This window comes from Blennius ocellaris, assembly GCF_963422515.1.
Source record: "Blennius ocellaris genome assembly, chromosome: 12".
Classification (NCBI taxonomy): domain Eukaryota; kingdom Metazoa; phylum Chordata; class Actinopteri; order Blenniiformes; family Blenniidae; genus Blennius; species Blennius ocellaris.
In genome coordinates this window covers 18488551-18628550 of record NC_137661.1, presented here as the reverse complement: position 1 = coordinate 18628550, position 140000 = coordinate 18488551, and the positions used below count along the sequence as shown (strand labels likewise).

The 140000-nt window shown below is 40.2% G+C and overlaps 6 protein-coding genes across 7 annotated transcripts in view; 5 read left to right on the top strand and 1 right to left on the bottom strand.

Moving 5' to 3' along the window:
* Window positions 1-532: 532 nt before the first annotated feature.
* Window positions 533-13605, top strand: cbarpb (CACN subunit beta associated regulatory protein b; the record flags this gene model as incomplete). Its single annotated transcript, XM_080506393.1, has 10 exons — window positions 533-627; window positions 1557-1629; window positions 5049-5176; window positions 6928-6989; window positions 7780-7942; window positions 8416-8587; window positions 9415-9567; window positions 9961-10198; window positions 10769-10958; window positions 12084-13605. Exons 2-10 carry the CDS (start codon window positions 1582-1584, stop codon window positions 13603-13605), a joined length of 2676 nt encoding a protein of 891 aa, XP_080362519.1. The 5' UTR covers window positions 533-627; window positions 1557-1581.
* A 30249-nt stretch (window positions 13606-43854) lies between these two features.
* fstl3 (follistatin-like 3 (secreted glycoprotein)) lies at window positions 43855-48429 on the top strand. Its single transcript, XM_080506073.1, has 5 exons — window positions 43855-44052; window positions 44509-44694; window positions 46400-46615; window positions 46710-46937; window positions 47031-48429. Exons 1-5 carry the CDS (start codon window positions 43983-43985, stop codon window positions 47081-47083), a joined length of 753 nt encoding a protein of 250 aa, XP_080362199.1. The 5' UTR covers window positions 43855-43982; the 3' UTR covers window positions 47084-48429.
* Window positions 48430-58192: 9763 nt separating this feature from the next.
* Window positions 58193-64944, top strand: rnf126 (ring finger protein 126). 2 transcript variants are annotated; one of them, XM_080505790.1, is made up of 9 exons: window positions 58193-58286; window positions 60602-60660; window positions 61786-61846; window positions 62396-62631; window positions 62747-62815; window positions 62914-62983; window positions 63118-63211; window positions 63786-63901; window positions 64014-64944. In XM_080505790.1, the coding sequence occupies exons 1-9, from the start codon at window positions 58212-58214 to the stop codon at window positions 64194-64196; spliced, it is 963 nt and encodes a 320-aa protein (XP_080361916.1). In that variant the 5' UTR covers window positions 58193-58211; the 3' UTR covers window positions 64197-64944. The 2 variants fall into 2 exon arrangements, with proteins under 2 accessions (XP_080361916.1, XP_080361917.1); XM_080505791.1 differs by lacking the exon at window positions 58193-58286 and adding an exon at window positions 59018-59200.
* Window positions 64945-67776: 2832 nt separating this feature from the next.
* bsg (basigin) lies at window positions 67777-79330 on the top strand. Its single transcript, XM_080506900.1, has 9 exons — window positions 67777-67998; window positions 71698-72048; window positions 73474-73642; window positions 74435-74523; window positions 75461-75600; window positions 76336-76612; window positions 78315-78339; window positions 78429-78500; window positions 78596-79330. Exons 1-8 carry the CDS (start codon window positions 67935-67937, stop codon window positions 78487-78489), a joined length of 1176 nt encoding a protein of 391 aa, XP_080363026.1. The 5' UTR covers window positions 67777-67934; the 3' UTR covers window positions 78490-78500; window positions 78596-79330.
* Window positions 79331-80367: 1037 nt separating this feature from the next.
* On the top strand, window positions 80368-113553 carry hcn2b (hyperpolarization activated cyclic nucleotide-gated potassium channel 2b; the record flags this gene model as incomplete). Its single annotated transcript, XM_080506700.1, has 8 exons — window positions 80368-81134; window positions 82723-83146; window positions 87275-87436; window positions 95287-95505; window positions 104915-105061; window positions 105683-105923; window positions 109984-110148; window positions 112583-113553. The coding sequence occupies exons 1-8, from the start codon at window positions 80386-80388 to the stop codon at window positions 113551-113553; spliced, it is 3078 nt and encodes a 1025-aa protein (XP_080362826.1). The 5' UTR covers window positions 80368-80385.
* An 11927-nt stretch (window positions 113554-125480) lies between these two features.
* polrmt (polymerase (RNA) mitochondrial (DNA directed)) overlaps window positions 125481-140000 on the bottom strand; it is a 44558-nt gene continuing 30038 nt past the window's right edge. Inside the window, exons 16-21 of the mRNA XM_080506033.1 lie at window positions 135628-135680; window positions 132206-132304; window positions 131861-131933; window positions 130097-130188; window positions 127855-127928; window positions 125481-126163 (exon numbers count right to left, since the gene is read on the bottom strand). Coding sequence (XP_080362159.1) covers window positions 126114-126163; window positions 127855-127928; window positions 130097-130188; window positions 131861-131933; window positions 132206-132304; window positions 135628-135680 — 441 coding nt within the window. The 3' untranslated portion in view covers window positions 125481-126113. The remainder of the gene's footprint in view (window positions 126164-127854; window positions 127929-130096; window positions 130189-131860; window positions 131934-132205; window positions 132305-135627; window positions 135681-140000) is intronic.

The window sequence follows — 140000 nt, the reverse complement described above, 5'->3', positions numbered from 1 at the left end:
GGAGAGCAATAAACAGGGTCTGCCATACAACAAAAGTAAGCCATGTTCAATAACATATTGGAATGCAATGATTTGAACAGCCCTCTTCATGAATATTACATTTCCCCCCTAAATTACTAGATGGCTTACAGCAGAGTGAAGGCTGCCCACTGTGACTGTAGGTCACCTGTCATTACCAGGTGCCTGCCAAAGAGTCATTCAGTTTAATGAGGGTTTACCTTGAAAACACAATAAGTTTGAATGTTTTTCAGCGAACAAGCACTGAAAAATAGTATCTCTCCATAAGCCTAAATAAATATAGTAAAAAATAGTGATGGGGCAGGTTGTCAGTGAACAATGTGGATTTGCTCAATGCAGGCATTTATGTAATGTAAAACTTCCGTCAACTGAATAATTAACCATCATCATTCTGTTTGTGTGTTTGTGATCAGCCATGCAGCGCTGCTGTCCTGTTGCTCCAGGGCCGGTGGGCCAGCCGTGAGGAGGGAAACACTGCCGCTCGGGCTCCTTCTGCTGAGTGGGCTGAGCTGGTTGAGGATGCAGCGAGGGAGCCGAGGAGGATACTCCAGGACCACAGCCTGACAACACACATTCAGAGCTGCTGCATGCGCACTGCCCTCCATCAGGGTAAGACCACTGGATTGGCAGAAAGCAGGATGTGGTACAGAACTGCAAAGCAAAGGAAAGCAATTCTGGTCACAGCTGTGATGGTTTTTCCCGTAATAGTTTTTCATGCTCCTACGGTGGATGCAGGCAGTTACATAGGCTGGCAGCAGACAGCTTACAGGTTGTGGTGCTGAAGTTGAGTGCTGCAGTGACTAGCTGGCGAGCAAGGAGTGCTGTGAATGCTTGCTGGCATGTTGCTTCTCCTTGCTGGGTGAGTAGAGCCACACAAGGTGTGTGTGTTTGTGTGTGCGCGCATATGTGTGGGTGTTTGGCGCAGCAGTAGCAGTATTAATGGCTATGATCTGTGAGAGCAAACGCATAGCAGCAGCAGCAGCATCCGTAGTGGAGCCCAGTTGCTGAAGCCAGGGTTTAATGAAAACTGGCGTTTCTCTCTGTTCTGTGTGTGCCGAGAGGCTGAAGGGAACTGGGAGTGTTTATGCTCACATGGAATCATGTGTGATAATAAGCAGAAATGTTAACACTTCTTTTTAATGCACCCATGCAAACAATTGCACACCCTGGCTTCTTCCTGCAGTATTCTTTTTTTTTTTTTTGGGGGGGTGGGGGGGGCTTGTATTAGTAAAACTGTGCTTTCTTGCAAGTAGCATCCAAAACTGTGCGGCATTGGAATTAAAATGAGCTCCCCATCTTTTGAAATGTCAGTGTTTATGGCTTTTTAAGACTCAAATGTCAAGTAAATTGGGATCTGTTCCTACAGAGACAATGCAGTACATTTGGTATTTGTGATTTGATGAACGGCTCCAGTAACAGCCATTTCCTTTGTATATTTGTGTGTGTGTGTGTGTGTGTGTGTGTGTGTGTGTGTGTGTGTGTGTGCGCGTGTACGTGCGTGCATGTGCGTGTGTGCATGTGCATGTGTTATCTCTCAGGGGGACTCTTTAGTTGGCCTGGACCATGAGCAATGAGTCTACCGTCTGGAACATCCTACCAGAAAACTCAACAGTAAGTCTGCCTTTCACCACTAGCCTATTCTCAAACTTCCTGTGTGTGTGTGTGTGTGTGTGTGTGTGTGTGTGTGTGTGTGTGTGTGTGTGTGTGTGTGTGTGTGTGTGTGTGTGTGTGTGTGTGTGTGTGTGTGTGTGTGTGCGCGCCCTCGCCAGAACCATACTTTCCCTTATATTCTCTTCTGGACGACTGACTGGCTAATAGAGAACATCCTGACCTGGACCTGAAATAATTAAATCTCTGATCTAATCTCAGCTTTAATTTCCCCTTGCAGAGAAATTACGGCATGACGTCAGAGGTTAGCGCTCATTAACACTTGTTCTTCCTCACAGAGCTTGGCAAAACACGCCGTCTAAAACATTATCATTGTGATCTTGCCGGTTGAGAGTCTGTTATCTTTATATAACCTTGGCTATCATATCACTCTGATACTCTCCACTCTCCCACTCATTTTGCCATCCAACGTTTTACTCAACCACTTTCAATGCCTGTTTTGTAGCAGATAGAAGCAAAAAAAGAATGCCATTAGAAATTCAACCAGAGATTGCACAACCTTAAAGTCATGGAGTTTTGCCATCTGCTATATAGGGGCGAGTTTTCTAAATGGCTTCATCTTGAAAAAGCTATTAAGACTCTGTAGTTCTTCAAATGCCCACTTAAAGTTCTCATCTTTTCCAATTGTTCAGTGTTTCATCTGAACTTTCGATGCCAATATACAGAAAAGTTTGTGGTTTGGAAATTCCCAAACCATCTCAATCCCATCTCTCAAGCCTTTCTCTGCATCTCTTCCAAGAACAACCCGTCCTGTATCTTTAAAGAGAACCAATATCAGTTACCCTTTCTTTTGATTGTCTCGCTCTTCTTCGAGTGACACACTTTGGTCATGTCACGGGCTCGCTCTGCAACAGATTTCTTGCGTTTATTCAAATGTATGAAATATGCTTTAGTCTTGACGTTTACTTACACATATCTTTGGTAGCTCTATGCATCCACCTGTGTGTGTGATTACACAGTTCATGCACGAAGTGACGTGTGAAATTCCCGTGTGTATATCTTTCCATTTATTCACTTTTACCGACTGTGTCTATTATTATTTGAAGTACATTTGATATATACGAAATACATGTGAAGGAAATATGAAAAAAAATAACAGGATGCATTATTTAAAGAAAATCAATGAACCTTCAAAATGAGTGATTGTTTAATAAAAGGTTTTTTTTTTTTTTTTTTCAATCAGTGCATTCTGGTCTTATATACTCTACACACACAATCCCAACCTTTTGGTGTCACGGCTGCAATAGGGTTGTATTGGTGATCTGATTGTATATTGAATCAATTAACTGCAATCATTTGTTGAAGAGAGTGAGTGAGAGAAAGAAAGAGCGAGACATGTTACAGGACAAAGAGAAAACAACAAATATTGCAGTTGTTCATTCACATGACATGTGAGTGATTGAATTATTGTGAATGATAGAGTATAACGTTTTTAAAATGCGTTGCTCTCCATCTCTGTTGTAAACAACAAAAACACAACTTGTCTGAAACACACAAGTTCACGTCTGAACACGAGACATTTCTGAAATGATAATGCAAGAGATAAGACTTTCCAGTTGATTGTTGTCTTCTAAATAAAACATGACTTGTGCTTGGGTATACTTTAAAATAGTAATTGTTAAGTTCGCTCAAAACAATAAAAGTGTGCCACTGTGTTCAGAAAGGATTGCACATATACAACCAAGGCTCATTGAGCACTTTGGTGCTACATTTAAATCCTTGACAAAACTGAAAAAATAAAAGAAAGAATCTTCCGCTATGGATCAGTGGGTAGAGTGGGTTGTAAAATTGGAAGGTTGCAAGTTCAGTGTGTGTGTGTGCGTGTGCGTGTGTGTGTGTGTGTGTGTGTGTGTGTGTGTGTGTGTGTGTGTGTGTGTGTGTGTGTGTGTGTGTGTGTGTGTGTGTGTGTGTGTGTGTGTGTGTGTGTGTGTGTGTGTGTTACTAACCTTGCAAGGTGCTTGGGGCCTGTTAATCAGGGGAAAATCACGATGTAAGTGAACTCTAAATGCCATTCAATAACCCTGGATTTTCCCCCCCTATAGGATTTCTTCGTGAAATAATGTTAGATACGGCAGCGTATGAATGGATTCAACAGGCACGAATGAAATGCATGTGCCACAGAAGAGACATCAAAAATTTCTCCACGAATCCAATCCAACAAATAAAGATTTTTAACGAGTTTAAACTTGTGATCACTAACTTGATGAGCGGACTGTAATCTAACTCGGCAAATTGCACGATGCCAAAAGCATCTATAGCTTCTGTACGCACCCATTATTGGTCATCATTGAGCAACTATAAAATAGCTGGTATTGATTTTGAAAGGTAAAATACAAAAATAAATAAATAAATCGAATCTAATCATTTACACATGCTATTTTATGATGGATCGGTGATCCATCCCAGATATGCTTTTGCCTGGAATTAACTTGAATCAGGCCTTGCACCCATTGATAAACCCAGGATAAAGCAGTATTAGAAATGTATAGATAGATAGATGGATCTCACTTTATATATGTGAACACTTGGTCGGCTGACTGGAATTGTTTGAAGCCATTAACCGCAACATCTGGCCAGTGCAGCATGTCTGTGATTAATTCACTCAGCTACTGTCTTCTCTTTAAGAGCTGTCCTATAGCTATCTATATAATAGACAGGTTAATAGCCTTAACTTTCATTGAGTAATAGCTATCATATTTATGGACACACTGTTTGCAGACCAACAAGCCAATAGTATTAAATGTTTTCATCTGTCTTCTGTACTGTTTATCCAACTTAGCCAACTTATAGTATATAGTATAGTCCACGTGACCATGGGTGAAGGCAGATCACGATCACAGGGAAAACACTGAGACAGACAGTCGCACATACGGGGAATTTTGAGACACCAATCAACTTTGCATTATTCTTCAGGAGAGGATAAGAGGGTCTCTCCAAAAAAACACAAAAAAATCAAGCATACACTGGGAGAACCTGTAAAGTCCAAACAGAAGGGCCGCAATTCTTCACTCAAACTAGGAACTGAGCAGCTGTGATGCAAAATAAATCTGCTTCTTTATCCTGACTGTGTAACAGCACTTGTAAAACAGCTGCAAATCCTGTTCACTGCTGAAGTGTCAGGCATTTCACGTGGAGCCAAATGTCGACCTGTCTTTTAACGGAAATTCCAAGTGCACGCTTTGTATCATGTTCCATTTATGGTGTTATTCTTGTTGTTACATAGGATTGTATTTTTGATGAAAATCATCTGTCTGTTTATGCATACATCCATCCATCCATCCATCCATCCATCCATCCATCCAATGCATTGCATTGCATCCATGCAATTTCAGATTTTTTTTTCTTCTCTTCTTTTACCACAGGAGATCCCCTTTGAGGTTGAGGGCAAACAAAGCAGCCATGTGCTCCTTCTCTTGATCCTGGTAGGAACACTGATCTTCATTTCCGTCTTCCTCATCACTTGCTATCGAAGAGGGAAATGCTGTGACAGGTACGTTGCAAATATCAGGTTCGATATGACACTTTGCATCAACTTGTGTTATTTTACTTACAGCAATATGTAAGGTCCAAAAAAAACCCCATAAGGAACCCAACCAATGTCTGATACGAGGAGTGGACATAATAACAGCAGCAGCTGTGCAATTTAATAACAAGCTCAGTGTAATAAATGATAACGTTATGATGCCTGCGATGCTCACATTTTGCTGTCCCTGTGCCCCAGCAGAGTGGTGATGTTCAAGCTACATTGCATTGATTTTAAGTTTAATATCCGATATTGCTGCTTTGTGTTGCTGTTATTTATTGCCTCCTCAAACCTCCAAGCATAGAGTCTTAACACAATTTAAATCAACAACACTACCTTCAAGGCACTCAAGTGAATGAATCAAAAGAGACGATTCTCGCTGACCTCACATGTAAATGGTAGATTACAGCTTTCCCCACAATGAAAAAAAAGTTGCAGGAAACAAATGCCCTCGTTTGGACCGGTCAGCATGTCAAAGCAGGACACCACAGTGCTTTCACTCATCATACACATCCTCCTTTGAGTGTCATGACTCTCATGTTATGAAAAGACAGTGTAGGAAACACTTTCAATATTCATGCTCATCTATTTGTCATTCATCTGTGTTTATTCATCAGCGAGACAACTCGCCCTCGAGACTCTTTGTCCCTCTCCACAGCCGCATGCATCAACACATGCACTCGACACACAAGAGCACACCAGCAAGATGCAGAGCAGCGCGGGTTGAGGCGTGAAAAGACTAGGGGAGAGTCGGGCAAGCTGGTACAAATGATGAGTGTAATGAGATTTTATAGAAGCCATCGGTGGTGAAAATCCTGCGTCTCAACCCGGTGCCTTGTGCTCATGGAGAGTATACACACATAAATACACTCACACGTACGAGGTAGCAGGGGCCACACAGGAAATGAAAGACGGGGAGATGCGCAGTTCTGTGTGGATGGAGAAATCCCTCGAGTCCCTTCACGCATACAATACACATCGAATGAGGAGGACACACTTCTAAATCATAGCGGTGCGGGCATATAAGATGGAGAGATTTGATTGGAAAGAGCTTTCATCATGTTCATTGTCTGCATGATGTATTCCATCAAAAGACATTGATACAACATAATCTGCTTCAGAATATGAAGTTCATTACACCAAAGTCTTCCTCTAGTGAGACTATATAAGCAGTTCTTGAATATTAGTGGAACCTTAAACTGTGATTCAGCACAATGTATTGTCAGCTTAAGAAGTCCCCTGGCCCTGAAGGTTATCAAGTTACCAGCAATGATTCTGGTATTGATCATAGAGCCAGCTGTTTAGACAAAAATGCAGCCCTGTTACCTCATTTCCCCGGTTCTAAAGATGAATATTCAAAGTTTTGACACCCAAATGAAAATTCAGAGTAACCGTGTTTATACAGCTGCACGGTTTTAAAGGGAGCAACTTGCCCTGTGGACTAATTTTTACACCGGATGCCCTTCCTGTGGTGGTTCACACCCATCTCTCTGACACTAAAAGTTAAGACCTAATGTCATCCTGTACTTTCAAAGTACAGATGTACCATTTCCATTCATTAGGAGGTTCAAGTAGTACTGCTGATCAGAAAGCCTTGCACTGTGGCGTCCTGTGTGTCTGCCTGCATCGGAGGGTGTCTGTCAGATTAAAAAAAAAAAAAAAGCCTCAGGAGCAATCATGTCACCGCATTGATCTGAATGTTTCTCTCTGTGCCCCAGGGCCAACGATGACCCTGAGAAAACCAACACCACATACATGGAGGAGTCTCAGCCCACCCATGGTAAGATGCAAACAGGACAAAGAAGCAGCAGCGTAGTGGGGGAGGGACAGAGGAACAGATGAAAAGAGGAGGAGCTGAGTAATGAGAAGGATGACTAGCGACAGGGAATGTGCAATATGTAGTGACGGAAGCTGATATATTTTTTGAAACATCAACATCAAAGTGTTATATCTAAATTCCATTATGTTATTGTGATTCTTCTTTGATTAATCAAAAGTGGTCATGCCATTCCCGGAACACCTTTTGATAGTTGGGACCAGAGGAAAAGCAGTATGTGTATGTGTATGTGTATGTGTATGTGTATGTGTATGTGTATGTGTATGTGTATGTGTATGTGTATGTGTATGTGTATGTGTATGTGTATGTGTATGTGTATGTGTATGTGTATGTGTATGTGTATGTGTATGTGTATGGGTGCACCCCTATGTCAGTTAATAGAATAGAATAGAATAGAATAGAATAGAATGTAACACAACACAACACAACATAATAATAATAATAATGATAATGATAATGATAATAATAATACTTCTTCTGAGCACATTGACTGCAAACAGTTATCCCACCAGTCTCCATCTGTCACCAATCCTTATCTTCAGAAATCCTGAGACATTTCAATGATGAGAACTCATCACAGCCAGTGTGGTTTTCATTAACACTTTGGTTTGGATAAACGCAGTGAACTAACCGACCTCTGACCTCGCTAACGTTGAATAATTCTTTTGTCACTTTCCCCGTCTCTCTGCCTACCTAATTATCTCTGTCTTTGCTTTCTCGTGTCTGTGGGTAGAAATCACCATCAGGGTGGATGAGTCAGACTGCCTGTCCATGGCCAGCTCTCATGACCAAGAGACGGAGCGGTTCCTCTCCACGGGGCCCACTGGCCGCCGAGTCTCCTTCAACGAGGCTGCGCTCTTCGATCATGGCAAGAAGACCCAGGAGAAAGGCCGCAGGTGCGAAATTCAACACACACACATGCACATACTGCTTTTCCTTTGGCACTCTGATTAATTTCACGCCCGCTGGTTTCTGAAGTCAAGGGATGTAAACATGTCTACATGGTTCAACATTCTTCGATGTGAGTTTAAGGTTGCAGAAGGAATTCAGGGCTTCAGAGCTTTAGGAATGCCGTGAACAGAAACCGCTTTCTCCCTTTCTCATTATTCTACTTCTGTACTTTCCTCCCAAAGCCTTCAGTCTAATATGCAAATTCTTCAAACGGAATGGAAGGCTAAATCCTGATAGCAGTGCAGCCGTTTTTGTGTTTGAAGTCAGATCTCTCCTTGCTGCTTTCTGTCTCCTGTGCAAGGATGAGCCTCATGATGTTACACTTACTGAGAGTGTCCTCAGCTGATGTCTCATTCTGCAGACATTTCAACCTTTTTTTTTTTTTTGTCCTAATATAATTCAACGTTTTCCACTTCAGGTACACCCTGACAGAGGGAGATTTTCACCACCTAAAGAACGCCCGGCTTACGCACCTCCATATACCTCCCCCCGCCCTCAAGATTGTCACCATCCATGAGTGTGATTCGGCCGAGAACACCATCACTATGACAACACGGCCTGTCGCTAAGTCAGCGCTCTCCATCTTCCAGGTAACAGCCTTGACCTGCTCGTAGTTCAGGCATGTCATTAGTCTCGGCCAGTGCCAATTACAACATCAGTCAACGGGATCTAGGTCATGTAAATGTATTTATCTAATGTCTCCAATCACAAGAATCGGGGACTTTGCTTAATTTTCAATTGGACACAAAACAGTGACTGTTCTATAAGGGCAGGATGAGTCATCAGATATTTGTATCCTGTCGTTCAGGAACAGAATAGGGGGGATGCTATGATGAAATTGTACAAAATGTGTATGTGAAAGAAAGAAATAAACAATAAGCCACAAACGCATGAACAGAAAATGAAGAAATGTATTTTCATGGGTTTAAGCCGTTGCATGTCCTGAAACTAAACAAGAAAGCCATGTTGAATTCATTTCGAGAACAAATTAATTGAAGTAAGAAAACAACACGGACTGGACTCACTTGAAGAAGCTACAGGACTACAGAATCTAACAAGTATTCTCTACAGCACTTCTGCTTTGATGGTTTTATGAAATTCAATGGAATCGAAACTAGTTCGTGATGAGCCCACTATTGGAAATCATATATTATATTGACACTGGTATTCATTAAATTATACTGAGGAGTTGTTTGTTAAAACCCTGAACAATATTACCATGTTATGGTAGTATTTCGTTAATTGCAGTATAGTGAGCAAAGTTATGATGTCAAATTTTGTAATTGAATAAACAGCTGTCCAGCATGTAGTTGGCTTACATCCTTTGGTCAAATGTTAGAAATGTCAGCATGAACTCAAAACAAATCAAACAACAAGTGGGATTATATAATTTGTGTGTGCGTGTGTTTCCTTCCAGCCGATGTTGTGTCCTCTACCACAAACAGCGCTGACCAGCCTTAGCGTCAATCCCAGCTGTGCCCTCCCTGGAGATGCACTCAACTCTGTGGTGGACGCCCGCTTCCATGACAACAATGTGGCTTTCTGTGCCAAGGAGTCCAGCACTTGCTCCGTAAGTTATGTCAAAACTCTCACCACAGCCAGGAGCTGAGTATGAATTCAAATTATTTGTGAAAACCCATAATTTTCTCTGAAATGAAGCAGGGATTGAGTTTGGAATCTAGGCCAATGTAAAATGTGCAGAGAGAGTCTGTAGTCATTAGCAAGGCAATACATTTTCTGGAGTCGGCCACGCTTTCCACCCACCATCCAGTCAGCTGCTGATTCATTCAGACAGACATTAGAGGGTCACAGAGCCTGAGGGAGGACCAACAAGATTGATGACTGATAGTTAAACATGGATATCTGTGTAGGACATCACTGTTAGACAGGATTACGCATGGAGAGTACCACCCCGCCATCCTTGGCAAGTTTTCTTTGTGACCGTGTTTCCATTTGTGTTCAGATTGAGATGATGGGAGTGGGGCCCCGGGGCAGGGGCAGCAGCATCAGTGTTGGAGAAGGAGGCGCAGTGGGGAGCAGCGCTTCACCTGCCAGTGGCGGTGCAGGGAGCCAGAGGCCAATGCTGCAGTTCTTCACTAAACTTCGGCGCCATGCCAGTCTGGAGGGGGCCAGTCCCTACTTAAAGATTAAGAAATGGAAGCTGGACAGCAGCCAGAGAGCATCGAGTCTGGACACCAGAGGTAATGGATTGGCAGTGTATTTTTATTGTTTTATTATTAGAAAAGGCTGTGGTAATGTTGCCGAGGTGTGCAACAATAATCTGCGGCCCCTTCTAAAGCTGTCAAGGTAAATCTACAATCACAAGGTTTCTAGCTTCTTTTATTAGACACATTGTGCTGTTTATTTGTGTGGTGATTATTCTGCATAAATTCTCTGTTGGTAAATAGACGTAGACAATAGTTAAGCTGGAAGCTTTGGAGACCAACTGTGAGCTGCTTTTTGGCCGTTTCAGAGACACACACACACACACGCATACATGACAGATGGTTCGATGACGCAGGATTCACTCTTACCAAATCAATTTGAGCCCCTGAGTGAATACACCCTGCCGGTCCCCCTTTCATCCTATAAATACACACTTCTCTCCTCCCCAAACACACCTCATCTGTCGTATCACAAGACTAAAAAAAGATCACAAAGTCCCTCCACAGTTGATCAAAGCTTTCAATGAATAAAGTGTCTCCACACTCCAGCTGCCACGCCACTCTCATAACGTACCTTCCTTTTTTTTGGTCTTTGGTGTGAGTCAGGCTCTCCAAAGAGGAGACAGTTCCAGCGTCAGCGAGCCGCCAGTGAGAGCATGGACCAAGACGACAACGACGCACACCACATCGACCTCATCCAATACATTGCACGCACCCAGGACATCACCTACTGCACCAGCCAGCCCACTACACGCCTCCTCTCATCTCCTTCCACGCCATCCCCCTCCCTCGGCAGGTATCTTTAATTCCCTTGCCATTCATCCTGTCCACTGCTTTGCTGCCTTGCACTCATTATTTTATACAGCAGCTAGAAAGTTGCTGCTCAAGATTTAGAGTAGACTGCGACTCTAAGTCCCAATTCTCCACCATTCCGTAAAAATATACAAATGCATTTTGTTTAAAGTTGTGGGCATTATTGCAAAACTGTTTTACTGCTCCCTATGATGAGAATAGAACTATAAATGTCATTGATAAATAAGGAGAAAGTCTAACTATTTTGTGTCTAACACAACAATTGGGGTTGAAACTCTCTATTTTTGTGTGAGTAACTGTATTAACATTTACAAAGAGAGTAAACGTAAATACAGTAAAGTCATTGTCTGATCTATAATTACTGAGGTCCCTGTAGTATACAAGACCTCTTTTTGAACCAGTGACATGAATGTGAGCCGGATGCAGGGGATTCCCAGTGTGGATTTTTCCCAGACTGGAGTGGAGGATTAGGATGCAGGGTTTCTCTTTATATCCAGCCGAAGATATCATTTCATCGCTGACATGGTTTGATAATGTCATGATTTCCTCAGGAGTTCAGGGATCACTGAAATTAGCTATTTTCATAGAGCTAATTTATGGAGCAGTATTTTTTCCGGCAATAATAACTTCAAAACTATCATCTATATTTTCCTTTGTCATGTTAGAGTTAACTAGATCCAGTGTTTCCTGTATACGTTTTATGGCATTCTATTTTTTTTAAATGTCCAGGATGCATATACGACAAAACGCTTTAATGACATTCAAGCTTATTAATGCAAGACTTGCTGTGTTCCAAGTAATATGTATTCATGAATTTGGATTTGATTTGGAAGACTAAAAGTTGTTTTTTCTTTAATGATATTTCTTCTGCTCACAAGTTTTCAGCTCTACAGCTGGGTTCAGTTTAAGGACATGCCACAGCAGCCATTTCAAGTCATGACAATCATTTTGTGCTCGGTGAATACAGCCATGTCTCAGATGAATGTGTCGTTCAAGTGGTTAATCTTGCACTGACACTTGTGTGTCATATCTTTCTTGTATCACTTGTTTCTTTTCTCACTTTTGCTTCATTTTGCCTCGTCTTGCCACACTTGTGTGCAAACTACAGGGTAGAGGTAGAGGTGATGGTGGAGCCCAGCTGCAGCCGTGGAGGAGCAGGGGTGATTGGCCTGTCCCCTGATCCCCAGGATGAAATACTGTCTGTGGCAAGAAACGAAGGCGCAAACACGTTGGATACCCTTGAAAACCAGGACCCTCAGTCACTTTATAGAGACATCTGGTCACTGCGGGCAACACTCGAACAGTACGCCGCCTCTGACCAGAGCAGCAACAATGACAGGATCTCAGTCTGCAGTGATGCTGACAGCGTGTGTTCGCTGGGCGGACGCACGGAGGCAGAACGAGGAGGACTTCCGAGTAACCCTTCCCAGGATTTAGGGGATGAGGCAGAGTGTGGGGAGGATGACAGGGACTTTTTTATACATGCGGATGAGAAGTTGGGAATGAAAGAGAGACAAAAGAGAAAACAAGGAAGCACAGAGTCAGAGCGAGGGGCCAGTGATGGTGAAACAGGGACTCGTAAATTACTTCAGATGGACAGTGGCTATGCGTCAATTGAGGCTCCATCTCGCGGTCCAGAAGACCTGAGACTGTTTGGGAGTGCCAGCATTACCAGCAGTCCTAAAGACAGAACAGCTCATGAGAAGAGGCACCATTTTACCAGCGCAGGCCGGACTGGCACTATCGGTGAGAGTTTTGAGTCTCACCTTTTTGATGAAGAACCTGAGGATGAGTTGACATTGGGTGCCTGTGGAGGAGTTTCCATTGAACCGAGTGCTGGCTCGTTGAGCTGGTTTCCATATGGTCAGATGCTGACACCTCAAGAGGCTGCCCAGCCTCCGCTCCCACTGCTGACCCTGCACCGGCGAGACTACAGCATAGATGAGAAAACCGATGCACTCTTCCACGAGTTTCTCCGGCATGACCCTCAGTTTGACCAGCAGGAGTCACCGCTGAGGAAGCATCGATCGCGAGTCCACCTTCGTAAGCAGTGGCAGCGCCACAAGCAGTGGAGCGACCCCGGTGTCAGACATTTCCATTCATCATTTGAGAGGCAGCGCACGCCACTGCGGAGGGGCGACAGCGTCAACTACCCCCTGGACACAAGCTACCACAGCACGTTGCCACGCATCGTCAGTGCCCCCGATGAAGACACCAGCGATGGCACTGGCAGTACACCCGACACTCCAAAGATCGAGCCAGCAATCACTGGGGAACAACGGAAAGGCAAAGAGCGGGGTGCCTCTATCAGAGACACCGAGGACCACAAGTCTTCTTCTCCTCAAACGTCTGTCTTAGAGAAAGATGGAGGACCGGCAGAACATCTTGATCCTCAGGGGGACAGCAAACAGTCCGCACAACTTCCCGAACCACCGGATGAGCAATCTCCCCCTCGGCTGCCCGACTCCTCAGGCTATGGCCCGCAGACCATCACAGCGGAGCTCACGGACAAACTAACTGCTAACCTTGACGAGAGGCTGTACGCGGGACTTCGCAGAACCAAGGACACAGCCACCGAGTGTGTGACGGTGACGGCCACACACGCCTCTCCTGACCACAGCCCAGTGTAGCAGGGCTCCTTTCGTCCTCCTCACCAACTTGTCGCCTGCTTATACGCACATGTCGTTTCAGTTTGGTTTGCCTTGCCTCAGTTTAAATGTTTCTCTGTGATCAGCTTGAATAACGTGACCCACATTCATTAAGAGATCATGTTTTTGTTTTCACCTTTTTGGTCAGATACACTTCGATACAGCTGACCCACTGGAAATGTATACAGCCTCCTTGTAATAGTCTCACCATCGCAGAGGCATTCAGTGGTGCTGTTTTAAATTTTACAGATAAAAAAAACAATGGTTGAATAGAGGTAACATATCAGTAATCTAAATTACAGTAATAACTGTTTCCTCATTCATGGTTTGGGTTTCTCTTGTCTTCGCTTGCCCGTCAGAATAAGTGAAGCTGAAGACCAGTGTGGTCTTTTTATTTGTTAATCCACTGTGAAACCAGGTGCTATTAGACAAGTGGAAAGCTACTAAACTGGAAGTGACAATTATCTAACGTCAGACATTATGGGACACGATAATATGAAGATATATTCATAATAAGGAACTGTAAGATTTATTAGAATATCCCAGTTATTCTTGCAAAACTACATGAGCCATAATTAATCCAGATAATTTCTGGAACTCTAGATTTTTCTGGAATAATCCAGACCTCCTACAAATTAGAAGATCAAAATAACCATCCGTTTTTTTCAAAGTTCATTACAAATGTGGTTTCAACCTCAATTCAGTTATTCAGACTGTTAATTTGGATCATTGAGTTGAGGCCGCTCAAAGTAATGTCCAAACAAACTAAGAAATGAAATAGGTCAGTAAGGTTTCTCTTCTCTCTTTTTTTAAAATTAGAAATAATCTTTGAATTTCTTCACTGGATGTATGACTTGTGATGATATGCTTTGCTACATTGTGACAAGCTTCTTCTTTACTTTTTATCAGTTTGTTTAACGGGTAGTAATATATTTTTCTACGTCTGCATTGCTTAAGTGACAGTTACAATCAAGCGTGTGGGTGGATCAAAGAGGACAGGTCCTATGCTAACAGAACAATCAAACCTGACAGACACTCGAGAGCTCTGGCAGTATATTTGTATATGTGTCGCTCACAGTTTTCCCAGTGAAGTACGACTCCATAAGCGATCACCTTAGGTACTTTGGGGCAGCACTGATGAGATGTACCTGCCCTGACTGGGAGGACTGACACAAGTCGTTTGCACGGGTTTACACCTACCATGATGTGGGCAAATAGATCAAAGTGATCAAAATGTCCTCCAAGACCTTTTTGAATTCACAAGACGCGTTTATTCATCCACCATCCACAGGACTCACAAGACGGGCTTAATTTGTCTGCATACACTATGTACTTCATTTCCTCTGCATCCGCTTTTCTTTTTGTGAAACAAAGTTGACAGTGCAGCAGATTATTTCCTCAAGGGGCTGCTGACTCTCTCTGTCCTTTCCTGACAGCTCATTAAAAAGGACAAAACAAACAAAACCAAAAAAAGGGAAAGACAAATAGAACAAAGAACAAAAAGTTTTATTAGTTTTTAAGTTCACTGTACATTTTCTGTGACTTTGCTTCTTTTTTTTGCAATTAAACCAAACCACAGCTGCCGTTTTCTTAAAACCACCATCTTCCAGAATATATTGTGTTTGCAAAGAAAGCATGTAATGGCCATGGTTATGCTAATAATATGCTCTTACATCCTCGGCAACAACAGCAGGTTGAATGTAACCCAGTTTAGCTCATGAAATCTCATTTTCAAAGGGGCTGGAGTGCTCTTGGTCTCTCCCTTGTGCGTCGAGGGCATCACTGCACAAGATGGTGATGAATATTAATCATAAAAGGGAAGCCCTTTTTACACCCCTCCCCCTCTGTCTCCCTTTCCTGATTCTTTGAAGCCGTTGCCATGCACTGAATTGGAAAAGCTGAATTGAAAATATCAGAGGAATAAACATTATCCTCCTCTCATTTTGTTTGGGTTGACGATGATGATCTCCCTCCTGTGCGTTGAAGAAGTCTCCTCTAGTCGCTAAATGGACTCAGAGCCAGAGACTGCAGCCCTCATTAAGAGAAGAATGAGTGAGATGAAAGCAAATGAACTCGCACAAAGAGTTCATTTTGACTTAAAAAAAAAAAAAATCATTCTCCTTTCTTTCGCATATTGAAGCATCATATCATAATTTAAAGAACACATTGCTCAGGCACAATTTTGTGTCAACAAACGATGCTCTTTTTCAGGCAGTGCTAATAAAGAGAATGATCACAACCTCCGCCTTCTCAACTATGAGCGAATTCTAACAAATTTGGTAAAATGGTGACTTATCTTTTTGCCACTTGTATCTAAATGCATCAGCTCGGAGTCAGTGTGTCAGTACAAGATGACAGCTGTACTGTTACTCCATAGAAAAAGGATTTAAAACTAAATCAGTACATGTGTACAAATATTGAAGTTTGCTGTGTATACAAGCACAATGTCACAAGAGCTAGACTAACCTACTGTCTTGTTTAGGTTTAGACAGATACTGTACAACTGGTGACATAACTGGTGGTAAATGGTGTTTGTATACTAACCAGTAGCCTGTCAAATGCATCGATGCATAGCCATGTGTAGGTCTGCATGAGAGTTATAATTTTAGTACAAAAAAAAATTAATCATGTTTTCTCAGAATTATGGTACGAACGGATCAAGTCCATAGTTATAGCTTGTTGTTCAAGGCAGCAGTCAAAACATTGAAATGGGATTTTTGCATTATATGGACTCCTCTGTTATGAGCCATGCTCAGATGGTGTAACTGATTTTGTGAGATTTATCTCTTTGAAAGTAGAAGTATTTATGTATTCCTTGCTTGTTAGTAAACTGCTTAATTTCTCAAAGAAAAAAAAAAGTGCTTTCTTAACAACTTTGCTTTTTGTTGATCCAAATCTATTGAGCCTTGAGGGACCAAATCATTAAAAAAAAAGTGTTATTTTAGGGTTGTTTTCCAGTCTGTGAATAAATGAATGAAGCATAAATGGCTATGTGCTGCTTTATTTCTAGAAATGATTGTTAATAAAAGCGTGGGAATGGATCACAAATAAGTTTCCCTCTCATTTAATTGTCTTCTGTATTGCTAAAGCTGATATTGATTTCTTTTGTCTTTCTTATAACCTCTTAAAAATTAATTAAAGTGAAAAAAAACTAATCCACATTGCGAAGTTCTTAGTGATGGACTTTGTTTTTCTCACTTTGTAATCAATCCCTCTGGTCACAAAATGAATCACAATTGAAGAGGCAAAAGTTTATTTCATTTGATCAAAATATCCCTGATTGTTATCCCTTTAGCATATTAGCGCGGTACTATTTCCTTGTATCGGCTATTAACTACTTTATGGAAGTTCTTGAAAACGATTAATTGGTTAAAGTTCATTCATTAAATTCCTCAAATGAAAAGCAACTAGTTACTTTGGAAAGTAAGTTGAATTTGATCCATGGGATACCAACTCCCTCTTTATATGTGTGTTGAATGCATTTATTTCAGCAACGTCCACATTAGGAGGCTACAATTGTTCCACTTATCACATGCATGTATTTATCTTTTTACAACTTGTATTTACATTTCTGTACATGCTTTTTTAAACATATAATGTGTCCTATACAGACGACAGCATGTTGTGGAAATACTTGTCTTTTTATTTAATAATTACCTTATTTCTAATGTTCATTAGTTATTTTTCTGTCAGTACAACATACTCTCTTACAGAAAGACTTTTTTGGCAACTCAATACTTTTTCAAATGATAGACCTGCATTTTTTTTTTTAAACACTTGATCATCTTCAGGCTGGTACTAAAAATACAACGTCTGCAAATACTCTTTTGTAAAGGTCAGCGCCATCTAAAAGCAATTTAATACAGGTCAAATTGATTTTCATATGTCATGGAAGATGTTTCACGACTCATCCTGATGGCTCCTTCAGTTCATGCCGTTCGGCTTATTATCGGGGCTGCTGTGTTGCTGTGAAACATCAGCTGAAGCTTTAACGCAAGGAAATGTCCTCGGTCAGTGAAGACGCTGTAATATCTTGAAGTTGGTGTTTGCTGAAAGAAAGAAATTTATGACATAACGGTAATTAAAAAGAAGCAGCAAGAATCAACAACTGAGATGAAAAACAAACATGCAGCAATGTAAGCATGCAGAACCTAAGGTACGCAGGTACCAATTTAAAATAGCTAATGCATAACAGGCTCTCTGGATATGACTTGATTGTAATGTCTGTTACAAGGGGCCCACTTGATGATGTTGAGGGGGACTGAGTTTAATCAGCAAATTGGCAAATTGAGCTTTGCTGCTCTTAAGCATTAGCCAGCTTGGTGAATAGAACGTTTATAGGATCAGCTGTTTTTACATGCAAAACATTATTTAATTCTAAATTCTGAATTACTATGACTGTCCATCTCTCTGTTTGATCTTTCCATGGCCCTCCATGTCCCTGAACAGATAAAGCTGTGTCGATGGATGGATAACTTGAAGGGAAACTAAATCTCCCGTAATTCGAATTGGTAGAATGGGATTGTTTGCGGAACTGAGTTTGCATCGCTTGCTTGTTAGCCGTTCATATCGATACTAAGTAGCCAGTCAAATATCACCGTCACTGTGCGTAACACTGAGCGGAGCCACACAGATAAACACAGATAAACGAGTCAATGCTTGTGCTTCTTGATACTTGTTAAACCGAGATATTAGCTGCAAGCTCTGTGGAGTTAACGTGGCAGCCTCTATGCTGCATCCCGGACAAACGGCTCACTGTGGAGCTCCAGTGTGTTCACAACTGAGTACATATCTTACCTCTTCAGGAGCTGTCTGTCCTTAGATGATGACAAATCTTCTCTGAAGATTTCATTTTATTCAGGTCTGTATTTTTTGCAAAAAATTTGGTAAAATATATGCATAGCATACATACAATGGTGTTGACCCACTGATAGTGTGACATGCATAATTATTAGATAATCAATATTTAAATAAATCCCCACCGTTTGCCAGGCACATCTGTGTTAAAATTTCTTAGTTTTTAGCTGTAATTGAAACAGAAGAAAACTATATCCAGACAACCAAATTGGAAGTTGGAGGACTGATCAACCATATTGCAAAGCCTTACTTTTGAAATACTGGGTTAGTATTGTCACAGCAGAGGTGACAAACTGCCTCATCCAAGTCTGGGCTACAGCCAAACCTACCACTCAAAACCATATATCACTGTCAAGGTAAACTGCAGAGTGTTGCTGGCATTCCTATTGATGCATGTTAGAGAGATTCTGAAAAGAAATCATGTACATGAGGGCTTTTAATAATTCATTCATATCATATTTGCAGTTATGTTGTTGACGTGACCACTGAAGACCTCTACAATCAATGGGAAAACCCTCGTATACTCAACTGACAGACTAGTCCTGTTTATCTGTCGAAGCTGTCTATTTCATTGTTCAAATGGTAAAGCCAGTTGTCACGAAAGAAAATGTATTGTTGTCGATTGAATAAATGTCAGTGTGCTAATTTAGTACACATCACTTTGTAATTAGCACTGATGGACAGCAGGGTGAAAAGAGAAGACTGAAACAAGCTCCATTCATTCATTAAAAAGTGGGGGAAGGGTTAGACGCATATAAATCCTTTCTGAATAACAGGGAGATGGCCGTGGTTTCATACTGCCTCTCCTCTTCCATTTGTTTCACTCCTTTGCATCATCCTGAAGCAGACCCCCATCACTCTCTCCAGTATGTGCCAGCCAATCGCTGAGCCAGACGCTGCTGAAGTCAGCCAGTTGTGAGGCGTTTACAGGGGTTTCCTTCAGTATGTGTAGCTACGTCACCGTCTGTGCCGTGTGACAAATCCACTGACGCATCCCCTTGAGGTTTTCGCTATACAGTATCCATTTCCAAGTCTCGTCCTCTGTGATATCAAAACCATCCCTTTGTTATTGAATATGAAGGTCGTGTTTACACTGCAGATGCTGCAGGTGCTGCTGCTCATGGCATTTAGCTGCCCAAACTGAAGAACTGCTACGTACTGCTATACACAAAAATAAACACCCCATTCAATAAACATCTACTCTATAATGTTTGCTTACTTGTCTTTCATGAGGATTAGAAAGTTACCACCATCATTCCATAATCTGTTGACTTTGTTTGAATAATAGCAGGAAATCTTTGGATAGATTTTATACAGCTTGTGTTTACATAGATGTGTTGCAAATAAATAAACAACAACAACAACAACAACAACAACAACAATAATAATAATAATAATAATAAAACATTAATGCACATACTTTTGGTTTTAATATGATTATATTAACTGGTCACTTTTTCAATTTTTTCTCAACAGATGAATATTATTCAAAATAGACTGCAAAGTATTCTGTACGGGGATTTTGCTAGATAAAACAGCTGCTTCAGGGGGTTGAACTTTGACCTCGTGCATAGACGAAGGTCCATCCAAGCATTACATGCCCCATCCTCCTATTATTTTGCATTCCTGCTTTGGGAATGCATTGGTGGATGTCATGATAGCAAGGAAAATTATGTCTTTAAACCATCCGGGGGGGGATTTTGGAGACAAATTGCCAAGCTGCTGAAATCAAAATAACATGAGTGGAGATGCTACGAAGTGCTTCCTCTTCCACGGTTTGTAATATCTGTGCTGATGCTCGGTCCATTGAGTAAACACGGTAACTTTTTCCAGATTGCCTCATTCACAACTTAACTATCGCATTGTCTAAAAACTACACACAGGGACAGCAACGGTGTTCCCCGCCTTGTATCCCATCTTCTCACACCCACCCACACACTGCGCATTTAGAGTCTGCTTTACACGCATGAATGAGCACATATTTGCCTCCGCAGTCCACATCTCCCACACCTCCCCACCTGCCCTGCCTTCTCCGGCAGAAGTCTCTGCTCAGTATTCAGGAACGCAGCTGAGAGGAAAACCCCATCCACCCCCCCCCCCCTCCATCCCTCTCTCTCCACCCACCTCCCCCTTCCCTCTGTCTCCCTCAGCACCACCATCACCTGCTCTGCTCTCCCTCCTCCACCCACGCGTTTTCCTCTCCCCCTCCCTCTCTCTGCCTCTTATACCACGCTGCGTTTTAAACAGAGCAGCTCCAGGCATTTTACGAACGACGCCGATGACTCATCGGGCAACTCTTTCCTCACGATTAGATGACTCTTATTTTTCTCAGTTATTATATGAAGCGAAAACGGAAGAGAAAAAAAAAGGGGGGGGGGGGGGGGTGCCAAAAGCTGATAGGTGTGAAAAATGTTGCCTGAGCAGACCTTAGCTGTGTGTTAGACAGCCTTTAAAGCAAAAAAAATAAATACAAAATCCACTATGATCATGTTGTTTTGTGAAGTGCCCTTTGAGAAAGAAAATAGGCTTCCAAAATATTGCTTTTATTTTTTTTATTTTGATTACTCAAGATACATGAAAATTCTATAACAGAAGTGAAGGACAATGGCAATACCATCTCTTTTCTAAGTTATGTGGGTATCTGTCTGGAGACACTAGCACTGGGGGTGATGAAAAATGCAATCGATTTTAAGTCTTTCCTTTGTTGTTTGATTTTCAAAGGAATTTCAGTGCAAGGATGCTCGGTTAAAGTGCCTCATCTTGTACTGCAAAATGATATATTCTAAGAAATGAGTGGAAATAAAGAACAGAGTGGAAATTAGGGGAGTGATGAAAAGAAAACCAAGTGGGTAAGACAGCCAGGCAGACGGAGATGAATAGGCTGGTTCCTTTGCCAGGGGAAAAAAAAAATAAGGTGATGAAAGTAAGGAGAAAAGGAAAGTGGGAGAAAACCCTAGAAAGTTGATTATGCAGCAAGTCCTTCCCACGCAGTCTGCCCACACTCCCTTTCTCTCTCTCTCTCTCCACCTCCTCTTCATCCTCCTCCACCTCCTCATCTCCTCATCTCCTCGTTCAGGATTCTGCTCCATGCATCCCTCCCTTTCCTCTCTCAGCTGCGTCATCCTGCTTTCCTCACTGTGTGCGGGTGTGCGCGCATGTGAGCGTGCACCCTCCTCCCGTCTCTCTGGGGATGGAGCAGAACTCTCCACAGCTCAGCTTTGTTATTACAGGCTGCAGCTCACAGTGGCTCCACTACGAAAAAGGCGGAAAATGCAAGAGAAACATTTATTGATCAATCAGCTTGTAAAATTCCTTTAACTAAACTCTCGATGTGCATTTTGAAGTTTGCTGAAATATTGCACTGGGATTTTCACACACTTAAAGATTAAAATGTACTTGATTGCCTGATGATGCTTGCAACATTTTTGAGTAATATGAGAACATTTGCATTAACTCGAATGAATGATGAGGGCTCCTCAAGTGGTGCAGTGAGTGGTTATTAGTTCCACACAACGCGGATTCACAAAAAGCTGGGGCAATGTGAAAAGTGTAATGAAATTTTCTTTAATTATTTGGTCTGTGTTTAGAAGGTCCATGTTATTGGATTTGTCCTCAGCAACAGTTCACAAGAGAGATCTGCCACCAAAAAACATTAAAAAGCTGAACAGTTGATGACATCTTACTAAAACTAATAGGAAAAGCATCACTGGCCCAATCAAGAACACAAGAGATCTACACTATAGCTCCTGATGAGATGGATTTCATAGAGTGTCTGACATCTGTTCCTGAAATTTTCAAATATATTTTATATAAGACAAAGGGCAGTTAATTATCTATTTTCTCCTCCATTTGATTAAAAAGGCATTTTTTTTGTTATTCAGAAATACATACACATTTCTTGTGTCAGTCTTTTGTCAACTCAGGCAGATGTATTTTTTGCCATTTTTCAAAAGAAAATGTTCATTCTTTGCTCAGTTTATGCTGTTCATGCAATTAAGAGCCATCTAATATAACATCTTTTTTTCTTTTAATTAGCTATGGAATAGTTTTTTTTATCCTATTAAATTTCAAAAAGGATTTTGAAAGTGAAGATATTTAGAAACCTCACTTTTCAGAATAGTGTACAGTAACAACTAAAGTTCACACAAGAGGCATTTTAGTACATATCAGAGTAACTAAACCATATTACTACATAGTTCAGAACTTTAGATTCAATTAAAATTGTATTCTTCTTAGTGTGTCTCACAGAGTTTTACACAAATCATGTTTGAAATGGACGCATGTTTATTTTGTTTGTCCCCTGTCTCCCTCTCGCTGCCTTCATGTACCCAACCTGAGTGACCTCAATACCCTCCTCAGTCCTCCTTAGGCCACTCTGGAGGAGACATGGGACCGCACAGAGGTAAATTAAAGATAAGGGTGACTCACTGCATCCTGGGAAATGAAATCCAAACCATGAACACCGATGTTAACACCACCATCGGGATATGAGCAGAGGCTTATGACTCAAATGAGCTCCATCACAGAGATATCACTGTATGAACAGGTCACACTGGACCTGAGGAAGTGGGATGACAAACTCACCAATAAGAAATTAAGAACTCATCTCAGTCGATATTGCATGCTTACTTGTAATGAGGGTGTCTAATATAGAACCAGTTACTTCTAACAGATCTGTGGAGCTCCTTGACAATGAATTCAAAAGTTGTTTCTCTCTCTTTCACAGTGGCATTGTCATCTTCTGAGCTCTGTGATAATGAAGTGACAATGAGGCGTTTGATGATTCATTTCTTCAGAAGGGGTGTCGTGTTAATGTTGGGAGACGCAGCTGTAAACTTGTCAAGTCCTGCTACAGGAAAACAGGAAATCACTTCCCAAAAAGGAGATTTGGAATTGAAAAAAAACTGTTTCATGCAAATCATGCTCTTTTAATTCGAGCAAACAAGAGTTTTTGGATGACGAGGTTGTTTGCCCCCCATGTCTGTAGTCTCTCCAGGAGCCTCCTTCATGCTGTGCTTCTAAGCTGTGGGTTTACTGATTAGCCTGATCTATAAATAAGTCATCAAAACAAATGCAACAACGTTTATTTCACCTTTGTCGTCAAACCGCTGCGGAGTTCACATCCATCGGGGATACACACATGCTCAAGCTTTTTACTGCCACAATTTACAATTGTGTGTGTGTGTGTGTGTGTGTGTGTGTGTGTGTGTGTGTGTGTGTGTGTGTGTGTGTGTGTGTGTGTGTGTGTGTGTGTGTGTGTGTGTGTGTGTGTGTGTGTGTGTGTGTGTGTGTGAAGGCAGAGGGATGGTGAAATGGAAAAAAAAAGCTACAAAGGAAAACATACAGGCAGTGTGAGTGTGATTAAACCCACTGCAGCAGAATGACTCACCCTGTTGCTATGACAACCAAAAGACACGCTCTCCTCTAATGTGCAATTTCCACAACTGGCGGAGGAGTGACGGCTAACGGGGACAAATGCAGGTTTTTAGGGAATCACCAAAGGGAATAAAGAGGTCGAGGAGGGCAGTGGATGAGCATAGGCATTGAGCTTACTGGCTCCGTTTATTAAAATTTTTTTGATAAAAAGATAGATGCATTCACAAAGCAAATACAAAAGGCTTGGATCGAGTCACTGGTGTCTCCTTCTTTCTTTCTTTCTTTCTTTCTTTCTTTCTTTCTTTCTTTCTATCTTTCTCTGTGTCTGTCAGCACTGTGGTATAGCCAGTGGTTCCATCTTTATACCACTGTAGTGGACTGATGTGTGTGGGTGTGGAGCTGAAATGTCCTTGGTAAGGGAAAGTCGTGTTGGATAAAGTCTGGCCTCGCACCACAAGCAAAAGAAAGAAAGAAAGAAAGAAAGAAAGAAAGAAAGAAAGAAAGAAAGAAAGAAAGAAAGACCTTTAGACTTCATGGTCAACTAAAGTTTTTCCATTTTCTCGTGGGGAAAAAGTCCCCTATGAATGACATATTTCTAATCGTTTCTTATCTGATAAATAATTAAAACATGACGATAAAACTAGTGCAGAATTAATATGAAAATCCAGCTTTCAATATCTTGCTGGGCTGTCAGTGGGCAGGATTTGAGGATGACCCATTTAGTAAATTCTGTTAACAGAGCTTCTCATCCGAGCAAGTGATTATGGAAATGAATGAAAAATAGTGTCTTCATGGACAGTAGAATTATTCTGGAGAATTCCTCAGTAATGTTCATGTTTCTTGACATGAACACCTTGTTATTTATTTGGTGGATGAAACTTAAATGACTTGCTTAGATGTTGGAAACTGTTGCAGGACATTTGGGTCTCCATTAAAAGAAATCAGCAGAAAAATTCACAAAAGAAAAGTACTGTGTGAATGTCAGCTGAGTTTCTTGCAACATACACGTGAACATACATGTGTAACATCCACTCAATACCAATCTAATAGGATAAAAGAGATAGTGTAAATGCCTTCACACAGACTGTGGGTTTTGGTTTAATTTCATTTAGTATATTTGCTTACACCATGTGTCTTTGGCATAATCTACAAGGTTTTGCACAATGAACTTTGTTTTTTTTTCTGATCTTGGCTTTCGGGAGGAAGGATCTGCTTAAGAACCATAACGCATTAGCCTCATGCATTTTGATATCTGTCACATTTAAAACTTTGCCACTTTGCACTCTTTATCACCCACCCATAGATCTTTGTTTGTCCCTAAATACGTTGAATTTATGTGTGTCCTCAGATGAATGGACAAAGAAGTCGTCTATTTGACCGACACATATAAACAAAGCTTGGGTCTGACATACTTAACCTACAATTAATTGGAAATATAAAATGAATCAGACCATGCCCGCCTCTCCATGTCCTACTATTCTGGAGGGGGCAGAAACACAAAACACGGAAAGGGGGGGGGGGGGGGGGGGGGGGGGGGAGAATGATGGTCCTCGTGTTTAATTTAATTGGCTCCTGTGTGGACACATTCACAGTTCCAGGCAGCTCATTAAGCTCAACTGTAGAGAAATAAATGTGCCAATTCAAACAGTAACACAACAAAGCAACATAAGCTAATAAATAAATAGACATAATTTCCCACATGACCCTTGAGCTGGATCTGACTTGAGTGCAGTTGGACAAAGAAACGTGCAAATAAAAAGATCATTTTCTTGAACCACGTGTATTTGCAATAGGATTTTGCGATTGAGGAGGTTCTGATTATAACAGACTCCAAAGAAATGGCTGCATCATAACCTATTTCCACCCGGCTTGACTCAACAAAAACACCCTCTAATATGAGTGGGAACAGGGAGAAACTGTTTAAGGAGGTTAACACAAAATTTACAAAATAAAAGCAACAGGCATACTAAAGATGCTCACGTATTTAGATTTTAGAAACTAATTTTTATGCAAACAAATCTTGAAATTGTTTGACTTGCTTTCTTGATGTGAAACCTACAAATCTCTACAAAAAAATAACAACCACTTTTTTTCCCTTAACTTGCACTCATCCAACAGCCAGAGAAGGTTGCCAGTTTGAGTCTTTCTGTGCAGTTTGCATATTCACATCATCGTGTGGTTTCTATTTACTCCAGTTTTTTTTTTCCCACGGTCCAAAAATGCATCCAAAGTTTTATTCTCACTAAGAAATGGCTCTTGGACGTGAATGTTAGTGACTGCATGCGGGATTTTCTTTGTCTTTGTAATTGCCAGGTGATGGATTGATGACCTGTCCAGGGCTTAATCTGCCCGCACCCGGAGTCAGCTAGAATCTGCAGCAACCCTGAACTGGATAACGTGGGATAGAAAGTGGATCAGTGGATAGACTAAACAATTCTCCATGGGCAAGCATAAGTGACAGTGGGATTGGTGAAAATGACGATTAAGAGGTGGTGGCTCTCTGCTTGCACAGGTTGGTGTGTTATGGTGTGTGCGTTGCATGCTTCTGGGTCTGTGTGTGTGTGTGTGTGTTGGCTTGCTGACACCGGCACCAGGCTGTAATTAGCCAAACACGAGACAATGACATATTGAGCGCTGCTAACACCTTCTGTTAGTCAGCCTGCAAATCCCTCTTCAGGCCATCACGGCTGACACAACTACAGTGTGCTCATGAACAGCGCTGCATACTGTTTTATGCTGCTGCGTAGCACACGAGTCAACAAAAGGAAGTTGGATATTTAACAAAGTGCTCGGATTTGCATTCAATTCATGCTTAAAGAAAATGCTATGTTAGGAAGTTAATCTAAAAAAAAACAAAAAAACTTGAGTGTGTAATGTAGGATTTGATATCATGCATGTTGCACAGCTAAGATGAGATGTAACTTCTTTCATGAGTCTGTAATTTTCCAACTGCTGTTACTGGCTTTTTCCTGAGAGGTTTGTCAGAAAGAATAATGTGATTCGGGTTTAATTAGCAGGAAAGTGGAAGAAGTGTTCAGTTGGTAGTCTTCTGATGAGCTCATTCAAATTAAATGCTAATATCAGCAGAAGCTGTTAGTCGGTGCACAGTAAGTCGGTGAAAGATTATGAAACACAGGAGACCTTTTATACTCAGCCAAAAGCTAAAATAACTTATCATGTCATAAGATCATTTCAATATACCAACAGTGTTTTTTTTATTTTAAATGTATTTGAGTATGCAGTGAGTCAAACATCATTTTTTTGTTTTTTATAATACACATCTTGTTCTTCGAATTATGCTTTTGTACTTTTTCAGTCGATAACAGCAACATTAAAGATTGTTAAAACAAAAATTTCTCTCTGACAACCACTTGTTTGGGTTTGAATTGAATCCGAGATGACATGAGGTGAAACGGAGAGAAACCCTGGACAGATATTATCTTCAGTTCATTCCTAAAATTGGATCAGTATTCAAATGAATACACATGTAAATGGCAAAAAAAAGGAGGGAAGGGGGGGTCCATGGTATTAAGTGGGTCCTTTGATGTCATGTCATGTCATGAGCTGCACAATGAACAAGCTCACTGGAATAATATGAATTAATCTCACAGCTTGGTTCACCTCAGGTCCCATCCCCAAATAAAACCCCACTCAGGAAAGTTGTGCCCATAAAACAAAGGTTGTCGACACATTGAGGGGCCATATTAAGCAGCCCTTGTTGCAAACAACATATTAAAGGACCCTAGAGCAGAATAAGATTATATAGTCACTTATAAAAATGTATAAAAACATACATAAAATATATAGACACTATATGAGCTGTAAATGATGAAATATGTGCAATTTTAGCCAGTCTTCCACTATCCTCTTAGATTTCATTCAAATATATAATGGCTCAAAATGTTTTTGATTTGTTTGTTTAAAAAGTCTCCGGTGTAAATTGACCCTTTAAAATCCCTTCAAAAAGTCCATAGGACAGACATTTTTGTTTATTAGTATTTTACTGAGTTCCCTGCAAAGGGTCATTGGTTATGTTTTTGATTTCCCATTTGGGGATTGTTCCACTGTTAAAAAAAAAAAAAAAAAAAAAAAAGCTTAAAGAAATGGTAAACTGTTTACCAGTTTTGTTTATGTTTTGCACGACTGAAGCTGCTCGGGATTCTCTTAAATGGTTTACTAATTGCAATGATAAAGCAGATGTTTAAGAGAACAGTGTGAAAAACCCCAGGTGTGGACAATTAAGTAGCTGTGTGCGCCATTTTGTACAAAGAGAAAGAACTATCTCAGCAAACCAAAGCAAGACGGAACAATAAATGCACAAATTGAACAATCAAAAATGAAGGCCCCCAGTGGATGTTTCACTGGGGGCCTTCATTTCTGTCACTTTCAGTTGACCCCTATTGATCGGCCCCTGCTGTCGCATCACAGTGTGAAGGGGAAAACTGTGAAGGAGAAATACCCGAAGGAACAAAATGATCCTCAGCAGCCCTTCATCAAGCCTGCACCTGTACATCCTGCCCATGAGGAGGTGCTTCATCACAGCTGGAGTGGAGGTGTGGGGCGTTTTCGTGAAAGAGCTCCTCTCTGAGTCAGTGAAGGGCAAGCGGTGATTCAATCTTTATAAACGCAAGCAAGGAACACGAGAGAAGGGCAAACAGGTTAAGATAATGTATTAAGGAGCAATCAAAGTGATCAGGGGTGTTACGACAGTCTACAGAAGAAAACACATTTGTCGCATATTTTTCAGTTGAGTGAAGAATTAGATGCAAAATCGCATTAAAAAATGATCCTATAAATGTTGTGTCATGTGACAGTTTCCTTGGCATTGACTTGGCAAATCCTTGTACCTTGTACAACATGTAACACTCAATATTTTATCTGTACATGTTTAGAATGTTATGCGTTACGCATATAAGTAATAGCTTTATTGTTATTGAGGGATGAAAGGGAGGGAAAATGCAATTTTCCAATACTTTAAACAGAAAATAATTAAAACACTCAAAAAAGTGAATGGCTTGGCAGTGTTGACTTTTAGTCATGTCTGTGTCAACTCCTTCAGCCCCTCTCCTACAATTATCTTCTCATTTACTCTACAGGGGGGTGCCTTATATAGCACACACTTACCGACAGGGAAATTACCCAATTTTCTTCAGATGAAGACTCGTGTTTCTCTTTCTCCCCCCTTTTAGCAACACAGCCAACAATCAAAATGTTTGATTTCTTTTTCTTATCATGTTGTGGTTTGGCCCTTTCTCTTGAACATGTTTTTTTTGTTAGTTATAAATACACCATTATACTGACATTATGAATCGAAATAGATGCTAAAGCAATAGATAAAACTCCTGAGAGCACTGAACGCGAACAATCTCACAAATCTGTGAAGGACAAACAGAGAAACACGAGGGAAGAGTGTGCAGTCGCTTAGGCGAAGGAAATAACGGCAAGGGAGAAAAAAAATGAATGGTGAGGAGGAGGTGGATGGTTGTGTTGAGGAGGGGTGGTCGTGACTCGTGTCATCTCTTCATGGAGTGCCCTTTCTCTTTCACACATTTTAGAGACAGTTCACTCGTGACACACAAAAGTAATGAAGCTCTCACTGTCTTAATTAATGCCGGATACAACTGGGAACTGAGATTCACGCCCCTTGCATATTCATTTGGACATTCATGACTTGTGTATACGTGTGTGTGTGTGTATATATATATATATATATATATGAGAAGTCACTAAAAAAATGAAAGAGGGAGAATAATTTACGATAGATGGTTTTATAATGGTTTTATAATGGTTGTATTCACTATAATAGTCTTCTCCATGTCTCCTCAGTAGGTGGCTTTCTTCTGTTTGCATTACGTGTCATCCAGGAGGCAAAAATGGCCCACATGTCCTCTCCCTATCCTGAAATACTGAACAGAGAAGCACACAACATGTAACAGGGAGCATCCTCACCGCATGAGCAGTGAGTAATGTTTGTAGATGGAGAGATGAAGACCTTTTGTTTTGTAACCGCTCAGAGAGCATGAGTGATGCCAGCTGAGAGCTGAGCCACAGGCGCATGAGGGAGATAGTTGTGAGTGACAACTGCTGTGTGTGTGTGTGTGTGTGTGTGTGTGTGTGTGTGTGTGTGTGTGTGTGTGTGTGTGTGTGTGTGTGTGTGTGTGTGTGTGTGTGTGTGTGTGTGTGTGTGTGTGTGTGTGTGTGTGTGTGTGTGTGTGTGTGTGTGTGCGTGCAGCTTTTTTTTAACTGCTGCATGAAGTCGAGTATGTGTGTATGCGTGGGCACAAGCGTGGTAGGTGTCAGAGTAGTGAAGAGTGTGTGATGCGTGGGAGGTGCATGTGTATGCCTTCATGTACTGTAGGTAGACAGTATGAAATACTGGCTCTTTTGGGCTTCTGTCACATGTACAGTCCATGTTTGCGCGCCTTGTTATCGTTCCACTTTATTTCGCTCTATTTCTATCTCTCAGTCGACCGTGTCCATTATGTCCAGAAAATTACTTTTTCCTCCTTTTGCCGAGAATAAGAGCTCTCCTACCCACTCCTATTTCCCAATGTTTAAACACCTTTTCTTTACTCCTCCACCACAGCAGTTATGAAAGAAAAGGAAGGGAAAATAAACATAAAAAGGGAGCGATTATCTGTGAATTGAACAAAACCAAAAATGTATTTTAGTATTTAATTTGCCACAGGGACATAATTTCCTCCACTATCTACAGCTAATTTAATGTTTATATTTGGACAATGCTGTCAATTAAAATTTCTCAAGTTGTCATGGTGATGTGTTCGCTGGGTGTATTATTGGACTATATTTTGACAGGCACTGTTGGTATTGAGCATATATTTCTGGACTTGGGAAGAAATTCACATCAGCAGCAACATTATTAAAAGCAAAAGCCCATCGTATATCTCCAATCATTTTAATTAAGCTTTACTGAACTTGGGAAAAATCACTTGAGATTGGAAATGTCCTTGTCAAGATATGCAGCAACAAATACCAAATGACACAAAATGAAAACAGATACAACACAATTAAGCAAATGTAAACTACAAGCATTTTAATGCAACAACATGGAGTTTGGATTTAAAATTGACAATGAAATAAACATGCTCAGTTGAATTAGCAGAAAAAAGGTGCAGTGTGGACAAAATCCCTTTTCCATAATATAGTACAGGCATGTGGAGCAGGAAGCTACTACTGCTGATTAGAAGTGGGGTGCATTCAAATTCGAATTAGTTTTTGTGCATTCGCTGCACAAAAACTTTACTTCACCCTGTTAGTTTTACAACATCCACATAACATTCATAGTATTAACTCACCTCCTTTAGTAAAGGATGCATCAGCGTTTCCGAGGCTAAAGGAGGCTATAAAGGAAGCTTTAAGCCTCCTTTCCTTAGCTTATATAGAATTCAAATATTCCTTGTCATCGCTGCCACATAAACACTTCTGGAGTTAAAGAAAAGTCAATAGGAAAGGAGATAGGAGGGATTAATCGGACGCACTCAGAGTCAGGTTCAAAACCTCCACAGGCAGTGAATGAACAACTGCAGGTATCAGTCTGATCCTTCAGGTTCCCAGAAGAGGCCTTCCCTCCTCAGAGTGTAGCTCACCATGTTGTGTTACCCTACTAAAAATAGTAATGAACCATAGTTGCATGATAAGCAGCGTCGGCCATTAAGACATTGATCAGAAACATCTGACACACGTAAAAAAACAACAACAAAAAAAACAAGCGGCTCTTTTTGCATTAACTGAAAAACACAACTATTGTTACCGTTAGAAATGAAAACCCAGTTTTAGCCTCAGCTTCTTCACAAGTTCTTCCACATGTGACTTAATGTCACAGTGTAATTAGCAGAGCTCTCCTTTTAATGAGCAAGTGCTAAAGCGGATGTTTCCTCTCCCAATAGTCCATTTAGAGAATTTTCAAATCTTTCTTGACACTTCAACACTAATTATCGCCTGCATGTTGAACACTGGATGGTTGAGACTAAAATTCCAGAGCTATGAACAATCTGATGATATTCTATTTTACCTTTTTAAACATTTAACACAGTCTTTTTAAACACATTTAGCTTTTTAAACATTTAACACAGTCAATATATATATATATATATATATATATATATATATATATATATACATACTTTATTACCCCCTTGGAGAAATTCGTTGCCCCACATTTACCGATTGTATTTGTAGGATGTGGTAGGGAGCCACTCTCGGGCACTCCAGAGAGCTGATGGGGGTCGAGGGTCTTGATCAAATCCACAGTGATGACCTGCATACTGCGAGAATCAAAACTGCAAACTTCCAATCGCAAGTCCAATTCTCTCGCCACCGCTGCCCCAAAAAAACCAACCTTATCTTGACATTGTCACACTGTCACTACTTAGAAACTCAACAATATATTAAGCATCATATTTTTTACATGGTTGTTTGTTTGTTTGTTGCTGACCTACACACCAGTACCTGCATAAAACCTGCATAACTTCACTATGTGTCACATAAAACAGCATCCATTTTAGAATTTTTGTTTCCGGCAGCCTTGTGTGAATATTAAATATACGCTCATTGTACAACTCAGCACAGTTTTTGCATGTGAACATGGACTCTGGTGAAATTGTTTTTGAATATCAATGGGAGCGGTGGTTCTTCTAAGAGTTAACCCTGAAGGCGTGCCTCAGTTCCCAAGAGAGCGTATTCCACTTTAAGAGGTAAGGGGCCTTTGCAGCCTGTCATTAATACTGCATGGACTCCAGCATGGTGCCTCCGCTCATGAGGTCGCTCCTAACATTCATATTTACACTGAGTAGGGTAATTAATTCTAAAGACCCATCTGCCCTTTTGCTTGTTTAAATATTTAAACAGCTGTCAGGTATTTCTTTTCTTTTCTTTTTTTTTTTACATCTGCTCTCATCGACAATCAGCTGGTCTGCCCGCCTCTGTAAGAGACCGACGCCAATATCATCCAAACAAATTGATTAAATTCTCTGAAATAATTCATTGTTGTTGACAACCACAGACGCCGGCAAATGAAGCACATTGATTAACTTGCCAAACATCATAATGCAACCCAAACAAAAAAAAACAAAAAACCCTGCTGCTAATATCCAGATCCAATTAAATTTGCGTCAACAGTGACAGTAACTAAAAGTAGTGTGTGCGCACGTTTGAGTCATGATTTGTTGAACCAAAGTTTCAGAGCTGTCTGAAAAGTGAGCATCAAAACTTTCCCCTCCTCTATTTCCTTTTAAATATTTGTTTCTACCAGCTTTCAGCGTAGCGATGGCAACAGATACACGTTATTCATCTGTTGCCATGGTAACTGCTACTGCCCTGAGCTCTGGGCTCTTGTGCAGTCAAGAGTCTTTAAAGGGCTCGCCACAGACCTGGGCTGTGAGGCTGGAAACAGAGGACTTTTCTGGAGATCCGGTATGACTAAAAAAATAATAGAATTTATCTTTTTCCAATCCTCTCAAGGACAATCCTGAGAATGTTGGAAATGAAACAAAGCCTTAACAATAAATATTATATGCCATTCATAGATAATAGAAAATGTTAGTCAGTATAAAACTAACCAGAAGTGGAGATCTTTCTGAATGTATGAAGCTTAAAAGTGTTGTTGCACAAGATGAATTAATCAAGGTTCTTGTTGCTACATCCTATATATGTACTAGTATCGGACGATACTGTCAAAAAACATTAGAATATGTTGTTGCCAATTATTATTATTACTTTTTTTTTTTGCTTAGGTCTGGAACAGGTGATAAACACATTTCTCTGCATGTTACATTGTGCATGATTGTGCTTGTGATAAATAAAGGCCTTAATTTGACATATTTTTGACATTTTTAAAGGACATAGTGACTCTGTCACAAGTTGTATGTTGAACAGATCAAACAACGTGAAGAGAGATTAATCGATGAGGCACTCTGAATGGCAGTTATAGAGTCACAGCAGCAGTTCTGATATTATGAGACGTGTAAAGCAAAAGTGCATGTTTATCAGTTTTCCACTAAATTCCAGAAATCCTACAGAAATGACACCTGTCACAATGTATGCATCACTATGTTCTTGTTTTGACCAGTTTGCTTTGGTATAAGAGGTTAGAAGGGAATATGCCTGATAATGATTGAACCACGAATAAACAGAAGCTCCAAATTAAAATATTTTTTTTACTGGATAAGAAATATAAATCTGAAACCCAAAACTCGAGTGTAAATATGACATTTCTTAAAATTAAATTTGTTTTTATACAGAAACTATTTAACAGGAAGCATTACTCATTGTAAAATTCACATAAAGAAGTTAAACATCATTGTTTTCCTATTTCATGGTCACATCGTATACAGTGTGTCACGCAGAAGAAAAAAAACACAAAGAATATTGTGTTTAATTTATGTTTTTGCTACTAAATGACATACAATTGTTGAGTATTGTCTGTGTTGAACTGCATCCCGTCTGTCTCATATCATATTGTGTGACTGAGGAGTGGTGTCCTCTGCCGTGTTGGAAAATCCATTCACCAACAGGATGATGAAAGGCTCACAACAAATATGCTTTTAGCCAAAAAAGACAAACAACAAAACACTTTACACTGACGCACACGCACGCACGCACCCAAAATGAAATTTACTGAGGGGACGGTTGCTTTCCATCTGAAATGTCATTTGTATGCCTTCTTTTTTGAAATTGTAAAAAGGTGAGTGGAATTGCTGCTTCTGAGGCAGGAGAATGATTGCTTACTTATGCTGTGTGGCGTGATGCATCAGGAGCCTCTCTGCAAGGTCATATTAAAGCACACTGGAACAATGGAGAGAGGCCGTGGTTTCAGTGTAATTCAAGGAAAAACACATTATCCGCTCTTTAAAAAAAAAAAAAAAATTTTCACCGGACACTATTGTTTTTAACAGTGCTTAAACTGAAGGACGTCATTTTGATGTTCATGTAAACTAACCAATCACTACGTTTTCGGCTATGAATGCGGCAAATGCGGGCAGGAATATCTCAGTTGTGCTGTGAGAATAACGCTTTATATAAGACTTAGTGGAGACACTGGTGACTCATGCTGATTGCACCTCGAGGTGACATAGAGGTGACTATACTCACAACTCAAACTAAAGAAGTGCATTAAAATGGCCTGATAAAAAAAAAAAGGTATGGTTGAGACCCAGACGGTTAAAGAGAGGATTCGAAACAGGCCCTTTCTGGGATTTCTAAGCAGCATCTGTAAATGTATTAATCTCTTATACCCATTTTTTTTAATCCATTTTAGGTCCATGGAGGGACTGAAACATTTTTCCAAACTTACATTGGGCGAAAGGCAGAGGGGATATAATTTTGAATCAACAGCATCACATGAGAGAGACAGAGAGAAAGAGTGTGTGAGAGAGAGAATATAATAATAATAATAATAATAATAATAATAATAATAATAATAATAATAATAATAATAATAATAATAATAATAATAATAGCAACTGATGATACAGGACAAACCACGTTTTAAACACAACAGGATTGACAAATTTAATGGGACACACATGGTCACAATAGAAGAGAACAATTAACCTTTAAAACGAGTCAAGACGAGACGGGATAAAAAAAAACTAAATAGAATTGAGTTAACGAGAAGGTTAAAATACAAGATTAAATAACGACGTGACCATGAATGAAGACAAACATCCATGTAGGCCATTCATCTTCTCTACCACTTCATCGTGGGTGCTGCTAAGTATGAGTGAGGGAAAGGATCCACCCTGGACACGTCACCAGATAAAAACCCCAAATAGACCAAAAGGATGGATGGATGGATGGATGGATGGATGGACATCAATGCATTAATTCAAAGCTAGGGTTCGTTCTTTCACAACTTTCTTTACATGTAGTTTCATAATTGCTGGGAAAACCCATTTCTATCTAAGGCACTTTAGGTTACGCACACATCATTCTTACCACATTATATAATTTTGCTACAGCAGTCCAGGAAGTGACTACTGTAAGTAGTGGCTGCCTGCCTACAGTAAGTGAGTCATATCAAATTGAATACCAATTAGCAGTACCGGATATGGCAGTTTCAAGTAAAGTCTGTCAAACAGTGTTTGCATAAGTGAGTTCTCAAAGCATCACCAGGCAGCTTGAAGTGTCGAGCCAGCAGATGGTTGCAGCGATGGCAGGACGAGCAGGGCAGGGAAACCAATATGGCTGCAGTATAGCCATGATCAGGACACAGCTGGAATTTGCCATCTGTATTTATCAAATTTATTTTTGAAAGGATATAGAGAAAAAAAAAAAGATCAGTATTTTTAAAACAGTGATTAGGCTTAGAGGAGGTGATAGAAAAAAATGGTAGAGTTGTGATATATGTGTCTTAAGATGTCGTACTTACTCTAAGAATAACTCTTACAAATTCAAACCCCACTCTTGATCCCACGACCATCACGACAACCTTTAAAACTTACCGACTTCAATGGTCATTAGTTTGCACTTACCTTACTATGACCAATGTGGTGCTTTACACCCCACATGTTGTAGCAACTGTTGTAATATGTAACAAGTTATTACAAAATGCAGCAAAGAATTTTATCCCTAAATGTGGCAGATTATTACAAAATGCGGCATTATTACATAATCATTTGAAAATGTACTCTACTATTACATATTGCACCATTATTACATAATAACCCGAACCTGCTCCAGGATGTCTTTTAAAATAAATACACAATATTTGGGTTTCTGTTTTCAAACGTGTAGTTTGGTTGTATTGGGACATGAAATGAGAATATAAAGCAACTCAGTAAAGACCAATTACTTACGGTGATTATCTTTACAAAACAGGGATCACTAAGTGATCCTAACCTGCCCCGTGGGCTTGGTTGTTTTTAATTCCAGTTGCTATTTCTGCTTGAACTGTATTTTGCGTCGTGGTTACACTCACAGTCAAAAACATTACCCACATGCGCTAAGCGGGAAACAGGGAATTTACTTCCAGTGAATGAGAAAACTGTGTTTCTTACCAGGTCCAAAAATATATAAAACAACAAGATCCACAGTGTTTCATAAAATCAGAAATGAGAAAAATATTTGAGTTGGTTGTTGCATCTTTAACAACAAACAGTAGAATAATCTGATCGTGTACTGTAATTCAAAAGTAACCTGGAAAAGTATCATTGGCCTTTTCATTTTGACTTTTTATTCTGTCAATTAAAAGCTGTATTATATTACTTAAGCTGTAGCACATTAGCTGAGATGTGCTGCTCTATAATCTGCAAGCTAGCTGTTCCAACCGTTAATTGATTGATTATAGGAAGAAAAGGCAGTTACAAAATGGCCGAGACAAACTACCAACATGCAAACAACTGCAGACATCACTTAAATGAATCCAAGCTAATGTTTATTTATGTCTGTTGCATTACATGTAATCAACTGTAGAAATAGGCGGGTGGAGACGTTATATACATCCTCCATGTTGCTATAAAGAAGACTGAGTATATTTGTTGAAAAAGGCAGTCCTTCAGTAAGCGACAGGAAACGTCTATTCTTCACGGGTAAAAAAAATAAAGTAAAAGAGATTTTACAGATCTCCAACCCCTTTTCACGTATGACCTATGTTTTGACTAACAAGTCTGCCGAAACCTCAGTAATTCTAACTGTGTTACCAAATATGAGCTTGATCAGCTTACCTGCTGAAAGCGGTGGCGTTATACTAATGCACTGCTTCCTAATATGTTATTCACGGCACTAGAATTAATATATTTTGACCTTTCTGCCTGCAGCATGCAGCAGACTTCTCCACCACGTGAGGTTATGATCAATCTGCTCTGATAAGTTTCAACTGGCCGAAAAACTCCTGTAATGAAAACATGGCGGCAGTTATTGATGTAAGTAATTACACAGCAAACGACTCAATATACAGGAAACATTTTCTCTGAGGAAAAAAAATAAATATATATATATCTGGCCTTTTCAGCAGCGGTCTCCACACGTGGTAGTCCATCAACTCATAACACTGTTAAGGAAATTAACACATTGCAATGGGGACAGCTATCGACTGAGGCATTCTAGGGCCCTGGCATCAGTTATGAAAAAGTAATATCGATCCTTTCTTTACAGAACATGGAGAGTATACAGTATGACAATGATTTTATTGGTTGCCTAAAATGTTGGCTATATGGATGTTAATTCACTCGATACCAGCATCAGTTGTTGGTGTTCCTGATCTGGAATGAACCAGATAGTTTTAATTCAAAGAAAGTTGGTTTCGTACATTCTGCAGTGGAAACTTACAAGACATAAGGTATGCATTTATAATATCATATCCATCGTCGTGACACAAATGACACAGATGTTTATCATTTGTATACCAAGATAGTTAAGAGATTTACAGAAATGTTTGAACTGGTGAGAATAAGTTATTTTCAAGAAGTCCCTTTTGTATTTTTTTTTTTTTTTAAACCTTTAACATTTTAGACATTTTAAATCAAATCATATGTCACAAACCAAAGTTTGGAGACCGTGAGCCAAAAACAAGATGTGGAAATTAACTATGAGTAAAGAAATTAAGTTTGCGGAAAACCGACACGTCAGGCTTAAGTAAAATAAAGTATTAGTGAAACAAAATTTGAAGTGTGGACTTAATAAAATAAAAAAATAAACAGTTTGAAATGAACCATAATAGAAAAAGTTAACCCTATAACAAACAGCAATGCAAAAATATATGGCCAATAATGTAATACGTGTCAATAATGTAATACGTGTCAATAATGTAATCATTCCGGTCATTTTCAATATAACATTGGAACAAAAAAGTAATGGCTTGCAAAAATTATGTTGTTTTTTTTGTTTTTTTTACAACCATGATTGAGTGTTGCAAAATATGTATCTTCAATGAATGAATGAATGAATGAATGAATGAATGAATGAATGAATGAATATCATAACAATCTCATCCCCCACACCTATTTGCAGCCCTTTTTGGCTACAATTGTTACATTTTGTAAGAATTTTTTTAATGCCCACGTACCTCACTCATGTAATAACAAAAATCATGATAATGGCTCAAACATCTTATTATAACATTGGTTATTGCGTTATGGCCTTCATTACAATGAAAAAGGACAAACTTATTGCATCATTGGCAGGTATTACATTGTAATTGCAATTATTGCATTGTTGGTTGTTCATTCTAAGTAGTTTTAGGTGAACATAGGAAATTACAGTAGAATTCTCCATCAGCTTCAGAATTTAAGGAAAGACAGATGCATTTTCAACATTGTCACATCTATTTGTAGTGTTTCCAGAGATTAAGGGTTTCTTAAAGACCAACAAAAAACATTGGACAGCTTGAAAAGAACGCTTGTGACTGTAGGAGCATATGCTGTTGATGGAGAGGTTAATACCAGGGGTTATTTCTGCCTGCAGCAGGGATCAGCTGCACAACAGCCACTCCGACGCAGAGGGAGACCCTCAGGCACGACTGAGCCCGGGTCCTCCTCTGGCAGCAGAGTGAGAGTGCTACAGAGAGTGGAAAAGATGACACAGAGGAGGGGGGGCAGAGAGGGGGGGGCTGGGTTGACGAGAGCGTGTGGTTTATATGAGCAGCGCGTGCACCAACATCAGCCTTCCCCATTAATGAACTGCTGGAGGGTCTCACATGGGGCAAAACTAAACACAGGAAGGAAGCTGGGAAGGAGATGTCAAGGGTGTGTGTGTGTGTGTGTGTGTGTGTGTGTGTGTGTGTGTGTGTGTGTGTGTGTGTGTGTGTGTGTGTGTGTGTGTGTGTGTGTGTGTGTGTGTGTGTGTGTGTGTGTGTGGTAGGGGGGCAGCGGTACAGAGGAGGTGATTCTATCCGGCCTCCTCATTTTTCCTGCCCTGGCTGTTGCCGGTTCAATCAGTAACACGCATTAAGGGGGCAAATTGAGTGGATGGATGATGCAGCTGCTTTGAGCCAGTCCAGGGCAGACAGGGCAATTACCACTGCTGAGCCCTGTGACGTGCAACACTGTGACCACAGCCAGGACACTGAGCCACCAGGAGTTAGGTGGGTGTATTTCTTTCCTCCCTCTCAATTGCTCTTACCTCTGAAGTGGTGGGAAATTAAACAAGTGTGATGCTCATAGGGAAGCAATCTTCAAATATTGAATGAGTAGCGTCTCTAAATGTTCACCCCGGAGTATGCACCAAAAAAAAAATGACAGCCCCATTACTTTAGTATTGTGTGAGTATGTGTGGTGCCTGTAAGAATTCCTGCACGAGCTGCTTACAAAGGGCGCCCTCACCTGGTTGCTTAAGTTATTGCCACTATACAACATTTATTACATTTATTTACAATGTGTTTGCGCCATTTCGTGACATTGGAGGTGAAAAGAGAACTGATTTTTTTTTTATTATTATTAGAATGAAAATGTGGCTGTTAAAAGCACTCAAGCAATAGCATGAATGTTTTTGGACCGTAATAGTAAATATTACAGATAGGGAGAACATTTAATTATTTGCATATGCATATGGATTTGAATCTGTGCAATATCAATGCATTTAAACACAATTTTCAAAAATCTTTTTTCCCTCAATCCACAATTAATTTATTTTTTTTGTTTCAATAATGCAGATCAAATATTTTAAATACAGATTGTGAGCATAATCTATACACTAGTGACATATGATTTTAAAAGCAGTAGTCTATTATATGGAGTAAATTGTACTTAGATATGAATAAATACATACTATGGGTATGAGTACACACATACTACTTGGGAAAGAAATTATGAAAGTACAAATATCATAAAATACTACTTAGTTTCAGTAAAATGAGTATTGGTAATGTGTTATTTCCACCCTGCCATGCTTAAGGTGTAGTGTAGAACTGCATACCATTATAGAACATCTCATATCCTTTTAAAAGACCATTTGCCACAGATTTCACATCTAGCTTTGAGAAAATAAAGATGGCTTCCAGTGAATAAAAAAAAAAATATCATGAAAATAGTTGTATTTTATCATTGTGGGTTATCTTAAATTAAAATGGGGATTTATTTATTTATTTATTTTTCCAGAAAATACTTAACTTAAAATTCCGTAAATCTTTAACTGGGTGGATTTAAAATAATAACTGAGCTTGTAACTTGAACACAGGTCTGCAGGTTAAAAAGTAAGGTGATGTAAGATGATTTGTATTAAACATTGTGACAAAAGTAACAGCAACCACTTAAAGTAATACATAACAAACTAAGAACAGAGAGAAATAAGCTTTCTGAACTTGACTTCAAATTAATCGAGAGCAATCGAGTCTTTTTGCTTTTCAACTCAAGGTTGTCTTTCCTGAATTATTTGTTAATTCTTATTTTTATAAGTGTGTGACTCTATTGCAGTAAAAAAAAAAAAACAGACGCCACTGGCTTCCTCAGGCTTTCTTGCATCTGGATAACAAATAAACAACTGCAAACTTTAGGATTCATTCACATATGTGGAAAAAAAAAAAAGAAGAAGGAAATACACCCACCCCAACCCTCCATCCAGGGTATGTTCTGGTCACGTCAGTCCAACACGTACGCACACTCATGGGAGGGCAGGTGGAGCCAATCCCAGCTGGCTATGGGCAGACAGGTACACCCTCGACATAGGCACGAACAGTCACAGTAATTTAGAATCACTAATTAAGATCAAGTGCATGTTTCGAGGAACCAGGAGAAACTGACTGCTGCAAACTCCTGACAGAAAGTCCAATCAACAATCTTACTGTGAGGTGAAAGAGCTGACCAGTGTACAATTCTACAGCCATCACATACCCTTTATATCTGTAAATGTAGAGCATATTAAATTCAGAATTTGTCAAACATGGCTGTAATATCTCACTCTGGATTACTTTTACATGTCTGGAGAATTCTGGTCATAGCTTTTGGTAATAAAAACAAAGGTCAAATACAAATTCATTATATCTTTCTTTCAATTGTTATTAGGGCTGGAAATAGATAGACGCACCATTAGATGAAAAGCGGGACTTCATGTTTTCCACAGCTTCATCCTCTTTAGTTGGAATCGATACTGATGTCCCATTGATCAAGTTAAATATTAATTTCACTCAAATGTAAAAGACAATTACTTTAATAAGGAATACATATACTTGAAACCTGTGCTTCAAAACATGGTTAAACTAATATTTATTGACTATCTGTATTCTGAACAAAAACATACAAGGTGATGTTTTAAGTTGAACTTTGGCCAAACAATACGTGTGGGATTTTGTTTATATATTTATACATGCAAACCACATCCACTAGATGGCAGTGGAGTTTTTTGTCTTTTTTTCCCCCCTGTATCTACAGACCATGATACAGTGTGACTGTGAGCCCCACACCTGCCCTCTCAACGATGCCCTCACTGTTTTTCACATTAGGCACAGTCAAAAGGGGGCTTCTCTAATTTCATGCTACTCCACCACAATAAAAGACCGGTATGCCTCAAAGTAAGCCGTGTCCTAAAAAAATATCATGCTTTCGTGGGTGCTCCCAAGTCTCCGCCATGCTGTATTCATTTGTATGGCTTGGCAGCTGGTGATCCAAACCATATGAGGGGCTGAGCAGATCTACAGAGACCCAATGAAGAGGCAGGCCACCCACATACCATCGTTCACTGCTCTCTTTTTGAGTTTCCTCCCCTCATAGGTCAGGCAGCATTCCTTTCATTGCCCTTGGGGAGCTCGGCCGAAGAAGCCAAGATCATTCACAATGACTCAGATACTACAGCACATGCTACCTTCATTCCCTCTCAGAACGAAAGGGGAACATTAACGTCTTGACAGACAGACAGACCCGCATAGCTATGTCATTAGTGCATACCTCTCAGTGTCAAGGGGTGAATGAGTGCAGGGGAGGAGAGGAGCAGTGCAGATGTTCTGATCAAACACACTGATAATTTTGCCTCTTTTCACCCCTCATACGTCGTGCGTGCAGTGCAGTCTGGGTGATGTTAAATAAACATGCCTCTCCCGACAGATAAATAGTGATACTGTATATAGATATATATCCATGATCATTTTAAATGTTTTCAGCCCCGTCGGCTGTGGCTGTCTGCAGTCGATCCATGGACAAATTATGGCGGGGCAAACATGAACGATCTTGATGAGCACTAACATAGTTTTCTTTATTGAACTTGATTGCTTAAGGGCAAACCACCTTCACTCATAGTTGTCTTCACATGGCTTGGTGTTATTCCAACCACAGTTGCTGAGTAAAACATTTGCAAATCTTGATGAACTGAAGAGTTTAAATGGAGTGAAGGCATTCAATACTGCAGATAGTATCATTTTGAGCACAAGGTAATCATTTAAATTTGTGCATGATGATAAATATGAACCGGAAACCTTTCAGGAAAAACCCAGACTTGTGCTTCTTCTTTTATTTCGTTTACACCACAAAGTGTAATGTGTAATGGGTAGCTTAGAAAGATTATGACTTGAATAGATAAATGACAAATATTGATGTATAATACATTTCATTTTTTCTGACTTTTTCGAACAACTCAGCTTTATTGACAAAAAGCCTGCAACCTCCATACTTCAAAGCTATTCTATATTAAAAAGAAGGATTTGTCTGGATGCAAAACAATAAAAAAAAAAAACACCCTTAAACAGATAAAACTAAATTGTTTTATGTAATTTAATAATCCCCAAAAGAAAACATTGCTGTCTCACACCTAATTTATAGTTTTAAAAAAAAACACACCAAAAAACCCCAATATAAATAACTTCTAAGATGTAATTAGGCTTTCATTATTCTGAAAGGTGTGAAAAAGTTATGTGAGGTCATATAAGTGCCCAGCGTCTGGCGCTGGAGGGCATGGATCATTTCCCGACTCTGGAAATTGACTCAGAGTCAAACTGTGTCCTGCCCTGGCTTATTACTGGCTGAGAGGATCGCCCATCCCAGCAGCATAATTCCATCTGGGCTAAATATTTATACAGAGGGGGAACGACATCACTTATCCACAACACATTCATTCACATGAGAGAGAACCGAGGCAGAGAGAAGTTAAAGTGATCTGCTCGGATTTCCACAGAAACATCACTTTTTCTTGAAAGTATTTGCTTAGGCAATATTTTTGGAAATAGGTTTTTATCTGAAGAGATCACAATGAGCCTTTTGATTTCTATTTTTGGGGCATTTCTCATTTTTTATCAGATTGAAAGGAACCCTGCCAAAGGTGAGTGGATATTTTAAGTTTAGTCTTGTTTTCCTGTGTGTGTGTGTGTGTGTGTGTGTGTGTGTGTGTGTGTGTGTGTGTGTGTGTGTGTGTGTGTGTGTGTGTGTGTGTGTGTGTGTGTAAAAAATTGGGTTTTAACTTACTGTAGCCCTTGAAATTGTAAGACAGCATGAATATCAATATAGCATTTTTACATCAGTCTTTTGTTTATGTTGTGAACCAACATGTGGATATATTTAATGCTCGATGTACATACCCAGTGATACATTAAAAGTGCTGAAAATCTATTTCATAAACATATGAACAACATTTTGCTTCATCAAATAATCCATTTTCCACTGAAAAGTATTCAAATGAAGGATGTGCACAGTTTTTTTTATTTCTACGTTAGTATGTATTAAAAAATATATATATGTATATACTTCTGTCATGCATTTTTCTTTGCACTGTCTCCAGCTGGGATGTGCTGGTTGCAACAAAGTCAAGATCAAAGATGTGACATGGTGCTGATGAGAGGAGTGACCCGAGAGGAATGTTGTGCTGGAGGCCGCCTAGACACAGCGTGGTCCAACACCAGTCTGCCCATGAATGAGGTTAGCCTGCTGGGCTTTCTTGGGATCGTCACCTGTAAACCATGCAAAGGTAAACAAGCAAAACAATGAAAAGTCTTAAGGAGTTCCTTTAACACAAGTCACAACAGCATTCTGAGTCACCGTTAAAGTTAATTGCCCTACTAAACAGATATATGCTCATATTAAAATTTGTATTCAATGCGTATGCTTAAGTAACAAATATATTGAATTGGACTCAGGATGTCAAGTTGTTTTGGGATAAACAGAAACAAATAAAACAGAAAAAAAAATCAGTTGTGAAATTTTACAAATAGGTTAAAATTGATAAATTTGCTTTTCCGTTAGACATACTATTCCCTGTATCTCGTGCACAGTTAGTGAAAATATATTTTATCCACGTCCTTTGTGAGTCACAATATCAACACAATGAGTTCCTGATGCAGTTTTCTAACAAATTGCAGGCGTGGAGGAGAAGTTTTACACATATAAGCACTGCTGTCCTGAAAAGTCCCCCCCGCCCGAATCCCTGTAAGGGTCATTCAGGTTCACAAAGTGATCAGTGCGAAGTTTTTTTCATGACAATAATTTTAATTAAACAAAAACAACCGCTGGCATTTTTTTGAGTGGGTGGGGCACACCCAAACACAACACTTTGGTTTTTTTTCCTGGCAAAGTCATGTGTTTTTTCATAAAATAAGTGAGATGAGTGTTGTGTTCAGTTAAATAATGGACACCACGAATGCAACTTGTTTGTTTCATAAAGAACTACAACATTGAGTACTCACAGTCCATTGTTGTTTCTTCACCTTTGATTCTTTTATGACTATGTGTTGGCTTTTCCAAAGCCTGGTTAAAAAAAAAAAAAAAAAAAGCTCTGGTTGCTTCCATGAGGGAAAATAACAAAAATGCATTCCTGCAGACTGGGATGAAACATGCCCAAATGCCTGAGAATCATTATGTGCAACACCACCTTGATCACTTGGAATTGTGTGGGAGGAAAACACCACTGTCATCAATGTGGCATTAATTAAAAACCTGCCTGTGTAGAAAGAGGCTCTGACATAATCGCCAGACCAAAGCTTGTGGGATAAACATTAGCGATAGAGAGCAGCAGTGTGTTGAGCCAGAGACTGAAAGAGAAATGGAAATCAACCAAGACTGAGTGGAATAATAGAGAGAACAAAACTCAGCTCTGCAATAAAACTGGATATTTCTTACGCAGATAATTTCTTGTTGTTGTTTAAGTCCTCAGAGTATAGAAGTTATAATCTCCGTTAGCTCAAAAAAGACCTGGGAAGAGGCCCGTGTGCCTTGTCCAATGTTTGCTCTGCAGTGTGTAGAATTACAGTTCCTCATACACTTTGACATTATGGGGTGTCAGAAGAGCCCGGGGCTTCTTCATTTCTCAGCCTTTAAACTTTTCTGACAGCTTTTTGAACTCCATCTCCCTCAAAGCCCCTCCATCCCTCTGCAGGAGCTCAGCCCCGTCTGTGTGCAGCCATACACATAGATCTGTTATGAAAACACAGCAGCCTCACATTCCAGCAGGCGAGACACCTTTGTGTGTAATGGTCAATAAAGAGTTGTGATTATTGTAAATATTGTGCAAGGTTAAAATTGTGTTATGGTCTGGGGAAATTCCCAGATTTCATGCTTGTTTTGTATTCAAATTTCCGTGAATCACCTGACGTCCGCAGACTTCTTGATACAGTAATTTTACACAGATGCTTTGAAGTGCTCGGGCACATATGAAATCCCTCACTGTGCTTTTGTAGACACATGCGAAGGAGTCAAATGTGGCCCTGGGAAGACTTGCAAGATGAAGATGGGGAGGCCCCAGTGTGTGTGCTCTCCAGACTGCTCTCACCTTTCTCGGAAGCATGCTGTGTGCGGCAGCGACGGGAAGTCATACAAGGATGAGTGCGCACTGCTGATGGCCCGCTGCATGGGACTCCCCGATCTGGAGGTCATGTACCAGGGAGAGTGCAAAAGTAAGCAAGGTGTATCTGGTTTGTCCTCCCCGATGGCTAAAGCGCTTGATACAGAGGAAAACAAACCATTTTCTCTGTGCTGTGCCTTCTGCAGAGTCCTGCTCCAATGTGGTGTGTCCAGGAACTCACACTTGTGTGACCGACCAGACCAACAGTGCTCACTGTGTCATGTGCCGCACTGTACCTTGCCCGATACCCATGCCATCTGAGCTGCCAATCTGTGGCAACGACAACATCACTTACCCAAGCGCCTGTCACCTCCGCCGGGCCACCTGTTTCCTCGGCCGCTCCATAGGTGTCCGCCACTACGGCCATTGCAACAGTAAGGCGCCACAAACATCTCTTCATATTTATTTTTTTTGCTTTTACATTTCTTGTTTGGAATGATTTGAATACTGACTCTCTTTTCATGCAGATCCACCTCGGAAACCTCATCATTTCAAAGGCAGTGAAGAAAATGCCGTCTAGACGGACGATTCCCGACATGGCGCCGTTGCAGAATATGAGTTGATCCAAAAGCATTTCACACCACTAAAGCCCTTTGATGACCTCTTTTTTAATTTTTTGACAATCACTCCCAATTCCCCATGTAAACAAAATGTAATCTGATTGTGTTGGAGAACACACATTAAACTGCACACACATGTAACTGCCTCAAAAAGCATCGTACGTTAAAAGTGTGTTAAATTGGGAAATAGAGTTGAGACAGACGATTGGTTTTGTCTTGAGATACAGCTTCATCGCATGAGCTCTTTGGGAGACGTTTGCATATTGTAAATAGAATACCGGTACTATTTATTGGAGAACGTATCACACTCTATTTATGTCTTTAATCCCAGTTAGAAATTCATATAGCCATGAAAAAGCTGATACAAAATGTATTTATTGTTTTGGTTTGTTCGTTTATGTATGAAAGCGGCCACTGGGTTTGGCAGTTCACAACTTTCTACAGTCTTCATTCGCCACAAACAAACCGTTTTCCCTCAAGCTGACGGCAAGTAAGGCTAATTTGTTTGGAAAGCTGATAGTGCTTTTATAGTCTGACAGTCTGGTTTCAATTCACCACTGAACAAGAGCATTACCACTGCAGTTTTACTGTATGTACCTTCGCTTGAGTTTGAGTGGTGAGGAAAGTGTTCAGTCTAAACAAACCTGTATAGTCTTGCTTCCTCCCCTCTTCCCACCAAACATGTTTACTCTGCATCCTGGTAGAAGTCTTGGCCACCCGCTGATCACTAAAATTAACAGTTTGGTTGTTTGTAGCAGCCTCAGAAGACTGTTGGTACAACCCAAAGCTCTCCACAATACCTCCTCTGTTGAACTCTTGGCTGTGTTTTATAAATGCATTTTTGTAAGTCATGCTAGTTTGTTATGATGCTGTTTGTTGCATTCATTTGATCGCAATGTGTTTTCCCCCAAATTCACTGAACAAATGTTCTTACCGCCACTGAATTTAAAGGCAGATCACATTTATCTGACTGAACTTTGGGCCAAATCAACTAAATTGATTGTTCTGCGTTCATATTGTGTCGGTCTGCTGGTCATGCTGCTTAAACCTACACATATTTATGTGGACGGTTAATCCAAAATGGTCCAATTAAATCTTTAAATCTTTTAGTCTGGGTAGTTGTCTGGATACATTATATAGTCCTTATGTTGTTTTACATGACATTGCAACGATCCTTTTGTATATAGCAGTTTTATGTGTACCTACATGTGTACCTACTGTGAACATTGAATGATAAATGCATCAACATATTTTTGTATTTTTGTACTGACGTTCAAGGCAATATAAAGTTTAATATTTGTCCAAAATTGTCTCCTTTATTTCAAGACATATTAAAAACAGAATGCAAATGACAGTCTGCTTTTCCTTTTCACATCTTCTCACAACATTGTCTCATTTATAGTTTAACAGCAGTGCACAATGTGTGATAAGACTGTTTGACATGAATCTCTTAATTTTTTTACAAGTGTGGCATAGTCATTGTCAATCTAAACCAAATAAGATGAGACTTGCACCCTGAAGGATTTTGATTGCTTTCCTCTCCCACTGGGGTTCAGGGTGGTGGATCAGGCTCCAGCAGCTGCAGGATGGTGCCAGTTTATACATACAGTGGTTAGAGCTCCTTTCCTGTGCGTGCAGGGCCTGAGTTGTCTCTCTGACATGCATCTCAAGCCCTCGTGCAAAAGGCGGCACGGAATCAAATCCAGACTTGGGAAGCTTTTCTTCCTTGTCTCTTCGGGGATGTCCCCCCTGTTTGGGATTAGGTAGGAAGGGTAAGGGGGATGACGGGCGAAGGGGCTGAGGAATGAATGCCTCGATGTGCTGAGGCCTGGGCACTGACTCACTTTCCTGTGTAAAGTACCTCCCTTGTTTTTCTGTCTCCAACTCTCCCTCCTCTGAATCCTATGCTCCACCATGTAGCAGCATCTGGTTCAACTTTAGGGAGATGTTTATATTCCTGTCCAAGTACCCTTTTATTACACTGGGAATGGAATTAGATGTTTTGTTTGTTCAAACTGGGCAAACAACAATGCCACCGGCTGGCTGTGGCTTGGTCCACACACACACACACACACACACACACACACACACACACACACACACACACACACACACACACACACACACACACACACACACACACACACACACACACACACACACACACACACACACACACACACACACACACACACACACACACACACACACAAAAGCTATCTTTAAAAAAAAATGTCTCTTAATATTTGTTGTTGCATGTAATATATAGGAAAAGGTTTCTAGTGAGACAGGTTGATTTCAGCCACACCACACAAACATGCTGGTCAGATTTTGTCATCAGACATGCAGACATGACCTCAGTGTGGCTTAGAGAATGTCCCTGGACTGAAAATGCCCAACAGACTTCAGTCCCTTGAGCATATTCAGTCACCTTATATTAATCCCAATATTCAAACTACGGCTTGATGCATGTGGACACCACATAGTATGTTACATGGAACAAATCATACCTACAAATTTATCATATATTATTCTCTCTCACATAATAATTTCTCTCTCTCTCTAGCTCTCTCTCTCTCTCTCTCTCTCTCTCTCTCTCACACACACACACACACACACACACACACACACACACACACACACACACACACACACACACACACACACACACACACACGCACACACATTCATGTGTATGAATTTGAATAACTGCGGTGTTCCAGTAAAATACCAGAGAGGACAATAAAATGAGACAGCAGTTTTGAAGCATTACCTTGATAGATGCATTGCTGTTCAAAAGAAATAAAAACCCCATTTGCTGTTGTCATTATGACTATGATATCTTCCCCAGAAAGGAACATCACGTATATCATCACCACATAGGCCTCTTTTTACTTCATGCTGGATATCGAGTGCTTCTATCACACTGGTGATTGTAATGACAAAGCTAAAGAGTAAACCTATGAGCCATGTCAGAAATATTTTAATTACATTCGTTATGCGACCTCCGGAATTTGCTGCCCACTTTGCTCCATATTTTATTATGTCTTTTAAATGTTGTGGTTTGTGGTACATCAAGGAGGTGTCAGGCTCACTTCCACTGAGTGGTATTTGTTTGTATGTGTGTGTTGGTGTGATTATAGATGCTTCTCTTCTGTTGTAATTCACCTGTTATGACCATGGGATCAGTCACACACGTTATATCACGGCCCCTGGCTGAGTTGTTTATATCCAGGCAAACACATGGCCTTCTAATGTGACGCCCACACTTGCATTTCACGAGCGCGTAATCATCCTCCTCTGATATGTCAAGCTTTTTTTTTTCAACGACGTCCACATGGTATCATTTCCTCCAACTCACCATACTACTTCCAGTAAGTTAACAGCCAACGTGTAGAACTGAAATGAGGTTGTGATGAAACCAAGTGCTAGAGAGGGTTTCTGAGACCACCCACTCTCTGGATCGCACCACTGGAGTGTAAACAGCTTCATCCCACATCTGAAACTAATAGATATCAGATCCATCACTCTATCGGATTAATTCTGCCTCAGACATTATTTCCCATAGTGGGCTTCGTTACACAGCAAGCCCTTTTAATTTTCCACAGGTGAACAATATTTTATCTCTGACAATTGATCATCATAGTGACACAACAGCCCACACTACAGTCTCTCAGTTTACACTTTTACAGACGGTGTTTTATGGCTTTCTGGGAAATTGTTTTTAACTACTATAAGCATTTATCTGAGGTAATGTGTATTCTGTTTAGGAAAAATAAACTACCATTGGGCCAAACTGTCTTCATAGATTAAAATCTGTTTAACCATTATTTATAAACCTGAAGAACATGACTATTTCTTGTTCTTTCTCATCCGTGTGTGTGTTTGTGTGTGTGTCATGCTTATTTTGTCATTGGCCCCTAAGTTGCCCAAAAGTCCGATTGTGTATGTGTCAGTTCTCTGTCTCAGATGTACCTCGCATCTCAAATAGGTTTGAGCTCCCCTCAACTCAAGTTTAAATAAAACAGGTATCAAAGATAGATGGCTGGAAGATTAATGTACCAAAGTAAGAGATCATAATGAGGCTCTGGACTCAACAAGTCTAATTACTTAATGTTCACTTCTCGCAAGTGTTCATGTGAGTCCAGACAAGCTAACTGAAAATCACTGTATTGTTTCTGTGAATCATGACATCAACAACAAATCAGCAGTGTTAGGAAATTGTGTAAAGGCTAATTGTGTACAATTATTCTTGGTGAATAGTTTCACTTCCTCTTCGGGACCTCGGGGACAGCTTCTCCACAGGCTGTGTGTGTGGTCTGGCCCATACATATTAGGCCCAAAAAGACATGAAATGTACACAACAGAATGTCCTGAATGGCTCCCTGAGAGTGTTTAACACAGCTTCCAGAGAAAGCAGATTGTTATCTGTGCTGAATTCACTTTGCTATGGAGCTCTGTAAACTATAAGCCAATGTTGCCTTAAATTCTCTGGTAACATGTGTGTATGATAATATGGCCTCTCTGCCTTGACGCTGTCAAGGTGGTTTGAAAAAAAAACAAAACTGGTTTGAGTTTGTGTTAAAATATAGAGGCACATAGCTAAGAAAAAAAAAGTCAATGAAGTGTGATAATTGGGCCACATTTAGTTCCCAAACAGGACTCAAATTGAGTCCAATTGTGCAGTTTGAGGCTTGGAAAACTACCAGACCACGACCATAATTTCACATCAGCTCGTCAGGTGGCTCTTGCATAGAAGAGAAAATGCTTTATTTAATGAGCCTTGGACCAATACCAGCTTGTTTATCATGGAAAGTTGGTTGGTTATGATGGAAAATTGCTTGAACATTCTTTGCCATCATGCGTTACGGTACACCCTGCAAATTGTGAGTGGAAAAATATCACAGATTTCATTACATTTACCGAGTCATTATCAACAGCGTTGCTCAGTTCAACAGCGATAACACCTACCAGACCACATCAAGGTAAAGACACAAGACCCACTTGGTTTCTACTCATACAGGTTGTTCCACAACCTCCTAACAAACCGTTTTCCAACATCTGTCTCTACTGCATAGAGGTGTTGGGAATAATATATGGTGACAAGTTACTGTAACACCCTTACTTTTGGTATTAACAAGCTAGTAACTGGCATGGAATTAATATGATATCACTATTATTATGCTTATTCCTGCTTACAGAGCTGACTGTTATCTTAGGTATGACAATTATCCGAAGCTGCTGTCTTAAGCGTTTCGATTTCATCGAACTCCTGTTTCACCTTAACCTTGTTTAGTAACATAAAAAATACCAAAGTGTGAGTAACAATATTATTAGCCAACTAGGATAGACCAGAATAGACCAGAATAAAATAGAATGCAATAGAAACAAATAATGATTCCAGCTGACTACAGACAAAGGAAGCATGCACTCTGAAGGGGTTGATAGTCCATCATGAGGTAAAGATGGATAGTCACACACGCTTACATTCAGACCTAAGGGAAAGTCAGGGATTTCATTTAGTTAGTCATTGAGTTTTGTCATTTTTATTTTGCAACAGTGTCCTGACCTGCAGGCGTGTAAGTTATCAAAGTCATCAAAATGATAACATTTATCTTGGTGTAATAAATGTGCAGGCAGTCATATTGTATTGCAATCTGTTCCAATCATCACCACAGATGTAAATCTCATAGTGGAGTCACAAGAAAATGCATGCAACAACAAATAGAATATTTGTGAATAATAAGTAATGGTACAGATTTTTCTCACTATTATAACTATCAAAAGTTTTCTTTTCTTCTTCTTCTTCTTCTTCTTTTTCTTTTTCTTCTTCTTCTTCTTCTTCTTCTTCTTCTTCTTCTTCTTCTTCTTCTTCTTCTTCTTCTTCTTCTTCTTCTTCTTCTTCTTCTTCTTCTTCTTCTTCTTCTTATTATTATTATTATTATTATTGTTATTATTATTCCTTGTATTCCATCAGGGTCTCACCCAGCTTGGACCCTAACTACTGGACCAGTTTTGTTAAATACAAATTATTGCAGGAAAAAGTCCAATTCCAGAGAAACATCTGCAGTGAGTAACCGCAAAACACTCGAGCAAAGCAAAGATGGTTGGACCTAAGTCTTTTAATTGTACACATATGTTTCTCTCAGCATCCATATTTTGTTAGCTGCTCACTGATGTAATCCCAAAGACTTCTGTACCAATGCGGTTGCTGGGGATTTTGTTCTTGAGTAAAGTGGAAAAACACAGCAAAACAGAGAGCATGCCTGCTGTGCCTCAGATATGACATGAGGACATACATGTCCATGGTGGTGCTGTTTATTTTGCTAGCAACAGCTTTGACTGTCTCTGATTGTGTGTGTGTGTGTGTGTGTGTCTTGAGATGCCCTCAGATCTTGTGACACATGGTCTCAGGCAGGGTACGTCTGGAGGGAGAGAGAGTGTTCGCGATGGGTGGGACTTAAAACAAGTGACGCATTACTAAGAGGCCCAGGAAGTTCCTGCAGGCGGCTATTATTGCTGAATGTGCGTGCATATGTGCGTGTGTGCGTGCATGTGGGAGCGTGACTCGGGGGGCCCAGAGGGACAGCGTGGGGCAATCCAGGCTGGAGTGTCAGGAAAAACCCGATGGAGTGACAAAAGCAGCAGTGTCTTTTGTAGCATAGCATTCTACAATACTATACGGCGAGTTAGACTGTATATTAAATTAACTTAAAAGTTGTCCAGGAAAACTCTCTTTTTGGATGTGTGGATTGTCTGAATGTGGTAATACATATATGTATGGTTTACAATACGTTTTTATTCAGAGCATAATTTTAGTGTTTATTTTTACATGACCATCAAAGCTGAAACGCTGAAATATATTGGTTTTTAACGCACGACTAATGGGTTTTAATAGCAGCATAAAGAGCCTACATATAGTGTGCCACATCCACCTTAATGCTGATTAAGAAGTACATGATGTGGCCTCTGAGTCTGGCGAAGTTGTTTTCTGCTGCTCACATGACCTCTTTCTGACCCGCAGTCACTCACTCCCCAGATTGCATTGCTACAATGAGCTTTCGCCTGCAATGGCTGTGACGCACTGGATAGAGGGAGACAATAGCTTACCTCAGCCAGGCAGACATAGCAAACCTCAGTGCTATCAGACACTCTCTAATCTCAGTCCATGGGACAGTGGTGCTGCTCCTGCTCCCACATGGCCAGATCAGACACAACACAAAGCTACAGAGCACATTAGGACCTAACTAGATTACACTGTAAGTCTGGTTTTGTAGAAACGTCTGGGTTTTTTTTTAGAACAAGACAAATCTGTTATCTTGTACTCCACCTTGAAAGTTGTGCTATTGTTGCAATGACATTCTGATTTAATGACCAAATTGTGGATAAAGAGGGTCTGCATAGTACATATAGCTACATATACATATTTCAATAAATTCATATTTCACATACGAAAAGGTACAGCCATAAACTTGGTTCTAACTTAGTTTAGCATGAAATCGGATGTTTTCACGTAGTAATCAGGCCAGAAGGCTTCGAAGATGTGATTGGCTGGTGGGCAGTCAGACAGAAACTCCTACCAACTTTCGATGTGGTTTGTTAAGCACATAGTTTACTCTGGACTTGTGTGACTGATTTATGGGCACCAAGCTGCACGTTGAATGATCATTTTAAAGATATCTATAAAAATCATTTTGGATTAACTAAACTAAAAGAAAAATAAATAAATAGACAAGTTATAGGAAAATAAAGCAAATTTGGAGAGCTCTTATAAATTATCTTTGAGACATTCGCCCTTATTTCGGGGTCAACAGATAGACGCCAACGACAATTTCACTGTGTCCATGTAAAACAGCAGACTGTGCTTCCACTGTGAGGAGTCCCTGATTGACTGTTTTATGTTGCAGGTTTGACACTTGATAAAACGATTCCAGTAAATACTGTCATATAATCAAGGACAAACTAGAAATCTCCCTCTGACAAAATGTGAGGTTGGAAAGCAGATGCTACAAAACTTTTAAACACTTCGAATATGCCTGATGGGATCACACAGTGCTTGACAGGAGTCCAGTGGAACAGAAACATAAATCACATGTGATGCCCAATTGCTAAAACACATCCCCAGCTTTCATGGGAAAAGAAGTGGATTCGTGAACCTGCAGGGAGAACACATGAGTTGAGTGGAGACACAGTGTGGTTTTACATAGACATGTTGGCTACATGCAGTGTTTAAACTCCTTGGATTGTTTCATTTGGATGTGAGGGAATCAATGACACATTGATAGTTTTCCCAGTATGTAAGATCGCAGAAATAAGTCAAGGGAAAAGAAGACAGAAATTCTACCATGGATTTATGTCATCTGCAAGCACAAGCTCCACCATGAGATGCTGGTCAACAATTGATGCACAAAAGCTCCACCATGTGGCAATATTTTGTAAGGTTTCTGTATGGATTTGGAATGTTGACAAACTGAGAATTTCTTTCTTTCACAGGTGAATAGTTTTACTGTTTGTGTTATTGTGGTTGAATTGACTAAATAGGGCCTATTCATTTAAATAGCCATAAAGTAATTTTCTATTCTATTTGATTTTCATTTTTCCAGGCTTTAAATGTTAAAGGAGCAATGTCTGTAATAGCAGACTTCTTTTCATTCTTTCACCAAATTTTGATGATGAATTATGTTCATTAGAATGAAGTATATTGTATGTTGGAGCAGGAAAACATCCAAATCATGATGAACAATGACCCGACAAGAATGTTTTATGTTGTGGATTAAACTGTAACTTCTCACAAAGAGCGAGAAATAATTAGTCTTTGGTAGATTATTTCTTTAGGGTCTGGTCAATTCTCTTTTCAGTATTGTCACATTTGTAAAAAAAAAACTAAAAAAAACTTGCATTCATGAGATGAGCAGACGAGCTGAGAAAGTCAGTTGTACCCATGAAAAAAATATTTTTTGCTAAAAAGCTTGTATTTATTCTTGACTCTTGTTTGGTGGATTGCATGATTGAAGTCTGAAGAACCAGGACATAACAATATAATGATTCAGCTACAACAGACTGGCACCGCCTCATGTTGGTCACATGCCTGTGGGATGGATTCTATTCTTCAAAGAGCATTTGTCACAAATCAGTCAACATGATTGATTTGATCACTCTGGCATGTACAGCGCACCCATGCTGATCCCATAAGTGTTCATTGGGGTTGAGATTAGGACTTCTGGCAAGTATTTCCAACTTCTCTCCCATAATTTGTAGGTAATGTCTGATAAACCCAGGCTTGTCATCCTGGAGGATAGAGCTTTTTAGTGTGGGAATATGGGATTTCCATTGGTTGTAGAATTTCATGTCGAAATCTCTTCGAACACATCTGAAAGAAAAGAAATTCAGGTCAACTAGTTAACCTAATCTAGTGAATGGTATGAACCAATTAAGCCACTTGGATAATGGGCAAAACATCTTCCATGACATGACAAAATCCAGTTGACCTGATTTGCTTTGAAACGCTGGACAAATAGGAATATTCATCGACCCCTAACTGTGTTATTATTTTCTCCTATGAGAAACATGGTTTTCCACACAGTCACACTACTTCAATTTCCAGTTCCTGTGCATGTGTTCCAAACAGCAGGAGGAGCAAGCCTGACACTGAAGAGCACTATTGGAAGGCTTCTTGGCAGGCCTATGACACTGGAGATTGGCAGCCTGCAGTCTCGTCTGGATTGTCTGGGCACAGAGCCTTTGGCCATATCATCCTGCAACTCTTGACTGCAAATCTGTAGAAGCCTGCATAGGTTCCTGAGCACTAACAAGATTAGGGAATGGTCTTCTTGGGATTTTGTGTTCTTGCGACACCCAGTTTGTGACCTGTTGCTGACGTCCCCAGCTAAATGGAACTTGGCCTTCAGTTTGCAGATGGTAAGAAGGCCCTTTCCAAAGGATGTCACAACTTTGTTGGAAGTTGGAAGTTTCCCTCTTGTATCATTCCTATCACGATTACATCCTGATTCATGCTTAAAACTGAAACCAACTGTGGGATGAACGTATGTGGGTTGTGTACAGTACGTGAAAAAAGATTTCCGCCTCAAAGCAGCTTTTCTTCACGGTTGCTATTGAGTATCTGGTGCACTCAGTGAGCATGGCTCCTGCTACATAGACTCACAAGTGCAGCTACATCCAGTGGTGGGGAAACGGAATGGTGATGGTAAATGGGGTGGAAGGGGAAAGGTGCAGTTCAGCAGCAAGGGATATAGCAGGTGCAGTAAATGGCTTCAGCAGAGACAGCTCCGGCAGCAGCCACAGTCTCTCAACTTGTTCAGGCTCACTGGTCCTCCTCCTTTCTCTTCCTCTCTCTTATTTCCTGAATCACATATTCAAGCAATGTAACCAGACTACAGGCTATTTCATGAAGGAATAACCACAGCATATCTCAATTAAGGGCAGTATTGGCTAGTTACAAGGCTACTATGAGAGTGTGAAACTCCATGAAAAGGAGCTCAGCAAATGGCTAGCAGCAGCTCAGAGATGCACACTTCACAGGTAGACAGAGCAGAGACCAGACTGGGTGACGGCCCCCAGAGCAAACTATAGATAAAATCTGTCCAGCGAGTCCTGGGCCGACCTTGGGGCCTCCTCCCAGTTGGATGTTCCTGGTAAACATCTAAAGGGAGGCGACCATATCAGATGAACCACCTCAACACCCAATCATCAGAATCATTATGAACAACAACAATTTTTTTTAATGGATAGAACATGATGATTGTACACTAACCCTATTAATTATTATTATTATTATTATTATTATTATTATTATTATTATTATTATTATTATTATTATTATTATTATTATTATTATTATTATTATTATATTCCGGAGGTAATTTTGTGTGCCTGCCTCTCCTTCGATGTCACCGTCTCCCTGTCAACAGACACTGATCTCCGTTGATCACCTTTCTTGTTGGTAATCATTACATTTCGAACGCTTCGAGGTTCGTGACGTCATAGCGAACGTCACTCGTATGTTTCAGTATTTAACATTGTCCTTACAGTGTTCCGTAGTTCTTCCTCCTCTAGCTTGAGTAGCTAAGGATGGCAGAAGCACCACCATGGCCCAGCCGGTTTTTCTGTCATAGGTGTTCAGCAGAGATTAGACCCCGGCTTCCCGTAAGTACCACTGAGAGAGACAGAAGGATTTGACCGTCGTAGTGGTGAAAGTCGTCATTGCGCGGTTGCTGTCCCAGCAGATATCGTTGTGGCCGCGCTACAACTGCTAGCATGCTAACAGTTAGCTGACTCCTACGGGGATTCGTTTATCTTGCTAACGCACGCCTGTGAGATTGTTATCTGAATCAGGTATTTGTCGCTCGCGTATACAAACTGCGTAGTTACTCCAGACAGACCACCGTTGCCACACTTACACGATTGGGAAAAGCATCCGGTGGAATCGTGCGATGATTATTTTATGGGTGTAGGAGGCGTTTTGGCCAATCTGCCGCTAGCTTTGGTAACTACTAACAACGACAGCAATTAGCTAATGAAATATTTTTCGCTGTGACTTTTGTAGCAGCGAGTCAACAAAAAACAATGCCCTTACAAGTCAGCTGCCGCTATCACACAGGTGGATTATTATTATTATTTTTTTAATAGATTTTTATTTTTTTTTCTTCCGGAAAATGAATTACTTGGTTGAATGACACAGTGACAACAAAGCCTGTGAGGTTTTCCTTGTTTTTCTGTTCAGTTGGCCACATAGGTGGGATTCCAGTCAGGGGCTAGAATGATCTGTCAGAGAACAGTAACTGTGCTCATTACAATGTAGAAGACCTGCCGTCACTTTCTGTAGGTTGCTGGTAATGGCCTGTCGTCAACGTCACACCTCGATTCACTGTTCCTCCGCATTTTACTGTTGAGCTGTCAATATCAGCTTATGTTGGACCAGTTTTCCAATAAATGTTTAAAGGATTACATCTCGAACCAAGATCGGGGCACAATTTTATCACGTTGTTTAAATAATGGAGTGTCTAGTGGTCTTCATTCATGTCACGTTTTATGTGCGAATATGAGGAATGGCTCATCAAGTGAGTTTCGTTGGACGTTAACATGCATGTAAATAATTTGGTCTAATTAAAGTGTCTCTTTGGATGGATTTTTGGATACAGAACATGTAATTAAAGTACAAGATCTTGCTCGCCCCCCCCTATTAATCTCATCCCTTTAACTCCTATGATTTGTAGGGATACTTGTTTATTACCAGCAAAACATGTATCTCTGGTTCAAGTTATGTTTTATATTCCTTTTTATCTTCACTATCCCTGTGCATTGTTTATACAATAAGGATAAAAAGAATAAAGGTGCTCAGTGGTATATTTGCATAAAAATAGCGATCGATTTTCTTGTCTTGTGCCACTATTCCACTGCATGCAAAGAGCTTATTTACCTACAATATGTTTAATTTAATACTGGGTTGCTGCATTTCATAATATTTGTCACAATATGGGATATATTTGCTTGTGACTGTTGGGACTCCAAGGTAATATAAAGCCTAACTCCTCTTGTGCTATTGAGATGCTTCTGGCTTGACACTTTGTGCCCTTTATAGATCCTTCCTGCCTCTTTTGTGACCGTTATACATTCATTCTTGCACTTAAAATCATTTTATAATTTCAGTTCATCTACATTACCTTTGCAATAAATTCACTTCTAAACATGTGCTTGTATATGAAGAGCTATAGTTGTGCCCTTCACTTATTTCATTTTATTATGATTTGAAAATTACAATAGCTATTCCATGCTGAGAAAATTCAACCTCTGATCTGCAAAATTCCATTGCTGCTGTGTCCTTACTGAAGATCTCTGGTTCCCGAGTCTCAACTAATACTTTGAAGACCTTTGGGTTAAATCATTTCAATTGCTTGATGCGATGAGGATGGAGGACTGTCATCAGCTAAACTGTCGGTACTGTTTTTTAGGGACCAAGTAATTGGGTAGGCCATTAACTGTCAAATTGAATAAATTCTTATCCTTTGATGTATCTTGGCTTGGTTATACATGAAAAGATTTCACATTTTGGTGTCGGGTTTCTTTCCTGACAATTGGGTTTATTCATTTCAGAACGGCTTTAATAGTTATAATAAAACCAAAGAGCCTATGTTCGACTATAATCTTTCTCACTTTGTCAATGTACAGTGGCAGCAAAGAGACTCAGATATTCCATTCTCCTACAACGACCTCCAAATCTTCTGAGGGGGACCCCAAGCCACTCCTTGACAAAATGAGGATCTCTCAAGCGTGTCCCTTATAACTGAGAGAGATCTTTGAATTTGAAATTTATGATACTAATATAAATGAAAACAATTGCTTGATTGACATTTTACTTTCACATAAAATCTTATTGTTATAATTAGTACTAGGTCTATATTTCCCCTCCAAGTCACTATTGATTGCTACAATTTGGATCCTATTATTGTTTTTCTTTACAGGAGTATACATGTCCAAGATGTGAGTCTGGGTTTATTGAGGAACTGTTGGAAGACAGAAGGTGTGTAAAATGTGTATAATATCAACTTTACCTCATGAAACAGGGTTTTTTTTCTGCTGTATTTGACTCGAAGTGGTGCAGTGTTCTAATCACAAGTCAGTCATCCTAGATGAATGGCTTTTAAGTATTTTGCTTCATTTTGGCCTATATTTCATTCCATTTACTCATTAGCATGAAGTAGTTCAATTCATTTTTGTTCCATCATTTGAGTTATGCAGAGTGCCATTTTTTTGCAGTAGTAGTAGTAGCATTAAGATTAGACACAAAGGCCCTGTTTACATGACTATTTCAAATAAAAGCTGCAGATTTTTGTTGCATTTGTGGTTTGTTCACTCAACAAAATTGACAGCACTTTGGGAAAACCGCTTTCAGAGGGCAACATTTTCGGAAAAGCTTCCGTCTAAACGGGGCAATTATAACTTTATTGAAAATAACATCTGCACGCACATAGTACATTGTTACAGTTCATAGTTTTTCAGCACGAGAGCGAGGACAAAAATAATTTAGAATTTCAGTGTTTGAAATAACAGTGTTTCAAATAACAAACTGTTCATTTATTACACCATCATCTGGATGATCAGAGATGTGTTTCTTACATGTGGCAGATACTGAATCGGCCTATGTGACAAATGACATCTGATATACTGTTGAATTTGTACTGTTGACTTGCGTGTAGTTGAATTACAACAACAAAAACCACACATTCTCCACGAGTGGCTTGGTACAGCATATTCAATGTTTGTTGTATTCCTCAGTGTATGGTCATCTAAACGTTGCCGTCTCCATGTGTGACGTCTGTGGAACCAACAAATGATATAGTTTGAGCTGATCAGTTTCATGTAACCGGGGCCTAATTGTTGAAGATTAAAGGATTATGTTTCAGCTCAAAATTGTACTGTCAATCAATAGAATACCCACACAGTGATTTCTTCAGAACAATTTTTTTAGCCAGGACCTCAACTAGTAGAGTACACATATTTCAAAAAATGTATAGTAAATGAGCACATAGATTTGATATGACACATGAAAGGAGAAATTGCTTTTTTTTTTTTTTTTTTTTTTTCTTTTCTTTTTTCCAAACCATTCTCACACATAACATTGTCAAATATTTGTCCTCCCGTTTAGTGCTGACTATGGCTCCATGCCTACCATCTCCAGTGGACCCTCGAACCAACAACCATTTGAGGTTTTTAACACGTTCTTTACTCAAACTCTATCTCTATCTCATAACCACTCTTTATTCTGCACCATTCTGACTTTCCTATGCTCACTGTTGCACAACAGATTTCTCAAACCAGCTTCCATTCACATTTGTGCAACCTGGTACTTGGACATAGAAGTTGTCTCTGGGTTTTTCACTTCTTCTTTTGCAGGGTTAGGGCTACAGTCTGCTCTTTCTCATCCCAAACAAATGTATTAAGATATTTCAACTTTGTTCTGTTCAGTCAAAAAAAAAAGAGAGTGTAATCAATGTATTGGAGTGCGATATGTTCTTTCTCTGAGAGGATTTGTGACTGAAACCACAGAGGACCTTATTACCTTCTGTTTAATAGGGAAATGTTGTTTGTCACCTGGCACCTGTGACATTACCAGTGAGTTGGAATTTGAACCGGTAGGCAAGAAGACTCTTCATACTTCTTGTACTGTAATAACTGCAAATGGCTGGGATGCTGATGACTTACTTCTTGACTACTGGCACTTTTGAGATGTTTGCTTTGATCTATTTGTCTCCCAGAATGCAGACCCACACTTGTTTACATTCCCCTCGGGCTATGTGCCGTTTGCACTGGGTGTTTTTGATGACGCTTTTGACATTGGGGCCGCGCTGGGAACGGAAGACAACCGTGAAGCAGAAAACCGCCGGGAAAGGGAACTGGCATCACGGCAGCGATACAGTGCCAGGCAACTGAGGAGTCGTCACAGTTCAAGACGACAAGTAGGAAGGCATGAGGGAGTTCCCACTTTGGAGGGGTACGTATCATGGCTTGTTTTTGTCATGCGTCACGGTGTCCTGAAACTCCATCTGTAAATCTCATGACGTCTCCCAACAGAAATGTCATACATTTACCACGTCTTCTTTTTCTAGAATCATACAGCAGGTAATGAATGGAATAATTGCTCCCACTGCAATGCCAAATATTGGTGTTGGACCCTGGTAAGTCTGTGCAGTGGAAATGCATTAAGCCAAAGTGCAAATTAACAACATGATGTGCTTAATTTGAATGTACTAATGTCTTAATTATTTCTTTAAAGGGGTGTTCTCCACTCAAATCCTATGGACTATGCTTGGGGGGCTAATGGACTAGATGCTATAATAACACAGGTATTTTTTTTTTTTTACACAACTCAACTTCACTGTTGATAAGAAACATAAGTAGAATAACATTTTTAATTCTTTACATTAATGCATTGTATGCACATATGTTTTATTCACTACTTTTTTTCTGTTCCGTTTAGTTATTGAACCAGTTTGAGAACACTGGGCCGCCACCTGCTGATAGGGATAAAATAAAAAGTCTTCCAACAGTACAAATCACAGAGGACCATGTTGGTGAGTAGGAAAAAATAATCGATTTTGATATTGTTGACTTTTTAATGGCTAATTTTCCTGTTTTGGTCTTTTTTTTTTTTTTTATCTCTGGTTTGTTTGTTTGCTAATTTGCCACTGATTCTGCTAAACACCAGTGTTGGAGAGAGATTTCAGAAAGTCCTCTTAATTGTTTATATATGGGTTATATTCAATTACAAAAGTTCTTCAGTATTATTGTAAAATACATGTAACAATTGCTGAAGCCTGTTTTTCATCATTCGTCATCAGAATAGACCTACCCAAGCTGGTTTACATTCATCATCATTATTAACCCACTCATCACATCAGATTTTTGGCACTTGGATGTGGAAATGCTTAGCAAATGTAAAGTAGTAAATCATAAATGCATCTTTCTGGGCTTGCTTCCCATCACTCCCTTTAAGTTTGTAGGCCTGGTTTAGACTTACTGTGGTTGTTGCAACCCCCCCTTTAACAGCGTACTTTGTTCACAATCTCTTTGCAAATGTTTTGGCTACTAATGTTTAGGTCATGTTTACCAGCGTGCTAAAGCTCATTGACATGTTGTGTTGTTCAGCTTCAGGACTGGAATGCCCTGTGTGTAAAGAAGATTATAGTGTTGGAGAAAATGTGCGGCAGCTCCCATGCAATCACATGTTCCACAACGAGTGCATAGTCCCCTGGTTGGAACAGGTACTGCACCTCACTCTTTTTAATTCTCTATTCTGCTCTAAATATATACTTTTTTTTTTTTGGTTGCGTTTAAAAACCACAGAATGATAAATCCCTCGCATTTCTCCTCCAGCATGACACTTGTCCAGTGTGCAGGAAAAGCTTGAGTGGACAGAACACAGCAACAAATCCTCCAGATCTATCAGGGATGAACTTTACCTCTTCCTCCTCCTCCTCTTCCTCCTCATCCTCATCCTCCTCTACGCCCCAGCCCTCTACTTCGACCAGCAATGAAAACTCCACTGACAACTCTTAGAAAGAACATTTGTACCCCTTTGAGCTGTTTATAGCTCCTAGACTTTTTGCACTTCAGAGCCAAGACCTCCATTCTCTCTCTGCCTCGTGGCAGAGAGCTGAGTCCACCTCCCCAGGAGCGCTCGTGACTGATTCAAGGGTAAGAAATACACGATGTCCTTGTATTTCTACCCATTCTGTTTCTCCCACCTTCATCAGGAATGTGAACAAAGGAAAGGCGGAGGCCTGAAGTGCAGCTTCTGTCAGGAAGGATATGGAGGAGCATTAAAACTTTAAGCAACTCGTTCTGCTTAGATTTTTAAGTTGCCACTTAAACATTGAAGTGCAGTAAAATGATGTACACAATGTGATAAAAAAAAATAAAGGTCTGTGGGTGCTAATATTCACATCATGCAAGTCATTCTCATTTTATGTTTACAGTTTCCTCGTAAAGGTGAACAGTCATAGGAATGGACTGAACGACCGTCCATGGTCACATACTTTGAGCAGTTGTGGAAAAAATCACTGAAACAGTCTTATTTGTTACACTTGATCCCTGCTAGAGTATCAATTGAAAGTTCAATGCAATGTCACTTTTTTGATTATTGCAAATGCAGTGATTATATTGAAACCATTTTAAAAACACACACACACACAGATGAATATTGACTTGTCTGTGCTTCCTGGTAGAAATTATTGTATTCCCTTTATTCAGTCAGGCAGGTCATTGCAGCAACGAGAGAACAATGGCTCCATTAGCGAGTACCGTTTTTATGTGTTTTCAATGCATAATAAAGGTTTTGAGACCATTTTGTACTTTCAAAGTAAAGCCAAGTCCAAAGGCATGCCTATAGTAAACAGTCTGTGTTGAATCCTTCACCGGTGCGCTTGCCTGCAAAATGTTATCAATAAGCCAATAAATTCTGCTTCCTTTTATTGTTTAGCCACATGGGTGTATTTCCTCCACATTGTGCTGTTCTCCTCAGGGGTTTCTGTTCAAAGGCCTTTAATCTAAGGGGATTGTTGTTATGGACGCAACTTTGGCCTAGCTGAACACGTTTGACTCATAGCCATGGGTAAGACCCTAAAGTATGTTGATTGATATTCAGCTCTTATACCTTTGCCAACAAACGTTTGGGCAAAGGTTCTTTTATTCGGTATGCATTTTACCAGAATTTCGCAAAAACTACTCATCCGAATTGCATACAATTTTCAGGGGTGATTTGTCGTCATCCGAAGATCCATCGATTAGATTTTCGGATCGAACAGCTTCAGGAGAGGTAAGAGATTTACTCTGTTGTGGACACACTCGAGCGTCGCAGTGCGCCGCTGTTCAAACTCTGTTCTGGAGATTGCGGCTGATGTCTAGGCTCAGCAGGTATTCCGAAACACCTGTGCGAGCGCATTGACTCGGGGTAATGGTTTATCCTTGTGCCCCCGCTCAGTGTTTCGTTTGCTATCTGACAGGCCAGTTAGCATCTATATGAGCCAACACGCTAATGATGCTCCCGCAAACAAATGTGTTGTTGACGGAGGTATGCGCTCTACCGAGTGCCCGTTGTATTTTGTATTGTGGTTGATGTTGCAAGTAGTTATGTCTTTTTTAATTCAATCCTTTGAGGCTCAGCAACTTTATTTTTTATATTGTGACACCTGCTTCAAGCTTTATAGTTTAGCTTGTGTAAAGGTAATGTGTCATGTATTCATTCATTCATTCTTTGTTACAGGTCAAAAATTACCATGTGGGAGTGTACTGAATTAAAAAAATAAAATAAAAATGTTGATACAAACTTAGGTTGAAGGAACAATATCCTGCCTAGCATGCTGTATTAGGGTGGTAATCTTAAACTACATGGGTTATGGTAAAATGATGTGCATCTCAAAACTTAATTGCCTCTTCATTCAAATAGGCGTAAAGTCTGTCCTTATCATTTTTTGATGGCTCGTTGAGTAACATTTACTAATACATTTCATTGCCTTGTACGACACATAATATGAGTTCTGTAGTTGCTAGGTCATAGATCAAATTACTATCCAAATCTTTCTTTTAGGTGAATGACATCTTTTTTGACAAATGTTTATCATCTCATTGTCCTTTAATGTTAATTATAAAACCCTCAATGCAGGTATGGAATAGATTTTAGTAATTGGTGTTGCTGCACACATTTCCTTACAGTGTCTTGCTTTGGCGAACAAACATGGCAATGTGTGTTTTTTTCATATAATCTAAAATGTTATATGAACATGGCATGTTTTTTTTTCCTTTTAGTATTTTTGCAGTGTCCTAAACATATTACTAATTCTCAGTGATATGAAGCTGTTGGAACATTCTGTATATGTTGGAAAATTGCCCATCCATGTTGACAAAAGCATCTCAGTGCAGCTTAAATCAGTAGGGCTTCAGCACTGACCAGGTCTAGAAAACTTGGCATCGCCAAGTTGTACACTTGTGTTTCTCTGTGTTTTCCCTGTGATCGACTGTTGACCTGCCCACAATGTTCTTTGCTTTCGCCCATGGTCAGCTTGGAAAGGCTCAAGCTTCTCTGCTATTACATTGGAAGAAGTGGTGCAGAAAGAGCTAAAGTCATGATAGACATCCCAGTTATTGGGCTTTATTGAGAAGCTTTATTTATCTGCAGCTGATCCTTCATTAAATTCATCAGAAATATTCATCTGTCCATCTTCTATGCCATTTTATGCAATTGGCATCACAGGGTGCTGGAGTCAATTCTGTCTAACTGCTTTGACATTGAATCACATGGCAATTACACTTATGGGCAAATGAGAGTCCCCAATTGGACCGAAACCTATTTTTTGAGGACTGGGCCCTAAACTACTATCTTGGAGAAAAGTCATGCTCGCACGGGGAGAACATGCAAACATTGGACAAGAACGCCATCTAATTGAAACCTGGGATCTTCTGGTTATGAACCAAACCTACTAACCACTACTTCACTGTATTGCTTAATCAGAAACATGAGCTGCATTTATGAAGGACTGTTTGCACTGAGATGCTTTCTGGTGGATGCTCAGTGGCGCTGTTTGAGTTTGTATGTATGTTATGTTTTGGATTGATGCATTGATATATTTTTTTTTTCACAACTGTCTTGCATTGGAAAAGTATCTCTTATATGAAGCCTAAAAGTTTCTAATGGAAGTGACAAGTCAAACTGATCTGATTGATCTCATCGTCAAGTTATTTATGAAATAAAATTTCGAGTCATGCAAATGAGCAGTCCTGTAACATTTTGAGTAAATGTGTTTATCTCAATACAAACTATTGGGTCTTTAAACCAAATCAAAATAGAGCGCTCTCATCTCAGTGTGAAGGTCGTGGGTTCAAATGTAGGCCCGGCCTTTCTGTGTGGAGCATGCAATTTTTAAGTATCACATTTTTTACCCTCTTATCACTGTTGTGATTTTCTTTCATGTTCATTATCTTATATTGTGTATTTTGATTTTATCATGTCTCTGATGGCTCCTAATGATTATTATTTGACTGGAGACGGACCGCTCGGCGAGGGATCATTGTCGCTCTCCATGTGACCACGCCCACATAGCCCACGTCACGCATACGTGCGTTTCAGGGTGTGTGCGTGAGGTGCAAATAGAGGACGACCAACTCCTTCGTCTCAGTCGACCGTCCAGCTTCCACCACATCCCGGTTGAAGTTGATATACCCGGGAGGGAGACGGTTCTGCCGAGCGCCGCTGACAGTCCGTTGGTTCGTCGGTCCAGTAAATCCTCCTCCTCCTCCGCCATGAAGTTCCTGTGGGCTGTCAGCGCCCTTCTGCTGAGCTGTTGGCGAGCGAACGCGTCCACAGGTAACAAATTAGCGTCAGCCATGTTTGGTCCAACATATAGACTTTGTCCCGGCGTCTAAAAAAATATAAAATAAAAATGTTAATTCAGAGTCCCGCTGTTTTTGCGGAGAACATATCCAAGGCCTTCGCCTGTCAGTGGGTTTGTGATTAATGTAGCCCTAAAATGAAACGTGTCCCTTTCCGCTTGAACCGACCGTATGTTGTCGCTAGCTTGCATTCACCGAGGAGCTACTGCTAGCCACACAGTTTGCTAATTTATCGTCCAAAACGCTTTTTTTCCCCGTTTCGTGACTGCGGTGTTATCGCGTTAATGTTGGATTTTGTCCAGCTACATGTTTGTGATGTTGGAGAAATGTGTTCTAGATATTGACCACATCTTAAGACTATTGCTGTCACGTGAGCATCTGTTTTACATTTTTTAATGCAGCATTTATACTGTCTTAACCAATTTAAGTCGCCGTTGCGTAACCTTTAAAACGCTTACTAAACCTTTTTTTTTTTGGTTAGCGGTAGATCAACTAGTTAAACCAACCCAGAATCCCCACTCAAAACGTCGAAATGTTCAGCTCGCCTTTGCTACATAGCCGGTAGCTTCATAACGCTAAATGGACCCGACAGATTTCCAATTCATCGATCTCCCGACGAGAATCCGCTTCGTGTGTTGTTGCCTTGTCTGAATATTATTTAGAGCCGTGCATCTTAATTTAGGAGGTTTTTTGAACCGTTATAACGTTCATACAAAATAGTAGACCGCCTCCACATTGCTGTCATCATATTCACACTGATGTTTCATCACTTAATTTGGTTAATAGAAATGGGCCAGTACACGCTGTGACACACTGCATTGTATGATTATAAGCTTTATCCCCATTGTTTTGCTGCTCGTATTTTGGGCAGCCACTACCCTGTATGTGCTTGGTGTGTTCCTGCTCCAACACTCGTGATGCGAAAGATTGGTAAGCTATGCAGAGGCCTGGGAACTCTCCACCATCTGCATCTCATGTGTGGGAGAATGGGGACATTCAATACTTGAAAAACCAGGAACTCCCCGAGAGCTGGAGTGGAAAATACTGGTTTTAGGTTTTATTTGGTTTCTTGTATAATCATAAAACTTTAACAACGGAGATTATTAGAAGCAGGAAGGTGACACAATGTGTACCGTAATTGAACACATCTGAGGATGGTTTGTACATCTTGTAGTTTGATTGGGGTTTTTTTTCTTCGTGGGTCTTGAGTAGAGCAAGAGTAAAATTAGATTTCCATACCGTTTCAGCCTGTGCCTTGGTTAACCTTTGCCCTGGAAAAAAATCTGTAAAAAGGTCTAATGTGCAGCTGAATGGCAAACTAAAACTGCACTACACCACTTATTATGTGCTTGATGTGGACTTCAGGTCGTTTGGTAAATGGTGATACTAGAAGCTCATTTTGTTATTGAGCACTATTTAAAGACCCTAGCTGCTTACCATGCTCTCACTTAAATCATCCTTTCATGATGAAAGCCTGAGTTTTGAGCTTTTTTTTTTTTTCTCCCTCCCACCTCAGAGAATCAACATCGTTTTAATAATGGTGGGAAATCTCTGGCAGGTGATCAGAGCTGAATCATTAATTCACTTTTGGTCAGGTCATTTTTCATTGTGCTACTTTTTTCATCAATCTGGGCTCATTGATCCCCATTTTCAGTTTGGAAGGAAAATGCATTGTCTTAGCTTTTCCTGTTGAATGTGAGAATGTTGACTGGCTTTGTTTGCCAACCATTAAAAGTTGCCTCAGAATAATACATGTCTTTGAAAAAGACACGCGCGTGTGTGAAATCCTTGTGGGATTGATTTTTCCAATCTGTTTGATAAAAAGTAAAAATAAAATTTATCTGAAAAGGAAAGGGTACACACATGCTGCTTTTCTTTTTGACAAAGTCTTAGGACACAACTGTGCAGGATAAAATATCTAATCTTTTTTTTTTGTAAGGTAATATTTAAACAGTTCTTTCCATGTGTATTGTTGCTGTTGACCATGCATGAATGTCACATGCTGTGTAGGGAATTTGATCTTTGAAAGGAGCACAGCAAATACTTTCTCATGTTATAGAGCAAAAGGTTACAGGCAGTAAGGTATAGTGTCAAAATTCACATGCTTCACATTTAATCAGAAACGGGACTGGGACTGTGCCTATATTTAATTTTGAACTTTCATAGAGCATGTGGTTTGAAGGTGACCTTCAGTAGTGGTGTGGAAGCCATTCATAGCTGGGAGCATTGCCTGCATGTGCAGAGACTAGAGCTCTTGTTGACAACTTCACAAGTCTAATTCTTTGTTGGTTCTGCTCTTGTTTTATGTTTGTCAGTATTTGGAGTTGGGGGGGGGGGGGGGGGGGGTGCATGTGTTTTGTAGTGGATTCTTTGTTTTGCAAGACTGGTTTCTGGGAGCTCGTTTTTCATTGAAGTGTTGAATGGTTGTCTAAATCTGCCTTTAATTGAATTTCTGAGTGGTGACGCTTCAAAAACAAATAATTTCTGTCAATCTACTAAGGAACGCATTTGTTTGATACACTGAGTGTTTGTGCGCATTTAGGAATTCTATATCTGCTTTTAAATTGAAGTTTTATTCCCATTTGTCTTCACATCTTTCTGGATTGCTTGATTTTATTCAGTTACTTGTGCAACAGCTCATAGCAAGCTATTTTCTATTCCCATTTAAATGTATTGATGGTTTATATTAAGTGTTACAACTAAAGTGACTTGCTTGTGCGTTTCTTCAGACTCTATTAACTGAGCTACTTTAAAATATCCCATATTGATATTTAAAAAAGATTTGTACATAATGAATTGGTGCCATATTGCTATATAAACAAAATTTTCATTTCACTCACCGCTGCTTCTACGTGCATGTCCTGTTTCATTCATTAATTTCAGGAAAGGCCATTGTATACATTCAGTGTTTGTGTTGCTATTGTTTGCGTATGTCTGCCTTAAGGGATGTCTTTCTGGAGCTTTTTAGCCAACAGCCTCAAGTGTAACATTGTGTGAATACTATGGAAAGACTGGCTGCCATTCTTGTGCTATGAAAGGACATTGTATCCAGTGTATATTGGATAACAATCTTTATTATGCCACTCAATCTTAACTATGTTGGCAAAGGAACATCCTGGAGGGAAAAAAACCCCCAAACTTATTCACTTTTTCTCATGAGGTGTACCTGAATTGCACAAAATGAAAACATCTTGTTCAGTATGAGTATTTCAGTACAGTTGGATTTCAACACAAGTTACAGTCTCCATAGTTATGTTTCACCATCTAATAAAGGTCAAATTATGCAATTGTAAAATTACTTTTTACAGAGGCAAGATTTGCATCACATTTAAACTATGTACTGCAGTCACACACAAGCTCAGCTCATCTGTTTATTCATGTTATTTTATGTTGCGTTCGATTTCTTAATAGATCAGAGTACCAGGAATGACAAACATTTCCCAAACTAATTGGGTGAAAATGTTGCTCTGATTTATGCCTTTTCTATGTGCTTGTTTTCCATTTCATTTGTTTTATTAACCATCTTTTTCTTTCTCTTTTCTTTATGCTTGTCTTTTTTTCCATCCTTGCATCTGATTATTCATTCATGCAATCACCTGGTTTTGGTTTGAACTCATCCCATGCCAAATTTATGTAAAACGTGTTTGCTGTGTTCACCATAAATGGTGCTCAGCTGGTTTTATCAAGTCTCCACTGTCTCAGATGAAGTTGATCGACGATGACGCAGAGCTGCATTGCGAGGTGATAGGAAATCCTCTCCCCGAGGTGCAATGGTGGTTTGTGGAGGGTGAAGAACCCAACGAGATATTCACTCAGCTGTTTGACGGTGCCAGGAATGGCCGTGTGCAAATAAACGCCACCTACATAGCACATGCCACCAGCACCATTCACCTCACTAGCCTCACCTTCAACGACTCGGGCACATACGAGTGCCGCGCTTCCAACGACCCTGACCGCAATGAACTGAAGAAGACGCCAAAAATCAAGTGGATCCGCTCGCAGGCAAACGTAATTGTGATTGAAAGTGAGTTGCAGTGGAAGCATGAGGAGACTCCAGTCAATGTAGTTGGCTGTCCTCTCCTCATTAGTGAAGTCCCACTCATTCAACTCCCGTTACACTCAACCGCCATGTTCCCAAGCCCAGTATACCCCCCCAACCCGCTTTCCCCAAGTACAAACTCTCCCTTTCCCTCCCTCAGACACTCTGAGATTGTCCTGTTGTAGAAAATACACCTGGTCATTAAATATGGCTGGGCTTCTCCCTTCAACCTGTTATTACCTGACACAGAGCATGCCTTGAATCTGATGCCTTTTTTTTTTTTTTCCCCCTCCCTTGTCTGAAGGCCTCGGTGCCATTACAATGGGTTTCCTGACACATAATACTGGTCACGAGGTTGGACACATGCAAATGGCTTCTGCAGAAATGTATATTAATAAAGATTTTAAATATATATAATTGGCTCGGTACAGAAAAAACAAAAAGGGGTGTCAGATGACATGTTGCTTCTTGGTAGAAATTTGCTAGCATTTCCCTTAATTGATACTAACATTGGCAATATTCCTTTGTTTATGCTTTTAGACTTTTCATGTGTAACTACAGAGCAGTAGGCACAGAAGATGGCAACTCGCATTGACAACAATTTCTCTGCCTTGTGGTCCAGTATTATCCATCACTTAAAATGAATTGGTCGGTTTCTACACCATTTCAAATGTTTTCCTCAAGTAATAACCCATATCATGTCCTTAGAATTGAGATTGACCTCAGTATTTCCCTTTCCTGTTGCTGCTCCTGTATTTATTAAATGATGATCCTCTTTGACCTTTTCTGTAGTGACTGGAGTACCTTTCCTGTAAAAACCCTCCCTACCATTTTACTGTCTGAGGTAGATCTCCCCTTTCTGGGGGAGCTCTACACTTTACTACATAATCCTGTTCATTTGTATAGAATTTCATTTTATGAGAAATTGTTTTTCTTGGTTAATTTTGTCTAAATTGATTTGCATAGCTTCATTCTTATACTTGGTAAGATAAAGAAAATCTCAAAGACTTATTTTTCTTTCTTCAACACACTAGTTCAACTAAAGTGATACTTTTTCTCTTGGCAACTGTCATTTAAACAAACAAATGCTCCTCAATGTAGTAATTACTGTGATGCCATGAAGTCTAACCACGTATCTTTTTGTAGACCTTTTTTTTTTTTTTTTTTTGCTTGCCACTAAGTGGTAACATTATTCTGTCCTGATCTGTTGCTATGTCAAAGCTACCTTATTAAGACAGCTGTCGTGTGTTGAAATGAACAGGTAAACTTAAAGGATGCACATCAAATTTGTATTTTGCCATTAATGGAACCTAATGGAAGTTGAAGCATCCGCCGACATCTAATCGAGCAAGTGTGCTTGTTAATTTCACACCTAAACTGTCATTTGTTTCACCATCTCTTCGTCTTAAGCTCCTACAATCATCACGGAGCCGTCTGAGGTCAGCAACCAAACCAAGGCTGTGCTCAGCTGCAACCTGACCGATGCCAACCTTCCAATCGAGGGCTCCCAGTGGCTTCACAACGGCAAACTCATTGAAGATTCAAAGTCCACCGATGCCTCTCCACACACGATCCTCCGGTATGTGATGAAATTCATCCAAGCGCAACATGATCTGGTGTGCCTTGTTCTTCTTGTCAGGTGATGCCACAGACTGCTGCAACCAAAGGTTTCAACCAAAGGATACTTCAGTGTTGCAATGGCTGAAGGACTAACGTTCCTGTCTTGGCATACCGACTTGAATGGAGTCATGGTTCCTTAACGTGCCATGCTCCAACCTTATTTATTTTCCATTGTTTGTCAATTATTGACTCCTACTGTTTATTTTTGGATCTGTTACCCCATTGTAATGGCCATCTTTCTTTTAATGTTCTTTTCTTAGTGCTTTGCCTTTTGTTTGGTGTGCCCTCCCCACTCTTTTTTTCTCTCTCTCCATTCCTCTCTGGCTGCCTCCATTAACAGCGCCAAGGGTGCCATTCAGGCATTCAGTGCTCTTTATTATCAGAGAGATGCACTGTGCCGACGTGCAGCTTTGCCAGTAGTCTTGGCAGCAGGGATAAGTGCCCCTAGCAGCGCGCTCACTTGGCCTGACCTTAATTCTCCATTAGAGAGGAGAGTGGGAGCAGGCAGGGCTGCACAGGGCAGTTGCACCAAACAAAAGTGTGATTGTGTTTCGGGTCGGAAATTTGAAATAATTATCGGAGGAACAAGCAGCTTTAGTTTTACTCTCTGCTCCTCAGCATAAACTTGGTTCTGTTGTGGATTTTGTACTTGGCTAAGTTTCCGAGGCCACAAGTCACTTTCTGCAATGCTGCATATTTACAACAGATTTCTGTGGAGTAACTGGCTTTTTTTTTTTTTTACTTTCTCTAGTTTGGACAAGATCACACACTCCACGGCTGGAAAGTATGAATGTGTGTTCCTGACTAAGCCAGAGGTGAAGCAGACGATTGAAGTCAAAAGTAAGTTAATATCACTGATAAAATTGCCTTTTTAAAAGAGGACCTCATTCAAACTTCATCCAACTGTCCAACACGGAAGTTGTTTGTAAAGCAAAGCTGAATTTTACACATGGACTGTTCATCTCACCTGGTGCTTCTCAACTGTGGGACGTTTACCATCAGCCACAGTGAATTTATTTTCTTTAGCAATATTTGAATTTTAGTATGTATAATTTTAAACGGGAATTTCATGACACACTGGTATTAATCTTCTGGCTCGGCTTTTTTGAGATGATAAAGTGCTGCACCTTGTTGGGAGGAGTTACGGTGCTTATTATGTCTCTGCGTTGCACTTTATGGCTGTCAAAAATGAACAAATAATCCTTGTATTATGAATTAATGTCCTGTGAACCTTTCACTGATCTCAATTGTATTAAAGTAGGTATTTCAGATGTTCAGCATCTGAAAGGTTGCATCATCTAGTGTTACACGATTGTAATTGCATTTCACTGTTTTAATTTGGTGACAATGAAGGCGTTTGTCACAACCTGGCATGAATGTGGTCAATTGTTCACAACAGTTTAAGAATGGAAGTTGTACGCCATTTAATACTGCTGAATCGTCACAGCAGTAATATTAACTTTAAGAACAGTTCAACGTCCAGTAACTGCAGTGTGTGTAATACTTTTTAGATATTCGATTTCCCCTTTTGCGCACTCTATGCAAGGGAAGTAAGATTAAAAAAAACGTTGCATTTACCTGGATCCTGTGACAAAACATTTAAAACAAAAAAAGTAAATGTTTTTGTTAATAATGGGAGTGCTTTAGCAACGGTCCTAATAGTGTATTCTTTGCAATTATTTAATTAAAGCTCTAACTTTAATGTACTTTTTGTGTGTGTGTGTGTGTGTGTGTGTGTGTGTGTGTGTGTGTGTGTGTGTGTGTGTGTGTGTGGCAGCAATCCCCCATGTCTCTGCCTACAAGCACTCTGAACACGGCAATGAGAAGGACAAAGGCGTGATGGTTTGTGTGGGCCATGGTTACCCACTGCCCACTGACTGGTTATGGTTCAAAGAAGAAGAAGGTGGTCAGCAGCAGGTGTGTGTGTGTCTATTAAAATGTGGTACAGTTACTCAAACACTTTCAAATTCTTGAGGCTTCCTTTAAAGTGTACTGTGCCCCACTCCTTATTTTAAATGTATTTTATCTCCCTCAAGGGTTATATTTAGAAGTTGATGACAAAATACTGTTTTTCAGGTTCAACAATAGAACACATAGAATAGCTTAAAAAAAAAAAAAAGTATACGGTTACACCGTTTCATACAACTTGCAGTCCTCAGTCTATTCTATTTCAGTGGTTCTGAAATGCTTCATAGCGTGCACCCTGTGAGGAAATATTGAGTGAAGATATGTTTGATTGACAGCTCGTTGGCTCAGTCATGTGACTGTGAGTCACATCTAGCATGTTCTTATTTCTAAGGCCATGTTGTTATGTGAAACTTGGCATAAAACCTGGGAGCTGAATATTAGATATCAGATACAAGATGGCCTGTTTTTGTTTTTTTTTTCCCTGAAATGATTCCAGCCAAATTTTTTGGGCTAATTTCATACTTCCATGCACAGCGTGATGCATGTGATACCATGTTTTCTGTTGTGTACGCAGGGCAATTTTCCAAAGTCTGACAAAGGCTACATTTGAATTATATGAATTTCCTTCGAGAAATATAGTAACTGAGTTAAGACTTGCAATGTCAACGTAGGCTCAATGTATGATTATGCAATCCGACTTGAATTGTCCGCATCACTAAATCGATGCCCGAAATCCACCCACAGCTCATCAGCAATGGCACCAGTGAAAGATTTATCATCAAAACGACCCCCAACAACACCACTCTGACCATCAATGACCTGAGCATCCAGAATGACATTGGCTACTACGTCTGCTCCGGCTTCAACGAGCTCGGCGCCAACAGCGACAAGATCCACCTGCGCGTCCGCAGCCGCCTGGCCGCTCTCTGGCCTTTCCTCGGCATTGTGGCTGAGGTCATCGTCCTCGTGACCATCATCTTCATCTACGAGAAGAGGAGAAAGCCCGATGAAGTCAATGACGGTACATTAACCACACCATGTTTTGAATATGGCTTTAGGCTGAAATCTGTGAAGAAACGCTGACTCGGTGACTCGCTGAGATGATCTGGGGGGGTTAATGCCCAGTATGCCCAGTGTTTGTGGTTTTTGCTCAGATTTCACCTCTTTCATTGTTCTATTCATTTCAGCTGGTGCATTCTGTTTTATCTGGTCGAAATCTAGCCAGCCCGATCGTCACAATGAAAACTATCTCTTTGTGTAATGAACACTTTTATTGAGAGAACTTGGTCACTTGACAGTTTTAGATTTCAAAACAAAGGGAGCCTTTTTGGTATTTACTGATAAGTTTTTTTGTTTTTTTTGTTTTTGAAAATATAGAAATATTTGTTCAGTTTGTTGCCCAAATGTTTCAGAGGTCTCTTCCTGAACATAAAGCTTTTTTTAATCATCTTACAGCTTATTTCTCTTGCCAGTGTGAGAAATCATTCAACATCCTGTAGAACACACACGTCAAACTGTGGTAAATTCCCTGCAGTTGAATGTATTTGAGCGATATTACGATGAAGCAGGGTGATGTTTAGCCTGCAATATTGATTTAACATAAATCCATAAAGGTTTTGGTAATTTTATAATCTACGGCTATGAAACAAAGATCAGATGTTGGTTTCCATCTTTGATAGAGCTTTTTCTTTTATTATTTACATTTTCACTTCTCTGTTCGCTGCTGATTTTGCATTTTGGTAAGTGAACAAAACTGCATGTCAGACTGAAGTGGTTGCGCTGAGTTGACCGTGTGGGGAAAAGCGCTGGGAGTCTGAATGAGTTGCTTTCATAGGAACCACTTCTAAGAGGAATGTGCTCAAAGATTTGGTCACTCTTTCACTGGCCCTGATACTTGCCACAGCAATCCTCAACGATCTCATTTCATGCCATTCTCATGGTCTTCCAAAATCATCAGATTAAGCCAATGAAAGAGTCAAATGAGACACTTGAACCAGTGCAATGGTTCGGTTTTGACAATTGGCAGGTTGAAAAGAGGTTTCAGTGGTCCGTCTGCATGCTTTTCTGCATCTTGTACTCTATGCATGAGCAATAAAAGGGCAACCCTCTTCTCAAATTTAGCCCATCATTTGTCCTCTCCATCATTAGGCCACACAGGTTGCCGACTTCTGCCCTCTCCTGTGAATACTTATATGCTCTTGCTCGAATGTTGGTTCTGCCACAGTAACATACCAGGTTGTGAAGTTTAACTCGGCCTGTTTACAGTTGTGCCGGTTGTTTATGAATACAGCCACTGCAGTGTGACTTGGATGTCCTTTTTGCTTGTGCTGCATGTTATGTGATGCTCAAGGGTGACACGGTACTTTAGGAGCCATTTCAGATGATGCAGCACATACGAGTTAAGAGGTTGTTTTGTTTTGTTTTTTGTCCCATGGATTCATTTAGTAAATTGGTTTAAATGTATTGTTCATGGTCAAGGAATGCAGCAGGTGGGCATGCTTTCATGAGTTGAATTGGATCATAACCCCATTACAGTCATGTTACAGAGGACGTCTTGGTACATGTTATAACATTTGCTTCGCTCACGTAGGGAGTGGGGGGTGGGGGTGGGGGGGTGGAGGGAGCGGCATGCGGCTCAAGACGAACTTGAAATCAGCTGTTGACATTTTTTTTATTCTGTCTTTGTGAAAATGTGTTGTCCTCGATGATTGGCTGCTCTCCAGATGACGACTCAGGATCTGCTCCTCTGTAAGTTCACCCTCCGGTTCACGCCTTCTGCCTTCGCCCCCCCCCCCCCCCCCCCGTGACACAGCTCATGTTTACGCAATGTCTTTTAGGAAGAGCAACTCTACTTCAAACCACAAAGACAAGAATGTGAGGCAAAGGAATTCTAACTAGAAGCTGAAGAGGTGAGTGAAATTTGCTTGAAAGCCCCATAAAATGAACAAGATAGAAAATGGTGTTAATCCTTTTCCTTTTTTTTTTTTTTTTGACCCCTTCTCAGGTGGACGGGTAGTTGCAGTCCGTGATTCAGCTCACGAGTGGCACATCATACTGTGCACCCTGCAATTTGAAGTACCTTTTATGTGCTTGGGTGTTGTTTTAAGAAACTGATTTCTCCTCTCGTTTTACTTTCTTCTCTTATTATTATCCACATTGTGAAGCCACAGAATTATAGTGTGAACTTCATTCTGCTTGAGGCCGCAGGGCAAATATTGCATGAGTTTAAATGCCGTTCTAGAAAAGTGTGTGTTGTAAAATCACTAGAAAGTTCACGTGAAGAATGCTTAGTTTGTGATCATTTTCTGTTGATGCTGATGCTTCCTACAGTCGGTTATCTATGCTTTTTTTTTTTTTTTTTAATCCACAGATACATTTTAAGGACCAAGTGCAAGAGATGTAACCGTTGCTTCTGTTGAACGCAACTTAAATTTAGTGCACTGATGTTGAAAACTGCCGATAAACATTGATAGATTTTTTTTTTTTTTTTCTTTCACTCAATGTGATCTCACACATTTTTGTGCGATTGTTGGACTGTTGTATGTTTTCTTCACTGTGTAGATGATACAGAAGCCATATGTACCATTTTAACCTGAGTAGTGTTGTGATTGGATGTTACCACTTCAGAGTTACACAAATAATGACCTGGCCAGGATTGTGTGAATTGTACCTTCCAACTCCTTGGAAAAAAAACCACCTCGTACAACATGCACAAACTGAATAAAGATATTTAAATTTCTGTGCTTCGTTTTCTTATTTAACTATTTTAAACCTTTAGTTTGAGAAGTTGCAGTTGCCTCTTTTAAAAAGTGATCCTGACTGCTTTAATGTGATGCAGCCCGCAAATTACTTCTCTTGGGCCACAAAGGAGACGACATATATAGGGTATTTTTTTTAACTAGAAAATCCTTGAGGCCTGAAAGGATTATCTTGTTTGTACATTTTTAACTTCCAGGTATTAAATGCCCGTTTAAACAAATTTTCAAAGAAACGTTTTGCGTTAAATAAAGTTCAAAAATGGCATTTGACATCAATGACATTGTAAAGAATAAAAGGGGGGGGTAGATTTCATAAAAAGTTGTGAGGACTTGTTGGTTCCATGCAGTTAAATGTCTTCTTCCTTATGTTGGTGAACAAAGTTCGCTCCTACATTATGCAATCCCTACTTTTGTCCAGAAGGTGGAGCCATACGATCATAACAGGCCCTTCGGAAGATCTCTTCCTCGAACGAGCAACAGGCAGGAGCTTCATAATAACCTCTGGTGAAATGAACCCAGCTATGTTACTCTTGCTCCTCAGCTGACAATGACGAAATGGGCTATTGATTAATTAGTCCTTTGGGTGTGTGTTTTCTATTTAGATGAACACATTCCCTGATGGTTTGTGACCTTCAGGTGTCATCTCCCCCCCCCCCCCGTTGCTTCTTGGTCACAGTCAAGTCCCGAATGTGTTGAATCACGTGCGTGCATATTTAAAAACTAATCTTAGCGGGTTATTATCTACATTGTCAGGTTTGTGCTTGGCAAAAACTGCATTTTATTTTGTATTTTTGTTTTGTTTTTTTCCCACACACATGAACAAAAGTGACCCAGCTGTCACCCCAAAGTGTTTTGAAGAAAAAGCGCTCCTGTGTTATGAACCCTGCCGCCGCCCAGTCCCGACACGTTCCAGGAGTGTCTGTCCGTCTGTCTCCATCCGTGGCTGGACGGAGGACAGCGAGATCCTCCTCGGATCACCCCCAAGTGGCCAGTTCGACTGTTTTGCCCGGGTCATGGGCGAAGCGGAGGAACCGAGATGAAGAAATTCACGCCAGGAGGCGGAGTCGCGTCCATTGCGCGCAAAAACTCTGCCAACAATGAGCGCAGGGTGCTGCCAGACGAGGACTCGGCTCCTTCCTGTGCCAGCGGCAGCCCTGCCTCTGCTCTGCACCGCCGGCGGCATGCTGCCGGAGCCCGGGGCGTCTCGGAGTCAGACCACCGGAGCGGAGGCGACGCGTCGGTCTCGGAAGCAGGCGTGAGACGAGAAGCGGCCACCGGCATGATATGCAACAAAAACGGAGACTGTAGAAGGGACCCGACCAGTTCAGGGAGCCTCTCTTCTCTCATCTCAAGACAGGAGAAGCAGGCAGATGGAGAAGTAGCAGCAGGGGAAGACCAGGAACTGGCTGCGGCCATGGACGGCTCCGTCGATCCAGCGGGGTCCCTCACACAGGGGCCCGGGGCCGAGGTCAAGACCGCAGCGGAGAAGAAGGACTCCAGAGTTTCATTCTCCTACGCCCCGACGAGTAAAGGACAGACCCCAAGTCAGCAGTCGAGAAATTCCGTCACCTTCTCCAAAGCGGAGGACGGCTCTCAGATCGTGCCGGATGATGGGGAGTCCAGGGGGAATCAGACCTACATGCAGCGGCAGTTCAGTGCCATGCTTCAGCCCGGAGTTAACAAATTCTCCCTGCGCATGTTTGGCAGCCAGAAGGCTGTGGAGAAAGAGCAAGAGCGCGTAAAGTCAGCGGGTAATTGGATTATCCACCCATACAGCGACTTCAGGTATGGGTCAAATTGAGTTGGCCGCCGGGACTTGAGTTGGGCTGCGTGGAGGGTGAAGAGCACGGCATGTCTGCTGTCACATACCGATGGTGCCCCTAAATACACACTTCAACTGGGGTCAAGATGAAATAAAGATTGATCTAAATCGTTCTAAGGTGTTTACTGCGTTGTGAAGGGATGAGATAGGACAAAGGCAACGGTAATATTCACGGATTAAAAGCCTGAAAACTGTGTTCGCATTGTAGGGAAGACGCACAGACTGATGCCAACTTCATTTCGCTTAACTTTTTAAAATAAAATGGCACATTTTCAAGCACCTTTTAAAAGGTGTCCGCACATTAACGAAATGTTGACTTGTGTCTTAAAAAGAAGTTTAAAAAGTTGAGTCAGATTGGGTCTGAACAGAGGGTTCAGCACCGAGGACAGCTCCCCAATAATATTAAAAACTGTTTTTTCCACGGCATTTTCTGAATTTGTCAAGAACGTTGTCCTGTTTTTTTTTGTTTTTTTACTGATGTGAAATAACATACATTTTCACAAGAAACTTAATGAAACGGAATTCAATCAATGATTTGGCAAAATAGTCATTGAGCTATCCAGCTGATTAGACAGACGATTAACTCCTTATTAGAGATCCATCAATTTCTATCATGGATTAATTTGCCTGCTAATAATAAAACAGTCTGTAAAATACAAGCAAATATTAAACAAACAGTGCTGCACTTTACAAGTCCATTTCCATTCATGTTCCTTCCGCTGACCTACACTCTAAAATCACAGTTTTCATTTATTTGCTGACGAAAAGCTCGAAGAAGAGCGTGGCTCATCCATACATTGTCATAGCAATGTCAAGTTACATTAGTTGTTGTTTCTGTTTTCCAAGTATAGGTTGTAATTCAACACCTCAAAGTGTGAACTGTAGATTATACTTTTCCAAACGTTGCTGGTTGTGTAATGGTGGCTTTGAGCAAATGTTACACAACTTTTGTAAGTGTAAAAATAAGGCAGCACGAAACATCAGCTGTGATGTGTGAATGTGTCAAAAGCTGTTTTCATTTGTTTGTGCTTTTGTTCTTACCATATTCAGACTTGAATTGCCCCATGGAGTGAGTGAGTGTGTCTCTGTGTGTGTGTGTGTGTGTGTGTGTGTGTGTGTGTGTGTGTGTGTGTGTGTGTGTGTGTGTGTGTGTGTGTGTGTGTGTGTGTGTGTGTGTGTGTGTGTGTGTGTGTGTGTGTGTGTGTGTGTGTGTGTGTGTGTGTCCCATGAGAGCCTACTGCTTCACAATACAGACAAAGTTTAAAATACCACTTGTCATGAAATCAAGCTGAATCAGCATCTTTGTGGTGATGTGCCACCCATAAAGAAAAGCACCAATGTGAGATGTGTTGATTTGGCTTCTATAGTTGGACTTCATTTTATCCCTTTTATCCCATACAGTGCTATTTATTTATTTATTTATTTTTGGGTGGGTGGGGGGGTTAAGATTCAAACAGAGTACATGAAGTCAGTTCCTTGTGTGTTTGTGCATTTTGTGAATGAAGACTTGAGCTGTAAAGTATCTGTTCATGTCCTCCTTGATTTGAACAGGTTCTACTGGGATTTCTCTATGCTCATGTTCATGGTGGGGAACCTCATCATCATCCCCGTGGGCATCACCTTCTTTAAGGACGGGACAACCACACCCTGGATCATCTTCAACGTGGTGTCCGACACCTTCTTCCTGGTGGACCTTGTGCTCAACTTCAGAACAGGCATCGTGTTTGAGGACAACACTGAGATCATCCTCGACCCCAAAAAGATCAAAAAGAAGTACTTGAAGAGCTGGTTTGTGGTGGACTTTGTTTCCTCCATACCTGTGGATTATATCTTCCTCATCGTAGAGAAGGGGATCGACTCGGAGGTGTACAAAACTGCCCGGGCCCTCCGCATCGTCCGCTTCACAAAGATCCTCAGTCTGCTGCGCCTGCTGAGGCTGTCCCGACTCATCCGATACATCCACCAATGGGAGGAGGTACACTGAACTTTAACATGTATTATGTAACTCTTTGAAGTGATTTTTTAAATTTTTTTTATTGAGGTTTAATTTGGAGAAACAATGATAATTAGTGTTAAGTGGACAAACACCTGTCAATGCATAGAAACAACTCACCTTGAATATTTACAAACACAGTCCTCAAGGACCTGTGTGGGATATGCATGTGGCCGCCATTGTTGTAGGATGTGTGCTTTATGACAGTAACAGTTGATTTATTTATTTTTTTTACACTTGGTTCATCAGTATAGCTGAAAAAAATGCAACATGGACACTTACAAATGAAGAGCTAGTATAGTTTTGAGCAAACCATAAATACAGTTTTCTATGGGAAAAAGCATAATTTCATTATTTATTTAAAAAAAAAAGCTTTTTCCTATTTATGTAAATTCTGAGCAACAGCCTTTTATGGATTATTGTTGCCATAGTTTTTGCAGTTCACATAATTATCAAATTATTATATATTCACAAATATAAGTGTAGCATTTAAAATAGCAAACTTTGGGGGGGAAGCTGTTGCCCTAATCGATTATATTCTTGAGCATTATGTTGACGGTTATGTTAGAGGCTGTAAGTGGGGGCTGCAATGTGTCTATCATCAGTTTGCAAAATGTTATTGTTGGGAACATTTGTCTCCCAAAAACTGCTCTGTCAGAGTAAAACCTATCTACTCCAGCCTATATTACAAACAAGAGTTATTGTTGTGTTTGACTAAAAGTGAATAGATGCATTTTTTGTAACTTGAAAAAAAAAACTTTTCCCATGATTTTTCAGCTTTTTAAACATGCAGAAACTCTGTACCAGTTAATACTGAGAAATTTAATCACACAATTTACAAAATTTACAAAACTGTTCTAGCTTATATTATTTAGCCCATTAGTCATTATATCCACGTGACTGTTTTATATTCCTCAAAAATGCCAATGTTCAGTTTTTATGGGAACAATATTAATTTCATCCATATCAATAAGGCATATTCCCTTTGGCATTGTTGTACTTTTCCTTGTTCAATTGTTCTCAAAAATCTTAACAAAAGAATTTACAGAATAATAAAGCCAATAAGCTGATTTCTATATACATTTTTGTTCATTGGATAAACCAATGCAGTTAAAATCTCACAAGATTTGATTTGTGCTTATCAGTGGAAAAGGGGAAAAAAGTACTTTGAAGAGAATAAAGGTAAACACTGGATCGCTTTTCTTCATATCCGAAATAATAATCATAAACTAGCATTTCCCAAATGTTCTAAATCATGGTTTTGATGTGGCATTTCAACCAATTAAGGCATCAAACAGTGGTAAATTGATATAGACAGACTAGATAATGCAACCACTCATGCTTCTCTGATTACATTACGCATCACCAGGAAATAACGTTCCTCCATAGATAGATGCCTTATAATCCATCATATGCCACCATGCTCCATAAACACAATTCCACTGCGCTCCACTCTGTGCATGTGCTCTTTGTCTATGTGTAAACACGGATGTTAGTTTGTTTCTTCCAAGTTGCCATCCATCAAATCAAATGTGTGCCTCTCACTCTGAAAATAACCTCTGCTCTTCTGATTACTGAGTAGTAATTTGAGCTCTTCGAAAAACCCTCATCACTGATTCAAACACACACAACCAAATGCTCCTCAGCTTTCACTCAGCCCTGCCTTGATCCTCTTAGTTCAGCTGAGCTCTGCTCCGCTCAGCTCGATCCGTACGTGCCTGGCCACGTCTCTCTTCTGCCCAGCTCAGCTCTGCTCAGACTAAGTCCATCCGCTGCACTGGGGTTTCCTAAAAGATTGTCTTGTGCTGCATCGTGACGATTTCGCTGTCTTGCTCGGCTGTAGGGTGGCACTGGGACAACCGCAAGGCAACGCCATGTCCGCAACTATTGAAGACTGGCCATGTTAACGATAAGCATTCGTGTCATAATCCACATATTAATTGATGTTCGTGGCTGTTGTGCAGCTGGCATAGAGGCAGAGATTATTTGAAGTAATCAATGTAATTTCCTGGAGCAGGAAGTTGGTGCCGATGCCTTTTTCATGAGAGAGATATTGGTGAGTGAGCGTGAGACACCGTATACACAGGAGTCAGGGTCTGGTTGGCTAATATTTGTCTTGTTGACTTTTTTTTCTCCTCTCAATGCGTCTGGCCGTGTGTCACTGAAGTGAGTGGGAAATAGTTTATCTGTGTTTTTCAGGCTGTGACTTGTGGTCACAGTGATGTGCTTTGACCCAGATTGTGGTCTGACAGTGACACATGGCCAGGTGCTGTTCTGGTGTCGGGGGGGACATTAGTCCTGGAGCCTCATTAATCATGATGGGAACACGTCCTAATCATAGGGCAGGGCCTCACAGCGTGCTTCCCTTTCTGTTTCTCCCAAACCATTAACCACCGTGGAAGATACTACAAAAAATAAGAAGGGTAACATCCTTCGGACAGCGGTGTGATGAAATTTAAAGTATGAAAAAGATTTCACAACAAAGAAGGAATATCCAACATGCTTTTAGAGATGTTATCGATGCAATAAAGTAAACCAGTGATTGATAGGCAGATAGTTTGAATGTGGGGGAAGACGTGATAAGCGCACTACAAAACTTAAGTGCATATATTTTCAAAGACCCCCAAAGTCTTTATAAGCGTGAACATATTTTGTTCAATGATCAATTTACATATGGAGGTGGGGGCAAATTCAGTAAGCAAGTCATTATGCTGCCATACACGGTTTATATATAACTTTCTCAGTCGTTTGCATTAGAATCTCATAGATTATTATAAATGTGAAGTGTAGATATTAAGAGGAGCTACAAGTTGAGGATGAGTCCACACGCATGCACGCACACACAATGACCCACAATACTCCAATTCTTTTGTCTGAAGGGGAAAATGTGAGGTTTTTGGCAGAGGAGACAAGCTTCTATACAGCAGGGCTTCGCAATATGCATAAAATACATGCAGACATACAGTTTGTGGCCTACTTCCCCATTTGGACATTTCTCTTGTCCCTTGTGGGGGAAAATGCTTTTACTTACGATTTAGTGAAACATCGAGCTGGCCCAGTTAACTGAGACATTTACACCAGTGAAGACACATGCTCATAAACTTGCACACACATACACACACACACACACACACGGAGGTAATTGGGTCTGGCCGTTAGCCAGTGAAGCCACAGTCAGTTGTGTTTACAAGTCTGTGACCACATCAACCATCCCTCCTATGTGGTGTGAGCTTGGGAACAGCAGTGAGTGTCCAACCTGGGCTGAAGAACATTGTTTCACCAGCATGTGATGAGGTGCAATGATGAATGTCATATGTTGGATTGCTGTGGCTTTCTTTTTTTCCCCACATTTTGTTGTCCTCTCAAAAACCTAAATCCCCCAATATGATACTGTACGGGTATATATTTAAAGCATGTTTTATCCCTTTGGGTTAATCCAACTTTATCACGGCTGCTGCTAATCTGAGGATTTAAAGATGTTTTCTTCATGCTTCCAAGTCGCTGCATTAATCAATTGTTATCTGACAAAGGCTCAAACAATTTGCACCAGACTTCAGGTTCTCATCAGCTTCACTGAGGAGCATTTTGGCATCTTTTACGTTATTGTTCTGACTTTTCAGATTCTTAAAACTCTGGTCTGGCTTTTCTGGCTGAAAATAGAATTCCTTAAACTTCCTCTTAATAACGTGTTAATAAACTGTGAATAGACATTAGCATAGGGATGTGTTCCGAGCAGCACTGTAATGATTCACCTGAAATTTCAGGCAGATTGCAGCATGTAGAGCAGGGTTACACTTCCTGTTTCATTGTGAACCATCAGATATTCATTTGAGCACCATGGCCACGCCCTTTGTGTTTCGATTAAAATTCGATGACGGTTTTCTCAAAGCAAAGGGAATCAGGTCATGGTCATAAGTCTTGGAAAAGAGAGTTGCCTCCTACTTGGACGAATGAGAATATGCATAGACAGATCGCACAGTGTTTACGGTATTTCACATTTCCCTCACTCCGCATAAACAGATTTGTTTATTCTCTCCACACGTTTGTCTCTATCGTTCGTCCTCCTCTTTGGTTTCTATAACACTCTGTTCCCATCTCTCCTCCCGACAGATCTTCCACATGACGTATGACCTGGCAAGTGCTGTGGTACGAATATTCAACCTGATCGGTATGATGCTGCTCTTGTGCCACTGGGATGGCTGCCTCCAGTTCCTTGTTCCCATGCTCCAGGACTTCCCCTCTGATTGCTGGGTGTCCCTCAACAAGATGGTGGTAAGCACACTTTAGTTCACAAATGTTTGCATCTTCAAAGGCTTTTACTGGACACACAACACACGTGTTTGGTAGCCAAGCAACAAATACTGCAAAAGCAAAGCAGAAATCACATCCAACATGGAGGGGAACTGTGTTGTTTACACACAGATGGGGAAATACAACTTATTTTTAGTCATATTTTCACACTCACACTCACTGGCTTGTATGCAGGACCGGCCTCAATTAAACCTACTAGTAAACCCAAGAGACACACCAGTGTACAGACAGCAGGAGTGGGCTGGGGGGGAAAAAAAGCATATGTTTTCACTCGGTTCATCCAGCACATTATGTGGTTTGTTATTCAGCCGTTCTCTTCTTTAATTTTCTGCTCAGATGTCCTTCCTTCCTTCCTTCCTTCCTTCTAGTGGGCAGGTAGCTTCCAGCCATCTGCTGGAAGACAGCCTATAAAGAGAGGCTTTTTTTTTCCTAAAATTGTTGGTGGGAAAAAAATGAAGAAAATACACTCTGGAGAGCCAGTGGTACAACAGTGCCCGCTGCACAAAAAACAATTATCTAATAAGATAATTAACGAGAATACATCATTAAAGGTTGTTCTTTGTCAACTTGGAACATTAATCAACCGACCAATACTCCCTGCAGGAATGTCACTTGTCCATTTCACTTATTGAACTTTAACCCTCCTATTAACTGTCGCCCCGGCCTTTTATTGGGCAAGTGACTACATTTAATAACTTCAGCAGTTCTTCTGAATTAATCATTTAAATTCATCACTGTAAATGGGAGAAAAAGGCCAAAACAAGCTGAGTCTTTATCCTTGTGAATTTTAACTCTGCCTCCCAGTCTGAGTTGTGAGACTGTATTGGAAATAACAGATTGTAAGGTAGTTACTGACACGGCTGCAGGCACTGACAAGTCACAGGACAAGCTGTGAGTGATGTAAACTTTACCTCTTCTTGCCTCCACCACTCAATATGTGTAGCATTTTAAATACATTATTTTCTCTATTTAACTAGGTTGTAAATACAGATAGTAAACTGCACACATACAGTGTGTGTCTGCACCAACAGAGATCATATATGATGTTTTAATATTTATTGCAATAGTGGCTTGTTAGGCCTATTTAATAATAAATATAATAAAGTAACAGTGCTAAATTATTCATGTAATTTTCTTCAATAGTAACAAAAGTAGTAGTATGGAAAGCAGGACAATGCAGACACTCCTCTGCAACCTCCTGCAGGTTTTCTGGGAAGACCAAGAGCCACTCCCAAACCAAATGTAATGCAAATGTACTGAAGACCGAACACAATAGAATCCCACGGGTAAATTATTCAATAGTCAAGAATGAACGTGGAGTAAATAGTGGGCTCGTTGGTATTTATGGGGAATGATTCTGAATAAGTTATTTCATTCGGGGTGTCAAACAGAATAGAACTGTTTTCTTTAGAAGCTGTTCCTCAAGGGAACAGCAACAAAGGTGTTGAATGAAAAATGATATAGAATAAATTGCATTGTATTAGCAAGTAAAAGTTGACTTCAGATATAAATATCTGTCTCCAAGCACTTAAATGTTTTAAAGCAAACAAATCCCATAAAAGATAATGGAGGGACAGGAATACAGTCTGATAACTGTAAATGTCGTAGATAAATGTCTGGCACTGCATCTATTTTAGGTCTGCTGTGCAAAGCAGACTCTTACTGGAGGTTACACACCGCTGACACACTCCTACAGATATTTTGGACACTAGTTCGGAGAGGTGATGTAGTTTATTTCAGGAATTGTATCAGTGACAACAAACCACTCTGAGGAATATATGTCGAGTGTGTGTGTGTGTGTGTGTCTGTGTCTGTCTGTGTTTGTACCTTGCCCAATGTTATACGTTCCTTCCTTCATCAACTCGGACGGAGCAGCTATCAAAAGAAGAATAGATTGAGGATTTTTTTTTTTTTTTAATGTGGACCTTGTCCATTTTTGGCCAGCACTCGTCTCCTTTATCACACAAGGACTTGGTGATGGTGATGCATTGTTTATCTGCTGCCCTCCCCCTTCAACACTCCCCCTGCAACACTCCCCCTGCTTGTCTCTCTTCTCTCCATGGTGCTGCGTATACATTCAGTTTTCCCTTTGAAGCCTCAGAGCGATGCGTGTTGTTGATGCCCGGGTGCTACTCTCCAAGCTCTCGGTGCCACACTGCCAGGGAGCACCCATGTGGGCGTGGCTGCCTGGTATGCTGTGCTGCTTGCCACTTCAGGGTAATCAAGGTCAGGTCCTCTCCTGAGTCACTTTGAATGAGAGACACAGCGTTAAACGATCCTTGTCCTCATGCTTCATTCCAGGCGGCCTCCAGGCTCACTGGACATTTTACTGGACTCCATCTCACTCTCACTTGTGTGTCTGTCTTGCACTCAGACATTTAATAATGGAGGAAGAAAATAACTATATAAAACATTATGAAGTCAGAACTGACCTTTTTTTTTGTTTAACCTGCTCTCCTTCCCATCTCATTTTGTTGTTCTGAGCTTCCTGTGTAAAATAATCAAAATAGGCTCCTTGCTCTGTAATGTAGTCACTTCTTCCCATTATCGCTCAAAAACAATACCTGCCACTTGTCAAAGATGTGCAAACAGCAGACAGTGGCGTTTATAGTAAGCCTGATAATCAGGAGCCTGCTGAACAGAGATTACAAGAGACCAGATCGTCATGGTCTGTTATGTAAGTGAATCTGTTATGTGGATGGTGACAGGTGGTTTTGTCCCATTTATCTCAGCCTGATTGGTTGTTAGATCAATGGCATTAGAATAAAGCCACTATGTTCCTCTCAACTTCAGTTTCTACTTCTTGCTGTGCCATGCTTCCGCAATGTTTAGGCTGCTATGAGGCGTATCACTAGAAAGGGAGACAGTTGCTCTCACTGTCCAATTTGTGTGGTCTTATTCACACTTCAGAGGTTATTGGGAATATGCTCATTTCATTCAGGTGTTTGGAGTAATTCCACTGGCGGCCAGGTCTGTCAGCGCTCATAAGGGTAATAGACAGCAACATAGTGAGATCTGTGTGCGGAGTGGTTGGTGTTTATATGTGAGTGACAAATGCTTGTTATGGTCTGACAGACATTTGGTGCAGACCTCACTGACACAACATGCAGTCGTCAGAGAGGAAACATGGAAGCCAGTGGTCCAATGCAGTGTACAATTTGGAACAAAGGGCATACAAATAAATTGCTGGTAGAAACTGATTGAACTCTTCATTTTCTGATAGTTCACGTTTAAGAAGTGCTACAAGTTTGTGAGTGTGTCACAAATCTGTGGCGAACCCAAACATGGACTCATTCACATAGATAAGTTTAAAGAGATTGTTGTAAGTCCAAACCGGGCGAAGGTATCCTGAGGAGGAATCCAAAAGAGTAACCCAAACACGAACGTGAGAAAGTCCAAAACACGAGAAAACACAAGGAACACTAGGGAAGACGCGGGACGTCTCGACACAAGGGGACAAAGACGATCTGGCAACGAGACACTGAGGGAGGAGAGTATAAATACACTGGGGAGGGGAAGGCCCAGGTGAAGCGCATCAACAGGATCAAATGTACAGAGGAAGGACAGACAGGAAGGACAAGTGTGCAGCGATGGAGAACAAGACAGGTGAGCATCGGAATGAAACAGGAAGAGACAAAATAGGTAAGACGCTGAGACTTTATGAAAACAGAGAAGGAGACCTGACAGAGTGCAGATGTAGAATCAAGTGTTTCACTGGAGGTAAAAGTCAAATTATTGCTTACACATAAAGTCTGATTTGAAAGAGACTGTATTACTGTCACTCCATTATCGTTTATGGGATTTCTTTTTCTTGAAGACATCTAAGTGCTTGAAGACAGGATGGCTATCCATTTTTCAAATTGTGTTATTTATTCATTCATGACAGATAATTGAATAGATTTTTTTTAATGATCACTCCAGAAATTAGAAAACATTCATGGGACAGTGCAAAATTGATCAAAAAAATAAAAATAAAATCAATATGTAAGAATTCGGCCTCATTGTAGTGTATTTGTGAGCACTCTCACCCCACATTAAGGAAAGCCCTCATACGATTCAGGGTGTAAAGAAGAAGAAACTTGAAAGAAAGCATACCTTTCTCTGCATTTAACCCATACTATTCAAAGCCATTAACTATACATGCATTGGTTTTGTCCTGGTAATGTGGTTTCCTCCCTCTGTCTAAAAACACACATTTGAGGCTAACTGGTCACTCGAAAAGAACCAGTTGTTTAATACTGCCATTCATGAAGACACACTTTTATGAATCCATCATGGATAGAAATTAAATGGCTTTTGTGGTTATGTATAAAAAAGTCTTCTTCTTTCTTGCTTGCTTTCAGTAATAACACAGTCCTTCAACAAACACTTACCTTACGCTTGGCACTTCCAGGGCAGTATTGATGCTCTGAGCTTAACGCATGTGGCCACAGCTTGCAGTTTGAAACACTGAGGTGATGCACATGGTTGCACACAAACAGCAGTGTAATTTGTACAGCTGTGACTCAGTGCAGGATCCTCCACACGACACAGTTCATTAAGGTGCAGCGTGAAGTGAACCTGCTTCCTCTCTGAAGTGTGTCGATTATTACAAACCTCGACTACTACTGTTATACTAGTGCACCTATAACTATTACCTTCAGAAAACTTTCTCTGGAAACAATTACACTTGCATGGATAAACTTGATTCTCAGTTGTACTAAGAGCAGCACAGCAGCTGTGGTGTTTCCTATTGCAGTGCTGCCAATGCCTTGGTTTTATATTGAAATGTAAAAACACCTCTCAACTTTTAAAACACTACAAATGTCAGGCTTGGAAATTGGAGCGGGCGAAGTAAGGTGATTTGTTTATGAATAGAACAAATTAGATTCAAGATTAGATGTTTATATCACAAATAAGTGTTCAGATATTTTTTTAATTGAATCTGTATTGTCCAAGACCAGAAATAATGGTCATTTTGATTCATCATAATTGATTGTTTATTTGGGTAATCTTTCAATTATAATATGTATATAGAATAGATAGAATATATATAGTCAATAGTACAGTAAACAGTAAACCATAAATTGTATTGTATTGTATTGTATTCTACTTCACACTGTACTACTTTAGTTCTAAGTAATGGATCCTAACATTGCTAACAAGATCATTCATAAAATCTTGCATTTTAAAAAATGGAAAAGTCAGTTGTTCCATTTCCACTATCTGTTTTAGACTATTAGACAGTATGATTGTCAAAATATGCATATGTTTTAACTAACCTCAATTTACATACTACGATAAACTTTAACTATGACTTGTTATTTACCCTGTGCCTCATTAAGCTCAGGGCTGGTCAACTGATCTCTGATACAGCAGAATACAAAAACAAGCACTTAACCACACACATCCCTATTATTTTGTTTTTGATGACACCTCCCACTGACTTAATGCATGAGCCAGAGCCTCACCAGGACCTTAAATGTGACATATAAGTGTATAGCTCTCACCTATTTGTAGCCTCACATCTAAAACCACATATTGACTCACAAATTTAGATACACGACGATCCTTGTAATTTGGCCTTAATGTAAGTTAGGCCCCATGAGTGTGTGTTGTTTTACAGTTTCAGAACCCACAAAAACAGTAAAACAACACACGCACGCAATGAAATAGATGCTGTAAGTCAAACAGCAGGGCAACCCAGATGGGTGTGCCAGCATGCATGTACATTTACTGCTCTATAATTAAACCATAATGCATCATAGATGTTCCATATTCCCTTTGTGTTCCTCCCTAAATGTATTACGTGTAATTAGCTATCATCCACACTGCTCAGTGAAGACTGATAGTGAAGAAAACCAACACAACAACAAATTTCATTCATTTCCTCTGTCTCCCTCTCCGCCCTCACAGAGCGTGGCATCTCTGTAGAATTAGCTTATTGTGTTACTATGAAGATTGTGATTTCCAATGGAAAGAGACAGCTGTGCACTGTCAGTTTTAATTAGCTGTTAAATCAAACTTAACCTAAACACTGACCAGTTACAGATGGTCAGTGTATTTTTAAGTATTATGTGTCAGAGGGACATGCAGACAAAGGAGACAAAGGTTTCTACCTAAACTTGGACCGACAATCTTTCATAGTTTAGAGTTTGGTATGTGGAGTTTAACTGTATGAAAAACTGATCAAAAGCTTTCACAAGTAACACTTAAGCAGCCACAGACATACAGGCATTCAGAAGGGTGTATTTTCATGTACTGGACTGGACTAGACTGGACTGGACTGGACTGGACTGGACTGAATTGAATTATTCAAAAACAAAACATAAACGGTGGAAATCAGATTACACTACATTGCGACCCGTGAAAATACTGTGTGCACTGTACACTTGTTTGTATATGACTATGATGGTTGACTGTAAGAAAGTCACAAGCCAACAGATGCATCCAACTGAAAGAAAGTGTTTATTTGGGAGTACTGGGTGGAGAGCACCGGGCGAGGGATGTCTGCTCCTGCTGTTTGTTCACTCGCATTGTATCCAGCATACTGATAACAGTCCAATGTCCATTCACGTCCTGTGGTTGGGGGAGCGAGACTCCTTCTCAGGCTGCACATTTAAATGCTTTGTGTGAATTTGTGTGAATCGTTTATTTTTATCATGAGCTATAGGACTACATTATAGTGAGACAAGTTACAAAACAGCATTTCATAGAAATGACAACAAAGCTAGAGATATGACAATGGTTCCCATAATCTAAGAGATTCAAACTGTTGTCATTTATCATGTACGATTATAAGGTCTGGCTTATCTCCTCAGACAAATCATAAAGTGTTGATAATGCTGACAGCTCATAACCGATACAGAACTTTAAGCCTCATTTGGATCCCAAGCCGAGCGCACAGAGTGACAGTAAGGCTGAGTCTCTGGTTTCCCCGCTGTGCAAGGCTAAGTACCTTTAAAATCTCATCTTCCGTCTGAGCAGTCCATCAAATCACCTTTCTAAACACTAATTTTTAAACATCTGATGGCGGCGCTTTGCCAGGGTGCCCTCTCTCAACCCCAGTGGATTTGAATGTGAGATTGATGCAAATCGTCCTGGAAAAATACAAATCAGAAAAAAAACCCATCTCGTCAATCAGTGGCTGAGCTGGCTGAGGAGATTTAGGCCACATTCATGCATGACACCTGCGCGCTCTCACACAAACACTTAGTGGTAAAACTCTGGACACTGTGCAAACCACCGCTATCTTAGGGGATGATGTGAGCTTCAGCTGTGCCTGTGGAGGGCTGTCTAATGAACCCAGCATGGAGGAGTAAAGGCTTGACTGAGTGCGCGAGCACCAATCAAAGAAAGACCGGAGCAGGCAGACGTACAGGCTCCTCATTAATTCCTCTCCTTTTCCCTTGTCTTCTCCTACTTGGTCAAGACAAGGCGAGGCTGCTTAGTGATAGTCATTAGGCCCTTTGCTAAATCTGACACAATCACCAGAAACAGCTACAGACTTCACACGTAATGTCTTACTTCTGGGACCTTTTTCGTTAATTCACTTTGCCCTCAACCAGCGGCTGTCACACTGCACTCGTATGGATTTTAGCTGGGCTGAGTCCTCACAGTCCATCTTTGGCAAAGATAAAAGCCTCAGGCCATCAGGTTAAAACAAGTCTAACATTACACCGAACTGATGAAAGTGAAAAAAGCTTTTCAGAGAAGGGGAATGGCCTGCGTTTTCCACTGACTCACCCATTCCCACTTATTTCTCCTCCATCTTTATGCTCTTCCTATTTTTTTTTTTTTTTGTGTTTTACCCCTCCAATCTCTTCCTACAGAATGATTCATGGAGCGAGCTTTACTCCTTTGCCCTCTTCAAAGCCATGAGCCACATGCTGTGTATTGGATATGGAAGACAAGCCCCGGAGAGCATGTCAGACATATGGCTCACCATGCTCAGTATGATCGTAGGAGCCACCTGCTACGCCATGTTCATCGGTCACGCCACCGCTCTCATCCAGTCACTTGACTCGTCCAGGCGGCAGTATCAGGAAAAGGTAAGGATCTCGCTAAATTCTGGTTTATGCGATTCCCCACCGCTTTAACCTGTGATAGGGCACTCAGTGGAAGAGTTAAGAATGAAATAAACAGAGTCTTGTTGAAAGATATTTATGTTTTGGTGATGACCGAGCCTCGCGTATGGAATTTTGTACCATGTCATGTAACATTGTACTGGTTATGACAATAAAGAATCCTTGAATCCTTTAAGCACTCAAAAGGGTTGATATACTTTAGATGGAAAAATGGCGATTATTGAGTCTGCCTCAGCAGTTTGATGATCGTGTAGCTGGTTTCTCTTGTTTCGTCTTATCAAAGCCCATCTAATTGGGATTTAGTGGGATATTGAACACCAAAACACCAAAGTCGTTCTTTGAAGGTTTTGATGTTGAGAAGATTAAGGATCATATTTGACATCAGATAGTGAGTTTTGTTGTATTTGGAACAAATATTTATTCACTTTTATTTTAAAGGACTTTATAGATACTCCTTAGCTTTTTGTGCCTATTGTTTATGCTTTTGATGATACTGTACAATCACATGGATTAGTAATGACAATCAAATTAGATTCTTCTACAATTGATAACAGTATGTTGCCATTAAATCAGAGACAGAGATTTTATGAACAAATCTTCACTGTTGAATAAAAAGGTACTATAGTAGTTGCTTGTTAAAATGTACTAAAAAATAAATAAATTAGGAAGGTTTTTTTCTTTACATTATATCTGACTTAGATTATAACATGATTTGTGACACATTATCATAATCGAGGTGATTCACCATAAGACACCATAAGAAGTCTCTATTTCAAGATTCAACCTGTTCAGTCTCTCCTACTACTCTGTACAACAATGTGGATGAGGTTGTCATACCTGTCGTGAACAAAGAGGATACCTCATTTGATTCCGACACGCACGCGGCATCTGCTCTATTAGTTCGGTATTAACGGCTGCATCTCGCTGAGCCCTGGACCGTCTGTCATCCCCGAGCGCTGCCAGATCAAAGCTTTCCTTTTCTGCAGGCCAGGGTGGGGAGCAAGCTCCTGCTTTATAAGGCCACGGTGTCATTGGTGTTTCTGCATCGTGTTAGCTTCTTTAGATCCTGAGTGATGTGGAGGCGTCTCACACGGGTAACAAACCCCGTACAGACATATACGACATCAGTGATTGGTCAAGCTTTGTTGTTTGGCTGAGAGAGGCATCTGGCAAATGTTTAGAGCAAAGGGTGATTAAGTTTTCTTTTGTCTCTGTGGGTAATCACCAGCATGTAGAAAAGCTCTGTCTATTTTCTGACTGTGGTTAGTTGCAGCTTGGTGAGGTGTCATGTTGGACAGATCACCTGGGAGGTCAAGCTGATGATAATGATGCTGAGTTCATAGCAGACTGACTCACCAGTGATGCATCAGTGGTCTCTAAAATGAAACAAACATTTAGTTCTGATGAGACATGCAGTGGAGAATGTATATGTTTCAAAGAATTTAAATCTTTCAAACATAACCTGTGTAAACTCCATGTGCAACTTTAATGTGATAGATAATCAAAACACCCACAGTGAATCACTGCTGTGTGGCAACAAATCCATCACAAATGAGTTCAAATATCATATAATTATTTCGTCTTGAGAATTTATTGTTGAGAAATCCATTCACGGTCCGGTCACCATAGTCCAAACACACAAAGACAGGCACCTTCTCAAGTCTCAGCTAGGGACAATTTAATGTAATCAGTTACTCTCACATGCATGTTTTGGGGTTCTGTGACGACACCAGAGTATAGAATATGCAAACTCCATCCAGCGTCTTTTGGAAAAACCCCTAGCAGAAATAATGATGATCTTTTTTAGCAATCAGTAATTCAGTATTATCCCTTAAACTTGTTTTTATGTAAGTGTCTTTTGATCTTGCCAACTAGTAACCTTGTGAAGCTTTCCGTGCATTTTTAAAATCTAATTAAATTTTTAGAAGTTACTTTCCTTTTGATCATGGCCTCTATTTTTGTAGAATCTTTGTTTCTTATTGTTCATTAATTTGTCTTTTCTTATTTCTTCCTTGCTTTCCTGTAATGAATCGAGTAAACTTTGTTTGGTCAAGTGTTACTTTTAAAGTTTTTGTTGTCCTTTTCACTTCTACAGTAATATTATCGTGCTTAGTTGCATTTTCGCTGAGTTATATCAAAGCCTAAAAGTAGATTCAACTGGACTTTCAGACTTCCTGTTTTGTCTCACATCACTTCAATTGTGTTTTCCTGGAAAAGTGGGTAAAAGTTTCTATCAGGTCTGCCAATTATACTGAGATTTCTCGGTATGAATGTATGAATCTGGAGAAAGTCACCATAATATTATACTATTATGGGTTTCCGGTAGGATTATTTAAAATTAATGCTATAAGTCAGAAGGAGGTCCTCTTGCAGTCTACCCCACACTGAGACTTGAGACACGAGTGGAAAGAAAGAGCAAATGAGCTGCTGGCTCCATGTTGAGGTCTGCTTTGTGTCATTTAGTGTCGCTGTGCTCCATCAGCGGTATGACGTCTGCAGCATTCAGTTCCTTGTCGTCCGTCTCCGCCCCTCGGACTTCTGTCATGACCGCTGTGAAGTAATGAGCAGAGCAGCAACACCCTGCGAAGCCGGACCAAGACCGCTCTCACGACATCCTTCCCCTCATAACTTGTTCACCATGAACCACTGAATTGACCATCCAGTCAGATGACAGACTGGAGACAGGGCTGCTGCTTTAAACTCACCTCGCTGACAAAACAAACTTTTTTGTCTGAGACTGTCTGGATGCTAGCGACAGCAGAGGCCAGTATTGACATACTGCAGAGCAAACAGTTAGCATTGTGCCATGTGTTGAGACAGAAATGTCATAATAGCTCAGACACTAACCATCTCATCCTCTGTATGCAGAGACCCCACAGACCAAAGGGAGAGATGTGTATTGTAGCTGTTTACTGTCAGTCCGAGTTAGACAAAACATCCTGGCATTTCTCTTCTGTATCTGAAATGATATATGGTGTTTGGTTATTGGTGTCTACGGACAAGGATATAAATAAAGACCATATAGCAGGGTGGTAGCAGTGGGATGAAAAGCCTGGTGAGCAGACGAACCCAACCAGGGTGGCAAAATACATCTAACATTCAGTATTTTTAATAAATAGACATGAAGAGTTTAGGCCAGTTTGAACTCATTTATGTGCCTGTTACAAACACATTAAGTGTCAGAAGTGTGATATTTACTCACAATTGACCATGACTTTTAGCTAATTTATTATTTGCTCTGTCTTAATCGGCAACTGGACTTGTTTCAGGTTTTAAAGACGTTTTTCTTCTTACAGGCTTCATCAGTTCTGAACTCAAGAAAGAGAACAAAAGTAATGACATGATGAAGCCTTTCGAGTAACAGTGAATCATCTTGAAAACTCTATGCAAGTCCAGCTGCCTGTAAATATTAGTTTTACTATTATTTCCCTTCTCTTCACCCTAAATATATATTCTCTTTACAGGTGCAAGCACTGAAAAAAATGAAAGCAGAATTGTTTATAGTGCATTGTACTATGTATGATGGTGTATATGACCGTTAAAGAATCTTAAATTATTTTTTGAGCTGGATGACTAAGAGTTACATCGGGCAATTTGTTTTACAATTTTCCTTTTCATCTAACCAGGTTGATGTTTTTTTTTTTTTTTTGCAGAGAGGGGGACACCTTTATTTTACCACTGCAATCTGTCATTTATACCTGCCTCAAGCTGTTAGATGCTAATACAGTACAGTCTCCTAAAACATTTATCAGAAAGTAAAAAAGGATATTGTAGCATATTGCTACATTGCATGTATTATTTGTTGCCTTGTTTCACCCTTCGATGTTGTCTCCCAAAAGAACTTTTGTAACATTTGTTTCATCTGATTATTCTGTGCTTGAAGTCTGTGCATTGGGTCTTATACCCAGCGTTATTCAACATATGAGTAGACTACTGTAAGTAATGGATTAATTCAATCTTCCAGGCTTAGATATTGTGATGATTAACTAAATAGGTGTCAAGGTGACACTGTAGTAGAACACTTAATGTACCTCCATAGCTAGAAAACCTCTGGCCAGGCCTTTCTCATTGGAGCTTCCATAGTCCCATTGTGCCTGTGTACATTTTCAATATATGCTCCAATTTCTCCCACATCCCAACATAATGATGTTAGTTGATCATTTTCCCATAAACACATGTGTGCATGTGATTGTATGTCTCTATGTTTGCCCTGCGATGTACTAATGAATTGTCCCCTGTGAAAAATTCACTGAATAGTAGAGTCAAAGTGGCACATTGATGTAGTGATTAGCGCGCTCACCTCACAACAGAAGGACAGTTAGTACTGCCAGGGCAAAAAGTGGAGTTTGCATGTTTTCTTTTTGCCTGAGGAGATTTCTTTTCTGGGTGTGTGAGCTTCAAGGATGGATTATGTCACTCCAGTCTAGTGTGCAATTCTATTCAAGCGGATCTGACACAGATGTTACATTACTTGGGAATCGCTGCTGTTGAGCATCCCTCTGCTCAGGAAACATATTTACGTAAATACATAAACGTATTTTTAAACAAGCAGGAAGCCGTGACCCAAGTTTCCGAATGGCTACAGTAGTTGACGCGTGAAGTCTTAGATGATGTAGATTGGTGTTCATGCATTCTCTACTAATGGCAGCACAGTCGGAATGATGAGGTGAACCTCAGTCATCTCCTCTTTTATGTCGAGGTGACTGGTGCCCTCAACCTGTTTATCTCCACATTCATTCATCCGCACTTGGATGTTGGGCAATATACCATCTGCCAGCGTACACCACACACAGACAAGGGGCATTACCCATTATGTAACTGCACTGTTCCCCCCCCCCCCAGGAGTCACAGAGCAGTGAGTCAAAATAGTTGTGAAGCGGGAGATGTGACCTCTGGGGCCTTTAGAGAAGGACACATGCACTTGGTCTTGACGCATCAAAAAACAGCTTGAGGATCTGGTCCGTTCATCATCTGGACAACCATTGAGTCCTAACCGAGAGCCTAACACCTGCACCCAAGAGATGATCTACATCTCCTGGAAAATTTAAAGGATCTTCACTTGTTGTCTTTTGAGGTAGTCTTAGGGACCCTCCTTGATGACATATCATCGTTTGAACGCATGTGGTCATCACTGACTCTGTTGATCACGGGATCTCATGTCAACAATGGCCTCAGATTGAAGTTATTTTTTATCACCTTCAACAATATTTTTCGATAGTATTATCAATTGCAATTCTGCTTGTTGTCAGACACATACAGCTTAGGCTGCACAAAATATAGCAAATGTATCACTATTGTAATATACAGATTGCAGTAGGCTCACTGAACTGCAATAAATGTATGTCAGCAAATTTGGAAAATAATATGAAGTATGGCAGCTATTGAAGAGCATACCTGTCAGAAGCTCAACAATCCATGGAAAATAGCTAAAAAGAACAAGTCAACAACTTCTCCGCAACTCTACTGGTGGGAACAGCAGACAAGCTGAAACACATCAGCATCATATACTGTTTGTTTATTGCAAGTCATATCACAATCACAGTACTTGTGTAATATCAGCCCAGACAAGAGGCAAAGGGGAAGTCCTGAGGGACTGTGATCATGAACTAACAGAAGTGTGGACAGACACTTTTAATAATTCACTCTCCCAAGCCGTGGTGCAGATGAGTCTCAAAATTCCCTCCATTGTCCCTGTGTTGTTACATTGTAAAACATATATTAGGAAATCAGTGAGGTTGTGTTTTGTGAAAACAGGATGTCTATATTCAAGAATTATTATCTTTATTTGGTGTTGCCATTTTGACACATCATCAAGAACGTACACACACACACACACACACACACAGAGATATAAGGCAATGTCACATGCTGATCCATGACGCTCAGTGTCATGGCCCATTAATAAGGGGACCAATTCAATTTCTCCTTTCCCTCTGTGGTGGCTTACAGTGACAGCTATGCATCATGTTCCCAACCCACCAACTTGCAGCTTTATGTCCCATAAAAAAACTCTCTGTAGCTTCTTACCCCTTCCCCCTCCTCCCAGTTAGTCCACGGGGTGAAAGTGATTCCATTATATGTATGTATTGCATTTAATAGTTTTATAAGAGTGCTGCACAGGGTTTGGACTTCAGTATTATCTGCTTCCTAAGCCACTGGGTTGGATTAGAGAATAGGCAGTGCATTATTAGTTTATTAGAAGTATCTGAGATAGTTGTGTTTATGCTTGGACACAATACTTTGGAGTTCAAGACTAAAACAATTTCTGATTGTAAATATTACTTACAGCAACATATATCTTTAATAAATCTACATTGAATGTTTGTCTTTGTATGTCATATAATGTGAGTCATGGGTAGTTGTTTTTTTTGTTTTTTTCTAAAGACCTTAAAGATTTCCAGAAAACAATTTCTTAACCTTTTCCACTTTAGAAAGGTTTATACACTCACTTATTTAAAAATAAATACTTTCTTTTCCCAGGGGAAAACCGCAGGCTGTGAGAGCTGCCCTCTCGTCCCTCTGCTTTTTGAGTGACATGGTCACTAATCTGAGTCTAATGCAGAGAAAATCACAAACTCAATAAAGCTCAGTTTCCTCTGCAACCCAACCACTTTAAAAGAATCGAGAGAGAGAGAGAGAGAGAGAGAGAGAGAGAGAGAGAGAGAGAGAGAGAGAGAGAGAGAGAGAGAGAGAGAGAGAGAGAGAGAGAGAGATGTCATTCCAGTTTAATTGAGACAGTCACACTGGATCTTGAGGCAGGAAACACTTAATAGCAGCCTCCCAATTTATCCTTGTGCTTGACTGAATGAATTGGATTCTCTGGTTGGCCTTTATTGTCACCGACACTTGGCAAATGAGGTGAAATTTGACAAGTTTCTATGTGATTCATTGCATGTGTTATGGTTACATGCATTTTAAGGGAGTACTCACTTAACTTCATGAAGGATTTGATAAAAACGTTCAGAGTTTACTTGGAGGAATGGAGACGAAATCAAAGGGAGAGACTGAGTTGGACAACTTGCATGGTTTTTGTTTAGCGCTGCTGTGGCTTTTCATGCTACATTAACCATGGCAAAAGCAATTGATTAGGACCGAATGAGATGCAGATTAAAATTGGTTTGCTTGAGAACAAAAGAGGATGTTGTGAATTGTTTTTGTAGATGTAATCCAATTATGTGAGTCATTAATGTAAGTGACCCAATCACATGGTCACTTTGTCATGTATGAGGCCATCTTGTACTCCATGTATATGAATAATTAATGCAGTTTATAAAACACAATCACAGTGAAATAGGAGGACAGCAAGAGCTGGACTTACAGAGTAAATGCCATTGAATTTGAAAAGCACTAGATCTTACTTTTTCACTTTGCAGTTCTTATATAAGCACAAGTTGTTGTTGTTTTTTCCCCTTACATAAAAACCTCTGAAGAGAAAAAAGCTTTGGGAGAGAAATAAAATTAATGATGTCCTGCCGTGACAGCCACTCTGTGCCATATTAAGGATATTGTGATTTGCCGTGTCACCTGTGCCACCGAGGTCAACCCTCCATTTTGTTCTCTCGGCCATATGTTACCTCATAATGTGACAAAATGTAATTTCCCGGACAGAAAGCTATTCTGTTCAACACATGTGTCATTGACTGTAACAACCAAGGTCACTGCCAGTGTCCTCCCTACTCGCTCCTCCTCCTCCTCCATACATATACGCACATGGACGACTTGTCCTTTAAATTCATCTGTCAGTGTGGGACGTGGAGGTTCTCCCTCAGCCCTGTGCTTGAAATCTACTACTTGTCCAATTGACAGTTTATTCCACTGGGGAATGACTCACACTGCTTAGCACGCACAAACACACACACACACACACACACACACACACACACACACACACACACACACACACACACACACACACACACACACACACACACACACACACACACACACACACACACACACACACACACACACACACACACATATGCACACTTGGGAGAGACCTTATGTAAGATTTAAAGCAACTCCGAACACAGCATCCCGTATGGATATGTTGCAGTTTTCATACAGTATTGATCAGATTTGTTTTGCAGCAGTTAAAGTCTGTAGGTTCATGGAAACAGCTACATCATTCATAGGGTTGCATCTGTCTGTGCTGACCGCTCTCCTGCCGGAATAAGAGAAAGACTAGTTTCAGGGGTCGTCTTGTCGGCCTGTTCAAAATCACGCAGTCACTTTTCCACCCTCGGGGTGTTCTGCAATGTGGAGCATTGATCGCTTGTTCACAGAAAACTAGTGATGCATGTAACCATATTGATGCATATTCCAGGTATGAGGAAACTCAATGTGTGGACAGTCGATCAATAATAGTGATGTGATTTATTCCATAGCTGATAGACTGTGCAATGCAACTCCACCTTCACGAAAGAGACCTACAGGAGGTCTTGCTAATTCCACTGGGAACCCAGGCATGAAATACAGACTGGAGTGTCATAATGAGCTCAGAGAAGTGGACACTCAAGCTCCCCTTGATATAGATAAACATAACTTCAGTGAATATGCAATGGTGTGAATCACTTGTGCTCAATCTGACCCGCCAGTGAACAAACACGGTGTGCAGTGACCGGCCTATGTTTTATGCTCTTTACATCCAACCGCAGTTACATATTCATCAGCTTCAACATAAATAACAGGCACATCTCATTTAAATGGAAGCACCAATACACAAATGCACACCGGCTTCAGTTTAAATATTTACACATCGTCGTGTTTTGCTCCTCATAGATCACAAAGCAGTTGCTTCACCTGCGTTCCTCATAGAAACAATAACGATCAAGTGTTTTCAACTGTGAGGAGGACTTTGGCATTTTTGTTAACTTTTACAAGAAATAATGAAAAAAAAACATTTAAAACAATATCGAGAGAGAGAGAGAGAGAGAGCGAGAGAGAGAGACACTGTCTGTGGTTAAACGTCCTCAATCCAGCTGTCTTTTCCCTCTAAACACAGCAGAGCGTGATAAATCCTCATGGGTTTCCAGAGCTGTCATGTTTCCTTAACGGCTTCATCACAGTTTTCTGGCCATAGCTTCAAGATATAAGTGGGTCACGGGATCCTCATGTGTGCAGAGCTCAGCATCTCAGTGGCTTTTGCATCAACATACACATGCATGCTAATGTGATGGCCTGAGAGACACACTGTTTAAGTAGCAATGGAAGGTGTCTGTGGCTGTATGGAAGAGATCAGTGTGATGCTTCATAGTAAAAGACAAACTTCTTCTCAAACAATCACAATTAACTATAAAGTTTGCTGACTCGTTTTCTTTCTATATTGCCTAATGCTTCTGTCTCTCCTTATTGTTGTGTATCATGGCTCCAGTACAAACAAGTGGAGCAGTACATGTCGTTCCACAAGCTACCGGCTGACTTCCGACAGAAAATCCATGACTACTACGAGCACAGATACCAGGGGAAGATGTTTGATGAAGAGAGCATCCTGGAGGAGCTTAATGAGCCTCTGCGTGAGGTAAGGAGACAGCCAAGCCATCACTGTACATCTGCTTACTCACACAAAAATACACACAACTCACAACTGTCCACCAAGCAGGTAGAGTGGATGACGTTTAATATGATGCTCAGTCTTTTCTTTATATACACTCAAAAGTAATTTATGTCACTTTTTTGTCTGGCAATTTTTCTCATTACTTTATTTTGTAACTAATTAACCATCTTTGAATATACATATATATATATATATATATATATATATATATATATATAATAATTATATAATAACTGCATGGCGATAATCTGATTTTCACCTGTCACCAAAGAATACATATTCTTTGTGTTAGAGGACACTGTTTACTCTACTTTACAGTAAACAAAGCCCACTTGTTAAGCAAGCAGGTCATGAAAAAGTAAAAATAGGGAATTTTCCACATCAGTGTCATTCAAGATAATAAAAAAAGCTACAATTTATACAAAGTTTCCTGTAAAAATCATGTCTTCATTGCTGGATTTTAGTTGTTCAAATATTACAAATGAACTGTGACTACATATTCCCATTAAAATATAATAATATGCCATTTCCATTCATTTAGCTGTGAACCCAATTCTGAACTTTGCTGTCTGCTTCAACATCAAGGAAATCATCAACTTCAACTGCCGTAAGCTGGTGGCCTCCATGCCGCTGTTTGCCAACGCAGATCCCAACTTTGTGACTGCCATGCTGACCAAGCTGAGGTTTGAAGTTTTCCAGCCGGGAGACTACATCATCCGAGAGGGAACCATCGGCAAGAAGATGTACTTCATCCAGCACGGCGTGGTCAATGTCCTGACCAAAGGGACCATGGGCATGAAGCTGATCGACGGCTCCTACTTTGGAGGTAAGTCACAGCGTTAAGAAGCTTCTCTGGTTCAAGTCATATTCTGTTGATATTGTTTTTGTTGTTGTTGTTGTTAAAAGTGTATTCCCTTGTATAAACCTTTTAAGACGTATCAGCTCCCAAGAGGGAAACATCAAAGTATACTCTAAACAGCTATATTTACATATTGCATATAAAAAGCAAAGTTTACAAAGTGCTTTCACAAAAACAACAACAGCAAAAAAAACTTTGAAAAACCTGCCAACAACAATACAAATAGCATGAAATACTGGAGTAACAGGAATAAACCATAAGCTGACCGGCTAAGGCAATATGAACTAATAGGTAGTGTAAACTGAAAAAAATCAATTCAATTCAATTCAATTCATGTATTAACATTACTTGTAACAATTATACACTTAAGGAAGTGGCAGTTGGTGGTGAAGTACAAAAGAATGAAAACAAGAAACTGTGGGTAAACAGTCGATGCACAATATAAGTTGAATGTATTAATGACTGCATTTAAATCAGACTCACATTCATAACTAGGTGTGAGGTTCTTTTGTAGCCACTTTATCCACCTCTTGGGGGGGGGGGGCTATAGCAGACCCGTTGACAGGAAAAAGACAGTGAACACCCTAAAAATGTAGCAGACACAGAGCAACAATCACACACGCTCACTGTTTCATACGAGCAAACACATCAATTACTTAATTCGCCATGCATGTCTTTAACTTGTTGGAGGAAAGTAGAATAACTTTGAACATGAAGACGTTGCACAGGAAGGCTCCTGAACCCAGAACTGAACGGGGGATATTCGTGCTTTGAGGCGGATGTGCTCCACCAAGATCCACTTCAGTTACATAAAAAAAAATGTGTTTACAATCCAAACAAACAAAAAAATCCAAAACAGGCAGGTAATTAAAAACAACAGCCTCCTTTCATTTAGCTACATGTGAAGCCCTGCCTCACCACCTGCTCTGTCCCACTTTCCGAGCAACAACACAAATACAATCTTTAACTCCTCAGTGATGTGCAACGCTGGAATATCAGCTACTCACAGTCATATGTTTGCAAACACACACAGCCAATCAATATGAGCTATTTAGGAAATCTCAGGTCTTCATTCACAAAACCAGTAGTACACTTGGGTTGGAGTGACATCACAGCTGGAGGACCACAGGAGTGAAAATGTGTGGTAAAAGCACTGAATTAGTAAGGAGCTACAATCTACAATTGAGCTCTGATGGAATTCTGCCGACTTTTATGTGGACACATAATACTATGTTCATGTATATGTCTATACACATATGGCTGGATTGTGTTTAGCTGATTTAGCAGTTTTACACTTTGTTTCTTTGGTTGTAATGCGGTTAAATAGGGTTAGGGTTAGAAATTGTCAAGTGTTCAACAAAAGACTGCATCAATTACTGAAATATTTTACATCAGTGATTTTGAAAAGTTTGGTATGTATTTATGTATGAATGGTCATAACTGTTATAATTGTGGTTTTTCACAAAAGCTCTTTTTTGTCTTTTTGACTTTTGACTTTTATTTTCATTATTAACAAAAGTGACAATGAATTCACTTGATTTCTGAAAACCCAATTGAGTAAAACACAAGTTTCATTAGACATACAGGCTCTGTTCCCTTTCAGAATATAATCTGAAGGGGTGTAGAATCTTGTCTGATCTTTTTCTTTATGTTGTATTGTGAGGGTAACTTGCGTTGGATAGTTTAAGAAAAGAACAGCTCAAACTGAACTGAAGGTTTTTAAATATGCTGAGTGTGGATTTAACAATTTTCTAAATTTCTTTCATCGGTTCCTGTGAGCTCAGAAAATATAAATCCCTTGTTTTTACACAAGGTTTGTGAAGTCTGAAGGAAAAAATCAAACTTCAATCAAACTTCAATCACAAGTTTTAACAATACGAGTCTCAGTGATCAGATCCCCTCATTGATTAACAGTGAGTTTATAAGCAATAATAAAAGATTAGAATATGTTTACATTGATTCTAGAAATAAGTTTCCTCATAAACAGAGCACTTTTTTTATGTCTAGCAGCCAGACAAGGTACTTGTTCGTGTCCAAAATTCACTTTATCTGTCCTGCATTTCTCTGCATTTTTCATTATGTTTAATGATGAACGTTGTCTTATTCACAAACTACAAATGGGCATCCAGTAGTTTGAACAGCCTTTTAATTTAGCCCCAGTGGTTTCATTAGTATTATTATCCTCTGAAAACACTTCCCACTGCATGCTAATGATGCTAACAATATGCAAATGAGGATGTCATGATTAACCATGAGGTTCTCCTAAGTGAGAGTTTATGAAAGGATGTCTGGGGTAGTTTCTGAGTTTTCTTAACTCAGATAAAAGTGGAGCGTCTAAAAAGATATAATTAATTTCTGGAGAATTACGAGGCAAAATTCAAAGGACAAAGAAAGCCTATTTTTGAGAAACTTGTTTTGAGAAAACCAAAAATTACATCCAGTGTGTTGGATCACAGTATTGTTACTTCAAAGAAAGACACAGCACGGGGCTGCTTGTTATATCTGTTTTCATATAGCTCTGCTCACACTATAGCAGCTTCTCATAAGGTACACTGAGCTGTTGTTATTGAACTTTTAGAAAACCTTAAAATATGGCCGATTCAGCATAAAACTTTTTGACTATTTTACTTCTATTTATTTAGGGCTGTTTACTCATCCTGCCTTCAAATTTATATATTCTATTCTCCTTACATTTCTCAAAATGCCTTCTTTCTTATTTTATTTAATTAATGGTGATCATGTTTTCATTAAAAAAAAAGTTCTGACTCCAGAGTTGAATCAACAAATAGGTCAAATGATTGTGTGTCAGTAAAGTTAATAACATATAAAATATTCATTTAATCACACACATTTAACTTTACTCAATTATTACAAAATGTGCTTCTATTACTTTTATTTGGTTTACTTTTGTTAATGTCAGTTTTGTTTGGCAAATGATTCCCAGACTGAAAATGAGGCAATCAGAAGACAGTCAATATAAGAATATAAAAAGACCATTTGAAAATGAATACAACTGAGGTACATAGAGCTAACTGTAAACATAAGTTTAAACAAACAAACAAATGACTAAAATATTAGAAATAACAGATGACCCTTAAAGCTGGTGTTTAAGAAACAAATATACCAAGTATACACAATAAACACAATTATACAATAAATATAATTTAACAAAATAACACAATCAAATCTGATATAACTGTACATGAAAAAATACTAAGATAAATTAAATAGGAATAAATGGGTATTCATTATCGACACCAGCTAGCACTGAATATTAGGTGGGCATGTTTCCCACAATATTGATTTAGATTTAGACCTCATTTGTTAACATTATGTTATTAACACTGTTCAGATTTTATTCTTGTTTGTGGTGGACGAGTTTGTGTTCCTCTCCTAAGACACCTCAGTGAAAAAGACTGTTAAATTCCACACGAATGCAGTACCAGTGTGGGTATGCTTAATTAAGTATCCTCACGTTTCGTTTTCTCTTTCCCACCGAGAGTCAGAGCAGGTCGACCTCTCAGGTGAGGAGAAACGAGGGCGCACGGTTGTCAGGAGAACAGTCAACTCCAGACCAGATAAGAAAAAGCCGTACAGAAGAAGATACAAAGGGAAAGGAAGGGGGAAACCAAACATAATGAAGCTTAGGTTGCACGTCTCTAAATATAGTGCCATCCATCCTTCACACGGCTGTCAGAGGTCTGCCAGAGGTGGAGGAAATACTCCATGTTACTGTCACTGGGTCACACCGATGACACAGAACTTCTGCATGCGTGAGATTCCTTCATTATGATAACATGTTTGTTTTTTGTTTTCATACAGCTCAGTGTAAAATCCACTTTTTATTTGACATTCTCAGAGGAGGTTTCGTGCAGATCATTTTCAGAGTGCTCAGTATATCACTCATTTGTGATATCTCAGCTTTCTTTTTTTTTTCTGTCCCTGTCTGACACCCTGGAATCAGGCAGTCTGGCATTTACTGATCCAACCATTTCTTTCTTTCCCGGCCTGTCTGTCACCTTACCAGAGATCTGTCTGCTGACCCGTGGCAGGCGAACAGCCAGTGTGCGAGCAGACACGTACTGCCGCCTGTACTCTCTCTCTGTGGACAATTTCAACGAGGTGCTGGAGGAGTATCCCATGATGAGGAGGGCATTTGAGACCGTCGCTATTGACAGATTGGATCGGATAGGTAAGACTGGTACTTTTCAGCAAAGGAAAAAGTCTTCTTACTCACAGCAGTTGTTTTTGTTGGACGCTAACGCCAAATAACAGCTTTATTTCTCATTCTGTTAGTATGAGACAGTTTAGTTTGCCCATTTCTGATTTTGATACAATTTGAAGAAATAAATGACTCTCATGCAACCCAATCCTGCATCTATTTAATATGCACTATTTATACACTGATGCTGAGGAGCCAAATAACTAGCAAGGCTTCATTCTGACCGACGTGAACCTAAATATGTCCGAAGATTAATTAATGACAAGGAAATGCCTCAATCCAAGTATAATATATAGAATGTTTCAGAGATTCAGTCTCAAATAATTAGGCCTTGTGACTTCCTGGTAAAGCTGTGGCTTCTTAGTCATTCAGAAGATGAAATGAAGCATGAGGAAAATGTATTCATTCATTAACGTGATGTCTCTGTCAAAACACAGTGCGATATGACAGCGGTGATGTGCAATGTGAATGATCCTAAGTACTGTGTTTGGTTTGGTGTAAAGGAAAGTAAATGGGGGGGGGTGGGGGTGGGGGTGGTGGGGGGGGGGGGGGGGGGGTGCACGTGTCTCCATGCATACTGTAAATGTGAATGATTTCCTTTTGAATTTTAATGCTTGCCGGGAAAGTTTGCCTTTTTAAGGACGCCGCAGACACTTAAGACTTTTGCATTCTTTGTTTATGAATGTAAAAACTTACAAAAAATTATTAACACTGATTGTGTAAGTTGTGGGTTGTTTTTGACAATGAAAACAACTGTCACCTGTGAACACACACCCGTTGTTCGGGTGTCACTTCCCCCATTCGCACTTCGCATATTTGCTAAAGCCCCACATCCGCTACCTGATGGCTGCTGTTGCCATAGCAGCAAGGCTCCAGTCATGTGCAGCCGTCGGTCAGGCAGCTCACCGATTTGGAGGATGACTGAGACCCTACCAGCAGCCAAACATTCCCACTGGGCTCCGTGTGCTCTCTATGTGCATATTAATTACTCAGACTGTATTTTATTTTATTTTTTTTGCTGAAAATCAACAGGATCAAACACACATAGGTCTAAAAAATATTAAACACAAACTCCTAAAATGTAAACAATGGAATCCTTAACATATCAGTAAGTATATGTTATTGTGTACACTTCATGTGTTATAACTCAATACGCTTCAAGTCATTACAGTGTGTGAACATAGTGTCACACACGATTAGTATGAGCAACTGTATTGCTTTAATTGAAGCAGCTGAAGGTGCAACTTGGTAATGAATTGTTGTGACAGCACTGATGCAAGAATTGTGTTATAGCTGTAAATTCCTTTGTCTGTGTTAATTCGACAAAACAGGCAGCTTCAGCCTTCCACCTGCTCCAGAGGCATCACTTAGCTCACTGTAGTTTTACACAAACAATTCAGACAATAAAGGCCCTTTCTTATTTTGTTAATTTTCATCGACAAATAGAAAATGATCATCACATGTAAGCATCACTTGGATAATCAGTTTGCCATCCATCAACAAGAATGCCTTTGTAAGTCTGTCAAGTACCAACAGATGTTGGATCATCAAGATTCAGCTGGAAATTCAAGCAAGCAGCAGAAACCTTAGTTTTTTACCAAAACTTCAACTCCAAAAGGCAATCTTGGGTTTCCTACATTCATTCAAACTCTGTGACGACTTTGTTCTGAAACTCATTCAATTGGCATCAACAGCTTTATCAATAAATGCAGAGAAGTATTAGATTACATGATGACTTTCTTGAGTTCACACATTAAGGGATGACACAACCTCCATTAGAATCTTAAAGGCCAATTTTTCAAGTGTCTGGAGAGCTTGCAATTGCAAATTTAGCTTTTAATGATTCAAATTCTACTGTTGCTGATTTCTTAGTTTATTTGCTATCACATTCATGGCTGAGGTGTCGACGTCTCTGTTTGGCCTCAAGTCAGCTGCACATCTGCTTCTGAAGCTGTGGCCACTACATCCAGCTGCGCTTTGAACCACTGAACCTGCATCCAGAGCACTGCAGGCAACTCAGGTTTCATCTTCCTGCACTTGATAAGCCTAAGCTGACTTAACCGTTTGAATCTGACTCTGTCACCTCCAGGAGAGTATGCAGTAGAAATTGAGGTTCTACCTCTTGCAGTCGAGAGATTAGTCCTTCATAATTCTACAGTGGATACACCATTGTCAATGGTGCCATATATTTTAGGTGGTTTGCGGTACATTCTTGTGAGTGTGTTTACCTGGGATGGATTCTGTGTGTGCAGAAACAAAATGTTTATAGGCATCATATCTAACAAGGCCTAGGACGTGGGGTCAAAGAGCATAATTATAAAGTTAATGCTTCTCTTCTCTGTTTTGGATGAGATAATTTTAGCACTCGTTTCAGCATCATATAATTTCTGTCTCCTTATTACAGGCAAGAAGAACTCGATCCTAATGCACAAAGTCCAGCATGATCTCAACTCTGGGGTTTTCAACAACCGTGAGAATGAGATGATCCAAGAGATAGTTAAATACGATCGAGAGATGGTTCAACAGGTGGATGTGCCCCGCCCTCGAGCCATGTCCATGACACTGTCACAACACAGTGGGATTTTTACTCCCACAGGTTCCTCCACACAGCCCCAGAATTCAGCGATTGCCACTCTGCAGCAGGCTGTAGCTATGAACTTTTGCCCTCCCATGCAAGGGAACTCTGTTGGATCGGGGAACTTACAGTCTCCTAGGATGGTGAGGAGATTCCAGGTGATGCAAAGTGTATCCAGTCCTGTGTCGGCCAGTCCACTGCAGTCTCAGCTCCTTGCTTCTGGTGCCTTTGCTCCGGTCCTCTCCAGCCCATCTGTCCAGAGCCCGCTGGCAGTTGGAGGGAGATCATTCCAGTATGGATCTAGTGCCCTGGCTGGCCTTACCTCAGGCTCCCAGCTTTCTCTATCCCAGCAGCACACAGCAAGCCCTGCACGCCGGCCCAGCACCCACAAGAGCACCCACTCTTTGCAAATGGGCAGTCTGAGCCAAGATGCCAGGGCACTGTCAGCCTCCCAGCCCTCACTGCCTCATGAAGAAGCACAATCATGTGTACCCAGTCCACCCCAGTCTACGCGAGTCTCCTCTACTTCCATTGGACCTCCCTCGACCCCATCAGGTCAGACAGGTGTCCGGAGTGCTATCACACACCGAGTGATACTTCCACACCAAATGTCCGTGGGAGCTTTCCCTGCCGTGGCCCGGCCTGGTTCTGTGCATGGGTATGTAAGTGGTTCAGGGCTCGCTGTAGGGGGTGTGGGAACCGGTCCAGGTGACTTGGCACTGCCTAACAAGGACTCTATAGTGAGCCTTCCTGAAACCGACAACATCAAAGTGAGATCCAGGCTGTCCTCAAACTTGTGATCTTAAATATACTGTTTTGGGAGAATGATTCAATGACATGGCTTGACTGCAAGAACAAGGGCGGTGTTCCACTTTTCTTTACTCCAGTTTGACTATCCGAATGTAAGTTGAGTGATCGGCAGCAGGGAAAATCTAAAATGAGACTGTTCTAACACAATAAAGTCTGTATTGTGACTTTTAAAACTTCAGCTTTGAGATGTTTCTACTCACAGACACAGTAGATGCACAGTTATGTAGTGTTTTAAGTAGCACCTTTATTTCAGAAAATAGTCAGCAAAATATGAGTATAATACAAAAATCCTCCTCATTCTGCTCATTCAATGCAAACTTGGGTTTGAAGAGGACTAATAGAAATCCAGGGACCTAGTTCAGACTAGTTCAGAAAGTTGGCACTTTAATAGAATTTAACTAGCTTACCGCATGCAATCAGTAGACTGAAGCAGAAAATGATCTCGTCACAAAGGCTTGATAAATGTGGTTTCATGAAAAGGTCAATACGGTGGCGTGTTCTCAGATTGTGTTTTTTTTACTTCTAAAGTACATGGACATGAACAGATCTGTAGACTACAGCCCTCAATGCCGAATGGACAAGAAAACATTTGGTGTGATGTAAATTTTAAAGGTTAAAACTAAAGCACTCAACTTTGGCATAACTTAAATTTAAAGCCATAGTTTTCCCGTCCATTGAAGGGTTGAAAACGAATTTTATAAATTTTCTGAATTCTGTTGGTCTCTTTTCTAAGCTTCACCTGCCTCTTGACAGTCCTCACACACACATGTACACACACACACACACACACACACACACACACACACACACACACACACACACACACACACACACACACACACACACACACACACACGAGCCCACCAGATCACACACACAGCAGAAACGATTCCTCCAGGGAAGATTGTCTTGTTCCTTGTTCCAGCCACATCATTGATTTCTACAAGAAATGTCTGTATTTGTTTACTTCAAAGATGCATTAATCAATGAACGCTATATTACTGGTGAATCCATTGAGTAAATGCAATGCATAACGAAGCCATAAAAAAATGACCGCTCACCCTCAACAGACTCATGGCGCCTACGGTTCCTTTTCGCATATTGTTTTAGTTTTGGGTTTTTTTTACCCTCAATTTTTTTTTATTTTCTGAAATAATTCATTGTATCAGGAAAAAAAAAAAGAATAGCTAGCTTTGTCAAGAACTGGCAGAGGCCAAAATCAAACTGAATAAAGGTTTCAGAAAAATTATCCTGATTAAATTATAATATATGTGCTGGTTCTACATGGTTTTATTTATTACAACCATAATTTGATTAAATTAAAAAAAAATATACTTAATTTGGATGTACACTGGCTAATGCATATTTACCATTTATGATAGTTGTGAAAAATATACCAAACTAAATATCTCTATGGTCATTGAGAGCTAGTAATGAGTGTATGGACTTGCTAAACCTTTCAATAGTATTTTACAAAATTGTGAATCACTGCCAGCTAATTACAAGATTTTTTTTTTTAACAAGTTAACATTCAGACTCCCATCATCAAAATGTAAATTCATCTTTTCTCGGCATAAATTCCACTTTCTTTACGTCACAGTTTTCCAGTGTGTCACTATGCCAAAGTCCTTTCCCACAAATAATGAAAACCCTGTGACGCTGTAAACTCTACACATTGGATCAACAGCCAAGGACAGTACAGATAATTTGCAGGTTGTATATTGCAGTGTGCCTCTGTCATTAATGCCTCAATGAGAGTTCATTGGATGCTGCTGATTTGTGTCCAAAAGCATTAGGAAGGGAACCTTTTGTCCTGGACCTGACATTCTCTTCACCTCATCTCACTAATGCCTGAACCATTACTGGGTAATGACAGCGGAAATTAGGATCCCTCGAGTCTGTTTGGAGCTGTTATTTTTCTCCTTCGATTGAATTTCATTACACAGTGCCAATAATGAGCTCCTCTCCTATGATCATTTTGCATTTTCCTTTTTGTTTAGTTACCACTTCCTGCATTGTTAGCCACCTTGAGAGTTCTGAATGGGACAGACTTGAAGGTTTGTCAGTATTTTAAAACAGTGGGGGTTGTTTTCTGTTTGTTTTGTTTTTTTAACACTGTTGTGTTTTTGTTGTAAGCCCAAATTATGCCCCATGGAACCTATTTGGAAGCCCAAAAATAATTAATAGAGGCTTGTAATGAGAAAAGTGTTTTACAGAACTCCACTTTCTGTCTCAATGGAACAGTCTTAGGACAAGAAATGCACCAAGTGACATTGTTAGTTTATATTGTATCAGTGTTTCTTTAGTTTATTATTATTATTTTTTTTACTTCATTGGAAAGCAAATGCCAGACAATTGTATTAATTAGAAAGAAGGAGAAAGAAAGAAAAAGAGACAGGTTTGATTGCACAAAGGCAAAGTTAGTGCTTAAATTAAGATTGCAGATCAGCAATTAAAGCTCAATAGTACAAAATCAACACCACGAGATTAATAAACGAGCAGAGATGAAACCAAAGTTTTCAAAGCTGGGCTTTTTGTGATATGCAAATCTTTCTAAATTTCACAGACTGAAACATTCACACGAACGTCGCATACAAATCAAACAGGAATACATTCAAGTTATTCAGTCATTTTGTTTTTTGTCGGTTATTGTCTGAAAGTGATATTTATCGCACAAAGCAATAACTGTTTGAGAAGTGTGAGAGATCACTTTATGCAGATGATGTTCTGTTTTGTCCCTGAAGTGTTGATGGAGATGCAATACTTCATGTTTTAGAATGATTAAAAAAAAACAAAAAAACAACTCACTAAATATTGTTGATGATGTGACTTTGGAAGTAGACTTGCAAAACTCTCTTCAGCAATTATATCTCGACTATGACCTGGTTATTTCTATGTGGAAACATAGTGTGCGTTATGTAAACCCGACTATTTATTTATGTAACCTCGTTTACTGTAAATGTAGACTAACGAAAGAAAGAAAAAAAGTTTAAAATAGGAATCTCTTTGTAATCTCTGAAAGAACAATATCGTCTGGTACAAACTGATATTACTTGAACATAAAAATTAAAGCAACAGAAAACCATTTCCATTACAAAACATGTATCACTTCTTTTTCCACATTTGCTCACAGCGCCTCCCAGGGTTTGTATATAATCCTGTGCCAGCTGCTATGAGCTTTGCATGGTTTCTTCTACTGTGTATGTTTCATCCATCCAGTTATGTGTCCGCTCCCACGCCCCGGCCCATCAGCACGGTCTGGTCCCGGTACCAGTGCTGCTCTTCAATATGATTTCCCTCCAATGTGGTCACCATCTTGACACCTAAGTAAGCATGTTGCCTCGGACTCTAGAGATGCACTTTTCTACCCATCTGCAACTCCACACACATGATTACTGTTATGTAAATTTGACCATAACTCAGCTGTTCAGCTCATGCATCAACCCTCAAGGCTCTTGTGAGGACGGCATCTGTGCCACACACACACTCCTGCACGCGAAGCAGCAGCAACATCAACATCAACAGAAGCATCTGCACTTGCCAGGTTGTGAGTTTTGAATACTTGTTTGCATTCTCTGCTGTTTAGAGTCGCTTTTTTTTAAATACTTTATTCTTATTGTATGTCTCTGGTTCATCAGTGGGAACAAAGCAAAGTAATATATTCACAGAAAAGGGCTGTTTATTTGAAGTGAGTAAGGATTTATATATTGGTCTGTATAATTATCACAAATATTTCAGTTATGCTCATGTGCTCAGACATTTTCTTTGTAAGTTGTGCATGTGTATTATGAATACAATAACAGACTATTTCATTTATTTCCTCTACCATCCTTCATTGTTGTTTGTTTCACTCTGTAAGCCTTTATCCTTAGATCTCAGACTTTTTAGTGAAGCGCCATTAAGGCAGCACCATATGTAGGTTCAGCAGTGACACAGCAACTTTAATTTAAGCAATGACAAGCAACCGGAATTAACAAGAAGAATCCATCTGGTGACAACAAGACAAGACAGAAGTAGTACTCCACTAACAGGCCCCCGTCTTCAGTGACGGACACTCCCACTTCATATGAATATGAACCAAACATCATCAGAATCAGTGTGACAGTAATCAAAGTTTCATCATGAGTTAGTTTGCTTATAAACTTAAACTTTGCTTTGCCATTTCAAAATAAAAGCTGTCATTTCATATTGAAAGCCAAAACATGTTTCATATATGTCCTATTAGCTTGTTTTAATGTTCGAATGGTAAAATCCCTTCTCGTAGCTTCCATCAAAAAATTATCCACTCATTGTTGAATTATAATGTCCGTATTTTTTCATATTCTCACATGTTGGTCAAAAAAATATTACAGCGTTACTTGCAATATCTCAACCTAAACTTTACCCACTTTTACTCAACCATTGCATCACTTCAGAACTAATCAATACCATAACATATAGAGAAAAGGCTCAGCTCTTCAGCAGGACCCAGGGAACCCCCACTGAGGCAAACCTGCTCTGAAACAGACAGTAACAGTGCAGTTCAAGTGTTAGGTGAAGACCTGGTTTGCTTTTATTGAGCCACATATGTGTCACATATACCTAGTGCCTAGCAAATACTGTAGTCTCCACATACATGTGCTCTATTTTCTGTGTGCATGGCTGTACAGAGGGGAAAACACAGTGCAAACATCACCGCCACTGAATATGCCACTGCAATACATGTAAAAAATGAATGACTTGTGTTTGACTACAGTTTAATCACACTGCTTCATGTTTAGGTAATTGATTTTGTCTTGGCATGTTTGAAAAGCACAAACAGGCTGTGAGTTAAATTTATATAATTGACAGACAGAACAGAAGTTCTTAATGCAATAAAGGCATGTGATGGCGAATGCCTCTGCTTTCTGTTGGTCATGTTATTGTTCACGTGCTATTTCTGAGTTGTTAGTGATTGTTTACATTGTTACCGGTTTATATGTTATATTGTTTATCAAAAAGAGACATCAGTCAAATTCGTAGATGGAGAAATGCTTTCATGCTGAATATAACAATTTTGAAATTATATCTACAGTATGTTTAAATTGTAGCAATATTTTAGAAATGCAACTGGTTATGTCTTATATAATAAAACATAATGATGATCTATTTGTCTATTAGTTTATTTTAGACCACTTCCCCAGCTGTCGTCCTTCTGGTTCTTAGGATCTAGTAATTATTCCTCATAACCCTGTGCCGCTCAGTTTCAGTGACGGATTCCTGACAGGTTTGTGTTGAGTACACCTGCCTCTCTTTCATTGCTTCCGTTAGTCTGAGCACTTTTGCACAGACAAGCCAAAGCAATGGCTGCCAGGTTGTGGGACCTCACTTGTTAAATTGTGACTCTTCATGATGTACAGGAATCTCAGTGAGTTTTTACAAAAAGAAAAAAAAAAAATGTCCTGAATACTAATCTGTATGTTGGACGTCATATAGTCATGATTTGACATTCTAATAAAAACTTTGACCTAAAAACCTTGATGTTTGCACGGAAATATTGCGGTGTCTTATAAAATCATTTTCCTCAGCAGCTCCAGCAGGTAACTTTAACTTCTGCTAACATAGAGAGTAAACGCCACCAGCCTTGCTGGCCGACTCAATCTACCTGACACCCCTGTTGTTGATGAAAAAAAACGTATTTCATTGTCAAAGGGGAGACCAAAAACAACCAAAATCTCCAAATTCATCATGTCAAGGGGACAAAGTCCACGAAAAGACATTGAGGTACCGAAGCACAAACAAACACAGAAGTACAGATGCATTGACAGTCAGATGGCCTGAACACAAAAGTAAAGACACTCCTTTACATCAAGAGGACCAGTAGAGGTGGTTTTGGGCATCTGACTGGGAATCCACTGTGTCACCTCAAACTAAAGATCCAACAGGTTCATCCAGCTGGGAGGAGCCATGGACCTGTTGGAGAGATTGTATGTTCACTTGTGAGGGACTCAGGGTCTCCCTCAAAAGGGCTGGAGGATTTCGTGGGGGACGTACACGTCTCGGATACTTTGCTCTTCATATGAACAATTTTATTTGTTTTGGAGAAGCAGTGGTTGAGACCAGATGAGTTGTTCCTGAGCAAAGCCAAAATACTGTCAGAATGACTTAGATACAAAAACTTTGCTTCACTGTATATGTGACAAATAAAGAACACTACTGTTTAATGCAACTTTTGTCATGTCCTGGTGTTGCTGATCAAGAACTGTTAGAAACAAAAGTGAGTGTAAAAATCTCCATGTACATCATCATTTAACAGATTTAGCACTCATGGTGCTGAGTAATATGTCATACAAAGTAAGATATGTTGTTTGTTTTTTTTATTTCTTTTTCTCAGAAAGAATTACAATATTTTATTTGTAGTGTTTACAATAATTCAAATATACTGAATTTTTAAGGTTAATGAATGCAAGGTGAGCGTTAGGCTTCCAGTGTGGGGTTCACATGTTCTCCCTGGGAGATTTCTCCAGATACACCAGTCCATAGGCCAAAGAAATGTGAGGATAGGTGTTGACTTTAAATTGTCTGTGTGAATGTAAGTATGTACGTGTGTGTGTGTGTGATCTGTGACAGGTGACCTGTGTGTGTTCTGCTTTTCACACAATGTCAGCTGTGTCCAGCTCCAATAATCAGCCATATAGTTTGACAACAGTGTTGTAGAAGATGGATGGTTTCAACAAGCAGACATAATGCATGACGGATTGCACAACCATCTGCTACCCCCACTTACAAGACCTTATTAGTGAGTATGTCGTTTTTCAGGAAAAACAAAACAAAACACTGAATATCAAATTCATTTTTTTTGTGGGATGAAATTTAGAAAACAGCTTTGTCATTTACATCCAGAATATACACGACTTTCAGAATATTAATGTAAAATCTTCACACAATCTTCTTCATCTTCATTAAAACTCTGAAATGCTCTTCTGGTGGATGAGACATGGTGGGCGTGCCATTCTACCAGCCAGTGTTTTTCCTGCACAGTTGAGACAGATGGCATCCAAAGGGAGGATTGAACAGACTTCAGACACCTCGTGTGAACAAAAACAAACTGAAGGATGTGGACAAGGCCTCCTTTCTATGTCGGCCCCCTTCACTGGGCCGTCGCTTCACCGTTCACCAGATGTGTGTTTGATTGTTAATCAACTTTTTACTACCAGTCAACACAAACACAGACAGAAATGTGAGCCCTGCACCACCTGTCTCCGGCTCTCCCTTACTCATGAACACCGGTGCTCCCTCCTGGCTGTGCTCCCCCCCCCCCCCGCTGTCCGAGAGCTTTGACCCCTTTTGCTTCCTCCAGGCTGGTGCTGCTGAGTGCTGGGCCCTCATGACACCACGGGGCACCAGATAGGCTGGGAGAGCCCGGGAGTCTGGCACACAAATCAAAGTCCTCGCGGTGTGAGTGAGTGGAGCCGCTATCAAAAAGTGGCTTCCAGCTCTGGCATGTCTGGCAGATAGCGGCCGACACTTCGGCAGAGTCCACTTTCTGATGATCCCGAGGCTGGAATGAAGAGCTCGCTAAAAGCTTTACTGTCTGTGGCGATACACTAGTGTAGGTAGGACGTCACTGACATATGGTTACTGCATACATTATCACATCAGCAAGTGTGTCACTCGGTGTTTTACAAAGCTCTGTGTTCACGTTTAAAGTGTCACTTTGATTCAAAAGGAATAATTTACCTGCATGAATTTATTATGTGCTTTTACTTAATCAATTAATTAATTCTGGCCTTGTGAGCTTCAGATTCATTCTATCATGCTTTTGGTGTGACCCAGGTGGAAAAGGCAGGCAGCATAAGTACCAACCAAAGAACTTCATTTCTGAGAGAGATCAACGTTAAAAGAATATTGCATAAAAAATAATTACGTACTGAGAGTGCAGTGAACTCACGGTGACGAGATATGAATTAGAATGAACTTGTTCAAAGCTACTGGGACTGTGACCTCTTACAACAGGTGTGTGATACTCCTTTTGGCTTTACAGGTCAGATACAGCTAATTTTGATCTCAAGCTGGAGCAGAACATAATATAATAAAATAAAATAGAATAGAATAGAATAGATAGAATAGAATAGAAATACTTTATGAATACCATATTTAAATGTTTAACCATAATTGCATAATAACCCACAATTACTGACAGTTTATAACTTCATAAAGTTTAATATGACGTTTTTTTTAGTAAGCAAGTACAATCAGTTGGATGAATTTCACTGTGTTGTACTGGTATCAACAACATGTTTGCTCCATAGTTTAAGACAACAAAAGGAAAACAGTTTGCTTTACTTTTCTTGAAGTGAAATCTGTTCACCAGCTGAAATGAATGTAGTAGTTGCCATGGTAACACTGGTTAACATTGTCACAGAGGCACTGTTTGGTTAGAGTTAGAAAGACATTCTTCTTTTCTTATCCTTGCAGACTTGAGATTTACAGAAACTCAGGTTAATATGTTGTCAGAGAGGGAAGGTTAGAAATGAAAGCCTTTTGTGTCAGTTTCTATGTCTTTTGTTTACCTTGAAAACGAAACATACCTCCAGACAAGTGAACTCTTTTTGTTCTCACGACACACAATATTGAATGAAGAGGAAAACAGAGTCATCAAAACTGAATCATGCAAAAAGGTGATGAATTAAATGTGGAGCAGAAACATCTCTATTCAACCCTGGATGAATAGAGACGGGATACAAATGGACAACAGTTTGATTTTATACTTATTCTGGCTTTCCAAGGTAAATTAAACTGTAAATATCTGACCATTCGTCCAAAATTACATTGTGCTTTTGACAATATTTAAACAAGCACGTTACAGATTTGTGACAAGCTGATGAATCTTGTTTTTTTTTCACTGCAATGATTCACTATTTTGAAATATAATTTATTGTGATGAATTACCAAAGAGCAATGCTTGTGAGAAGTTTGCATGAATATCCTGTGACATAATAAGTAAAAAGCCAAACAAAATATCATATACTTTATTTTTTAATAATAAAACTTATTGCGTTTTAGCTTTTGGACTGTCGCAGGAATAATGATGCATCTTTTGAGTAGTTTGTTGGCCTTGGGGTAATAAAAGACATGTTACATCTTGGTTTGTGCCAACAACCAGGCAACAGTATAAAAACAGACCTTTAGCTGGATGTACGGATGAAAAAATCTTCATTCAAGGTCAGTTCATGAGCTTCTTCTGAAACCGTTCAATAATGACTGACCTCGTTTCTTTGCTCAGGAGACTTTAGAAAAAATGTATTGATTATTAATATACAATTCAAAGTGTAGAGTCTTGTCCTCACTCCGATAGTTTGAGATGTAATGGTTACAATATTATTCACATCAAACATTGAACAACATCACCTTCAATGTATAGAGAAAATGCAGAAGAAAAGAAGAAAACTGTATTTTGGATGTTTGCAGCATGATTTTCGTACTTCCTCCAACAGTGAGAGCGACTCTTGACAGACAACAGGTGAAAATGCAGAGTACACACCTGGGCAGGTCATACATCCACGATGAGGCCAATACAGAGGTCACACACAGGTACACATGTATGCCTGTTCCTTGTTTACCACATAACAAACCAGTAAAACAGGAAGCTCTTTGAATGACACCTTGATTCAACTGAAGCTGAGGCTGACCTGTAGCAAGAAGAAAAATACAGAATAATGATCTTTTTTTTTTATATATCATTCTGTGGGCATCTAAATTTAGCTGCTGTCAACATCATTTTCCACTAAACTTACTGGCGGTCTGGTGATTTGTGAATCAAGATTGCTCAGTCAAATGACTGACTGATGATGTTTCAGATGTTTTCACAGGTAATTGGCTGTAAAATAAGGTGAAATGATTCCTACAGCATTTCAGCAGAACTCATGGCCCATCAGTGCTAAAAGTATAAAAACTGCCTGTATGGACTGTTTGAAAGATGGTGAATACTTTTCCTTCCCCAGGAGATATCGCCCGGGTGAACCCCCCTTATCCACCTGCACTGCATACTTCTGCTATACCAAATCATCATCGTCATCATCATCATCAACAAGATGTGTTCATCTCTGGAGTGGATCCGTTAATGGAAGCTATCTGACTACTTCCTGCCACAAGTCGTGTTCCATTACTGCAGGTCGGACCGATGGAGCTCCCGGATCTAATGGCAGACACCCTTGAAATCACTCCGGAGAAACTGAGACGGGCACATCAAGCTCCACCGTAACTGCAATTTGTTATGAAGACATCTTCCAATATCCTGCTTAGGGCAAAGTCAACTGCAGTTTACCCCAAACAACACACACCAAAAAAAAAACAAAAAACAGAAGCATGCACTGTAACTTTCCCCTCAGCTCTAACCCGCTGTGTGTCCCACCATGTTCAGTGTTGGATTTTCCAGCTCTCTATTCTGTGCGTTCACATTGTATTGATCGAGCCAATTACACCCCGATCGCCCCTCAATCTATGCACGAATCCATGACAGCTCCTTGGTGAAGAGTGAAGGTCATGTAACAGTTTTCAGGCAAAGGTGTTGTGAAATGCGATACGTGTTGAGTAGGTGTGATCCTGACTTTACAGGAGGAAGCCTCATCCTTGACCCAAGAGACAAGCACAGAGGGGGGGGAGGGATCAGCCTCCTCTTCCATCTGAAAACAATAAAATTTTCACAAACTGACAACTAGTTTCAATGTATTCTGTATCATTTGAATGTGGCTTTTCTGGAATGTTTATCGATTGAGAAAAATCTGACCTCTCTATAAGAGCCAGATATAAAAATAAGTTGCACCTCATTTGCATATATCACACTGTAAGATCTCAGGCCCATCTCGTTCTAATCTGCGCAGAGACTTTTGAGCTTCTCTGAATATTTACAACAAAGCGAAAGAGGGCAAAGTTGAAATGAATTGTAATCTGGGAAGAAAAGAAAGAGCCAGGAAGCAGAAAGACGTTATCTTGTGGTATCCGGCTCAATCTCTTAACTTCTTGTTTTATTTTTGTTACCAGTAAAAGTCAGAACATTAACACTATGACAAATTAAACATGCACATATTGAGTTTTCAAACATTTCTTTCATTTGGACTGCATGGACGTATCTCTAATTGGGTGGAATTACTGGCTTTGTCTGCTTAAGAAAAGATTTCTGCATCAAAATAAAATCAGTAAAAGGTGATGAATTAGACTTCTCAAAAATAATGAAACAACAGATCAAAGTCAAGAGTTGCATGTCAACAAAACATGAGGAGCCTCTCCATATACTCGCTGTCATGCAAAATCATTAAAAAAACCTATAGGTTTAATCGGGGGGTCCATTCGTGTCCCCTCACAGATTATTTCTATTTCATTATATTGTCGCTTAGCCAGCTTTGTTTAGCCGAGCCTACATTTGCCTTTGAACATCGACGGCACCTTTTGTCTGATGCTGCTGCAATGTTTCCAGCAATCATCAGATAGCACCTCCTGCTATTTTTACTTCTAGATGCGGCGCTGGCCCAGAAAAATAAGATCCGAGTTGATTAGTGAAGCCTGCAAACCCTTTGTGGTTCATGTAAAAGGAGGCCTTCATCTCGCCGTACACAATGGGACCGAAATGCGCAGGTATGACTAAATAACAGTCACATTCATCCCATTTAAGCACTCTAAGAATATCTGCAATTCTCTGAACCATCAAATGAGTGTGGAGACATTTTAAGAAACACATTTATTTGAGCACAATTGTCAAATATTTTGCTACTCTATGAAAAGTAAGATTGAAGAATTCTCTGGTTCGCAACACTCATCCCCAACCCCTCACATCCCTCTTTCTTGTCCTGTGTCCTCTATTTCAGTAAAGTACAATCTTCATTTCTTTTCAAATGTCTCTCCTTTAAGCTTCTTCTTATAAAGAAAAAAAAAAAAAAAAAGAGCCTAAATCCTTGCGCGCTGTGTCGTGGAGTCATCCTGCCATTCAGTGAGTGACGGGGCTCATGATTAGGTGGGATAGTGGCAGACGCAGGTCGATGCTCCTTCACGGCATAAAGAAATGCAGACGGCCAATCAGGAGCCATTACGGTTTGTCAGTAAAAAGTTTCTGCTCACTCCGATCGAGTGTTTCTGAATGATGGACGGAGCAACGCAGTTCATGTGCGATTCAGCGCTGCTAATGAACACACACGTGCAGAGCCAGACGCACACACACACACACACACACACACACACACACACACACACACACACTTATATAAGGTCAAAGCAGCCGCTCCACGAGGTACTTTTTCAATGATTGAAGTTTAAGCGCTTCCATCCAGTGTCGCTGCGCTCATTTCTTGCCTGGATGAGTCTCCCACCCTCCGCTCCATCACTCTACCAGTCAGTTAATCAGACGAGTTCTCTGCATGCGAGCACCACCAGCGGCTCCAGACGGCCTGTGGACCACGAGGAAGCAAGACGGGCAGCGACTGAATCAATGTCCGCACATCTGTAGGAGACGGAGCTGGTCGGGGCCCCGGCGGGCCTCCCTGCTGCACTCCTGTCAATTCCACTCATCTCTTTCTGCCAGCGTGCTCTTGTGCGCTTCTCAGCTGAAGAAATAAGTGGATTCTTTCACCTGCTGGAGATCGAAATCACCTGGGGGGGGGGGGCGATAGGCAAAGTGTCAGAGCAGGTTTAAGTGACTGGTCAGTAAACACAGCAAGTCAATGACGCAGAAGTAAATGTGTGTTTAATTGGTAACGTGACTTATATTAAGAAGCCACACGAGTGAGTGTCATGCATTTTGCAAGTGTTAAAATAAAGTCTGTGACACACTGAAGGTTTTACTGTACAGAGGGAGGTGAGACATCTGAGGAGGGGTGGAACAATTAACTGAACACATGGTTAAAACTCTACTTTTCCTAAAAGAAACTGTCGGGGTGGGAAGAGCGGGTGTGTAGGCAACAAAACCTCATTGATTCGTCAGCAGTTTTCTCAAAATACTGTTGTGACAACAAAATCTGCACCCTACGATGTATTCAGTAACCCTGTTCGCAGGAAAAGTTGGGACATGCAACATCAAAATGAACGTGCTATTGATTAAATCCCTGTTAAACCAGGAGACGTTTGAAGAAGTTCAATGACTACAAACCAAGTTTGATGCTATCAAACATGCTGACATTTCAGGAACAAAGGTTGAGTGTAAGAAAAGAAATATACAATTATAATTGCAGGAAAAACAGAGTAATTTTAGAGAACAATTCCATCGCACTGTATTATGGTCAAAAATAATTTGATCTGATGGATACAAGATCTGAGCAAGGTTATTTTTGAGGTAGGTCACACCAAAGTTTAATCAGTCAGAGGTTATTATTGGTAAACAATGTGATATTTTTCTGCTAATTTTAGCTGTGGATGAGGATCCTGTGCAGCAGTGCTTTGCCTCTCTGACAGTTGGGTACGGCAGCCGGAGCTGCAGTCTGAATAATTCAGAGAAGAACGAATGAAAAACGTAGTCAGAAATTATGACATCATCAGTGCTCACTGTGCGTTTTGATATTTTGGAAGTGACGAAAGCGTGTGCGAACTGGACTAAAATAAACCCTTAGCTGTTTTATACTGGCTCAAGGTCCAAACTTTAGTCTCCGCATTTGAGTTACATTTGGTATTTATGTTCCATCTTGCATTTTCTCTTAAGCTACTGTGTTTCGTGTGAGAGTGTTACAGAATCATAGCAACACACCTGAATGATCCTCGGCCACATAAGCTGATTTATTCAGAGGGACGCAATTAACAGTAATCAATTTATCCCAACCAGCTGTCATTGGCAGACAGACGATGAGCGTACAGATGGAGACGGAGGTTGCATAACAGCAAAGCCTGTGTCCACCTGACTGACTGGCAGAGAGGAGCATTGCTGTCTGTACAGGTCCTCCGCTGGACAACAATAAATACTGCTGTGGCATCAAAAGAGAAAACCTGGAGCTGCCAGAGGTGCTGCAGACTCACATGCTTACACCACCGCTGATGTAAAGCTGAACATGCTTTTGCCAAACTCAAGTTAAACCTCTTTGAAAGGCGAATACTTGTTTCTGGGAACACGTGCAGCTGGAGAACAAACTACAAAGGGTAAGTGTGCAGAGAACAAACAACAACAATTAGTTCTCATGGAAGATGAGGAAGTCGGTTTGTTTAGGCCCACTGTCAACCCCAAACGGGACTTTAGGGCATTCCCGTACGAATCCCCTTCGATCCAATTAGGACAGTCCCCTCCAACCTTCCCTGAAAAGGTGTCGGTACTGAGGATGATGGATGTTTGGACATGAGATGGCTGCTTTCAAACTGACCTGTCTGAGGCACTTTGGCCAGCAGCAACAGAAGCCTCCTGTACTCCTGGTACTTCTTGTTCTTGCCTTCAGTCCTGCAACGAAGAAAGGAAACAACAGAGTTGAGAACTACAATATAAGTCAGGGGGGAACTTTTTTTTTTTTATCTTTAAAAGAACAAAGTAGATTTCATTAGGTGTTTCATGTAAGTTCAAGAGAGTAACCAAGAGTCCTTCAGCTCTCCCAGCTGATGACTGCACTTCAGCATAGTCAGTTTTTTTTTTTTTAAAGATACAGTTTGCAATATATTTAGTCAGACTGAGACTTCAGGTCTCTGGGAAAACTTACATAACTGGTACTGAACTTCAACTTTCATTGTGCTCTGCAGGGAATGAACTCTCACAAGAGAATAATCACTGACAAATAGGATCAGCAGTGTCAGTCAAAGTTTTGGAGTTGAATGAAATTTTGACAAAACTCTCTGCATGAAGGGATTTTTTTTTTTCCAATCCTGTGTCGATTCTCTCCAAAAGAAAGAAAATCCCACAGCATGAGCTGCTGTCCGTCCCGGCGGTACGCCTCCAACCCCTCCGTGACCCAGAGTGCTCACAGACACGCTTCAACACCTCAAAGTTCAAAGATTTTCAGTGAGATGTTAGCACCTCGATAGCAAGATGTGTTGAGTAGTATATCGATGTCAGTAATGGTGCTATATATTACAACGGGAACTTTTTTTTTTTTTTTTCTTTTAAAGCCAAATTCAACTACCATGCAACTGCTTTGTAAGCAGCACTGATCAGGTCTGCATCCATTAGCTTTGCATGTCCAGTTTTAAAATGTGGTCAGGGACAGAAACGTTCTTAATCTACTTCCGTCAACATCATATGAATGCCTTGAATCTAAATAATTAGTTGCATTGAAAGTTCAACTGGTTTCTAAACTAATTGAAGTGTCAGAAAATGTCCTGCATATATTTACACAACATAAATACAAACTCCACATTTTCTGCTACCATATCAATGTGAAAACAGCTTTCTGGTGTCAAAGTATACAAAGCAAAATAAGTTTAAAGGAGTGGGGGAGCTTCTTTTAATCTGGGAAATCTATCCAAATCCATATTGTGACAAGTGAGGCAACTCAAAATGTCTTTGTAGTTCTCTGAATAATGTTCTTGTGAAGTTTGGGAACAGCAATAATAGGAGAGAGACAAAGAGGTTGAGGTGATGCTGAGGAGGAAAGGCTTTAGAAAAGGTTTCCAATTATCCCGCAGAGAGGAAAACACAGTTAGATGATGAGCAAAACAAAGCCTGAGGCCAGTAAGATAGAAACATGGAGGGAGGGAATCATTTTGTGTCTAAAGTCACACAACTGGAGAAGAAAGTGTCAGTTTTACTGTCTTATGACTTCGTGTGTGCGTGTGTGTGTGTGTGTGTGTGTGTGTGTGTGATATAATCACATCAAACTACCATTGTAAGTAAATAATCCAATGTTTAGGTGAAGATATGTTTTAAGGTGATATTGAGACTGAGGTCAGGTTCAGATCACAGACTTGAAACTTTCTCAGTGATCTAGTACGACAAAAGTCCGACTTGTATATATATCTATATATAGAGATGGCTTCCATCTGGATAGCAGTGGAAGGAAACACTGTGTTTTCAGAGTGTGGATCCAAGGGGGCAATAAATGGAGAGAGAAGAGGAGAGGACCTAAGACTGAACCTTGTGGCACACCACAAGAGAGGGAAGCGGTGGCAGACAGTTCTGAACCATTCCAGGGCCACGTCCTTAATTCCCACCGACAGTGTCAAATGCTGCAGTTAAACCTGATAGCACAACACGGATACCAGAGTCAGTAGCTAAAAGAATGTGATTATAAACCCTGACAAATGTGTTGATTCTGTGTTGTGCAGAGCTTTAAATCTGGATTTAAAAAAAACCCAACAAAGTGTACTTGTTCGAGAAGGAGCAAGTAGTAGTAACATCTGCCTTGCATGCGTGCTGAGTTATATAGCTTTGTCTGTACAATGAAACGTCCATAAAGATCAGAGAGTGAAACATAAACACACAGAGTAGGATGGATGGTAATAGTAGTTTGCTGTGTGAGAATAACTCAAACAGAGGAGCAGATAGGACTGACGAAGCACCGAAAAATTTATTTGAAAGAGTTATGTAATATTTAACTAACATTTAGACTATATAACACCTGAGATTTGTGTGAGTGACCCCAACAGAGGGTATTCCTGTCCGCAGGTGCATATACTCACGGGAGTCCAGAGCAGTATTTCTGGAGCAGGAAGTTTGACAGCTCTTGAAGGATTGGCTGGCTGTGCAGGGCAACAAACTGTTCCCGGCAGACCTGCCAGGAGGAGGACGTGGCAGACAGAAGAGGACTTTCAGTTACTTTGGTGAAAACAAACACTTGGTTGGCAGACTCAGTGACCGGGTAAAAGATAGACTACACTGCTCCAGCTGTAGATTTGGCAAATAATCTTTTTTTCCCCCTCATACCATGAGCAAACCTTGCTTGTTGTTTTTTTTTTTTTTAAACCTGCATTGGAGGTGATCTGGCAACTTGAAAACTGTTGTAAATCGGTGTGAAAAAGAGTGTGCATTACTGTCAGTCTCTCCGTCCTGTGATGGACTGATGACCTTTTCAGAGTGTATTCTGCACTGGAGCTCAACCCTGAGCTCGACAGAGCGCAAGAAGATGAATGGATGGAGGGTTCAAATGGGATTATAATAAATATTTACACGTGTGAAGTCTCACATTTATTAGCAGCGATTTACCATCAAATATAAACATGCAACTCTCTTTATTTAACTTCACCTCAACTTGTTCCAACATTTTAAAGTGTGTGAACATCGTGGGTTTGTTCAAATTCTGTCGGTACAGAACATGAGAACAAGCCCTGACAGATCACTGCATGCACCATGATTTATACAGTTTCAGTCAACTCCATCAAACTCCATCCGTCCATCCAGCCATCTTTATCCTATTTAGCACAAAGGGAGACAGTAGAATACCCCCACAGACCATTAGTGAAGAGTGTATACTCTGGTTAATCACCACTCCTCACTGGAGGAGACATATAATCACACACATTTACTCACGACGAAGTCCAGAGTTGTGTCATCATTTAACCAAACAAGCTTAATCATGGACTGTGGGAGGGGGCCAGAATTCACCCAGAATAGAAAAGAAAACACTTTCAGGCAGATGGGAAACATGCAAATTCAAAGCAGAAATCCCCTGGTGGCCAGAACATTCGTCCCTTCTTGCGAACCATTACACCATCATGATGCCCTGAATCACCCCAAAACCCTGACAGAGTCCAGTCTGCAGCAAGCAGGATACAAAACATGTGAATGAACAGTCATGGCTGTACCAGAGACCATTTAAACAATGATATCTTTCATATATTCAGGCATTGAATACGAAATTTAACACCCGTCCTCTGTTGTGTTTAATTATCTGTGTAATGAGGAAGGCGTAGTCACATATCAAGAGAGCGACGGAGAATAAATGTTGTGAGAGGGAGCCGCTTCATTGGCTCGAACTCCTTTGAGACCGGGTGAAGATATAAAACTGTGCTCTGATGTGCCATCTACAGGAAACTGGGGCTTTATATGGTAATTTGATCCATTTTATTATGCACTACGTCTCAAGTCTGGGCCTGGAGAGCTAGTTTCAGCTGGCAGAGGTGAGCAGTCATTTGTTAAACACATCAGGCTTTCTCTGGCGGCGCTACCTGCAGCCGGCAGTCTGCGAATGTCTGAAACTGTGACAATACAAAGTTTGTTTGCGTGGGCTTCGTAGATTCTTCTGTCTAAAGAAAAGCAGTGGCACAAGCTCAGTTCTTGGTGCTTCTGAAGAGACACGGCCATTCACCCGTCCTCGCGAAGACCTCGAAATTAAATCGAGAAGGAGCCGGAGGAGTTCAACCCCGTGTGACACTTTTAAGTAATGGCCAGTGAGAGGTAAGGCGAAGGAGCCGAGACACAAAGACAAAACAACTGTAAAGCAATACCTTGTTCATGGTGTCCACAGTGATTGCATGAGTCCAGAAACAGTCGTGAACTGAGACGAAAGTCAAACCAGCACTGTGAGGTCATCGCGGGAGAGTATGTGAAGGGGAGACGAGAATGAATGTGCAGCAGAGGAAAAAAAAAAAGACAAGGCGAGTGTTTATGAAGTGCACCAGACAGTTTAACAAAAAGAGCTGCTGAAATCTCTGTGTATGTTACAGTTTAACAATGTTGCTCCATTTTTTCCTAATATAATGAATGACTCGATTAGAAGCTCATAACTGGGCCTTAAACATTTTATTGAACAACCACTATTTCTAGTCGTCAGCCATGATATGAAAGCATACCTGTAGCAGTGGAGAGCAGTCAGCATCATGTGTGTTGAGTCCAAAGAATGAATGAAGTTTGGTGGGAAGGCATTCTTCTGTTTTACTGTATCTGGTCTCCTGAGGAAGGACACAGAAACACAAGCATCGGCACAAAAATGAATACATAATGGAAAAAACTGTTTTGTACTTTCTGCAATGGTTCCTGGACTCTTTGATGCTCTCTCATATAATGAGACGTGTCAGCCAAACCAGCTCACGAGACGGAAGTGGCCTCATAATGAACTGTGCTCACAATTCCCTGGGAGACAGTTAGCAATCTCATGCTCTGATTATTGTTTAGGTTTTTGACGCACTTGAAAGACATCATGTGCTCGTGAGCCTTACATCAAACCTGCTGTACAATCAGGCTGTTTTAATGAAATCACAATTAATCTATGAATAAAATATGGATGCTGATAAAGGCACAATGCTGTGTGTGTTCACGGCAATTATCTGTTCGTGTATTATCAGCATCTGCTTTTTAACTTTACATTTGATTTATTTATTTATTTAAGTATTTTGGCACTTTCATATTTTGGCACAGGGGATACATTCATCAGTAAAACTGGGAGTTAATTATTAAGAATGGACCCCAAATAAAATAATACATGGAATTAGATTCCCTGAAAGTGAGAATGACTTTGAAACACGCAATTTTGATTTTGGTGTTACAGTGTTTTCCTGTTTCTTCGAAGCCTCTTAGGCATAGCACAATAATGTGCATCTAAATGGATGATTGGGCCACAAAAAAATGTTTTGCCAAAGCATTATGAGCAGCAGAGTTTGTGTTTGTTGATGACAGTTTTCTCCTCGTGCTTCGTAAAAGTGGAGATTTGTGCAAATAAGTAGCTAACAGCAGTAAGTTAAATAATAAAGTTGCTGGGTTTTTTTTAAGTGCAGACTGGAGGATAAAATAAGTACTTTTTTTTTTAATTAAAGCACGAAAGCTGGCAGAGTCAAAGTATATTAGATACACAGTGGATATACTCGGTCCTGAAACTCATCACGGCTGTCACATTCCTACATTAATCCACAGATCAATTGCAGTGAAAAAGGCCTCTCTGCTCAGATGGATTTCAACGTCAATATTTCTCTGTCCCATGGAACACCCGGGGGACACCCTGGCTCCACGCTCTCTAAACAATGGCCAATATGAAAGCACACAAATATACAAGATATAAAATAAATAGCATGAGGGTAATATAAATGTTGTTGCTGCTGCTACTGATGATAAAACGTGAAGTGAAAAAAAAAAAAGCACCCAGCCAATCTTTATCCCCCATGTTCTCATTACCCTGAGCCTGTGCCATTCAAATCCTTTGGGCTGCCACGGACCAGAATGCTCTTCTAATGGGAATGCAGAGCGAGCAGAGAGAGAGCTCGAGCCAAACCTTGAGCTAAAACAAAAAAACACACAGGCACACTCCATGCCTGTCTGTCAGTCTCGCTTTTCCTTCTGCCTTGTTTTATTTTTGGCTTGAAAAATGTTACACGTTTATCAGACTGCTTTTATTTCTGCTGTTCTGGGCTTCAGATAAGCAGAAATTTGTAGAAGATCATTTGCAAGTGAATTCGGCCATCGGTGCATTAAAAATGACTGTCAGTCATTTTTTTTATTCTTTTCTTTGTCCGACACCGACACACACACATAGTCACAAAAACAAACGTGGCAATTTTAAATCTCATGGCCCAGGCAGAAAGGTGCAGTACTCTAGTGGCTCGTAACCACGGCTCTATGAAGCATAATTTTAATCCCTGTGGAGCAACTGAGCAGGCTGTGGGTTCACTTAATATCACAAGAGGAAAAGTCTGAGATGAGGCTTCACATTTAGGGTGAGTCTTTACATTTCATGTATTTTTACACGGCGGTTTAGTGGCCTGGTCAATCAGTACTTCTTTCCTCAAGATGATATGAGAAAAATAATAGTGAGTTATTCCTGCCTATGCCTGAATTTGCATTTGATTTTTTGGATTCTTAATTATAGCAGATGCAATCCTGCTCCCATTAGTGTGCTTCTGTGTGTGGGGGAATCGAAATGGCAAAAAAAAAGTAGTAATTGTGTCAATTTTAGTTCACATTGTCAATAAAAGATGCCTTCTCTGTCAGCAAAACTCACATTCCAATCACATCTCTCTCCTGCCTCTCAACTCTGACTTCCTCCGACCATCACTCCGTCTGAGATAGATCTGTGGTGTGCTGTAGATGTCAGATCGAGGAGGGCGGCTGTCAGTCTTTGTCTCCTGTGTCAACATTTGATTTTCCATCACCGTCTTTCATTCCGTCTCCCTTTGTTCCGTACTCACCTCTGTCTATCCGCATTTATCTCTCATTGTTACATTCACTTCTAAAATTAGTAATAGAATAATTCAATCTGGATCCTGTTGACTTTTACGCACAAGTCCCATAGCCGCTGAATGGTCTCTTTGTCACTGATTAACAGATGCATAATTACTACTCTTAGGTCAGCCTGGTATTTCTATTCAACAAACCACAAGAACATAATGATGTGTCTCTTTGATTTACCAGGCAAGTTTTTCTTCATTAACCTGAATTTATTAAGATGACTTGCTGCATTACAATGATTCCATTCATTAAAGTATATTTCACAGCATTGTTTTCCAAGTCTTGTGCTGTAATTATAATTCAACATCAGCTATTCACATCTCTTCTGCTTGTAGCTTGCTGTCTGATGTCAACTTGTTTGTTTGTTCCTCTCTTTCTTTGTTTAAACCATTTTACTTTCCCCAAACTCCAACCGGTTCAGATCAAAGGTGTCGCCTATGAGTCTGGTACTTTAGAGGTTTCTTCCTGTTGAAAGTGAGTTTGTCCTTACCACCACCATCAATGCTTTGTCATGCGGGGGTTGTGCATGTCAGAAGACGGCGACGTTGTGATTGGCACTAAAACCGAATTAATAAAACTGAAGTGAAGTGAAGTGAAGGAACTTTCTGTTCACAAACCCTCAATCCAAACGGTGTAAAGTTCACTTTCAAACTCTTCTGATGGCATTACCCCCACTTTCCAGACAAATGCATGTTTACTTTGAGTGTGAAGGAGCAATTAGTCAGTATATCCACTGGAGACAATGCGTCTGTGTGGGTGACGTTTACGACGGTGTCATAACAGCCTGGAGTGATCCAGAAGTGAGTCAGCGACTTCTCAAGTTGTCTCGGTTCAAAAGATTTGTAAACAAAAAGCTGGCAAAAAAAAAAAAATCATCCTGTGCAAGTTCACATTATTGTCACCAGCTTTCCTTTGTCCTGGCTGCAGGTCACCATGAGAACAATAATGTCAATGAGGTCCACAAAGTGAAAAACAAAGTGGCAACAGCATATATGCTGCAGTTCAGATGAGATTGGAGGAAGAAGGAGTGAAAGGCGTAAGCAGCACGACGACTTACTCTTTAATGTCGTGGGTGATCTGCAGGTTTATGTGCTGAATGGTGCTCTTCAGCTACGGAGACAAAACAAAGAAAAGAAAATGGTTAATCGCAATCATCAGGTCTGCCTGAAGTAAGATTCAAGTGCAAAAAAAAAAAAAAGAGTCTGATTCGACACAACCAAATCTTTAAAACAGCGTTTTCTTCTTCATTTAATGTCACTTTCAAAAGCTTTAAAGAAACCACTGCACTATCAAACCTTTGTCAACAAAATAAAATAAATAAATAAATTGCATATACTCCATGCAATTATGTTCAAATCAACTACATATTTATTAACTCAGCTATGAGAAAGAAAATCACCATCTTCCCAAGTCTTGATATGAACTTCATGTGCACTATCACAGGTTAAATCGAGAGGAAAACGCTCAGCAGCATCTTCTTCTTTGGCCTACAACTGCAGATTCATATTTTTGATCATAAATAAGCCAAGCTGTTGGATTGAGAAACAGAGAAGCAGACAAATGGTAGAATTTAAGACAAGAAATGTATCCCTTTAAAGAAACACTGGAGAAACAATGGAGCTGAACGTAAGACTTCATTTAGCTTGCCGAGTTTCTACAATATTGCGGTAAAGGAATTTAAAGAAAATTGGAAATGTGATACATAATATTTAATTAATCTGTAATTTAGAGATTACAGAATCTCCATCGCAGTACTGATAGCAGACGTGAGTTCCCTTGATCTTAAATGCATGTTCAAAATAATTGCTAAAACAAACTTCAGATTTTTGTGGTGATTTTAAAATTCAACTGATCAGAATCTAGATGCAAGGAAATTAATATAAAACTAAAACCAATGCAAAATAGCATGTATTTTTAATGAATGTTGAAATCCAGCCATCAAAATTCGTGGTTACTGTTTATGGTCTGTAACATTTCTGAGTATATTGGCTTGAAATCTATCAATCCATCTTTCAAAGCATTTGAAGAATGCTTTGAAAGATGGATTGATGTGTTGTTTGAAAATATACCAGGTATACTTTGATTGTCCCTAAACTCCGATTAAATGTAATTTCCAGTAAACCAGCTCCAAAAGACATTCATTTAAAATAAAAGTAAATAATAAAGCATCTGCTTGTATTTGTATGTTAATGAAATAGTTTTAGTAAGTGCTCTCTATTCACTAGCTGTTTAAAAGAGCTAGAATGTTTTATCCTGGGGGCCTCTTTCGATCTTAAAAAGGCAAGATTGCTGTAATGTGGTTTATAAATACACTTAACTTAAATGAAGCTAACATTGGCTGAGATCGAATAATAATGAAGAGCCCCACCTGAAAAATGTAGGTCAGAGGTCCTGTGCTTTGGGTCATGTGGTTTGTAGGTCTTTATATAGAAAAGTAATGCATGGAGTCAATTGTACAACATCCATCTTAATACGTTCTGTCTGTAGTGAGTCTATTGACTCGCTATAGGCATAACAGTGTAACACTCGATCAGCAGTCTTTTGAATTAGTGGGTAATGTTATTAGAAAGTGGCAAGTATAGGGCTATTTGTAAATCAGTGATGCATATACAAGAGTAAATGAATCACAGCAAGCCATTTATAAGAGAAGGAATTGGGGAAAAGGCTTTCTTCTCCACACTCTCACGTTTCACTCTCAAACATCCAAGCTATAAGTGACAATTCTTTTTGAGAAATTTGCCCCATTGGACCTATGCACAGGAGGAAATAGACTATTCTCATGAAAAAGCTACAGCAGGTAATAGACAGCTCCTCATTAATGAAATCACTCAAATTATTGTGTTTACTTTGCTCACTGTTGAGTTCACACTAATGTATCTAAGTGACTCTCCTATTTAGCCTGAACATGTTTTCCTTTTTCACTGATGGAGCCATTTCAATGAAATTACATTCAGAGCACTGCAACTTTTTCCATTTGTCCGTACTGCAAATGATCAAAGGGCTTTTATTGTCATTATACATCATTATCACGGTTCGCAATTAGATTAACCCACAGTAATGTGAAGGAATGGGAATTCTCTTGTGGTTTGCGTGTTCTAAATAATTAACAGAGTTGCATGACCTTGAGGGCTATTCTTTTAATGGATTGAATCAGGAAACACAATCAAATAAAATATTAAAATACAAATACAAATGAAAAAAATAATCGGAAAAATTCTATTGTAAAGGGGTTGCACTGACAGAAAGAAAATAGAAAAATCCAGTTACTGGCTTGCTTTATATTGCAGCTAGCTAACTTTAAAATATGCCAATTTATAGGATCTTAAAATGAAGCTGTTCCATTCTACATTAAGAAATACATCCTGTGATGGCGATTGCAGAACATCACAGCATGACTGATTGCCTTATGACCCTTAAATAACCACAGGATTGGTGCTAAGGCACAACCCTTTCATCAGACCCTGGTTGCATCTTCTCAGGGTTGAACACCGAGTACCTTTGAAGTACACAGATATCTGAGGGGAGGGGGGGGGGGGGGGGGGGGTCATACACAACAAGAATTACACTGTACAACTTCAATGATTATAGGAATTGATTTTTTTTAGCACAGTCAATTCTGACAAAAAGGTGGAAACTCGGGCATCAAGACCTCCATCTACATCGACGTGAGTTGAGACATTTGGGAATTGGTCTACTGACATATTGATAGAGTCACGAGTCACTGAACCTTAGCCTGAGATATTACAGCCACACGAGTCCTAATTGAAAACACGATTTACAGCAGTGATGATCAGCATGGGTGTTGTAATAGCTGTTCAGTATCTAGTTTGATGAGAACTATGAGCTGTTTCTCCATAGGTGGGAGTGTGTGCAACTGCATTTGTTTGCAAATTGCGTGTTGCTGTATTCAGCTGGGATCAACTCCAGTGCTTTGTAACTGTTAGGTGGGTAAAGAGGTATAGAAGATGAATGGACAGTAGAAGCCTGGGAGGTATTTAACACAATATTAAGGATATATTGTGCAGAAACACGAAAAGTATGTCCAAGAGAAGTCAAGATATTTGAATAAGTGATAAGGAGTTACGTTGTGGTCACAGGGTATATATCGTATAAGAATGTCATGTACATTTTAAGGTCCCATGGTTGTTCAGATTTCACTGTTAACCTCTGCTGTGGACTGACAAAAACTGACTGAAACAGCCATTCTATTTTATTCTTGGAATTGAAATCTTAAATACATGAAATCATACATCTCAATTTAAGTTAATCCATCCTGCACACTGCATTCTATTGTATGTCTAATCACCGAATACAGTGAACATAGAGGGCAAGGGAAATGGGTGTTAGCAGGTAAAAAGGCTCAATAAAGATATCCCGCACTTCTGTGGAAACCACGGCGTGAAAGAATGATTTAAGTCGCAGGTGTTAAAACAGGCAAATACATTAATAGCTTCGGGGGGTCTTTAAGCTACCCAGACCAGTGGCTCCACTTGATTGTTTGGCAATTGCTATGTGATAAATTACAAAGTCACTCAATTATCAACAAAGCGCTCCAGAAGAGAAGTGCAGCATGATAAAAAACCTGTTACTTCATGATATGGCCACTATCTCATTCATCATCTCCCGACAAATACATCTGAAGGGGTCTGTCCTTCCCACTTTTAACATCCCCTCTCCAAATGGACATCTTTGAAGGGGAGAACGGAGAAACTGTGATGTAATATGTGTTGAGGGCAAAAGAAATGGAGGCTATCTTTCATATGACTTATGCACTGCAATGTTAAAAATGAGGCCACATCCGAACACTGTAACCCGTCTCATTATAATACACTGTATATATGCGCAAGATCTGCGTACAAGACCTGATTGAAACCCTGAGGCGATGATGAATGAGACCCTGGCCCGACCCTGTTGTGTATCTGTGGGGAAAAGCCTCCTGCTGTCGAAATCACCCCAGAGTTGCAGTGCAGATGGTCATGGAAGCAACAGCCATCAGTAACCACGTATACGCTGCGAGGGGAATCCCCATCTATCACATGATGGTTTATAAGAAGCATTTTATCCACCGGAGTGGAATCAGGCCTCTTTTACATCCAACAGTCGTCCTCTCTCCACCATTCTGGGTCACCCGGGCCTTGCTGTGCCCCATTCTACCAAAGAAGACTGATGAAGACAGCTGCAGACTCACAGCCACACATACACACCACAAACGTCCCATGCTTCCAATGACCTTTTCCAGACCTCCTTTCTTCCTTTTTTTTTTTGGGCCTCCAGGGGGTGTCCTTGAAACTTCGACTGCATTTATTATTTCACCCCAAAATGCCACAAGATCAACGAAACACCTGGGAACGGCTCTCCACTGTTCTGAAGCAGAAGGAGTCACGGAGGGCATCATGTCGGCATTTAAAGATACTCGGTTCTCTGAGATTT

Coding starts and splice junctions, on each gene's coding strand:
- bsg (XM_080506900.1), top strand. CDS start 67,935: ATGAAGTTCCTGTGGGCTGTCAGCGCCCTTCTGCTGAGCTGTTGGCGA. Junction 67,999..71,697: donor GCGAGCGAACGCGTCCACAG/GTAACAAATTAG, acceptor AATGGTGCTCAG/CTGGTTTTATCAAGTCTCCA. Junction 73,643..74,434: donor TCTCCACACACGATCCTCCG/GTATGTGATGAA, acceptor TACTTTCTCTAG/TTTGGACAAGATCACACACT.
- rnf126 (XM_080505790.1), top strand. CDS start 58,212: ATGGCAGAAGCACCACCATGGCCCAGCCGGTTTTTCTGTCATAGGTGT. Junction 63,212..63,785: donor AATCACAGAGGACCATGTTG/GTGAGTAGGAAA, acceptor TGTGTTGTTCAG/CTTCAGGACTGGAATGCCCT. Junction 63,902..64,013: donor TAGTCCCCTGGTTGGAACAG/GTACTGCACCTC, acceptor TTTCTCCTCCAG/CATGACACTTGTCCAGTGTG.
- fstl3 (XM_080506073.1), top strand. CDS start 43,983: ATGAGCCTTTTGATTTCTATTTTTGGGGCATTTCTCATTTTTTATCAG. Junction 44,053..44,508: donor TGAAAGGAACCCTGCCAAAG/GTGAGTGGATAT, acceptor CACTGTCTCCAG/CTGGGATGTGCTGGTTGCAA. Junction 46,616..46,709: donor GTACCAGGGAGAGTGCAAAA/GTAAGCAAGGTG, acceptor TGCCTTCTGCAG/AGTCCTGCTCCAATGTGGTG.